The 144,179-nt window shown below is 38.0% G+C and overlaps 1 protein-coding gene across 5 annotated transcripts; it reads left to right on the top strand.

The window, feature by feature from the left end:
• The first annotated feature begins 901 nt into the window (after positions 1 to 901).
• On the top strand, positions 902 to 117,104 carry CUL3 (cullin 3). 5 transcript variants are annotated; one of them, XM_033230045.1, is made up of 16 exons: positions 902 to 1,340; positions 29,998 to 30,195; positions 52,440 to 52,553; positions 73,426 to 73,586; positions 74,588 to 74,702; positions 76,654 to 76,882; positions 81,275 to 81,420; positions 82,134 to 82,310; positions 84,436 to 84,606; positions 85,186 to 85,293; positions 87,719 to 87,843; positions 90,391 to 90,487; positions 92,615 to 92,749; positions 107,193 to 107,379; positions 111,552 to 111,697; positions 115,476 to 117,104. In XM_033230045.1, the coding sequence occupies exons 1-16, from the start codon at positions 1,275 to 1,277 to the stop codon at positions 115,605 to 115,607; spliced, it is 2,307 nt and encodes a 768-aa protein (XP_033085936.1). In that variant the 5' UTR covers positions 902 to 1,274; the 3' UTR covers positions 115,608 to 117,104. The 5 variants fall into 5 exon arrangements, with proteins under 5 accessions (XP_033085936.1, XP_033085938.1, XP_033085940.1 ...); XM_033230046.1 differs by lacking the exon at positions 902 to 1,340 and adding an exon at positions 24,875 to 25,471; XM_033230048.1 differs by lacking the exon at positions 902 to 1,340 and adding an exon at positions 31,433 to 31,558 and having other exon boundaries at positions 30,034 to 30,195; positions 115,476 to 115,947.
• Positions 117,105 to 144,179: the final 27,075 nt, after the last annotated feature.

Consider the following 144,179-nt stretch of genomic DNA (forward strand, 5'->3'; position numbering starts at 1 on the left):
AAAGTTAGGTATCTATCATTCCACTTAACATCATTTACCAAATGCTGCATTTCAGTAATGGAGCTGTCAGTTTATTCTGATGGTAATGAAAAACAGGTTTTAACATGGAATAAGCCGTGGGTCCACCAGAAAATAACAGTGAATCCAGAGGTCCTGAGGTTTATGCAGTTTAAGGTAACTCTGTAGATTAAATTTCCACCCTCCAGTCCTGAGAGCTGTGGTGTACACACTCAGTCCGAATACCTTGTTGAGCATACAGGACAGTAATTTCCGACACTGCAGGTAACTCCTGCACAAACTGTTCATTCAAGTTGCTGGCTTCTGCTCAAGTACCCATCCCTAGTCCACATGCCCTAGAAAAACACAGGAACCAGTTCGGGACGTAGTTATCCATCCAGCACCCGTCGCTCCTCCCCAAGACTGTCCTCCTGCCGTCCCAGCTCAGTGGGGCCCAGCCCACTACAATCCAGCTCCCGCTCTCCGAACTTCCCCCGCCCACTCACCCCCCACGTGACCAGGACCCGCCCAACCGCCGCTTCGAGTTCCACCAATCAGCAACCACCGCCGCCCAGAATCCGGGACCTGGCGCTCCTCTTTCAAAAAGGCAGCTTAATCCTCCCGCCCTCAGCCGCGCCCCCTTTCCGCTCCCCGCCCCGCCGGTCCCTCCCACTTCCCTCAATTCCCTGTTCCCCTCCTCCCCTCCGGTGGCGCCCTCCCGCTCCCGGCCTTCGCCCCGCCCCACCAGGGGCAGCGCGCTCGCTCTCTTCTCGCGAGATCTGAGCGTCCCCGCCGCGGCCGCCGGGCTCCCCCTCCCGTCCTCCCACCTCCCTCCCCCGGCATCTCTCACTCTCCGGCTCTCCTCCCTCCCTCCTCCCCCCTCCACCCTCTGGGCCGGATCTCGTCTCGCTCAGGCGGAGGAGGAGAAGGAGGAGGAGGAGGACGACGTTCGGCCTGCGCAGTGAGATGTTTGTCCGTCGCCGCCGCCGCCGCCATCGCGGAGGAGCGCGATAAAGGGAGCAGAGCCGGGCGTGAGGGGGACCCTGCGGAGCCACCGCGCCAGCGCAGCCCCCCAGCCGCGTCGGAGCAGCCGGAGCCCGAGCCGCCGCCGCCGCCCCCGCCGCCGCCGCGGCTGCCCAGGGGCCGGCCAGCTCCCCAGCCCTGCCCGGGGGCCGCGCCTCCCCCAGCGTCGCCCCTCGCCTGCCTGCCCGCCTTAAATGTGACACCGGCGTCGCGGAGCGCGACCTGAAGCCGCCGCCGGGGAGGGGACGAGCACCATGTCGAATCTGAGCAAAGGCACGGGCAGCCGGAAGGACACCAAGATGCGGATCCGGGCCTTTCCGGTGAGTCTCTCCTCAGCGTCCGGGACCCCGGGGCCGGGGGCCGGGCCGAGAGCCGCACGCGAGGCCCGGGCTGAAGTCCCCCAACAGGCCGCAGGCCCGGCCTCCCCTCCCCCACGCTCGCCGGCCGCGGGGCGCGAGCCTTCCCGGCAACCGGGCGGCGCGGGGCCCCGGCGCGGCCGCCCTCCCGGGCCGTTCCCCGCGCCGGGAGTCCGGGCCTGGCGCCGCGCCCCCGTCCGAGAGTTGCTCCTTCAGCCGCTCGACGGGCATCGGCTGCGGCCGGGGCCCCTCGGCCGCCCCACGCCTCCCCACGTTGCCGGGGTTGTAGGCCCAGGCTCCGGAGCTGTTAGTAGCGGCGAAGTCCTCCCTGTGTGGGGCGTGTGTGGAACTTTTCACGTGGGGTTTCGTTACACTTTCAAAAATTACCCAGTCTGGCTTGTAGGGTGATGAAGGGGCTGCCCTCTCACTCTGTCCCCCTCCCCAGGCAGGGCTGTGCCACCAGCCTGCCGCCAAAGCAGTGACAGTGGTTCCACGGAATGCTCAGTGGTCATAAACTAGTAACATTGGGCGTATTTATAGCGTCTTTCATCCTGCAAGCCTCCTAAGCACTTTACAAACTGTTGTGCAGGATCGCCTCGCCGCTCGGAGGAAGGCCGGGTGGGAGGAAGCAACAGAGAGCAAACCGGACAATTGGTTCTCCATTTCTCAGCCTTGGGAGCCCAAAGAATGAGTGGAGTCGCCTTGCAGAGTTGCTTTCTTTCATCACTTTCAGTGACAGCAAACGTGTTCTGCTCAGAAACCTTTTCTTTTTTGGCATTACGTTGAGTCGTACCCTTGTGGTGGTTAGTATATAGGGTATAACTTTGAGTGTCATATCTGGTTCGTCCACTCTATGGCAAGCAATTAAAATGTATTGTTGTTAACAAACTGGACATACTTGCCTATGTCGCTACAATAAAAGGCGTACGTCAAGTCAGACGAACTAGCAATCGGACGGAAGATTTTAAAAAGCAAAATTAGAGAAAGATCTTGGTCTTCCCTTCTTAGATTCATAAATACTTCGTATGATGTGCAGGCGAAAGAGGGAGGTTTGTTGTCACTTTTTAAAGAGTGCTTTTCCTGAAGTGCAGTTGCGTGAGAAAAGACATATTAATATGATTGCCCCAGTTGAGTCAAGTAATTTATTTAGTCTCAGAGAACATGAGGGCCTCTCTGAATTCCTAAAATTTAGAGGGATACAGCTCATGCAGAATTCTGAAATTGCAAGAACGTGAATACTAAAATCAGTGTGCGGAAACCTCTGCTTTGTGTAAATAGGTACGATGTATTTAGGAGAATTAAGGGTTTTGATAATTAAAGATTTTTGAAATGTTTCAAACTTTTTTCTAAGTAAACGTGAGAAATGTTGACAAGTGAGTACTAATGAAGCTTAGTAGTATGTTTTCCCTTATAATTGGGCACAGAGCTGGGTTATGAATTTGTGATTAATATTAATTTTCCTACTAAATTCTGACCACTTTAGAGTTTAGAATTACTTAGAATTTTATGAAGTTCATAGTTTTATACAACAGATTTTCTTTTTCTTTTTTTTTTTTTTGAGACAGTTTCGCTCTTGTTGCCCAGGCTGGAGTGCAATGGCGCGATCTCAGCTCCCGGCAACCTCCGCCTCGTGGATTAAAGCGGTTCTCCTGCCTCAGCCTCCTGAGTAGCTGGGATTACAGGCATGCGCCACCACACCCGGCTAATTTCGTATTTTTAGTAGAGACGAGGTTTCTCCCTGTTGGTCAGGCTGGTCTCGAACTCCTGACCTCAGGTGATCCACCCACCTCGGCCTCCCAAAGTGCTGGGATTACAGGCGTGAGCCACCGCGCCCGGCCTATACGACAGATTTTCTGGGAGTGTTTGCGGCCTTACACTACTCAATTCTTGAAGTCTCAAACGTTCTGAGTAAGATTTTTTACTAAAATGTGGAGGAACTCAAATTTGACATCAACTCACTCAAGTTAGTGGCATTCTCATTGACCATTTGTACGTTCATCTATGTGTAATCAAAGTCTTTGACCACTTCGGGTTTCCCTGCTCTTGCCTGTTTTGCCATCATTTAATTTGTTCAGTAAATATTGAATATTATGTGCCAGGCACTGTTCTGGGGGTCTGTCAGGATAACTAGAAAGACTGAGATCCCTGCCTTCTGGAGCTAATATTGTTGGGGAGAAGAGGTGGGAGAGAATTTCATTATTCCTTTAGCTGACCAGTATAATAACGTTGTGTGATGCGTTACCACATAATACTGGAACTTAATTTTTTTTTTTTTAGCTTCGTTATGATTATGAGCTAATTTGGACCCATTCTGTCTATGACTTTTGCAGGTTTTTCTGAAAACCTTACATGAAGTAAGTGACTAGTTTTGATATTCAGTAGTTAATAACTGCTGATTTCTGAAAGAATTTTTCATTACTGCTTAATAAATATTAATAACATTCATAAGTGGTTCCCATTGAAAAGAACTATTATAGTTTATGACCCTTTGTTACAAATATATATGTATCTTAGTGGTAGGGTATTTCATAGTTTTATCTTGTTAACCGTGTGCTTATGGACCTTCAGAATTCCTGTCTTCCAGATTAGCAGTCTTGTACATAACTACAGATTGCATGAGTTGCTAGTCAAAAGTAGTTAATGCATAGTATGCCATAAGGAAAAAATATGGCTGGGCGCAGTGGCTCACGCCTGTGATCCCAGCACTTTGGGAGGCGGAGGCAGGTGGATCACCTGAGATCAGAAGCTTGAGACCAGCCTGGCTGACATGATGAAATCCCATCTCGACTTAAAATACAAAAAAATTAGTGGGGCGTGGTGGTGGATGCCTAGTAATCCCAGCTACTTGGGAGGCTGAGGCTGGAAAATCGCTTGAACCTGTGAGGCCAAGGTTGCAGTGAGCTGAGATCGCGCCATTGCACTCCAGCCTAGGCAACAAAAGCGAAACTGTCTCAAAAAGAAAAAATTGTTTATGGTTATACATATGTACATCCTTAATTGTTTATGGATCCACATATGTACATATTTTAAAATTACTGTATTTTACATCTGTTGTTTGGATATATAGTTACTATAATTTAAGGGAAACCATAGTTTCACCAAAAGTCTCAAGCACTCGGCTGGAGAAGGTGGTTCACACCTTCACACCTGTAATCCTAGCATTTTGGGAGAGGCAAGCCAGGCGGATCACCTGAGGTTAAGAGTTGGAGACCAGCCTTGCCAACATGCAAACCCCTGTCTCTACTAAAAATACAAAAATTTGCCAGATGTGGTGATAACACACCTATAATTCCAGCTACTCGGGAGGCAAAGGCATGAGAATCATTTGAACCTGGGAGGCAGAGGTTGCAGTGAGCCGAGATCATGCCATTGTATTCCAGCCTGGACAACAGAGTGAGACTCTGTCTCATAAAAAAAAAAGAAAAATTGTGTTTAAGGTGGACAACATGATGTGTTGATATATGTATACATTCTGACATGATTACTACCATCAAGCTAATGCAAAATCACCTTTTTTTTTTTTTTTTTTTTGAGACTCGCTCTGTAGGCCAGGCTGAGGTGCAGTGGCACGATTTCGGCTCACTGCAACCTCTGCCTCCTGGGTTCCAACGATTCTTCTGCCTCAGCCTCCCGAGTAGCTGGGATTACAAGCATGCGCCACCACGCCTGGCTAGTTTTTGTATTTTTAGTAGAGACAGAGTTTCACCATTTTGGTCAGGCTGGTCTTAACTCCTGACCTCCTGATCCGCCCGCCTTGGCTTCTCAGAGTACTGGGATTGCAGGTGTCAGCTACCGCGCCTGGCCAATAGTTCTGTTTTTTTTTTGTCTGTGTGATGAGAACAATTAAGATCTACTTCCTTAGCAAGTTTAAAGTATATAATATAGTAGTATTAACTATTCTTACTGTGCTGCACATTTAATCTCCACGATTTATTCATCTTACAACATGTACCCTTTGATCAAAATCCACCCCCCCATTTCTTTCATTCCCCAGCCTGGGCCACAGAGCAAGACTCTGTTTTAAAAAAAATAAAAATAAAAAGTCTCAAGCACTCTTCTCAGATTGTTTTATGAAATTAACTCGTGGAAAAGTATAGAATTATGTTTTGAGATTGTTTTGTTTTCATTCCCAATAGAGTGGTAATTGAACTTACTGGATATTTTATAGATACTACTCCAGATAAATTTCCATCAATAATAACAGATTCTTTTTAGTGTTTCGAGTGCATTTTTTTTTTTCAGGCTAGAGTGCAGTGGCATGATCTCGGCTCACTGCAGCCTCCACCTCCTGGGTTCAACCGATTCTTGTGTCTCAGCCTCCCGAGTAGCTGGGACTACAGGTTTGCGCCACCACATCTGGCTAATTTTTGTATTTTAAGTAGTGATGAGGTTTCGCCATGTTATGTTGGCCAGGCTGGTCTTTAACTCCTGATCTCAGGTGATCCGCCCACCTCTGTTTCCCAAAGTGCTGGGATTATAGATGTGGGCCACCGCACGCAGCCTTAGTGCATATTTTAAGTATACCTTCATCATTGTCTGTAGAAGTTATAATACACAGTTTAATGCACAATTTGCATTTTTAAGTAGACCTTTTCCTAGAAATTCTTTTTAAGATGGAAGACAATAAGGAAGTTTCTGTTTTTGTAAGCTGTTGACAAAGGAAAAGTTTATTCCAGTTTATGAGCTTTCTTGTACAAAGTATATCATTTCACATCTTTTTCATAATGTTTAAACTTTTATTTGTATGCAAAGGAACAACTAGGACCACAAAACTTTTTAAAGAAAGGAGGCAGTAATTGTGAAACTCCTGGAAATAATGTGGGTCTGAATCAAATAATTCTGCCCCAGGGAGTCTCTTTTTACTTCTGGGCTTTGTTCCACCATGTAGGATTAGTTGCTGTCAGGTAAATCTTTTATTATCTTTATCTTTGAAAAGTGATTTCTTACCATTTTTACTGTATGGGGTTTTGTCCACATGGGTTTGATGAGCTTGATTAGAATTGGAGGGGTTACATTTGAATGAAAATGCTGCCTTCTCCTCTTGTCAAACAGTCATGAAGCCTTTCTTGGCCTAGCCTTCAGAGTTTGGGAAACCTGTTATGAAGATGAGTGTCTCCAGAATGTAATCAGGCTCTTAAGATCTCTACCTTGGGGTCCTGGAAGTAGCTTCAGTTAGTTTATAAAAAGCTTGCTAACTCACCATGAGAAAGAGTGTTATGATGAAATGCCCACTCCCTAATGCTAGATGAACTCCACCTGTGTAGCATGGACAGCAACTGTTTGGAAGTGATTATTGGCTGGAACATACAGAGAGACTCACATTAGTGAAAGAGTTTTATGTTCATTTGTAGTATACTTAACAGAAAAGAGTCTAAGGACAGATGGGTACAGTTAATCTTTTTTTTTTTTTCTTCTTCTTCGAGCTACAGAAATGTTTGCTAGATTTGAGGGAACAGCTTCTATCTTCATAGTAGATTTCTCTTTCTTAGGGAAGGTAGTTGTTGCATAGTACTACCTGGACTGGTACATAGAGGAAAGCTGGATGGTAGTCTTGCAGATCACACAGAGTAGAGAATTCATTATAAATTCGTTTTTCATTTTTCATGTTATGAAACAAGGTAAAACAGATTCATTAAAGTGTTACACTTAAACTGATACTGTGTATAGTTTTGGGACAGCCAGTATTGTCATAGCTGTTAGTACCCCTCTGACTTTAGAAGTTAGAAAAATAAAAACATACAGTTGTTACTAACAAAGTATTTATTTTGCCTTGTCTTTCTAGATAGCAATTCAGAGGAACCTGGAAAATTATTAGTTCCAATATTGAATAAGATACTATTTAATATGAAATATAATGTAAAAATTTGGCTTTTTAAGTAATACATAAATCACAAACTTGATTCAGACAAATTAGAGAATGCTTCATTTGTTTGTACATCATTCATTAAATGAAGTTAAGGAATGAAAGCATTTGTCCAGTTCAGGAAGATTACATGATTAAGGCTAGAAAAAGGGGTATGCCTTTTCGTTATGTTATACATTGGGAGACTTCAGAGGTAATTTTTTGTTATTTTCATTCCAGAGTACATGGATGCTCTTAAGTAGTTTTGTTAGGTTTATATAAAAGTTACTAGACAATTTGTAGTTTTAAATAATGCAACTTTTTAAAAAAGTACTTCTTGTTAGCCCATTGTAAGGTCAACAAAATGTAAAGGTATTACTAGTAAGAACAAATCACTGAGTTAACACATGAATTACAATTAGTTATTAGTCTATCACTGTTTTGTGAAAACTATTCAACCATAGTCTGTTAAAGCAATAAATTTATTTTAGCAACCTTTCTAGTTATAACAATGATGTATATTCCTGGTAGAAAAATTGATAATTACCTAAATGTATAAATAGGGAAATAAAAAAAAAATCACCTGTAATCCTAGCCCTTGGAAACAACATTAACATTTTCATGTGTTTTTGGAATTTTGATTTCATACTCTTGGCTGAACACACAGTAAAATTAAGATAATCATTGTATATGCTGCTGTTAAAAAATTTCTTACTGTAATTTTTGAAAACATAGTTTTTCATGACTGTCATACTTTACTTCAGTTTGCTTAGCTGTTTCCCTGTTGCCAAATATTTTGGTTGATTCCAGGGAGTCCATATTTTTTCTATTAAAGAAGATTGCAACTGTGACTATTTAGACACATAAATATTTGAGCCCATCTCTGATTATGGAATTAGTGAGCTGAACATAACTGAAATATATTACCTAATTGACCTCCATAAAGGTAATAATAATAGCTAACACTTTCTAAATGCTTATCATGTACTCTGCATGTCTAAACTTACTCATTTGAGCAACTCTATAGAATACTACTATTATCTGTTCTACAGATGAGGCTTTGCAAGGCTAACTAATTTGCTTAAGATATTCTTCCAAGTGGCAGAACTAGGATTCTGACCCAAGCAATCTGACTCTGAAGTGAGCACTCTTAAGAATTAATTATATTTCCCAAGGTTGTATCAGTTTAACTTCTGTGTAGCAGTGTCTTACCCAACATAATGTATGTTTAATTTTATAGGTGAAAAAATAGTACTTTAATGCTTTAATTTGCATTTCTTTGACTACTTAGGAGAACAAAACTGTGAATAGTCTAGAGAATTTTCATGTACTTTTGCACTGGAGTATTCAACATATGAATATAGGGTTGTGACTAAAAAGTAAAGAGACTGAAAGCATAGTAGTTAAGAGTGTGGGCTTGAATACCAGCTCCATGTCTTTCTAGCTGCATCACCTTTTTTTTTTGGAGACAGTCTTGCTCTGTCACCCAGGCTGGAGTGCAGTGGCGCAATCTCGGCTCACTTCAACCTCCGCCTCTCAGGTTCACGCCATTCTCCTGCCTCAGCCTCCTGAGTAACTGGGACTGCAGGTATCTGCCACCACGCCCGGCTAATTTTTTGTATTTTTAGTAGAGACAGGGTTTCACCGTGTTAGCCAGGATGGTCTTGATCTCCTGACCTCGTGATCTGTCTGCCTCTGCCTCCCACAGTGCTGGGATTACAGGCGTGAGCCACCGCGCCAGCCTCTAGCTGCATAACCTTTAACAAGTTACTTAACTTCTTGTAGTGTCAGTTTTCCCCTGTGTAAAATGAGACTGCTAATAAGACCCACCTTACAGGTTTGTTGTGTGGTAAATAAAGCTTTAAAATAGAACTTAGCACATAGTTAACTATTGTTATACCAGTATTTAGCTGTGATTAGGCCAGTATTAAAAATTGGATGTTATTTTTGCAAGCAGTTACATTGAATGCCATACACTTATTTGAACGGTCCTGTCATATTATTGTACAACTTCTAGAACTTAAGTTTTGAAAAGCCTGCAGAGCCAGTTTGTGAATCGTGCTAAGAAAGCATTCTCAAAGGACATGGGTTTAGTACCACTGGGACACTTAAAGAATCCTGTTGGCTCTTGAGGGGCGGCTTCAAAAACAGAAGTTCCTATATGATTCACACATAATCCTTGGAATAAGTGTGTAACCTCTCGTAACTTTATTGAAGGAGTAAACACTCATTTGGTTTGCATGTTCTATAATATGTACGTTAAATGTTCATCTAAAAACACATCTAGTTTTTCTTTTTTCCTTCCTTTCCTCCCTTTCTCCTCCTTCTCCTCCCCCTCCCCCGCTTTTTTTCCCCACCCCTGAACTAGGTTGTGGTCCCTGTCCAAATCTTATACTAGACACCCTTTTGTACCCACACAGCATTTAACATAGTATGGGTGGTTAGTGAATGATTGATTAAATGAGAAACTAGTCCTCTAAGCCAAACCATAGTAATTGATAAATTCAGTAAGTCAGTGCAAATGGTGCTCTGAAATGTTTGAAATTTTTTAGCTCTAAGTGAAGTCTTAAGGTGTAGTAGTGTGTCATTAAAGATTTTGTGGCACTTTCTGTATGTAGCAGGATAGTCAGCCTAGTCTCCTGGAAAAAATGAGTTGCAATTGTCAGTGACCCTGAATTGGGAGTCTGAAGGCTTGGTCTGTGGTCCAGTCTTTCTGTTTACTAGCTGTGCTCTACATTTCACTTCCTCCACCATGACTCCCCTTCACATCTCATCCCTTTCTGTCACACTGTTAAATTGTACACTCTGGTCCCCTATTTCTCTTGCAGATTAATTTCCCTGTATCTTCAGCCTATTCCTAAAATTCTCTTGATTTCTTTCCACCTGAAACATGGCTTTGCCCTGAGGATGCAGGTTTATCTTTTTGAATTGAGGCTTTTATTTTTCTTATAGTCCTTGAATCATTGGGCCCAGATGTGGTTTATTGCCATGTTCATCATCTTTTTTGGCTTGAGAATTACTCTGCTGCTCTCTCCCTATGACCATCTGACTTCCTGAACTCATGCTTCCTCAGTCATTGAGGAGTTTAATACCTTCCTCACAGATACTATGTTAATATATTCCTCACAGATATGTCTGGCCTCTATCTTAATTTTGTTCATTGCCTGTGGAAGTCATTTATTTATTCAATTTAAAATACATTTATTGTGTGTTGCTGCTATGGGTCAGGTACTGGATCTACAGTGGCAATCAGACAGGCTTGTATTGCAGGGATCTTCACGCTGTCTTAGAGCTTGTCATCCTACTGCTTTAAAAATCTTCCAACTCCAGTATTGCATTCTATCCTAGCTCTTCTGTTTGTTAGATGTAGGACTTTGAGCAAATCACTTAGTGTCTGTCTGTTTCTCTTTTTTGTAAGAAGGAAAAAATGATGATACCTACCTCATAAAATTGTTTTAAAGATAGAGTTAATACATATAAAGCTCTTTAGAATAGTGTTTGGCACATACTAAGCATTATAAATAAATTCAAGCTGTTATTATTTAATTATTCTATCTTGTTGCTTGGTTCCTTCTCACATTAATGTGCCCTTTGATCTCAGGAAGACCCTTTCATTCTCCCAAGCCATGGTGCTTTCACTTCCACCTATGTTACCAGTTGACCCTTTCTTACTACCTCCCCAAAACAAGGCCAGAAATAGCAGCAGAAAGTATCTTGGATCTTTCCACCTGTTTGCCCCCACTGAACTTATTTTCTAGCTGCTCCTGGAGAAAATTGCAAGATAGTGGTCTCTAATTTAGCTGGACTCTCATTGCCTCTGAGCAGTTTCTTTTGTGTCCCCGGTCAACTTCCTCTCCCCTTTCTTGCCTGAGCTATTCCAAACTTTAATCATTGTCCTTAAGCTCTCTATTGAGAATTCTCTTACTGCTCTTCAAGAAACCTAACTACTACATCACTGTGAAAAGGAATGTAATTAGGTGAAAGTTCAAAGTTCTTTCAGCATTCTTCCCTTTCAATTATGTTATTTAATCTGCATCTTTATTCATTCTCAACTCCTTCCCTCTGGTCTCAGTGAAGGAAGATGTCTTTTCCCTGTCTTCTGCATTATAGTAACTACCTCCTTTCACAGCCAAGATTCTTGAGAGAGGAGTCTGTGTTTCCTTTTTTAGAGCATAATTTTCTTGAGGCCTCAGTCTTTTTTATGACTGATCAGCACGGCAGTATGCACCCAGCATATAGTACACAATGTTGAATAAAGGAACTAGCAGACTCTTTAAGTTTGTTTCCTCCTCGTCAAGATGAGAACTTACAGTGGCCTTTCACAAATTGTGAGGATTAAATGAAATCATATCAGAAAATGCTTTCTAATAGTGATATCACTAAGACATTTAAAAGAATTTCCCAGTGATAAAATCAAAATTTTCAACTGTAATTCTGTTTCGTGTAGGGCAGTTATTTTCAAATGTTTACAGGGAGCCTGGAGGGTGTCTAGGACCCAGGAGGCCTAGGAAGTGTTAAAGAAATCTTCCAAATCTCCCTCTGTGGTCCTTAAGAGCAGCTCCTGTTGTTACCATTTGTATGTGGGATTCTGTAAAATACTTCAATTTAAGAAATTCTGTTAACCATTGCTTTAAAATCACTAGTTATTAATGAATCTTTTTTAAAGAGGAGGAGAATACTATTTGCTCAATTTGATTACGGTTAACAGGAAATTGAGAACTGATCCTATAGTTGCCTTAACTCCTAATCCAAGTCTGTTGCTACTAGACAGTATTGTGTTTTTTTAAAATTTGGTTTTAAAGTTGGAAGTGTAACTAAGCAAAACTTCCTAATTTGACCTCCATTTAGTACTTGTAATCATTGAGAAAGGAATGGACCCAGATTTACTCTTTAAATGAGAAATGTTACTGCTGAGCAGATGAATAAAACGACTTCAAAGGGGAATTTTTACCTACTTTAAGAAAATACAAGATTTCTTAGCAATACTTTTTTTATAAAAGCAAGCCATCACCGCTAAGAGGAGTTCTTTGACATATGTGTTTGTAAGTCATTCTTACCTAGAACAGCTCTTAACTGAGAAACTCTTAGCCTCTTCTGTTTGCCCTGTCCTCTCCAAAGTAATGGTGAAAAATTCCTTTTTCTTTTTCATCTCCAATTCCTTTCCATTTCCACTAGAGGTTGCCTTATAAGATTAGTAACAACTTGTTGGATGTCTGACTTGTGGAAGGCTGTTTTAGATACTTTGAACTAATTATCTGAAATCCCCAAAACAATTTTAAGTATGATGTTGTTACTCTTGTTTTTAAATCTATTTGGGTCTCAGGGAGGACTAGTAAAATATTTATGATATTACATATACAGCTAGAGAAGGGCAGAGTTGGGATTCAAATTCCAGGTATGTCTGACTGAAAAGTTCATGTTGTTTTCATTATACAGAAAATTAATTCTAAGGTTACCTTTTTAATTATTAGCTAGGGGCAGATCTGGGGACCCTGAAGCTTATACAGTGCACTACTCTACAAAAAGAATCTAACTTTAGGTTCCAGGCGTTGGAAGGAGACTTCGTAAGCTTCCTTTGTAAGCTTAAGTAATGGCTTTAAGTAAATGGACCATTTATAAAAGGAAAAACCTTGGAAATGTGCATTGTTCAGTAACATTTGAATATATAACTTGTTTAAGGGGACCGTAGTGTGTATTGACTTGAATAAAGCAGTCAAAAGCATAACCTGTAAGAAAGGCTTCTTATTACTAGTTGACCTATTTATGAGTTAACACTTTGCTACTCTAAATTGTAAGGCTGACTACACACATTAAAAAAAATTGGTTAATAGAAATCTAAGTGTATACTTAGCAAAAAGTGATTCCTTGAAGTTAATAATGTTTAAAATACTTCGATTTTTAATTTTTTGTCTCTAAGAGTATACCAAAGTGATAGATTAAACAGTAAAATGTGTTGGAAATACAAGGATTAAATTCCCTAGTAATAATTTGCTACTTTTGGTGTATGCAAATGAGACATGAAAGCAATATGCTTTTTTGATGAATGCTCTCACTAGCCAAATAATAATTTGCGTGCTCTTATTTATGTTAGTATTTTAATTTTTAAGCACTGAAAGTGACTCCTGTAATCTTTTTGTGGTGCTATAACAAAATCCTGCAGACTGAGTAATTTATAAAGAACAGAAATGTATTTTCTCACACTTGTGGAGGCTGGGAAGTTCAAGGTCAAGGTGCTGCAGGTTCTGCTGTCTCATGAGGGCTGCTGTCTGCTTCCAACGTCTTGATGCAGTTTCCTCTCCGAATCCTTTGGTGGGGAGGAATCCTGTATCTGCACATGGCAGAGGTAGAAAGGCAAAAAAGTAAACTCTGTCAGCCTCTTTTATAAGGCCACCTAATCCCATTCACAAGGGTTCTACCGTTACAAGTTAATCACCTCCTGAAGACCCTACCTTTTTTTTTTTTTTCTGACTCTCACCCAGGCTGAATTGCAGTGGCTTGATCTTGGCTCACTGTAGCCACACCCTCCAGGGCTTAATGGATTCTTTCACCTCAGCCTTCTGGGTAGCTGGGACAACAGGTGCAGGTCAGCAGCTATTTTTTTTCTTTTTCTTTTTGTAGAGACAGGGTTTCACTATGTTGCCCAGGCTAGTCTGGAACTACTGGGCTCAAACAATTCCACGCACTTTGGCTTCCAAAAGTGCTAGGATTACAGGCGTGAGCTATTGCACCTGAATTACCGTACCTTTTAATACTGCTAAATTTTTTTTTTTTTTTTTTTTTTTTTTGTTGAGACGGAGTCTTGCTCTGTCGCCCAGGCTGGAGTGCAGTGGCCGGATCTCAGCTCACTGCAAGCTCCGCCTCCCGGGTTTACGCCATTCTCCTGCCTCAGCCTCCCGAGTAGCTGGGACTACAGGCGCCCGCCACCTCGCCCGGCTAGTTTTTTGTATTTTTAGTAGAGACGGGGTTTCACTGTGTTCGCCAGGATGGTCTCGATCTCCTGACCTCGTGATCCGCCCGTCTCGGCCTCCCAAAGTGCTGGGATTACAGGCTTGAGCCACCGCGCCCGGCCTACTGCTAAATTGACGATTACATTTCAACATGAATTTTGGAGGAGACACAGACATTCAAACCATGGCAGAGACTTTTGAGAGAATCTGTTCTTTCTTGCAGAGATGAGGAACAGAGGTCTAGAGAAAGTGGTTTACCAAGGGATACACTTCTGACTTGAATTTATGGAAGAACCATGACCAGAAGCTTGATTTCTGGTTAAAAGCTCTTTCTCTTTAGCAGACTGAAACAAACATGTAGCCATAGTAACTCAGTGTTAACACTGGCCTATTTAATTATAAAACGGTTTCTCAGTATTAAGCACTCTGATGATTTGAGTTGACATGGTACTCTGGAGGGACACTCAGCTTAGGACCCTTGGACTCCTTCATTGTGCCATGTGATCTTGGATAAGCTCCTTAGCCTCAGTTTCTTCATTGTAAAATGAGGAGGTTTTACCTTGGGGTTACCTTAGGCTCATTCTAGCTCCAAAAATTTCAGTAAAAGACAATTGTGTTTATACATAAATCTAGGCACCAACTACTAGTGTTTTCCTGTGGCCTTTGAAATATTTTGTGTGATGTTGCAAGAATTACCTACCTTTTTATCTTAGATTTTTCTTTAAACTACGAAGGTATATTTCAGTGATGATGGTTCAGTTCCAATGTGAAGCAGTGGGAAAGTTAGCTGTGTTCTTGTGTGCATTTTTTTGGTGAGTTGACAGTTGCGGAAAGTTTTAAACAGACTTATAGCAGATTTTTGTAACAATTTTATGTCATAGATCTTTTGCTGTCATATCTTATTTGATTACAGTTAGAGTCATTCAAAGACGGCAAACTATGGCAGTTCAGTATTTTGTATGTTTTTTTCCTTTCCCTTTGGGTTATGTGTAATTGATTTAGGTACAGTCAATTTGTCATTGTCTTACAGTTTATAGAGTTTTTATACATTATCATAGAAGAACGTGTAAAGAGTAATTTTATATACATGTGACCCATGTATAAATAGTAGTGTTAAATAGTATAAATAGTAGTGTTTTGGATTTCATAGTATATTGGGAAATCCAACAAATTTTATAGTGTTGATTTTAGATATAATCACGCATTTTCTTAATACAGAGGGTCTGTAAGTATGATGTCTGAATTCTAGTTATGATGACTGCTGTGTTTTTTGGATAAAATGTGTTTAAGGGAATCCTGTAACATCTCTTTTTTTATGGGTAAAAATAGCACCAATCGTAGAACAGTGACAAGCTTTTTACCTCAATGAGAGTACTTACATTATTGTATCTTACTTGTTGTGATCATCATCACATTTTGAAATGTTATACATACTTTTTTTTTTCCATATATGCGAAAGTCATTCACAGATATAGTTGAAAGAGTTGTTAGTACTTTTGGCTCAATTGCTCTGTGACTTAAATGCACTTAAACAGGCTAATCTGGAAGCTTGACCTTGTGTCTTTGAAAAAATTGTTTCAAATTTCCCAGATTCTCAAATTGAGTTTTGGATAGCCTACTCATGTTGAGGACTGAAATGCAAATCATAATTGAACCTTCTATTGAGGATTTAACTTTCTCATTATGAATGTTACTGTTCTGTAATTTAATGATATTAGAGCCCAATTGAATTTTGATCAGGTTGTGATTTCATGGAATTGTCCCATGCTGCTGTGCTTTTCTAATTGATAATTTTTTTTTTTTCTTTTTCCTTGACATCAGCTCTTTTTTTGGCAGCACTCCTCCACTCCCATCTCTTCTCCACTGTAACCAGAGAAACCAGTTAACCAAACATCAGTAGTTTTTACATTCAGTTTTAAGTCACTAATCAAGGCTATATGTCTCTTCTGCATGGGCAAGGAAGAAACAAACCAACATATTTATTGAGCAAGTGCTGTGTGCCAGATGCTTTCGCAGACTTTCTTAATTACCCCACAGTTCACCGTCTCACATTTCTCTGGCCAGGAGCAAATGAGGAAAGTGAGCTTTGAAAGGTTAATTTGTTCAAAGTCTGTTTGAATGTGTCCCACTGGTCTGTTTTTCTCAAAGCTTGGATCTTTGGCTGTGTTTTTGATGGTTGATGTTGCTTAAGGAATAACTGATGGATAAATGGTATTATTGCAGATGTCATAAGTAATTGTATACTGGTTGGTCATCAGATAAGACTCCTTATCGTTAACTGCAAATGGACTGTATTCAGATAATATTTTTTGAATATTATCTATACATTGTGCTGTGCATTGTAAGGGATACACTAACATAAAGGAAGAGAGACCTTATCTACTCTGAGGTGCTTATAGTTTGGGAGGGAGCTTCCTTATCTGATTTAAAAAATACTGCCATTCCTCAGATACTTGTACCAAAGCTTTTTTTTTTTTTTTGAGGCTGGAGCTTGAAATTAAGATCAAGTATTTTCGCTTGTTTATTTTTTTTCTAGCTGTGTCATTCTGAGTTGCCTGGAATTTCAAATTCTCACCCTTTCCCCCACCCACCCTGTTCTAAATTTTTTCTTGTAGAAAATTATTCACAGAGGACTAAAGACTTCTTGTCCTTTGTATGTAGTAGATGTTAAGAATTCACTTCTTTTCATTTTAGTTTTAATTTGTCTCATGATGTAGTTTTCTCTCTTAGTAATCACAGAACCTTCAAGATGTGTAAGTATGTAATAGACTGACATGCTTTCAAATTCAGGTATTTCGAAGGTTACAAATCAGAAGTAACGTAAATGAACAGATTTTGCTTTAAGGAAAACAAAGACCGTTGCAGACTTATTTTTGTTATTGATACTTTACTGATGAGGAAATTGTAATCCTGGATTAGAGGGAGGTAAGGAGGCAAAGATCACTTTTAAAAATTAAATTATTGACTTGGTTTTTAAAAGTCTCACTAAACTATATGCATTAAATAATCCTTAATTATATCTTTCCTTTAAAAAAGCTTTTGTTTCTTTTTCTGCTGAATGAATTTACTTTGCTTGCTGATCATTTTGTAACTTGGCCTTCTTGGGGAAGGGTCCTGTATACATCTAATAATTAGATAGCAAATATTATATGTTTGTATATATAGATGATAAATGTGTGTGCAGTTTATTGTTTTGCTGAAGCATAGGTTGCTAGATCCCTTAGTGTATTTGCAGTTATTGCAACTTAATCAGTTTTATCAATGGGATTAAAGCCCTGCTAAAATAATTTAGAATGTTACTTTAAAAGAATGTTACTACTCTTTAAAAAAACACATTAATACATAAAATTAGAGCCTTTAAATTTTGTTGTTCCTGGAATGAAGTATAGCCTAAAGTTTTTATTGTTAACATACTGATGAGGTGAGAGTTGAACATTTAGTCATTTAAAAAACTTTTCAGTAGCAGTTAGTGTTGCTTCTGTGTCAGGGATGGGCAAGTGGAAAGATTAAAGTTCATTAGTAACATCATTATTTTGCCAAGGCTGTTGACGTGTATTTGATGCCAAGACCCCATCATGTGTATGTATTAATCTGCACTTGAAGTCCATTTCATTTGATATGTAGTTTTTGGACTTGTTTGTTTTAGGGAAAGATTGTAGCTTATTGATCCGCTTCTGAAGGGCCTATTTCGTCTGCCATTTTTTTCCCAGTTAATATTTATGAGTAAAATTAATGATTAAGCAGCCTTCTGAGTAAGGCCTTTAGTTAGGTGAATGGGAAAAATCTGAAAATATTGCTTGATGTAAAATTTAAAAGTATGTTACTTGTACACTACTTCTGTTAGAAAAATACTTGATTATTTAAAAATTAGATTAATTGCTGAGGGTAAACACATTCAACCATTTTCCCGTATCATTGTGACTTATAAGTAAAATGTGTTGTCAAAATTACATTGGTATAACATGAGTAAAGTGTATTTATTCAACAGACATTTGTTTACAACCTTCAATGTGGCATTGAAGAAAAATGCATAATCACTTAAGAAGCTCATAGTCCACTGGAAGAAGATGCATAAACAGATAATTAAGCTATATGGGAGTGTAGTGGTGGTTACAAACTGTTACTAGTAGTTACAGACTATCACCACATTCCCATATAAACAAAAATACACTACAGTTTGTTTAGTGTATAGTTAGGTAAATGTAGTTTACACTATAAAATATCATGGAAGATACTGAGAAGAGTTGTTAACTTTGCTTGAGGAGTTCAGCGAAGGATTCCTGGCGGTTATGACACCTGAGCTGTGTTCAGAAGATATGTAAAGAATCAGATAAAGAAAAGGCAAAGCAAAGGAGGACCAAAAGCAGGGGGAAAAAAAAGATATGGGAACTGAAATAAGTGGGGAGGGGCTGTGACAGTGATGGAAATATAGTGAGAAACAGCAAGTTGTGTAAGAATTCCCATTGGTTTAATGTTGTTAGGAAATACATGTCAGACAGGTGTGGAGAAGTGAGCCTAAACTAGATCTATGCCTACTATGCTACAATAGAAGGGTTTTGAATAGGGTCATGGTATGCCTGTGTTTATTTTGATTGTGATTTTGAAGGAGGTAGATTCCATGATGTTGGAGTTCATAGTGTTTGGAAGGCTTTTGCAATGAAGTGTGAAAGTTTCTGGTTGTTTTTTTTTTTTTGAGACAGAGTCTCACTCTGTTGCCCAGGCTAGAGTGCGGTGGTGCGATCTCTGCTCACTGCAAGCTCCATCTCGCCGGTTCACACCATTGTCCTACCTCAGCCTCCCAAGTAGCGAGGACTACAAGGCGCCCATCACCACACCCAGCTAATTTTTTTTTGTATTTTTTAGTGGAGATGGGATTTCACCGTGTTTGCCAGGATGGTCTTGAACTCCTGACCTCATGATCCGCCCACCTCTGCCTCCCAAGGTGCTGGGATTACAGGCGTAAGCTACCGCGCCCGGCCCAGGTGAAAGTTTTAAGACAGTAGTAAAGTTGACCCTTGAAAAACATGGGTTTGAACCGCGCCCGGCCCAGGTAAAAGTTTTAAGACAGTAGTAAAGTTGACCCTTGAAAAACATGGGTTTGAACCTCATGGATTCACTTACTACTGCATGGGTTTTTTCCAATGAATATATTGGAAAACTTTATGGAGATTTGAAAATACAGATGAAATGTGTAGCCTCAAAATAACAACAAAAAACTGTTACGAACGCATACAATGTATGTAGATGCTAGTCTGTGTATCATTTACGACCGTAAAATATACACAAATCTATTACAAAAAGCTAAAATTTATTAAAACTTAGACACACACTTACAGATTGTACGTGGTGCCATTTGCAGTCAAGAGAAATGTAAACAAGTGTAAAGATGCAGTATTAAACTGTAACTGCATAAAATTGACTGTAGTACATATTGTACTGCTGTAATACATTTTGTAGCCACCTCTTACTGCTAACAGGGTAAGCTCAAATGTTGCAAGTATGCACTTAAAATGCCTTGTGGCTAGGTGCAGTGGCTCATACCTGTAATTGGAGCACCTGGGGGGCTGAGGCAGAAGGATTGCTTGAGCCTAGGAGATTGATTGATTGATTGATTGATTGATTGATTTTTGAGACAGAGTCTCGCTCTGTCGCCCAGGCTGGAGTGCAGTGGCGCGATCTCGGCTCACTGCAACCTCCGCCTCCTGTGTTCACGCCATTCTTCTGCCCCTGCCTTCCGAGTAGCCAGGACTGCAGGCGCCCATCCCCACACCTGGCTAATTTTTTTGTTTTTTTTTGTTTTTTTTTTTTTTTTGAGGCGGAGTCTCGCTCTGTCGCCCGGACTGGAGTGCAGTGGCCGGATCTCAGCTCACTGCAAGCTCCGCCTCCCGGGTTTACGCCATTCTCCATTCTCCTGCCTCAGCCTCCCGAGTAGCTGGGACTACAGGCGCCCGCCACCTCGCCCGGCTAGTTTTTGTATTTTTAGTAGAGACGGGGTTTCACTGTGTTAGCCAGGATGGTCTCGATCTCCTGACCTCGTGATCCGCCCGTCTCGGCCTCCCAAAGTGCTGGGATTACAGGCTTGAGCCACCGCGCCCGGCCTAATTTTTTTGTATTTTTAGTAGAGACAGGGTTTCACTGTGTTGGCCAGGATGGTCTCGATCTCCTGACCTTGTGATCCGCCCACCTCGTCCTCCCAAAGTGCTGGGATTACAGGCGTGAGTCACCATGCCCAGCCCAAGCCTAGGAGTTTTAAGACCACCCTGGGCAACGAAGCAAGACCCCCAGCTCTACCAAAAAAATTTAAAAAATTAGCCACGCATGGTGGCACACGGGTAGTCCCAGCTGCTCAGGAGGCTAAGGCGGAAGGATCCCTTGAACCTGGGAGTTTGAGGCTGCAGTGAGCTATGATTGCACTACTGCACTCCAGCCTTGGTGATAAGAGGAAGACCCTGTCTAAAACAGAAAAACATCTTGTGACTAATCATCTTTGTTGAGCAGTTTCTCTTTGTAGTGCAGTAAAAAGTTTTCGTTTGTGGTTTTCACATATTTTTCATTATGTTTAGTGGAATACTGTAAACCTGGAATAACCCGATGGAACCCATTCGATGTGCCCCTATGAACCTGGAAGTGCTCCTACAAAGCAGAGAAAAGTCATGACATTACAAGAAATTGTTGGATTGCTTGATGTGCACTAGATTAAGTTCTGCAGCTGTGGTTACCTGCCATTTCTAGGTAAATGAAGCCAGGACCATTGTTAAAAGGAAGTTTGTGAAGCCATCACTACACCTATGCCAGCTGTTGCAAAAACCTTGTGCTTTTTGCAAAATACTTTTGTTTTTTTTTTTTTTTGAGACAGAGTCTCGCTCTGTTGCCCGGGCTGGGGTACAGTGGCGTGATCTCAGCTCACTGCAAGCTCCGCCTTCCGGATTCACGCCATTCTCCCGCCTCAGTCTCCGGAGTAGCTGGGACTACAGGTGCCCGCCACCATGCCCAGCTAATGTTTTTGTATTTCTAGTAGAGACGGTGTTTCACTGTGTTAGCCAGGATGGTCTCGAGCTCCTGACTTCGTGATCTGCCCGCCTCGGCCTCCCAAAGTGCTGGGATTACAGGCGTGAACCACCGCGCCTGGCCTGCAAAATACTTTTTTATCTCATATTGAATATGCAGCTTGTGTGTGGGTGCAGGATTGCTGTAAGGAAAGTATACCTAGTGATTCTAATATGAATTGAGGAAAATGAAGTCATTACATGACAAAGTCAAAGGAAGGTGAAGGATCTAAAGCTGGAGAATGTAATGCCAGCAAAGGATGGTTTGATAATTTTAGAAAAGTTTGGCTTAAAAAATATCAAGGTAACAGGAGAAGCAGCTTCTGCCGATGAAGAGACAGCAGACAAGTTCCCAGACACCATCAAGAAAATCATTGAAAAGTTATCTGCCCAAACAGGTTTTTGGTGTAGACAAAAGGGCCCTATTCTGGAAAAAAGTGCCACAAAGGACATTGACTAGTAAGGAAGAGAAGCACATACTAGGGTGTACAAGGCAGGAAGGGATAAGCTAACTCTGCTGTTTTGTGCAAGTGCAGCCGGGTTTATGATCAGGGCTGACTTTATCTATAAATCTACTAACCTCTGAGCTGTGAAGAGAAAAGATAAATACTAGCTGCCAGTCTTTTGGTTGTACAAGAAGGCCTGGACTTCTTTTTCTGGATTGGTTCCATCAGTGATTTGTCTCTGACGTCAGGAAGTACCTTGTCAGTAAGGGACTGCCTTTTAAGTATTTTTTCTATTGGACAATGCACCTAGCCACTGAAGGTATTGTATCCTTGACCTTAAATAAAGTGCTTTAAATTCAGCCTGTAGATGGGGAAGGTGGGGGGTTAATATGTACCTTTAAGGCTCATTAAACACAGTAATAGTAACCTATGGAAAAGATTGTCATTGCTATGGAAGAGAACCTCAATAGAGGGAACATGATGAAAGTCTGGAAGGGTTACACTATTGAAGATGCCATCATTGTTAAAAAGCCATGAAAGCCATCTAGCCCGAAATGATAACATTCTTGCTAGAGAAAACTGTGTCCAGATGTTGTACATGACTTCGCAAGATTTATGACAGAGCCAGTCAGAATCCTGAAAGACAGTGTTGCTGTGGTAAAGTGGGGAGTGGAGGGTTTCAGGATATGGATCTTGAAAAAATTCAAGAGCTAATGGACATCACACCAGAAGAATCAACAGAAGATGTCTTGATGGAGATGAGTGCTTCTGAAACAGTGACAGATGATGAGGAAAATGTAGAAGAAGCAGTGCCAAAAACCAAATTGACATTAGAGAATCTGGCAGGAGGTTTCTGATACTCAAGAATGCTTTGACTTTTATGACATGAACCCTTCTGTGATGGTGGGCACTGAAATTTAAAAAGTGGCACAAGGATTGGGACCAGATAGAAACATTTTTAGAGGAATGAAAAAGCAGAAAAGTTAGACAAATTACAATGTATTTTTGTAAAGTTACAGAGCATGGCTGCCTCTCCTGCCTCCTCTTCTACCTCTAACTCCTCTATCTCTTGTGCCTCTGCCACTCTTAAGACAGCAAGACCAACTACTTCTCTTCCTCCTACACCTCAGCTTACTGAATGTGAAGACCAGAAGGATGGGGACCTTTATGGCAATCCATTTCCGCTTATTGAATACCAAGTACATTTTCTTTTTCTTAAAATGTTCTTAATTTTCTTTGTTACAATGTTATTAATATTTTTCTTTATTCTTAGAATACAGTGTGTAATATATGTAACATACAAAACAGGTGTTAATAGACTGTTTATATTATTGGTAAAGCTTTGGGTCGACAGTAGGCTGTTAGTAATTGGGGGACTTAAAAGTTACACACAGTATTTTGACTGCACAGGAGTTCAGTTTTTCCTAACCCCCACATGGTTCAGTGGTCAGGTGTATTCGGGATGAAAAAATGGGAACATATTTGAGAAATATCTTGGGCTTAATGTCAGTAGTACTTGATGATTGAATAAGAAGGAGATGAGAGATAAGAAAAAATATAAGACTTCTGCTTCTAGCTTGTATAATTAGATAGTTTGTATTGCCACAACTGAATTAGAGATTACAGGAAGAAGGTTTGGGCAAGTTTGAATGGTGAGTTCACCAGGGATTTTTGATGTGTTGAGTTTGATCTGTGTCTGGAGCATTTGGTTGGAGATGTGTAGCAGGTGGTTGAAATAAGAGTGTTAGACGTTGGAGGGAAGATCTGGGCAGGCAGTATAGATTTGGGAGTCATTAATGTAAATGCCAGTACAGAAGTCCCCCCCATCCACAGGGAATCTGTTTATTGCAAGATCCCCAGTGGATACCTGAAACCATATAGCCCTGAGCCCTGTATGTACTGTTTTTCCCTATGACATTTTAATTTACAATTTAGAAATAATAAGAGATTAGCAACAACAATAATAAAGTAGAACAATTATAACTATATTGTAAAAAACAACATGAATGCCGTCTCTCAAAATATCTTGTACTGTACTTAACCCTTGTGATGGTATGAGATGATACACTGCCTGTGTGATGAGATGAAGTAAGGTGAATGATTGTGGCCATACTTTTGTAGTTTTGAGTTGCGACAGCAAAACTAGTGCAAATTATTTTTCCTTCTCCACAGTTTCATGGATAGAAGATGTGTTCTTTTCTTTTTTTTTTTTTTTTTTCTCCTGAGACAGAGTCTTGCTCTGTTGCCCAGGCTGGAGTACAGTGCCACAATGTCAGCTCAGTTCAACCTCCACCTCCTGTGTTCAAGTGATTCTTGTGCCCTAGGCTCCCAGGTAGCTGGGATTACAGGTGTGTGCCACCGAACCCATCTGATTTTTGCATTTTTAGTATAGATGGAGTTTCATCGTGTTGGCCAGGCTGGTCTTAAACTTGTGGCCTCAAGTGAACTGTCCGCCTGGGCCTCCCATAGTGCTGGGATTACAGGCGTGAGCCACCATCCTGGCCAGAAGATTTGTTCTTAACATAGATCTTAGCAATCTCAGCTTACCTTTTTTTTTTTCCTTATTAAGTAGAGAACTTCCACCTTTTCATTTAGAGGAAGCACTTTATTGCTTCTCTTTGGCATTTCTGAATTGTCAGCATCCCTCCTCTTGTGGTTTGGGGACAGTATTAAGTAAGATAAACATTGCCTGTACATAAGCATTGTGATTTTGGTCTGATAAACCAGATGGCTGTTAAGTTACCAAGTTTTTAACGGGTGTGTAACATAGTGTAGAAATGCTGGACAAAGATATAATTCAGGATTCACATCCTGAGTGGGATGGCACGAGATTTCATGATACTACATAAAACGGCATGCAATTTAAAGTTTATGAATTGATATTTCTGGAATTTTTCATTTAATATTTTCAGGCAGTGGTTGATTGCAAGTAATTTAAACCAAGGAAGGTGAAACTGTAGATAAGAGGACTATTGTAGTTTATCTTTAAGATATGGACAAACTTGGGAAATCTGATAAAAATTAGGGACCTACTCTCTAGAAAAGTGAACTCACAGTATACTTGGAAAGTTTTGTTTGTTGTTTTAGGAACCTCTGGAATCCCTTGCAGTCAATCTGGAGTCTCTTAAGTTTTAGAACCCTTCATGTACGGCTAATAGATGTAACCATGACAACGAATGAAAATACATAGGGACCCAGTAGAGAGTGAAAAGAGCCAAGGACAGAGTTCTGAGGATGAAAGTGATTTAAATGGCTCTGGAAAAGTAGTATATAAGAGATGTAGGGGAATAATGTTTTCTAAAATAAAGCTACATGATACTGAAGTGCATTTATCATAGTGGTACTTTTAAAGTGCCTTTGTTTTAGTGCATATCTGTATATTTGCTAAGCTTGGAAAAGCTGTATTTCTTTCTGACATTTATTTGATGACTGTTGATGAGAGTTCAAGAGATTCTGTCATTGGGCACTTTCCTTAATTGATGTATGAGGGATTATACTGTGCCCTGGCTGCATTAAATCTACTGACATTCTCATTTAATCTTCATGACAGCCCTTTGAGATACATACTGTTATTGAACCCAGGACTTAATTTTCTCAAGGTCACATGGCTTGTGAGTAACAAAGCTGTGGCACAAACCTAAGCCTGACAGCAAAACCTATGTTCTCTACCAGTATACTGTGTTTACCAAGATAATCAGTGACTCATACTGTGATGTTACTTTACCATATTAGCACAATGAAATGTGACGTTAGTCCACTGATACGGACTAGGTTTGGGGATGTATAAGCTCTAATCCCAGCTCTGTGATTTTAGGTAAGTCATTTAATCTCTCTGGGTCTATTTTCGTTGTTGTCTTTTTTTTTTTTTTTTCTTTCTATTTTTGAGACAAAGCCTTGCTCTGTTGCCCAGGCTAGAGTGGCCTGGCACGATCTCGGCTTACTTCAGCCTCCACCTCCCGGGTCCAACCAATTTTCCTGCCTTAGCTTCCTCTGTAGCTGGGATTACAGGCACGCACCACCACATCCGGCTGTTTGTATTTTTAGTAGGGATAGAATTTCACCATGTTGGCTATGCTGGTATCGAACTCCCAACCTCAAGTAATCTGTCCACCTTGGCCTCCCAAAGTGCTGGGATTACAGGCGGGAGCCACTGTGCCTGGCTCTTCTTCTCATTTGTTAGAAAAATTTTTAACCTTAGCTATCACCAGAAGAACATTTTTTCCTGTAGCCCCATCTCATCTATCAATAAGGCATGAATTAAAAAAAAAAAAAAACTTCATACAACCTTGTGTAGTAAAACAACTCTTGATGTATATACGTGAAAATAGTTATGTTATAATAATGTGAGAGTACTTGTACAATGTTTGAGGCCTCTTGGTTTATAGTTTTAAAACTTCAGCTTCTAGTGGAAAAATTTAGTAATTTACTCTGGGTAGAGACCTTTTCATACTTTTTCTGGCTTTCAGGGGATTTTAGGTTATAGAGCCTGAAAAGATCATTTGATGTTTTACTCAGCTATTAGCAGTGTAGGTATCTTTGAGGCTTATAGTTTACATTAACTTTGCTCTTTTTTGAAATTGTTCTGAGTATTTTGTTTTATCTATTTGTTACTCAATGTCAAGGGGTAGTGTCTTAGTTTGCTTTATTAGAACCTCAGCATATGCAATCAACAAACTAAAACCACATTGCACATATGTAGCTGTGGTATTTGAGGCCATCATTATTACATGGCTTTGAATCTTCTGTTTGTGAATAGCCACATCTGTGCATGTTAATATGGATGACATCCTGTCTGTCAGGATATCTGATTAAAAATAGGTAGCAGTATAGGTGTAGGGGTAAATTCTTTTACAGTCATTTGACATAAGTCTGTGACAGACTTAGGTCTTGCATAGGATTTTGGTAAAAGAAAAGACATTGTTCTGTTAAATTTCCTTCTTAAGCTCTCCAGAAAAGATTAGAATAACGACTCAGTTTGAGTCATTTGCTTAAGGATCCTCTGGATTGAGAGTTGAGCTGGTATTTTACTGCCAGGGTGACTAAAATAACTATTTTGCCTACTCCTTCCTCTTTTCACATTCATACACATTAGACATGACTTGGAGAGTATTCCACTAACTCAGTAATTTTTATCCAGTTCAGATCAGAAGTATGTGTGAAGCTGATCAATGTTGCTTAGGTTGTAAATGGAGAACTTGGAGATTTTATGTGGCATTTACAGAGGGGTCGTTAGTCAGATATTAGCAGAAAATCAGTCACCAAGTATGAACACTTGTTATGTTCCAGATACTGTTTTAGAGGCTGAGGAATTTGGCAGTGAAAAAAAGATCCCTGCCTTCGTGAAGCTGACATCTGGTTGTAGAGAGGGAGACTAGGAAAATAATGAAGAATATGGGTTGGAGTTGGGGATCAGTAGTGAGGTGAGGCTGTTACTGTAAAGAAGGTGGGCATTTAAAACTTCACTGTAAGATGACAGTTGAGTAGAGGTTTGAGTCATGCATGAATCTGAGGGAAGAACATTTCAGACAGAAAGAATAGCAAATATAAAGACACTGAAATGAGCTTGTTTGATGTGTGCCAGGGAGTGCATGGAGCAGAGCGAGCAAAGGGGAAAAATGGATGAAGTTGAGAGATTATCAGATCGAATAAAGCTTATAGAACATTGTAAGGACTTTGACTTTAACTCCAAGGGAAATGAGAAATCATTTGAGGATTTTTTGAGCAAATGAATGACATGATTTGATTTATGCTTATAGAAGGTCACCCTGGTTTGCCTGATGATAGCAGGCCAAGAGTGGAGATGGAGACCAGTTGGAGGTGATGGTGGTTTGACCAGGATAGTAGCAGTGGAAGTGGTGAGAAAGAGTTGAATTCTGGGGATACATTTTGAAGTTAGAGACAACAGAATTTTCTGTTGGATTAGTAGTGGGATCAGAGAGTAGTTGATGATGATCACAAGCTTTTTGGCCGGAGCAGCTGCAAGGATGGAGTAGACGTTTGTTCAGTTGGAAAACACTTCAGGGGAAACCAACTGAGGGAAAAGATTAGGAGTTCTGTTTCAGACTTGGTAAGTTTGAGATGCCTACTAGGCATTCAGATGGAAACGTTGAGTAGGTAGCTGGATATATGACTCTGGCATGTGACAGAGGGGGCTAAACCGAATGTATCAATTTTGAGATTGATTTAAAACCATGAGAATAGATGACATCAACTCCACCTAGAAACTGAGTGTGGCTAAAAAGAAAAAAAAAAAAGAAACTGAGTGTGGCTAGATAAGGAAACGAGAACTTGAGCTTTAGGATTGGAGGTTTAGGTGATAATTAAGAGCCAGTAAAACAGACGAACAAATAGGAGACAGAAATAGAAGAAACACAAGAGATTGTAGTGCTTGGAAGGTAAGTGAGGAATTTGTTTCTTTTTTTCCTTTTTCTTTTTTGATACAGGGTCTTGCTCTGTCATCCAGGCTGGTGTGTAGTGGCGCAATCTCCACTCACTGCAGCCTCAACCTCCCGGGCTCAAGCAATCCTCCTGCCTCAGCCCCACTAAGGAGCTGGCACTACAGGTGCACGCCACCATGCTCGACTAATTTTTGTACTTTTAGTAGAGACGGGGTTTTGCCATATTGCCCAACCTGATCTTGAACCCCTGGTTTCAAGTTCTCCCGCTTCGACTTCCCAAAGTGCTGAGGTTACAGGTGTGAGGCACCTTGCCTTGCCAAATTTGTTTCAAGTATTAGAAGTGATCAGCTCTTTCAAATGCTGCTGGATAGGTCAAGTAAGAGGAGAACTGAGACTTTGACCATTAGATTTTAGCAATATAGAAGTCACTGGTGGCCTTCTCAAGAGCCGTTTCAGTGAAATGGTAGAGATGAAAGCCCTATTGGAGTAGATTCAAGATAAAATGGAAAGATGGAACTTGAAGACAGTGTATGTAGAATCTCCCCTGCTCCTTGCCTGTGGTTTTGCCATAAATGGAAAGAGAGATTAGATGGTGCTGAAGGAATATTTGGGTTTTTGCGGATTTGTTTTTGACATAGGAAACTGACCATTTTTTTATCTTTTTTTTTTTTTTTGAGACGCGATCTTGCTCTGTCACCCAGGCTGGAGTGCAGTGGTGTGATCTTGGATCCCTGCAACCTCTGCCTCCGGGCTCAAGTGATTCTCCTACCTCAGCTTCCTAGGTAGCTAGGACTATAGGCATGCGCCACGATGCTCAGCTAATACTTAAAAATTTTTTTTGTAGAGACAGGGTCTCACTATATTGCCCAGGCTGGTCTTAAACTCCTAAGCTCAAGTGATCCTTCCACCTCAGTCTCCCAGAATACTAGAATTACAGGCATGAGCCAGTCCACGTGGTAAAACTGACAGTTTTCAGTATGAATGGAAATTGTCTACCAGAGGAAAAATTTTGATGGTGCTGAGATGAGTGATTACTAAAGGGAGACCTTTTTAATAGGTGGTTTGGCATAGAACTAGAGATTTACTTGTCAAATTTCATTCTGTGTAATATTGCCTTGGGTTCTTGTTAAAATGTGGAGTCTGTTTCTGTAGGTCTGGAGTAAGGCCTGAAATTCTGCAATTCTTACAAGTTCCTACGTGTTGCTTATGTGTCTGGTCCTTACGCTATACTTCGAGTACAATAACTTGGCACTTTGAGCTCAAGAACCTAGTAGGTTTTATTGGCATAAAATCAGATTGGTTGGTGTGTGAATATGATTGGAATTTGTATAGTGTCTTATCAGGTTTTTACTTTCTCAGTGGAATAGAAAGCAGTCATAATCATAGAGTGAGGATGGAGGATGTGGTATAAAATCATCTAGAAGACTAGAGTCAGTAGACTGACTAGTGGAATTGTGAGGTTGCATGAAGGCTGCACTTATAACGTTAGTGGTTATGAATTTAAACTCACATGGACCAAAAATAAGGGCATATGTTATTCTTCATTTTCTTTCAGCTATACGGATATATGTCAGTAGTATGTGGGCTGTTGGGATTTAACTTGGCAAGTATTTTGGTGGGAGAGAGAGGAGGGATAAGTGACTTACAGGTATATAAATCATTATGATTTTATTTAAAGTGAAGAGTTCTGCTCCAGGTAAGATTGGAGGGAGGTCTTAAAAGATTTGAAATTGCTTCTAACAGATCTAGAAACTATTTTTAAATGTATCCCTTTTTTCCCCCCCGTTAAAACAGGTTGTTAATGTTCTTATGTGTCATACATTTATAATCATATCTATATAATAAAATATTTACTATATATGGACAAATATAGAAAGACTTTCAACCATTGGTTTTTTTTTTTTTTTTTTTTTTTGTCTCTTCTCTCTCTTGGATATTACAGATGACCATGGATGAAAAATATGTAAACAGCATTTGGGACCTTCTGAAAAATGCAATTCAAGAAATCCAGCGTAAGAATAACAGTGGTCTTAGTTTTGAGGAGCTCTATAGAAATGCATATACAATGGTTTTGCATAAACATGGAGAAAAGCTCTACACTGGACTAAGAGAAGTTGTTACCGAACATCTCATAAATAAGGTATCAAACTTTAAAGGATTATTGCTAATACTATATTGAATGTAGAAAATCCTTTATACCATATTGCACTTTGACTGGAAGTATTCTTTTTAAAGGCACCAGAAGCCTATAGAAATTACTAATTCGTGACTATTATAAGCACTCATGAAAAATTTATAAATCAGCTAAATCGAAAATTTTGATAATTGAGAAATGAAGTTTGTGAGCTATAATAAATGCGTTCTATAAATCATAATGAAGCAAACTCAGTAATTCACAAATGTTTAATATGTTAATTACAAGGAATTTTTTTCCTTAAAATGATTTAATCAGCCCATTTTTACTTTCTCGTTTTTCTGTATATTTGGACACAATAAAACTACGTTGTTTAAAAGCATTTCTAAGACAGTTCACTAGCTAAAATTGACTTTATTTTAACTGAGTTCTGTGGTACATGTGAATTTTTTTTAAAAGATAAATTATTGGTGGGCTGTTCACATTATTACAAATGGTTCTCTGATTTCAGAATGATGTATTTTTTTTAGAACAAATGTTTTTATAGAGCGAACTCTTCCATTGCATGTAAAATGTTTTCATTTAGAAAATAACTTCTGTTACAATGCCTTGCTTTAAGATTGTCAAATAAAATGTAAAATTACCACACAGACTGATAAAAACTTCTCATAGTCTTTATGTGGTATTGGGGTATTTATTTTTTTAATTTTATTTTGAAAAAAAGTTTTGTGAATAGCACGATGTGAACTCTTGTGTACCCTTCACCTAGATTCACCAGTTGTTTACATTTTACTACAGTTTTTTTGCCAGTTTTTCTATTGATATGTGTTATGATTACTGTTATCATTATTATTATTGCTGAACCATTAGAGAATAAGTTTTAGATTTCATCTACCCTAAAAGACTTTGCAACATTTCTTTTAAGAATAAGGAAATTATCTTACTTAACCAAAGAACAATGATGAAAATCAGGCAGTTTAACAATATAATACTGTTGCCTAATACATTCCTTATTCAGATTTCACCAATTGTCCTGTATAGCAGTGATTTCCTTTATAGCAATTTGTTTTCTGATCCAGGATCCAGTCCAGGATCTCATGTTCAATTCCTCAGCCTTTCTTTGTCTTTCAGCACATTGACATATTTGAAGAGTATAGGTCAGTTGTTTTGTAGATTATCCCTCAGTTTTTGGTGTGTCTGATTGTTTCCTCATGACTAGTTTCAGGTTATGCATTTTTGGCAGGAATAATACGTAAGTGATGTTGTGTCCTCAGTGCATCACATCAGGAGGCACTTGATGTCAGTTTATCCCATTATTGGTGATGTTAACTTTGATCATTGGTGTCCGCCAGATTTCTCCACTGTGAAGGTACCTTTTTTCCCTTTGTAATTCATAAGTAATCTGTTCAGATATATTTTGACACTGTATGAATATCCTGTTCCCTAGAAACTTTCATGTGATGGTTTTGGCGTCCATTGATGATTCTTGCATGAATCATTATTACTATGGTGGTTCCAAAACAGTAATTTTCTATTTCTACTCTTTCTTCTGTAATTTCTTTCTCTTAAAGGGAATTACATGAGCCATGCAGTTAGTATCTTATGAAGCAAGGTGATTGTTCTTCACACAATCAGCAGTTTTTTATTAAGTGCCTATTAATAAGCACAGCTTTCAGTGATAATATAGTGGATGCAAAGAGATACGATACTGTCCTTTCCTGGGGTTTTTATTGTGATGTGAGAGATGGATGATACACACATTTAGATAACCGTGTGAGGCATTATATAATTAAGTGGCACGTGAGTTGCATAGGCAATAAATGGCTTAAGAATTCAAACAAAGGAGAGGTTGCCCTGGGCTGTAAGATTTTATGGGGAAGGATGAAATTGAGTTGAGCTTTGAAAAATATTTGGGATATACATGAACAGTGTGGTGGAAGGCATTCCAGGATGGCAGATGTTGTGAAATTATATAGAGATGAACTGGTTGGTTAAACTTAGGTGGTAAGTAGAGTTTGACTGAGGCATATAATAATTACGGGGATTAGTAGATTGTAGTGTTACAAAGATGGTTTGGGAACAGATTGTAGAAAAATTTGGGTGCCAGGCTAAAGAATGTGGACTAAACTGTAGACAGTTATTGGAGGTTTTTAAGTGGGTGATAATGTGACAGAATATTTGAAGATGTGATTTTAAGTGGGTGATTATGTGGCAGAATATTATGAGGATGCTTTAAATGTAAAATTGAGAGGAGGTTTATAAAATCAGGAGAAGACCTGGAAAGATTTGGGTAAAGTGATAGGCTAGAAATGAATGGATGATGTCAGAAATTCTAAACTAAGTCTAGACAAAGCTTGCTTACTCGGAGAATTACAGTGCCACCAAGAGAATTATAATGCCACCAGTAGCAAATACTATGAAGCAATAGTGGGAAACTGACTTGAAATGGATAGAGAATATGATAAGTTTTGTTTAGATTACATTGAAAATATATTCTCACTTGGAAGATACCTTATAAATCATTTTGCATGTGAGGCAAATTGAGTGTGAGATCATAGTAAGATGCCCAAGTAGAGATGTCATATGTTTGGAGACACATAGATTTAGAGCTTGGGCAGGAACTCAAAATTAGATGTGGAGATTTGGCATTTGGTAACATATACTGAGGAACAAGTGTTGGAGTTCAGCAAACAAAGAGCCCAGAGCCAAAGGATGAATCTTAGGAGCAAACCATAGTAAGTAGGTGTGGGAAATGGAAAAAAAACAATTTAAGAAATTTGGCATCCAAAGAAGGACAAGTGGAAGAGTTCTGTTTAAAGCTGCTGAAGGAGAGAAGATTGGAACAGCCCAGTTATTGGATATAGAGAGTATGGGATTAAGAACAATGGAAAAGAAGTAAACTTAGAAGAGGGGCATGTTCTCATTTGCCGGAGGTTCTATAGGGAATGATAATGAACACAATTAACTTTTATTTAGCATTTACTGTGTGCTAGGCCCATTTCTAGTGCTTCTACATGTTTTAACTTAGCTAACAGTCACAGCCCAATGTTGCAGATACTACTATTATGTCTGAAAACAAATGAAGAAACTGAGGCATAGATAATTGGTCATTTGTCCAGATCCATGTAACTATTAAGCGACCTAGTGGAACTAAATTCAGGCAATGTGACTTTAGTCTGAGCCCTTGAATTCTCTGTAGATCTGCTCCTAAGGTAGAATGATCAAGTTGGAGTATGCTGAAATTCAGTGAAAGGGGCTTCAAGTTAACTGACTTACTGTCTGTAAAGCTCTAGTCCTTTAAATTCTAGGAATCCTTTAAATTTACTTATATGTACAATAATGGAGTTGGAAATAATATCCCTGAGATTCTTTATTTCTAAAATTACTTTGAATCTAGTAAACCATCCATTTTTTGAAAAGACGAAGAAACTTGGAGTAGCCTTTGTAAGGGATATACTAAGGAATTGACAAGTGAAGAAAAAGATAGCTTAGTAGGAGTTGGCCTGTGTGCACTGTCAGTTTTTTTAAAGCTTGGGCATAGATGCAGACGAAAACATCAGTAGTTGTGTGTTAGGGTTGAGAAGTGGCTCATCCAGAAAGTGAGGAGAAGAGAGAAGGCCAGAGGGTGAGATCAGTGTTAAGGTGACCTAGTTTTGGGCTCAAATATGGTCAGTTGGATGTTGAAGATACGGTCCAGTAGATATTGAAGTTATGTTAGCAGTCACTCCATGAGAACTCTGAGTTTTAGTGTATTTATACGTTGCTTAAAGTGGTCCCATATTTAAGGTTAACTGTTGTCTTCATCATCTTAAGCTACTATAACAAATACCATAAACTGGGTGCCTTAAACCAATATTTCTCACCATTCTGGCAGGTTCTCACTTGCCGAGATTAAGGTGCTTGCAGGTTCATTTTTCTGGTGAGAATCCCCTTCCTGGTCTGTAGACAACCACCTCCTTGCTGTGTCTTCACAGGGCAGGGAGGAGGAGAGGTCATGTCTCTCATGTATCTCATAATGGTACCATCCTCTTAATGAGGGTACCATTCTCAAGATTTAATTGCCTCCAAAAGGCCCCACCACTAAATACTATCACATTTGGGATTAGGGCTTCTTAATATGAATTTGGAGAACACAAATATTCAGTCCATAACAATTATCATTTCAGAACAGAGGCAATTTTTATAATATATTACCCAAAATGTACATTCAAGTTGATTGTACTAAATAAATTTTAAAATATACAGTATATGCTAAATTCTTAAATTTACTTTCCTTATACATAGTCATTAATGATCATTGCCAGCATCTGAAAATGTTCTTTTATTTTTTCTTTTCTTTTATACTCATTTGACTAGTCAGTTTTTGACTAGGAAATGTACCAGTTTCAGCATGTTTGTTCATTGATTATTTAAAGTGAATTAGGTTTTGAAGCCTCTGCTAGTTTCTGTGCTTTTGTTTTCATGTTTACTCCTATTTTATGAGACAGTTTTAATAATCATATAAACGCAGTACTACTGTATTGAATGGGACACTACTGAAAGAGAACTATTAACTGATAGGTAGGACCATATGACATGTTTGTCTCCTAAGGTAGTAAGTCTCAGTTTGTTCTACTAAATGGGACTTAGGGATGTTACTGGTACAGTATGCAAAAGCGTAGTTTGCATGAAAATCAGTATTGCCTATCTCTGCATTGCATGTTTTGACTAGAAGGTGAGATATTGTTTCAGGGTTCTGTGTTAATACCTATCTTTAATCTCACAGAATATATCTTTTTTTGTTGCTCTGAAAGCATTACTGTTTGGTCTGCTCATCAGTTTTTAATTCACAGTGCTTTTGGCAGTTAGCTGAACTGCCTGACAAACCATATATTTATTTATTTTAAAGCAGAGTGCTTTTAGTGCTATGGTGTACGTAGCCAAGACCCATCTTTTCACGTTGAAGAATTCCAAGGAAATACAATTTTTACATGAACTGAGGGCTGGTTTGTTATATAATTTGTTGGTACTTTGATTTCAAGGTGAAGATAGTGAACATAGTCAAACATTTTGGTAAAGTAGCACAACACAAACTCCCAGACAGCAGATGACGGGAGGCTTCAGAGAGTACATCTCTTTGGGATGAAAGTAGCTGATTGTTGGCTTTCAAAATAAGTTCACAAAATTGAAGGAGGCATAGAAAATATATTGTTTTTCTAATGAAAGCACTTCTGGTAGGATATTATTTTTCTTGTCTCTGAAAGAATGTTTCCTTTGAGGAAACTGACATCCAAAGGAATTTAGTTCATTTCTCAAGACCACGAGGCAAAATTTAGGGTGTAATGTGGCCTTTATACCTCACCATAAAAAAAATCTTGATTTAGAAAATGAAAACATTTCAACTTACACAGGAATTTGTTTTTTAACTTTTTTTCTAAAGTAAAAAAGCATAGTAATGGAGGAAAAAAGTTCTGCTTTTCAGATTTAAAGACGTTTAGAATATATATCATTTTGTCAAAGTGTCAAAGGTATCCTGTAAGACTTTTCCTGTCCCAGAATTCAGCATTCAAAACTGTTTGCCAGGCTCTGTGCTAGGTGTGAGGAATATATTGGTAAATAGAACACATCTGGTTCCTGCATTTATGAAACAGTAAACGGGTAAACAAGTACTTAGTTATATAATCAAGAAAACGGGATACAGTGATAGAGGAAAAAATGATAAAGACAACTTCATAGGTTAAGAAAGGGCTGTTTGAGGAAGTGGTAGTGTTTAAGCTGGGATTGCAAGAATGAGAGAGAGCTCACAAGAAAAGTGGGTTGAAGAGTATTTTAGGCAAAGTAAATGGCTATACAATACTTTTTTCTGTAAAGGACCAGATAGTATTTTTGTTTTTCTGAGCCATACATTCATTCTCAGGCACAGCTCCTCAGAGTCTGTTTTTGTAGCACAAAAGCAGCAACAGACCAAATGTAAATGAATGAGCATGGCAGTATTCCAATAAAACTTTAAAAAGGCAGCAGGCTGAGTGCAATGGCTAACACCTATAATCCTAGCACTGTGGAGGCTGAGGTGGGAGGAGCACCTGAGGCCAGCAGTTTTGAGACCAGCTCAAGCAACATAGTGAGACCTTGTCTCTAAAAAAAAAAAAAAAAAAAAAAAAAAAAAATGGCTGGGCGTCGTGGCTCACGCTTGTAATCCCGGCACTTTGGGAGGCTGAAGTGGGCGGATCACGAGGTCAGGAGATCGAGACCATCCTGGCTGACACGGTGAAACCCCATCTCTCCTAAAAATACAAAAAATTAGCCGGACACCTGTAGTCCCAGCTACTCAGGAGGCTGAGGCAGGAGAATGGTGTCAACCCAGGAGGCAGAGCTTGCAGTGAGCCGTGATCGCACAACTGCACTGCAGCCTGGGCGACAGAGCAAGATACTGTGTCAAAAAAATAAAATTAGCCGGCCTTGGTGGCACACACCTTTAGTCACAGTTGCTCGGGAGTTTTGAGGCTACAGTGAGCTGTTACTGAACTACTCTGCACTGCAGCCTGGGCAACAGAGTGAGTTAAAAAAAAAAAAAAAAAAAAAGAGGCCGGGCGCGGTGGCTCAAGCCTGTAATCCCAGCACTTTGGGAGGCCGAGATGGGCGGATCACGAGGTCAGGAGTTTGAGACCATCCTGGCTAACACGGTGAAACCCCGTCTCTACTGAAAAATACAAAAAGCTAGCCGGGCGAGATGGCGGGTGCCTGTAGTCCCAGCTACTCGGGAGGCTGAGGCAGGAGAATGGCGTAAACCCGGGAGGCGGAGCTTGCAGTGAGCTGAGATCCGGCCACTGCACTCCAGCCCGGGCGACAGAGCAAGACTCCGTCTCAAAAAAAAAAAAAAAGAAAAGAAAACGGGAGGCTATTCTTTGCCACTTCCTAAAGTTATTGAATAAAATCCTGTCATAAGTGGGGAGCGAAGAGTTGGTAATGGAGAGGAATGGGACAAGGTGGGATTGCAGAGAGAAGCAGAAGCCAGATCATGCCAGGCCTTGAAGCCATGGCGGAAGGCTTTGCAATTAATTATATGTACATTAGGAAGCCATTTAAGGATTTTAAGCAAGATCAGTAAGTTAGAGGGCTTAAGAGCTGAAATAAGGGGAGTAATCCAGTAATTCAGGTGAATAACAGCGATGATTTACACTAGTGTAGTGACAGTTATGATTGAGAAAATTTTAAAATATAAGATATATTTTGGATATAGAATGAAAGTTACCTGCTGGCAGATTGATTGTAGGGAATAAGAATCAGTGACAAATCTAAGATCAGTTTTAGGTTTTTGGCTCTTGGCTAACTGGCTAGGTGATTTAATTTTCTGATACAGATTTGGGGCAGACAAAGGAGCTCTGTTTTGAACAGGTTAGTTTTAAGATATATAAAATTTGATACGCAAATCAAATTATCTGAGAAGTTTGAACTGAAAATGTGTATTTGGTAATTGTGAACATATAAATGGTACAGGTTAAACATCCCTAATCCAGAAACTCAGAATGCTCCAAAATCCACAACCTTTGGAGCGCCAACATGATGCCACAGTGGAAAATTCCACAGCTTATCTCATGTGACAGAGTCACAGTCAAAGCATAGCCAAAACTTTATTTCACAGACAAAATTACTAAAATATCACAACATTACCCTCAGGCTATGTGTGTAAGGTGTATATGAAACAAATAAATTTCATGTTTACACTTGGATTCCATCCCCAAGATCTCTCATTATGTATATGCAGACACTCAAATCTGAAAACTGAAACACTTCGGGTCCCCATACATTTAGGGTGAGGGGTAACCAACCTGTATTTAAAGCCCTGGAAGTAAATGAAGTCACAGAGACAAGAGAAAAGAGGGCCCAGGATTGCACCCTGATTAATTTAAACACTTAGTGTTCAGATACATTGAGGATTGCAGTGGAGACTGAAAAGTTGCCAATTAGTGGTACTTAAGACTTAGCTCTAACCTTACGTTATAAGATGATAATATTTGACAGGTATTTAGCAGAGTTACAGTTTTTCACAGCCTTTTTGTGTGTGTGTGTGTGTGTGCGCGCGCGCGCACTTATATGTGTATATGTATGTATTTCAGATACTAAAGCACGTTTTTAAATTTAGGAATAGTAATAATTAGTTTTGCTACTTGTGGGCACGTTAAGGGTGGAGCCATCTTCTTTCATTCTCCTTTCATAAGGTTCCTATTTGGGATTCAAACTTGACAGTCTTTAAGCTTGTTGTAGAGTAACAAAGGACTTGCCTTTTCTTCTAACTCCTGTTGAGCACTTTAATAGTAAGAAGTAACCTAAATGCAGTTGCAGTGGGAAAAGCACTAGGTAGAAAATAGAACTGAGCATTGGGACTAATTCTCTCACTAATAATCTTGAACAAATTACTAAACCTTTCTGGAATTTAAAGTATTAATCTATAAAATGAGTTTGGGGTTGGTTTTTTTTAGCCCAAAGAACTTTAAAAATTATGATTTGTGTCTTGATAAGCTTAGGTTATTAAGACTTAGGAAGATAATAGTCTCTAAGGCTGTTTATTCCTGTGCCATGTGTTTGAAATAAAAACATACTCAATTTTTTTTCTTTTCTTTTTTTTCCCCTGAGACAAGGTCTTACTGTCGCCCAGGCTGGAGTGCAGCGGCGCCATCTTGTCTCACTGCAATCAACTGCGTAGGTTCAAACAAATCTTCTGCCTCAGCCTTCCAAGTAACCGGGATTACAGGCGTGTGCCACCATGCTTGGCTAATTTTTGTATTTTTAGTAAATACAGTGTTTTGCCAAGTTGTCCATGCTGGTTTTGAACTCCTAGCATCAGTGATCAACCACCTTGGCCTCACAATGTGTTGGGATTACAGGTGTGAGCCACGGTGTCCAGCTTTTTTGTTGTTGTTTTTGTTTTTTGGAGACAAGGCCTTTGTGTTTCCCAGGCTGGAGTACATTGGCGCAATCTCGGTTCACTACATTCTCTGCCTCCCAGGCTGTAGTGATTCTCTCACCTCAGCCTCCTACGTAGCTGGACTATCGGCGCGTGACACCATGTCTGGCTAAATTTTTTTGTTTTTTTTTTTTAGAAACAGGGTTTCCACCATATTACCCAGGCTGGTCTCGAACTCCTGGGCTCAAGTGATCCATCTACCTCCCAAAGTGTTGGGACTACAGGCATGAGCCATTGTACCTGGCCTCAATTTTTAATTTTCTTGAAGTCAGGGGAGAAACTTTAGTTTTAATATGGGAAGAGCTTTATTATCTCAATTTGTAATGCTCAACAGTTTTCTTAGATTTACCTTATGCTTAATTTCTTCATTTTTAATACTCCATAGTAATAATCAGATAACATGGTAACCTCATAAATGAACCTATAAAAATTATTGAACTTTGAAAGTTGGTTTCTTAGAAAAATAGCTGAACAAAAAAAAGTTAACATTTAAAATTAACTTGTCTTTTTAGTTATTATTGGAAAGAACATTTATTCTAGTGGTTTTCAAAGTTTTTCTATCTGTATATCCTATTCTTCAAATAGTATCTTACTTCCATCGAATGGGAGGAAGCCAGAATAAGAGGAGCTTCATCCTGCTCACTTTTCATTTATTCAGAAAACTGCCTGTTGAGCAAGGCACTGGTGTAAGCATTTGTACTATATCAAGCAAAGATTCCTGCCTTTGTGGAAGTTATGTTTTAGACTTACATACTTGGATCTGTGCCTTGTAGTCTTAATCTGTTCTAAGCACTTCTGTTTTACCGGTAGGGAAATTGCAACCTTAAAGGGGACATAGTTTCAAGTTTTAAGTGACTTTCTTTTTTGAATTTCTTTGTAAACTGCAATGTCTTTTCATAGAACCAATAATACCTCACCATTTGTCTTCTGTATCTAGGGTTTTATTTGCTGAAAATGCTCTCTCTGTGTAAACTACTTTTTCAGTATATTTTTCTCCCTATTTCTAGAGGGGGAAGAAGAACCAGTTTTAAGTTTTATATTTGTAAGTAAGTTATTTATGTGGAAATGAAGTTGGTAACTTTAAGGTAAACTGTGAACTTTTCTGTATGTCAGTTTCTTAAACAGACTTACTTTTATAATAAAGCTTTTGGAGTGCTTTTCCCTTTCTAGGCAAATATTAATTTAATGGAAAACATTAAAATTAATGTTTTTAATGGCATTTACATACAATATGTAATGACTGCAGTGAGTTAAGGATATTGATAGAAACACTTGGGAATAAAATTTTCCTTAGCAAAGAGAGATTGCTTTCAGAGACCCACAGAGATTGAGTTTCTCCTGTGTTTCAGCTACCCAAAAATAAATAAGACATGATTCTTGCCAGCAAGAATCCCATAATTTTAGTGAGGTAATCAGATTGGCGGGGGGGGGGTATTTTGCCTGAGGAATTCAGGGCAAGGTAGAAAGAGGTGGTCACTTTCGATTATACTTAAAGCATTACTCAAGATTCATCATGTGAACAAAGCCAAAATATTATCCCAGTCGATAACAAGGAGAGAAAGTTGAATGAGAAAAATGGCAGGTAGGTATGAGCATAGTGAGATAGATCGGTGTAGATGGAAGGTGAACATGCTGTTCTTAGTAAAGATGAACAAAAGCATCTTTGAATGTTTTTGTAGGAAATGAGGATAGTAAAGTGGATTGGTCTAGATTTGGAAAACCATTGTAGGGGATTTGAGTTTTATTCTGTTGGTGCTGGGAGCCATTGCTTTATAATCCTTAGAAAGGCTGACTGCAGTGGAGAAGATGTAGTCAGGTATTTAGGATGAGTGCCATTTTCAGTGCCTTGTTGCTGCTTGCTCATCTTTAGTTCTCATGCTGTCTTGTCTTGATGTTTAACTTAAAAGTTGTTGGAAGGTACTCAACCCATTATGTTCTTTTGGGATGGTGGTGACAGGAGTGAGAAGAGACTGTGAACCAGGTATAAAAACTGTTAATGGATATGATACGGGGATAGTGACCTAAATATAAATAGTGTAATCCCAGAAGAGACAGAGACTGTTGGGGATAGCATATGGAAAAGGGGTTATTAGAGAGTCAGAAAAACAGCAACCGTGGGATATGAAGGACTCTGGAAATTGAATGGCTTCTACTTTGAAAGGGATGGAAGAGAAATGATGTTGGGGGAGAGTAAGGCTTAAAAGTGTTGTTTTGACAAGTTTGTCCATGTTAAGTATCAGCTATTCTGCTTAAGTTGTTAGGTAGACTGTAAGTACTTTGAGGGCAAGTACCCCCCCCATCCTGTTTCTGTTGTATTTTTTAGTGATATTCTTCTACTGTTACTAAGTAAGTGAATAGATGAACTAGGACCTGTTCATTTATCTTTGTGTCTCCTGCTCTTTGCGTGTGGTTGGCACTCAGTTGTCTGTTGAAATGAATCTTTGAGAATACTACCAGCAGTCAAAATGGAAACCACCATGGTTCGTAGCCAAAAATAGCTGAGATCTATTTTTTTCTCTCTCTCTCTCTGTTGGGTAATACCTCTCCCTACTCAAGTTAATTACTAAATCTAACCACCATTTAGAAGCACAGGTGATTATCGGGCTATATGCCTCTGTTTTTTTGAGATTGAAGTCTGTCAGTCGGCTTAGAACCAGATGATGTAATCTTGAGAAACCGTGGTTCTTTTTTCTATCATACTCAAGAGAACAAAAGACTAGTTGCTGTGTTGTCATGCTTTGTGTATGTTTTCCTGATTAATTCTGTCAGTGTGCCTGTTACTAAGTTTAACCATGATACTAATGCTATAATAATTGCTTTTAATGTATATCTTAACCATTGGGAATAGGATACTTCACAAATAATAAGTCATAGTGGTGTTTTTCTGTGGTGTACTGTCATTTTTCTGTCTGCATTCCTTTCCAACCAGTAAGTAAAAAGCTATCATTTTTCATAGTAGTATTTTGTACTGATTGAGAAATCATGATTTTTCTAAGTCATACTATTTTAAGAGCACTTTAAAAGCGTATTTGAACTAAGAATGCCTTTAAAAAAATGTCAAATTTCATGTGATTTTAAAAATAGTATTTGCTTCAACATGTAGCAAATTATCTTTATGTATGAAATTGTGAAAGTTTATTGTCCTAACACCTGTTCTGTGTTCCTTCTTTAAACTTTGTAACTTTTTTGTAGTGCTATTTATTGTATTCTACTTTGTATTGAGGTCATTTGAATGCTAATATTAGGCTCCCCCTTCTCCCCTCTCCCTCAGAGATTGTAAAGTGGCTGAAAGTGTCTTGTATTCCTCATAGTGCCTAGCACCCTGCTTTGCCTGCTGGAAGCAAACATAAATACATGAATTGTCAGTCTGGGGAAATATTTTGTATACTTTTGAATGGGTGGTTGATGTCTGATAATAGGACCTCATTTCTTTAAGAGCTTCATTTTGGACACTTGAAGCAAAGAGTAAGAATGGGGAATATTTCCACTAAGAATGAATTTGATTTTGAAATTGAGAATAGTGTGTTTTTTGTGAAATGCTGTAAGTTACATTACTGTGTATATTAGAAAGTTACTTAATGAAGAATCTTCTGGCAGCAGTGGAGAAAATGTTTTCCCTACAGTGGCTATCTTACTGTTTTTTTTAAGGATACTGGTATGATTTTTCTGATCACTATTGCCATCTTAATTCTTAAAGTTAATTAGAAATAATGAGAATAACAAAGTCTACTGTATGAAAAGGACAGTGAATTTTATGTCATTCAGGAATCTCATCATTAGTTAATTCTTGGAAAGTTTAAAATATCTACAAAACTTTAAATTAATTATCTTGGCCTTAGTAGAAGCTTGTTTGAGATACAGAAACCTTAAGATTGCTTATGTATTCTGAGAGTAACATCTGTTAACCAAATTTATATTAATTGTACAAATAATTGGAGTTTGGCTGCATTAAGAATTCCTCAAAGTACGAGATAAAAGAGTTCCTTCCAGTTATTCAGAAATTTCTGTCCTTTACAGGAAAAGAAAGCAAGCGTCCCTGTTCCTGACCTGCCCCTATTTATTATATATGACCTCTGTAAAAATAGCAAAACATTGCAATGTTTCTTTTTAACCTTTTAGATCAGGAATTCTCAGGGTGAGGGAAAGAGCCATGAAGCTTTTTTTCCAAACAGTTGTGTCAGCTGTCCTCTATACCTTATGACTTGACTCCCATTGTGATTCACTTTCTGTAGTAAGCCACTTTCATTGATAGGTTTGTGTCATATCGCTGTGGTGTGATAAAGTGGAAGAATTTTGAAATCTTCAAGCATTATTTAATGGCATTTCCTTGGGAGAATAAAATTTATATAACTGGCAAAATTTATAAAGTGACAAACCCCCAGACCACATGTGATTAATGCAGGACTGAAAAAAGTATGTTTTAGGTGGAAATTTAAATGCTATTTTTATTTTTTTTAACTTTTTTTATATGTGTAAGAATGTTTTTGTAACATTATTTATAATGGTAAACTAAAAGCAACTTATCCATCGTTAATAAAGTGATTGAAGAAATTATGGCATTAAGTGCTGTTTTTGTAGGTAATAGTAAATGTTGCATGTTTTTATATTGCGCTGTCTTTAACAGATGAAACAGGCAACATGTTTTGGAATTTAGAGCCAGAAAGATAGCAGGCATCCAGTGGCTGTCAATCATCTTAAAATAGAAGTCCTAATTTTAAAAATCATACAAAACTATTATAAATCATATTTAATCAGGGGAATGAAGTCTTTTTGGCACGGGTACTAAGTAAGGCATTTCAGTGGAACATGATGTCATTGATCTAATCAACCATAGTCACATCACAGGTAAAGAGGTGCTACAGACTAGATAGGTTAGGTGACTTGGACAAAGTCCCTAGTTAGTGACTTCCTGGGCAGTTGTCTGCAGAGAGGTTGAGTATCCCTAATCCAAAAATCCAAAATCTGAAACTTTTTTTTGTTTTGTTTTGTTTTTGAGATGGGAGGGTCTCACTCTGTCACCGTAGCTGGAGTGTAGTGGCATGATCTTGGCTCACTGCAGCTTCCACCTCCTGGGCTTAAGTGATCCTCCCACCTCAGCCTGCTGAGTAGCTGGGACTACAGGCACGCACCATCACGCTCAGCTAATTGTTTGTATTTTTGGTGGAGACAAGGTTTCGCCATGTTGTCCAGGCTGGTCTCAAATTCCTGAGCTCAAGTCATCTTCCCACCTCAGCCTCCCAGAGTGCTGGGATTACAGGCATTGAGCCACCACACCTGGCCAAAATCCGAAACTTTTTGAGTGCTGAGATGATGCTTTAAGGAAATGCTCATTGGAGCGTCTCAGATTTTGGATTTTCGGATTAAGGATGCTCACCTGGTAAGTATTATATTCAAAAATCTGAAAAAAACAAAAATCTGAAAAAGTCAAAAATCTGAAACACGAGTGGCCTCCAAGCATTTTGGATAAGTGATACTCAACCTTAGATGATTTTGATTATCTTAGCTTCTGGGTGAATGTTAAAATACTATAGATTTATAGAATGATATACCTTTGAGTTATTGTACTTCTGTGATACTTTTAAATGTCCTGGTATAATTAGGATGTGCTCCACGTTATTATGTCTCATTTTATGTTTTTAATACATGATAAGTATTTTTTCGATGGACAGTAATGCCAAGTATAAATTTCTGTACTTTGGGAATTTGTCTATATTTGGACCTAATGTTGTCCTGAATTTGGAGACTTGTTTACCAAGTAAGTTCTCAATTTTCAATATTCCATATCATCATTGATTATGTGACTCTGTTTCAGTTTCAGTGAACTTTAGAATTAAAGTTCTTAATTTGTTTTAGCTGATGATTTCTTTGTTTTACCTAGACGTTTAATTAGGATTGGCTGGCTGGATTTTGCCCCAGGCATTGAAATTTAGAGTGTGAAAAATTTTAATTAATGATTAAAAACAATTATGTGCGTTGTGGGGTATGGGAGTACTGTGCACATTATGTCCTTTAGCTCTTCAGCTAGCCCAAGAGCTGCTGTATCTTTGCCCAGTATCAGCTTCCTTGTCAGTCCACGGAGATCCTTGAGAATGAAAACTCAAGGGCAAAGTTTGGGAGCCTGTAGCTCCTGGTCATGCCCATGCCTGCTGTTCTCTCCTGTTGTCTTCCTTTCCAACTCCTTTTGTTTCTCTTTATCAGTAATTTGACTGACTTGAGGATGTGTATATTGCAGCTTGGACATTAATTTATCATTAAGCAGGTTTTATTATACAGTTGAAAATAGGCCAGACACGGTGACTCATGCGTATAATCCCAACACTTCGGGAGGCCAACGTGGAAGGATCATTTTGAGGCCGGGACTTCGAGACCAGCTTGAGTAAAACAGACCCCTTACCTACATACACACACGCAAGCACGCACACATGCACGCGCGCGTGCGCCCCAGAAGTGCTGGTGTGTGCTGCTGAAGTCCTAGCTACTTGGGAGGCTGAGGTGGGAGCATAACTTGTGCTCAGGAGCTTGAGGCTGCAGTGAGCTATAATTGTGTCACTGTACTCCAGTCTGGGTGAAAGAGTGACACCCTGTTTCTTAAAAAAAGAAAAAGTTTCCTTTTGACAGTAATTCCACTTTAATCTTTGCTAAGGATTTAATTTTTAAAAATGCAAGAAAAACTATATCCACAGAAACAAAGAATAGGCAAATTTGAATTGTTGCAGAGTGGTTCATAAGGTTGATACACTCAAATTGTTTAACAATTCTTTCATTGTTTGGAATTTAAATTGCTTTTATGAATAAAGCTTGTGGCATCATAGCTTATGTTTATGATAAAATCACAAAACAGGACCCAATTTTCAAATAATATTTCAAATTTTTAAAAATTAGTATATAATAAAATTGGCCTTTATTTTCATATATCTCTGTGAATTTCAGCACACATATAGATTCATGTAACCACTGTCACAGTTGATATAGAACAGTCGATTGACCCCAGTAAACTCCCTGTTACCCTTTATAATTCTCTTAATCCCTAGTTCCTGACAACCACTGATTTGCTGTCTAACACTATAGTTTTTGATTTTTTTTTTTTCAAGAGTGTCATATAATTGGAATTATAGTTTGAAATCTTTTGAGACTGGTTTCTTTCATTCAGCATAATTATTTTGAGATTGATCCAAACTATTGTATCAATAATTTGTTCCCTTTTATGGCTGATATTCTGTTGTATGAATGTACCACAGTTTTGCTTATTCATTTACCTATAAACTTGTTGAAAGACGTTTTGTGATTGCAAGTAGAGCTCGTATGAACATTTGTGTGTGGTTTTTGTGTGAATGTAAGTTTTCATTTCTCTAGTAAATATATAGAAGTAGGGTTGCTGGGTCATGTGATGTTACTTAACTTCCTAAGACCTGCCAACTGTTTTCCGGTAAGGCTGTACCATTTTGTGTATGGTAGTTCTAGTTGTTGCAAATCTTCGTCGGCACTCGATACTGTCAGCATATTTTATTTTAGCCATTCTGATGGGTATGTAGTGGTATCTCATGGTTTTAATTAGCTTTTCCCTAATGACTTCATGTGGTTGAACATCTATTCATGAACAAAATTGCCATCTGTATATCCCCTTTTGTGAAGTGTCTGTTCAAGTCTTTTGCCCTTTTTTAATTTATTTGCTGTCATTGCTAAGTTGTAAGAGTTTTTGGGTTTTTTTTAATGTGTTCTGGATACAAGTCATTTGGTTTTTCTCCTAGTGTTTAGCTTCTCTTTGTTACTGTGTCTGCAGAACAAAAGTTTTTAGTTTCAGTAGAGTCCAGTTTAGCGTTTTTTCTTTTATAAATTATGCTTTTGGTATCATTTGCTTAAAATTATCAGATGACATCATCTTCTTACATTTTATTGTAATACAACCTTTTTCTTTGGACTACTATGGTGCATTGGAAATGATATGCTACAGCTAGGTATTTTCTCCTAAACCAAAAGTTAATGTTAAATGTTAATCAGTGGCATTAAAAACTCAGGACTCTTCTCACTCACAAGTGGGAGTTGAACATTGAGAACACGTGGACACAGAGAGGAAAACAACACACACCAGGACCTGTTGGGGGCTGGGAGGTGAGGGGAGGAAACTTAGAGGATGAGTCAATAGGTGCAGCAAACCACCATGGCACACATAAACCTGTGTAACAAACCTGCACATTCTGCACATGGATCCTGTGTGTGTTTTTTTGTTTGTTTTTTAGAAGAAAAAAGCAGGACTCAGAATTGCGTAAGTGCTATTATTACAACAATATAAAAACATGTTCATGTTGAAGAAGTTCTGCAAAGGGAAGAAACAGAAATGGCTAGTGTGGGAGCCAGTGGTTTCCTAGTCCTGGATGGTGTATCAGAATCACCTGGGTAGATACTTTAAAATTAGGGTTGTCTTTTGATCTTGGGTGGCCCCCCAAGTGTTTCTTCTTCTTTCTTCTTTCTTTCTTCCTCCTCCTTCCTCTCCCCCTTTTTTTAAAAATATAAACTTTATAATATATATATAAATATATATAAAAATATAAAGTTTATTTTTATAAAAAATATAAACTTTGGTTTTTAGAGCAATTTTAGATTTACACCAAAATTGAGTGGAGAAACTGGACACAGTGTAATCCCAGCACCTTGGGAGACCAAGGCGGGTGGATCACTTGAAGTCAGGAGTTCAGGACCAGCCTGGCTAACAAGGTGAAACTGTGTCTCTGCTAAAAATACAAAAATTAACCAGGTGTGGTGGCGCATATCTGTAATCCCATCTACTAGTGAGGCTGAGCCAGGAGAATGGCTTGAACCTGGGAAGCAGAGAGTGCAGTGAGCCGAGATTGCGCCACTGGACTCCAGCCTGGGCAACAGAGCGAGACTCCGCCTGGAAAAAAAAAAAAAATGGTGATGGACGGGAGATACTAAGATTTCCCATATACACCCCTACCCCAACATATGCACAGCCTCCCCCCATTGTGCACATCCCACATTTATTACAGTTGATGAACCTACGTTGACAGGTCATCATTCACTCCATAAAGTCCATAGTTTTAGATGAGGGCTGACTTTTGTAATGAACTCAGTCTATGCGATTGGACATACATTCACTAGTATAGTATTATACAGAATAGTTTCACTGCCCTGCGAATCCTGTGCTCTGCCTACTTATATACCTATTTTTTTTTTTGCTGTCTCCTTAGTTTTGCCTTTTCCAGAATGTCATATAGTTGGATTATACAGTATACACCCTTTTCAGGTTAGCTTCCTTAACTTTGTAATAGCATTTAAGTTACCTCTATGTCTCTTCATGGCTTAATAGCTCATTTCTTTTTAGTGCTGAGTAATATTCCATTTTCTAAATACAGTAAAATTTATTAATCCATTCATCTGCAGAGGAACGTCTTGGTTTCTTCCAAGTTTTGGCAATTATGAATAAAGTTGCTTTAAACACTTATGTGTGGGTTTTTGTGTGGACATAAGTTTTCACCTCATTTAAGCAAATACTTAGGAGTGTGATTGCCAGATTATATGATAAGAGGATGTCTAGTTTTGTTAGAAACTGCCAAACTGCCTTCCACAGTGACTGTACCATTTTACATTCCCACTGGCAGTGCATGAGATATTCTGCTGCTGTACGTCCTTGCTAGCATTTGGTGTTGTCAGTGTTTTGGCCATTCTCAAAGGTATGTAATGGTATCAGATTGATGTTTTAATTTGCAGTATCCTAGTGACATACGATCTTCTCAAATGCTTACTTGCCATCTGTATATCTTCTTTGGTTTTAAAAAATGAGTTACTTTCTAAGTTTTAAGAATTCTTTATATATTTTGGATAATAGTTCTTTATTAGATTTGTCTTTTGCAAATACTTTCTCCCAGTCTGTGGCTTGTTTTCTCATTCTCTTCTCTGAAGTCTTACTTATTTTTAGAGATAGGGTCTTGCTGTGTTGCCCAGGCTTGCCTCAAACTCCTGGGATCAAACAATCCTACCCCCTCAGCCTCGTGAGTAACTGAGACCACAGATGCACTACGGCATCATACTTAAATCTGTTTGTAAAAGCTCTTGGGTGACTCTAATTTTCTGACTGATTTGTGATACGCTGTTTTGAGCTTTCTCTTTCTTCCTTTGCAAAGCTAGTGCCAGGCACAGCCATCACTTCTCCATCACTCATACTTCATTTCATCTTTTTTGTCACAGCTGGTCCCATCCTGCTCTCAATTTCTCTAGTGTTGCTACTTGTTCTTCCATGTCTCTCCCTTCAAATTTCAGCTCTTTATCTGTGTGATTTCATTATAGGTTTTCTTTAATTATCTGTTCATACTTTAATCCATAGGCCCTTTTGGTTCTGGTACCACCTGTATAGCAGGGTTCCCTCCCATTTGCCTTGCTGGTGCAGAAAGTAGGTAATTGTGTTAGGCCATGAGATTAACAAGGTTACCCTGGGAGGGGTATTTCCACCATATTTCCCATGCTTGCTTGCTTTTTCAATTTTGTATAAGATGTTAATAATTTGTAAAATAAAGATCTTTTTTTCACTTAATGTGTAGTTTATGTGCCAACTTAACCATCTTTTTAAAAGCTTATTTTAATCTTCATAATCTTCATCTCATTCCTACCATTTTGTTGTGTCTGTTTGAATAAATATCTGTTCACTTTCAACTAATTTTCTACAGAAATGTTAGAGGAAAAATTTTTTGTTCATAGTGTAATCTGAATAAGAAGACCTTGCAGTAGCATATCTAAGGTTCATTTTATTTCTTTTAGTCATGAGTTTGTGTGTGTGTGCGCATAATTGAAAAATAAACATAAAATTAGCTCTTAATTGCAGCTATTTTCTGCTAGTAAAATTCACTGTAATTGGTTGGTCAGGATAATTTTTTGAGGTATGATGCAAATAAGGCAGTTATTTATGACACAGTGTACTAGTAGATCACATTTTATTTTGCTGAAAGGCAGGTATAAATATAAATGACAAATACGTAAATACTTGATATATTTTATCATAAAATGTACAAATCAGTGATTTTAAAGAACATGCCTTATTTTATAACGTTAACTTTTTATTTAATTGGTCAGTTTTTCATTCATTCAACAAATATGCAGGCACATTTATGTGTTCCAAATTCAGGATGATTTTAATGTAGTTAACATTTAACTTAATTTTATAATGTAGCAGTACGTAGAAGTTCATGTAAGTCCTTTAAGAATAATTAATGGACTTGATAATCTGATGTTTCAAATACTTTTTTTTTTGTATGTAGTATAGATTGCTCTTGCATTGTCATGATTTTACTTTAATTGCTACTCTTCAGTAAAGGAATACAAAGCTTGGTGTAAAATTTTGAAAATAAGCACGTTTTCAACTTGCTGGGTTTTTGTGGGGGAGATTTGCATCTGACAAGTGCTAGATTTAATGAGTTGAAACAAGTGATACATTATTCATTTTGTATAAGTATTTCTGTTAACTAACGATATAGTTAAAATTTTCAGAATAATTTCTGGATGATGTAACTTGAAGTCATGGAGCTTAGTCTTGTGAACAAAAGATTAAATATATGATACAATTCTAAATTATGTGGTATAGGCCTAGTGATTTTTATACTGTACATTTAGTAGACTAGATGTATTGTCTCATCATTAAATCTAATAACCTCATTTTCCTCAATATGTAGGAAAAGATTCTGTTTTCTTAGTTTGAACTTATTCTTCCACAGTGTGTTGTGTGTATTTTCTTTGGCACTTTTAGCCACTTGTTCATATTAGATCTGATAACAGAATGGTGTTTTATTTTTGTGTATTTATAATTGTTTCAGAGGTGTCTTTATATCTCAACATACATTAAGTAGTTGATGTTTCTCGGAAAGCACCATAACTTCAGCTTTTTCCTAATCTGAAAAAGTGTAACCACTATTAGAAATTCTCTATGGTAAAGGATATTTGGAGATAAAATAGTTTTGTTTAGGCTAGAGTTATTGAGAGTTTTTTGAGCTGGATTATGGAAGGTTGGTTGGATTTGAATAACTGTAGAAGTTGGCAGTATAGTCCCAAAGTGGTACAGGAACTTAGAGACAAACACACGACGACTTTGTGATAAAACGAGAACCAGGGTCTGGATTCTGTTTCTGAGTGAAATGGTCTTTCTCCTGGGCAGCTAGCATAACAGGAAGGAGTAGTGGTCAATAACATTTTATCAGGATGGTACTAAGCTTGTGGACTGTGGAAAGGAATTCTTGAAGTCTTGAGTAGTCTTTATCAGGGTTGGATTAGAAAGACATTTCAGACTCAAGGGAACTTTATGTGCAAAAGCAGATATCCTGAAAGTGCTTACGTTGGAGGTGAATCATGGCATTGGAGGGCAGGGATATGAAATAAATGGTATTACATATACCAAGCACTATTCTAGGTGTGGGATATACACATGGAAAAGACAAATCCTGCCACCACGGAGACATTTACATTTTAGTGGAAGAAACAATAAACAAATTGTAATATTGTAGGTAATGATGAATACTATGACAGGAAACAAATTGTATAGTGAAGAAGTAGAGCTAGGGGTTCTTTGAAATAATTGGTTGGGAAAGACCTTTCCAGAGACGAAATGTGAGCAAAATAAAGTGAGTGGGACGAGCCATGTGAATTGAGGCAGAAGGAATGGCAGAGCACAGTTGCTGTATTTAGTAAAGAGGCCATTGTAGCTGAAGAGTGCTAAGTAGTTTATTATAGAGTGTTTACTGAGTACTAAGCACTGTTTTAAGTGTATTACTAGTGTTAATTCAATTCTTACAACAATCCTACAAGAAGAATGCTATTTCACATACAAGGAAACAGGCACAGCGATTAATTTATCCCAGGTCACCCAGTTTGTTAGGGAGCTGGGCTTGGAGCCCAGGTAATTGACTCAAAAATCAGTGTTCTTAACCATTATTCAAAGTTGGGGAAGGGAAGGTGTAGTAGGAAATTTAGCAGTAGCATGGAGCCAGTCTTACAGGCCCTTATAACTTACTATAAAAATAGAGGATTTTACTCTGACAATGATGTTAAGTCATTGGAGGGTTGAGAAATACCTAGGAAGTTGATTTGTGTTCTGGAGATCAGAAGAGAAGTCTGTACTATACATACACATTTGATACTCATCTGTGTATATAAGTTATAGCTTAAAATATTTCTACTAGCCTATAACATTTCTTTGATTTAAAATTAAGGATTCCACTTCATTATTTTATTAAACAGATATGTGCATGCCTATATATATGAGTGTGTGGATGTGTGTGTGCAAACTAATGAACTCTTCTGTTACTAGGTGCGAGAAGATGTACTAAATTCATTGAATAACAACTTTCTTCAAACGCTAAATCAAGCTTGGAATGATCATCAGACAGCTATGGTGATGATTAGAGACATACTAATGTACATGGTAAGTAGAGCTTTTTTAATGTTTTCTTCCTTTAAGCAGTTAAGCATTTGAAGGCTGGGCCTGTAATCCCTGTAATCCCAGCACTTTGGGAGGCCAAGGTAGGCAGATCATTTAAGGTCAGGAGATTGAGACCAGCCTGGCCAGCCTGGCAAAACCGTGTCTCTACTAAAAATACAAAAATTAGGTGTGGTGGTGGGCACCTGTAATCCCAGCTACTTGGGAGGCTGAGGCAGGAGAGTCGCTTGAACCAGGGAGGTGGAGGTTGCAGTGAGGTGAGATCGTGCCACTGCACTCCCACCTGGGCAACAGAGGAAAAAAAGGAAATTAAACATTTCAAAACACAATGACTTTCTAACTTATAGTACGTCTCAGTGTGGAAGGTGGTTTTTGTTTTTTAAATAGACAGTGCTTTCTTTGTAAGGGCCAGCCTAAGCCCATGTGAGTAAAAATCTTAATTGTTCATATAGTTAGTGAATGCTTAGAATGTGAAACTGAAAGGGAATGATTTAATTTTTTTCTTAGTATTTAGCACTTGTCAATGAAAAATATGGAAAAAACCGTATTAACATCTCTTCTTAAGAGTTGTTAAATGACAATACGAGAAACAAAAGCTGAATATTATTCTCTTACAAGTTTTTACATCCTTAATTCTTTTTTTTTTTTTTTTTTTTTGAGATAGAGCTCACTCTGTTACCCAGGCCAGAGGTGCAGTGGCGCTGTCTCTGCTCACTGCAAGCTCTGCCTGCCGGGTTCACACCATTCTCCTGCCTCCGTCTCCCGAGTAGCTGGGACTACAGGCACCCACCACCACGCCCAGCTAATTTTTTTTTGTATTTTTTAGTAGAGGACAGGGTTTCACCGTGTTAGCCAGGATGGTCTCGATCTCCTGATCTCGTGATCTCCCCACTTCAGCCTCCCAAAGTGCTGGGATTCAGGTGTGAGCCATCGCACCCAGCCCAAATCCTAAATTCTTACATCTTCAGTGAGAGAGGATATCATAATAATACAAGTATTTTTCCTGATAATCATACTCTCATAGCTGCCATCTATTTCTCTTAATAGTAAATTATTGCAGTGCACTATTGCAGCTAGTCTTGTTTAAGGATATTAGCTTCTCCACATGTATATTCCATTTTTCACCAGCTGTTGCTGTATTTTATTTTTATCAGTCAAGAAAAAAAATCCTGTTCAGCAAGACCACTTGGAAAACACTGACTTTGATCTAAGCTGTTTAATAACTTTCAGAGAGATTAAATTATCAGTTAAAAAAAAATTTGGTATTATAGAATGACTCTAGATTCATTAAGTTTAATTATTGTGTCACTCCAAAATTAGCAAGTAATGACTTGTTTTACTTCAGGGTTTATGTTTGTGTATTGGATATAATTATTTTTTCCCAAGGTTTTGCCTTTTTATATTTTTATTTCTAGTTTTTTTAGTTTTAATGTAGTGATGAGAGCTTGTCCTAGTTTCTTTTACTTGGTAGAATAAAGCAATGTTTGGAAAGAATTTCCAATGAGAACAAACAACTGTAAAGTTTTTTGTTCTGCCCTGTGATTTCAGTCAGGCCTTTTACCCCTGGTTTTGTAAGGGCTTAGTGGCAAAGGGGGTCAGGGAGAGGTCACTTCACTCTTAAGGGATTTGATAAAAGGTATAACAAATTATTTAGCTTTTCTGAGCATCATTTTTCTCATCCGGTTATAAATTAACCTTGTGTTATCATTTTGAAGTTAAATGAGAAGGTATGAGATAACATGTATCATAATATCTGGCATATAAATTTGAAATAAGTTAACTTGTTGCTGTTTTCGAAGTTCTAGATATGGTGAGTCTTTAAATTGCATCCTGACTATCTAACATTAAGATAAAAAACCACTTGTAATCTTACGGTTTATTCTGTTGACAAAATAAGTATTTTAAAATTTTATACACATGCATACTCTGATGTTATTTTTAAAGTCTGTTTTGTTTTAGTCCTCTGCCTCCCTTTTTTTCTTTTTTCTTCTTCCTCTTTTTTTCCTTTTTTTTTTCTTTTTTTTGCAGTGAAATCTCAAATCTTGAATTCTGGGTCTACACATGGTCAAGAAGTTAATTATTTCATGCCTCAGGTTCCTTGTCTATAAAATGAAAATAATATGGGATAGAGTAGCCATGAGGATTAAGCGGAACTATTCATATAAAGCACCTGTAGGGCTTGGCCCATAGTAACATGCTCATTAGAGATTAACTGGTATTATTCCTTCTCCCTTCATCTTTTCATCAAACCCATTTGGTTGTACCACAGTGCTGCATGAACTGAAAATTCATACAGGGTAGATTGATGCCACTGTTTGTCGCATCAAAGACCTATGGTCAACCCTTCACACTGCCCAGCAGTTTCACTCTTTTTCGTTAGTCAGCTTGCTCCAGCAGTTATTTCTCTTCAGACCTCCAGCTCTGCCTTGGGTTCTCTCCCTTGTAGTAAATGATATTGCCTTCTACTTCTCAGAGAAAAGAGCATCAGGTAGGAACTATGCTTATTTTTTGCCACTAAATCTAGAACTTTACTTGTATTTTCTCCCCTTTTATGTTTTTCTTTTTCCCTCTTTTAGTAGAGGGTGGTGTCCTCTTCTGTCAGAGGCCATGTCTCAGCCTGTGCTATGGGTCAGTCCCCTTCTATCTTGTCATGAACCTTAAGTATTTTAGGGTTCTGCCTTTCATATTGGATCTTAACCAACATTAAACATGTTCAAGCCACTCACTCAATCCTCAGAATATAATTCCATTAAATTCTCTGGTGAACCCCTGCGCTGTCTTTCTCATCTGTCATTCATAGCTAAATGTGTCATAAGAAATGTTGACATTTGTCATCTTCCTTTTCTCATCTTTCATACACTTTGAATACATTATAGTTAAGCTTCTACCTCAACTATCATGTTTGGTTTTGCCCTTACTAGTATCACCATGGTATCTGTGCATCTCAGAATACAAAGAGACTGCTAATGCCCGTTCTCCTTGATTTTTTTTTTTTTAAAGCAGCATTTGCCATAGTTGGTCATTCCTTCCTTCTTCTAACATGTTTCCTTGATTTCTGTAACAAAGAACTCTCTTTGTATGCCTCTTACCTGCCTTTTTACTGTTTCTTAGCCTCTCCTCCTCCAACTACTACTAACTGCCCCCACCATCCCCCCTTAAATAGAGGCATTCTTGGGATTTAGTCCTAGATGTTCTTCTCATGGTACGCGCGCTCTTTACCTTCGGGAGCTTCATGTGCTTCTGTGCGGATGATTCCCAAATTATGTTTCTAGCTTCATTTTCTGAGATTCAGATTCATATATTCATTTGTCTAGTTAATGGAGCCTTCATTCTCTGAAGTACTTCAAACTTGGCACATCCAAATGAGCTCATAATCACTATCATTCAGTTGTTCATACTGAAACCTGAGAATTATTCTTTTTTTTATTATTATTTTTTGAGACAGAGTCTTGCTCTTTCGCCCAGGTTGGAGTGCAGTGCCGCTGTCTCGGCTCACTGCAAGCTTTGCCTCCCGGGTTCACGCCATTCTCCTGCCTCAGCCTCCCAAAGTGCTGGGATTACAGGCGTGAGCCACTGCGCCTGGCCATATTCTTGTAAGTTCCGCCTTTCTCCCTACATTATCTGTTGCTAGACTCTGCAGTTTTCTCTTTATTGTCTATTATTCAACATCAAACCACCTTCATTTCTTTCTTGAAATATTCAGTGTTGCTAGTCTTACAGTGTTCACTGGGCTCTTCTCTGTTTTCCATATTGCTCCCAGGATTACTATTTTAAAGCCTAATCTGATCATGTTACTGCCCTGTTGAAATCCTTACCTCTCATCTTGGAATTCTTTTACATGTTTTCTGTCTGGAAATGTTTCTAGAATTTTTTTTTTTTCCTTAATGTCACTTGCTCTACTTACTCTTTATGTCTTACCTTATATTTCTGGTAAGCTTTCCCTGACCCACGTACTCCCCGCTGGCTGCAGTTGCTCTCATTCTACCTAGTACTGTTCCTTTGCAACATTTATCACAGTCATTAACGACCCAACTGTTCAGTGTGTAGTTTGCCCACTAGACTGTATGAGGATGGAAACAATGTTTGTGTCACTATTACGTCTTTAATACCTACCACAGCTCCTTGTACAAACTAGGCACTTACATATGTGTTTAATGAATTGGTGCAGATGTTATATAGTATGTTGTTTTTTTAATAAACTACACTTTTTAAAAATGCTTATTAAAAATAGCTATTTTAGGCCAGGCACAGTGGCTCACACCTGTAATCCCAGCACTTGGGTAGGCCTAGGTGGGTGGGTTACTTGAGGCCAGGAGTTTGAGACCAGCCTGTCCAATGTGGTGAAACCTCGTCTCTACTAAAAACACAAAAAATTTGCCAGGTATGGTGGTGCATGCCTATGATCCCAGCTACTCGGAGGCTGAGGCAGGAGAATCGCTTGAACCTGGGAGGCAGAGGTTGCAAGAAGCCAAGATCATGCCACTGCACTCCAGCCTGGGTGACAGAGTAAGACTCTGTTGCAAAAAAAAAAGGGCTATTTTAGATTCAAAAAGAAAGTATTGATACCTTCATGTTCTACAAGATAAATTTTTAAAATTTTTCATATCCTTCATTTACTTATATTGCCTTTTTATGTTTAGTGTTCTAGGGTTAATTAAAATGTACTTAAAAGTACATTTTTATGTTTTTTTTTTTTTTTTGAGACAGGGTCTTGCTGTGTCACCCAGGCTAGAGTCCAGTGGCACAATCTCAGCTCACTGCAACCTCCGCCTCCTGGGTTGAAGCGATCCTCCTGCCTCAGCCTCCTGAGTAATTGGGACTACAGGTGCGCACCAGCACACCTGGCCAATTTTTGTATTTTGGGTAGAGATGGGGTTTCGCCATATTGGCCAGGCTGGTCTCGAACTCCTGGGCTCAAGTGATCCACCTGCCTTGGCCTCCCAAAGTGTTAGGATTACAGGCATGAGCCACTGTGCCCAACCAAAAGTACATTTTAAAATTAAGGTAAAATTTAATATACGTTAAAATGAATTAAACTGTACAAAATGATTTTTGACAAACATATGCACCTAACCAATACCTCATTTAAGATAAAATATGTTTTTAATTTTTCAAAAATCAAAGTTTTCTGTGAACATCTCCACTTTTTTTTTCTTTTTTTTCTTCGTAAGACTTTACCCTCAACCTAGGCTCTTAGGTCGTATTACCAAGTATGCAGGTTTCTTGTGGTTACTGGCTCTAACTATTGGGATTTTAGATCTTAGGCCCAGAGCAGAAGGAGAGAAGAAACTCTGTTGTCTGCCCACCCACTACCTACTCAGCTAGCTTTTTTTTTTTTTTTTTTTTTTTTTTGAGATGGAGTCTCACTCTGTCACCCAGGCTGCAGTGCAGCAGTGGCACGATGATCTCGGCTCACTACAAGCTCCACCTTCCAGGTTCACGCCATTCTCCTGCCTCAGCCTCCCAAATAGCTGGGACTACAGGCACCCGCCACCACACCTGGCTAATTTTTTGTATTTTTAGTAGAGATGGGGTTTAACCGTGTTAGCTAGGGTGATCTCCGTCTTATGACCTTGTGATCCACCTGCCTCAGCCTTCCAAAGTGCCGGGATTACAGGTGTGAGCCACCGCACCCGGCTTAGCCGACTTTTACTCTAACAAGGAGGTGTCTGTGTCTAAAATGTTATGCATGATACTATGGGACACACTCCCTCTTGAGAATGTAAATAAAGTCACAGGTTACATGGTGGAGATATGCATTGTTCAAAATTTGCCCCACATAACTTTGTTGTTTGGCAGGTTTGGTGTTGCAGAAAGTCAGGTCTACATGTCTCTTGATGGAACATGTGGCCTCTAGTTTCTGCCACTCCACCCCTTCCTAATGTTTGAGACTTGCATTACCTGTTTGGCTCCTGAGTTGTAATCCCTGCTTTACTTATATTTGTTAATTTGATTCATTCTTTTTTTTTTTTTTTTCCTTTTATTTTTGAGACGAAGTCTCGGAGAGCAGTGACTGGATCTCGGCTCACTGCAAGCTCTGCCTCCCAGATTCATGCCATTCTCCTGCCTCAGCCTCCCAAGTAGCTGGGACTACACGTGCCCGCCACCACGCCCAGCTAATTTTTTTTTTTTTTTTGTATTTTTAGTAGAGACGGGGTTTCACTGTGTTAGCCAGGATGGTCTCAATCTCCTGACCTCGTGATCTGCCTGCCTCAGCCTCCCAAAGTGCTGGGATTACAGGCGTGAGCCACCGCGCCCGGCCGATTCATTCTTTTATTAAAGAAGTAACTCCGTGTTTAGCTTATAATATTAAAGAAGTAACTCCGTGTTTAGCTTATAAGATAGTTTGGGACTGGTTAATATGTTTCACGTTCATTTTAATTATTCAAATGATTAATGATTGGGAAAAGATTTGATGTTACAGAAAGTTTGTTATATACATTATGTTACAGCCTGAATTATTGATACAGTCCATAAGTATTTATTAATATTTGGTTCATTTTTCTCTTTCAAGCTATGAAAATGAATATAATATTAAGGGAAAATTATAGATAGTATCCCATAGGCTACTCACGCAATTACAATTAATGTCAAAGGGAACAAAATCATTTTCTCTCTTGATCTTCTGTTAAGAAGGCTAATAGAAGAATTGCTACACAAAACTTTATGGAGAATTTCAAAGGTATTTTTGTGTTTCTTCTTGAATTTGTCTATATTTCCAATCATTTTCACAAACAGCAAAGGTAGAGTAGTATTGCAAATTATTCTGAATGGAGATTAGAGGGAATAAATTCAAAGGAATGGGGAGAGAGTAACCCAAGAAAGGAGGGTCACTGCTTCTTTGAGCTATTTGGAAAGTCTTCAAGGATGGGTAAAGAGATGAAGTGGAGTATAACAATAACTTTATGAAAAGGAGAGAAGCTGAGGAACTCTCTTTTGGTATTCTGGTCTCCTTAGTGAGGTAGAAGGTAGGACCATCAGTTTAGGGTGACAGAAGCATGTGAGTTGTTGAGCCCTTAAGGAGTGTGGTAGGCTGCCCCCCAGCCCCCTAATCCAAAATATGTCCATGACTAATCTTTGAAACCTGGGCATGTTAGCTTTATATGGCAAAAGGAACTTTGCACATGTGATTATGTTACGGATTTTTACATGAGATTATCCCAGGCTGTTCCCCTGGGCCTGATGTAATCATACTGGTTCTTACCAGAGAGATGAAGGAGTCAGTCAGAGAAAAAGGGTGATGTGATTGTGGAAACAGAGACTGGAGTGATGCACATTGAAACTGGAGGAGGGGGCACCAGCCAAAGAAGACAGATGACCACTAGAAAAGCAAGGAAATGGATGCTCTCTGAGAGCCTCCAGAAGGAGCCAGCGCTGCCAACATCTTTGCTTTAGCCCACTGAAACTGATTTCAGTTTTCTAAATTCTAGAATATAAGAGAATAGATAAACCACAAATTCGTGGTAATTTTTACAGCAACAATAAAAAACTAATACAAGGGAAAAAATGGAATGCTCACTGTGCTGTGATCAACTAAGTGTAAATAAATGGATTATCTATAGTTGTGAGGGGCTGATATAGGTGAGTTGGCACAAATTTTGTATAGTGGAGCCAGTTAGAGTTTGTACTTTTTCCAGGGTACTTCGCAGTCTCAGAGAAGAGTGTTCAAATAAGGAAAACTCACTGATAGAATTTTCCCTCTTGGGTGTCGGGGAGAATTCTAAGATAGCGTTTTTGAAATGGTTGCTGTGGGTCCTTGCTGTTAAAGGAAGGACGTGAATCTCGTATGGTCCAGGAAATAGAAGTATTACATATTTGGGATCAGTAGACCTGGAGATCTAGTGAGAATGAGAAGCAGGATCATTCAAGTGTAACAGTAGGAGAGGTGGGAAGAAAAAGATGATCTTCAATGCCAGAGTTATTTGATGTCTTCTAATGATCAAGCCAAAAAAGCTAGAACCTCTAATGAGGTTCAAGGTTTGCTTATGTCAATGTGTGGCTGAAGGGAATCTTGATAAAATGGAAGATTAAAATTTAGGCATCTGTAAGGAGTGTGTCAGATTGCTCATTAGTGCAAATGTTGTAGTTACCAAAGGTAATAGGTGGCAAGGAGCAGAGTTTAGATGAATACTATAAGGTATTTGCTAAAGCTACCATGGAGAATTTGTGTGCCTTTTTGGAGAATTTGTGTGTCTTTTTGGAGGCCAGAAGATAGGATGAGAACATAGAGATGATGTAGTCTGTGGGTCTGTGTTTTCTCCTTAGATTTTGATGATTTTGGCTCTTTAAAAAGTTTGTTCACAGTATTCTAGGTTGCACATTTAGAGAATTTTGAAAATAACTGTATTCTGGAAAAGCACAGATAGACTGATTAAGAATTGTCCTGGCACCTTCTCTGCTTTCAGAATGATGTACTAGAAGAAAACAGGATACAGTGACTTTTGGGCTACACCTTTTCAACATTTTGTCTGACTTGACTTTGCTTTTTTAAGAAAGGTCTTTTTAAGACAGGCTTTCCCCATTTGTGCTCTAATTTTTATAGCTATGACTGACCAGTGTCCAATATCCCGGCATCTTTTTATAGTTATGTCAGAAGCCCAGTACTAGGCCTTATGGCCGGGAAACCAGGGCATCATGAAATACTGTAAAGGTTAATAGTGTGCCTGATAATAAGGGTTTCTTCCTTCCTTAAATTCCTGCTTCTTTTTTATTTTATTTAATTTTTCTTGCTACTTAAAAATGTTATTTAATATTTTTCAGCTCCTATCTGAAACAGCTTAATAGAAAAATAGAACAGTAAACTTTTTTTTTTTTTTTTTTTTGAGACTGAGTCTTGCTCTGTTGCCCAGGCTGTGCCTTGTGAACTGTTTTTCTGAGTGTATGCAGTGATGAATTTAGCAGTCCATGCCATTAAGTTTAGGAAGGCAAGTATTTGGTGTTTATTACTGCTTAACATGAAGTGTAGACCCTGTGGTAAGTAATAGAGCACATTATTTCTTTTCTTTTTTTTAAGATGGAGTCTCCTTCTGTCGCCCAGGCTGGAGTGCAGTGGCGCAATCTCAGCTCACTGCAGCCTCCGCCTCCCTAGTTCAAGCGATTCTCCTGCCTCAGCCTTCCAAATAGCTGGGATTACAGGTACCCACCACCACATCCAGCTAATTTTTTGTATTTTTAGTAGAGACAGGGTTTCACCATGTTGGCCATACTGGTCTCGAACTCTCGACCTCAGGTGATCCACTCGCCTCGGCCTTCCAAAGTGCTGGAATTACAGGTGTGAGCCACAGCACCCAGTCCAGAAATACGTCACATCTTGATAGAGTAAAGGGAATGAACTTTTGTGCGTAAAGTGGACTCTGACAATGTGCATAGGAAGTTTGGAGTAGTGAGAAAAATGTTTAATGTGAATTAAGAAACTAGTTCCTGCTTTGTCATTAATTTGCTTAAGTTATTTACCCTCTCAAGAGTCTTATTTCCTTATCTGTAAAATTATTGGACAAGAAAGAGCTCTGATTCTTATCTTTTGGGAGAATGGTCATATTTCATAAACTGTCTTCTGGAAGAGTCAGGCATATGTGTATTCATATACCACAGAACACGTACTTGTGCAATTTCAAGGGGTTTTTGGGTGCCTGAAAGCCTGTCTAAGGAATCTGTAAGGATATGTTGATTAGATTATTTTAAATGTTAGAGCCCCTTTAGCTCTAAAGTTTTATACCATCTTAAAACTGAAAGTGAACAGCTAGATGTGGTGCCTGAGGAATTACAATAATGAAGGAAGAAAACAGGAGATGTGGGTAGATTAAGTTGATCACAGTTTCTTTAGGAACTCTTCAAGTGGGTTAATGTAAGCCTTCCTTGGCTATAGTCTCCCCAGTACTGCTACTCAAAAGAGCAAATAATACTTTCACCTTTGGTGTGTGCCAGGCACTGTTTAAGCAATTTATGTAGATTGATTTATTTAATCCTAACAATATCGTTTTATCATTATTGTTGTTATTTTTAAGCAGTACTTTGGGAGATCAATAAAACAAAAATACTGTGTTTCTTTGAAAGTAAATGTTATTCCGAATACATAACAAATATCATTTATTACATACCGCTATCACTGTGCCACATGTTTTAAATACTTGACCTTAAAGTTGAATGTTGTCTCTATTTTTGTGAATGAAAAACTGAGGTTAGAAAGATTAAGAACCGAGGTTAGAGAGACTAACCTGTCAGAATCATACATTTACTAAATAACTGGAGTAGAACATTGGGTTTAAGCCTTTTAATTTGCAGTGTTTGATTGTGATTGAAATTTGAATTTAGAATTTGATTCTAAAGCTCATCGTCTTCACTACTGTGCTGTATCACTTGCCTCAGTGCAAAAGAATTACATTAATTGACTGTTTAATAGAGTTTATGATAAACCCAGAGTTTTAAGGTGTATCACTTGTTCCATATATTGAAGCATTTAGTTTGTTTACATTTAAAATAATTATTGATACATTTGGGTTTAAATTTACTGTCCTATGTTTTTCTGTCTCATCTGTTCTTCCTTTTCTCAGCTTTTTTTTTTTTTTTTTGCTTTCTTTAGATTAATGTGTATTTTATTACCCCCACCCCCATTAGCTTATTATTTACATGTTGTTGTTATTTTAGTAGTTTCCTTAGAGATTATATGTATTATATTAGTTTTTTGTTTTGTTTCTTACCACTTTCTGGTAGGGTAAAGGTCTTAGGTCTTAGAACATTTTGACATCTTGGGGTTTTTTCCCCTTTGGTTTTTATACTTTTGATCCTGGGTTGTTTTTGTTTTGTTTTGTGGGAGAAAGGGGCAAGCATGGTATTTTAAAATTTGAATTCCAGTATTGTGTATGAAAAATTGTGGAGGCACTGGGTGATATCTTCCTCCAAAGTAAATTTAATTTTGTTCTGGCAGTCAGGTAAAGCACAGTCAGATCACCATGATCTAGTTGAGGCTAGCTTTTAGGCTTTGTTAGTGTTGGTCTGTTAACAGTTTGCCTTTATTTCCAGGACATACCTATTCACAGAGCATAGTTCCTCTGGGGTCTGAACTGAAAGAAAGCCTGAAGTGTTTGCCAGGTTGCCTTCGGAATTAATGTTCCTAGAATTCTAACAGTTGTCTCTTCAGCACAGGTCTTCAGCCTCCCTTTGATACTTTCTGTTTGGATTCTTGGTGTCATCACTCTTGCTTGGGGTGCTGTATCAGTAAACATCTCAGTGAAAAATTTCTTGCAGAATTGGTGTCTCTTTGTATTTCTCTCCTCTTCAGAACCTTGACTCTCTTAAGTCCTAGCTGCTTGGTAACCAGCCCCACTTTTGTCTTTCTGGTTGGGCTCTTATTTCCAGTCCTCCAAATATAGCAGATGATGGAAAGGAACCAGTGAGGGCTGGTATGAGGCTCCTCTCAGTATGTTTGCCTTTTCTCCGGAATCTTGGCCTTGTAAGTCTAGGTTGCCTTTGTTACTCTTGATGCTTTTAAACACTGGGGATTTTTGGTTTGTTTTTTTAATTGTGGTCAAATACATATAAAATTTACCATCTTACCCTTAAGTGTGCAGTTCAGAGCTGTTAAGTGTATGTTCACATTGTTGTACAGCTATCACCACCATCCTCTCCAGAATTCTTTTCATCTTGCAAAAACTGAAATTCTGTACCCACTAAACAGTAACTTTACATTCCCTCCCAAGCCTCTGCCAGCTACCATTCTACCTTTTCTGTTTATGATTTGATCACTCATTACCTCATGTACGTGGAATCATAAGGTGTTTGTCCCTTTGTGACTGGCATGTTTCTCTTAGCATGTCCTTAAGGTTCATCTGCATTACGGCTTATGTGAGAGTTTACTTTCTTTCTAAGGCTACATAATACTGCATTGTATGTGTAGACCACATTTTGTTTATCTGTTCATCTGTTGATGGACACTTGAGTTGTTTTCATCTTTTGGCTACTGTGAATAATATTGCTATGAACACGGATGTACAAATACCTCTTCAAGACTGTGCTTTCATTTCATTTGGGTGTATACCCAGAAGTGGAATTAGTGGATCCTATGTTAATTGTCTTTTTAATTTTTGAGGAACTAGTATGTTGCTTTCCACAGCAGTTATACCATCTTAGGTTCCCACCAACAGTGCACGAGAGCTCTAATTTCTCCACATCCTTGTCAAAACTTGTTATTTTGTTATTTTGTGTGGTGTGTGTGGGGGGGGGGGGGGAGTTTTTTTTTTTTTTTTTTGATAGTAACTCTTCTAATGGGTATGAGGTAGTAGCTTTTTATTTTCATCCAACTTTTGTAGTTCTTCCTGCCAGGGGAGTTGGTCTTACAAAAGCTTTTCTTTCAGTGCTAAAGGTGGAACAACATTTTGAGGTAGATGTTATTTTACAGATGAGGCAACTGAGACAGATGCTAAGGTCACATCTAGTAAATGGCAGAGACAAGACTGAAACAGAGGCTGTCTGATTCTTGAATCAGTGCTCTGAACCGCTGAATTGTATTGCTTCTCTAATATAGGTCTTCTTTCCTAAAAGATAGTCTTATAAATTCATTGCTGTAAGACCTCAAAGTGTGATTAACTTTTTTTCCTCTGACCTCTAGATTATTAAATTTGAAGTAGAGAACGGTGTTTTTATTTTATGATTTATTGCAGTTTACACAACTTTAGAGAAACGTGGGTTTGATTTGTCTAACACCTTGGTAGACAATTCTTAAATGGAAAGTATTTTTAAATAGAATTTTTTCACAACTATGTTTTTCTTGTTAAAAATTTTCAGACCCCGGAGAAGGATTTTTTTCTTTCTTTCTTTCTTTTTCTTTTTTCTTTTTGAGACGGAATCTCGTGCTGTCACCCAGGCTGAAGTGCAGTGGCATGATCTTGACTCACTGCAAGTTCCGCCTCCTGGGTTCACATCATTCTCCTGCCTCAGCCTCCCAAGTAGCTGGGACTACAGGCTCCCACCACCACACGCAGCTAATTTTTTGTGTGTTTTTCAGTAGAGACAGGGTTTCACTGTGTTAGCCAGGATAGTCTCTATCCTGACCTCATCATCCACCCGCCTCAGCCTCCCAAGAAAGATTTTAAGAAAATTTTACTGTCATGGAAACTCTGAGCTTTTCAGTAGTGGCTAAGTCTTCACCAGGTTTTTTGACACCGTATCATATGCTTCTCTACCAGATTTATTAGTAATATTTTTATATCTAGAAATATTAATCTGTCTGTACAGTTTACTAATTCATAAGTTACTGGTGCTGTTTTAGAAATGTAGTCAGTTACTGGCATCGCAGAAAGTGTTAACACAGTTCTTTAAACTTGGATCTAATTATAGTTAGACTTTTTTTCCCCTACTAGGATTCTGCAGTAGAAACTTTTTGCTACCTTTCTGCTCATTTAAAATTTTTCTATTTCTGTCTTCATTGTATTAAACCTTTTTAAATCTGTATTTTTTTCATTATTTGAAAGTGAACTCTGTTTGAAAATGTTTTATTACTTGTTAATAGAGGATTACCCTAGTGATTGCATTTGGTAAGGCAGGTTCTAACATGTTCTGATAGACTTGCTATAGTTATTTGCCTTTTTTTTTTTTAATTTTAAATATGAGTTTAACTTTTCAGGGTTTATTTCTAGCTTACTAGCAGAATAAGTATTTAATATTTATAAAGATTTTTTTAACCCTGTTTACATTTGTCTTTTCCTGTCCTCTTTCACAGTAGTAGACTAAAACAGTTATGGATGTTCTTAGTATGAGAATAAGAAACTGAAAGAAGACTTGTTTAAGAGTTTGATTAAGCAGCTTGACAGTTAACTTAAAAAAACCACTTTCACAGCAATTCACACATGTTTAACTCTTTTTTCCCCCCCTAAATAAATAGCTACTACTGGCCATATGTGGGACCAGGCAGAGTATAGGTGAATGAGTACTAACAAATAACCATCCTTGGTCTATTAGTAGTAGTTTTAAAAGTACTGAACTACTTTGAGAGGCCGAGGCGGGTGGATCACCTGAGGTCAGGAGTTCGAGACCAGCCTGGCCAACATGGTGAAACCCCGTCTCTACTGAAAATACAAAAATTAGCTGGGCATGGTGGCACATGCCTGTAATCCCAGCTCCTAGCGGGTCTAAGCGGGAGGATCACTTGAACCCGGGAGGCGGAGTTGCAGTGAGCCAAGATCGTGCTACTGCACTCCAGCCTGGGCAACAGAGCGAGACTCTGTCTCAAAAAAAAAAAAAAAGAAAAAAAGAGTACTAAACTACTGGACTTTAAGCAAACATGTTATTAAAAGCTCCCTTAAACTTTGTAATAGAACCAGAGGACTCTTGTATTTATACTAAACTTTCAGAGTTGAATGTGACCTAAAGGTTAGTTTTAGAATTTGCTTCTCAAACACCTGTTTACTCATAGTTACAAACGAAACATTAAGATAGGAATGATAAAATAACAGTTCTTAAGTTGTTTCTTTCCTTGGGTGTACCATTGATTTTGCCCAGAACCCATTTGTCCTAGCTTGCTTTTCTGTAACATAATGACTATGAAAAATATTTACTAAACTTTTTTTGCGGGTAAATTAAGAGTAATAAGAGTTAAATTGTTTTTTGGACTTCATTTTCAAATTTGTTTTTATTTTAACTTTTATTTTGATTTGTTGGTAATGCCATTCCCTGAGTAATGAAGCTATTTAGCGCACTTGAGGAGACACCCATTGCCTTTGTGTAGGTTTAGCTTCGAAAGGAACTGTATTTTTGCATCTTGTGTCTTGACACCTTTGAGCATACTTTTATGTGTTGAATTTGATTTCTTATACATCATTTAACTATTTAGGTATGTTGGTAAGGTGAAGAGGAAAAGGCACATCTTTTCCAAGATGGTGGAAGTAGTAATATCTGTGGTCTTGTAGGGCCAAGTATTTTGTTTGTTGGTGTCCTCGTGTCTTCTGGGCATGCAAAGAGTCCTAGGTCTTGAGTAAGCATTTGCAGGAGTTTTCCATGGAGGTCACCTGGTTGAGCTTTCCTTTTCTTGTGGCTTAGAAAGACTCCATTTCTCTCCACTCCAGCTCCTAGAGACCTGCCTGTCCTAGTTGATGTTTTAAAACAGGTAGTGCTTTTGTATTTTTTATCCAGCCTTTATAGTTCTTGGCAGGGAAGTTGGTCTTAAAAGCTATTTATTTTCAGAACTAGAAGTGGAAATGAGTGGAATAGCATTGTGAGATAGATGTTACAAATGAAGTGCTTATGTTACAAATGAAGTTGGTTTATCAAGCTTACTGTATGGATGAAGTCCGATGCAGAACCAGCTGTGAAAAAGGGGTCATGAGATGTGTCCCCACCATTGGCTCTTGTCTAGCTTGTGAAAGTTTTTGCCCATTGCAGGCCTGCTTGGGCAAGGAATAGCAGCCCTTGAGAGAGAACTGTAAATAGAGGTTTAAAATGTGATTTATCTCTGTGGTGATGAAACTCACATCTCTTTATATAAATATAATGCTTGACTCACATTAGGCTTTCAGACATGTTTTTCAGAACATTTTATATTTAAAATGCCTGTTTTGGCTTTAAAAAGGCAGATAGAAGCAGCCACCAACTTTCTATCTCTGCTAAGCTCTCTTTAGTAGATAAGGGCTAATGTCAAACTCATACTACATTTTGGTCAGAGCCTGGGGTTAAGACACTTTAAAGTCAGTCTTTAATTTTTTTTTTTCTCTTTTGGAATGATTTTTAAAATCTTTTTCATACTTTGAGATTACTAGCTAGAGGTTAACCAGAGCTGGGGCTTTTAAAAAAATCTTAAAAAATAGACACATAAAAATTAAAACCTCACAAGAATTTAAATGATACTAGAATCATATCATGTGCGTATCACAAGTTTACTGTGAATATATGTTTACATTTCTGTTTAACATATGCACACATAAATACTCAAGGGTTACGCATCTGTACCCTTAATTGTACTTGATGGTAATTAATCATATGTGTTAGACATTTAATATAAATGGTTATTTAGTATTACTATTAATAGTTTTATAGAGCCACACTTAAGTTTCTGTGTTTCTTCTCCATTTACTAGCTCTTTGTTATCTATAATGAAATTTTAGGGTTATCAAGTCTTTCTTAATATTATGTGTCATTTAATTATAATCACACACATCTTGACTGTCTCAAGTTGAAAGACAAAGGCTTAGCTCTTATACCACAGTATCCTGTGGCTTTAAATATTGTATGTTCTGCCTGCACCTTCCAGCTTCAGGTTGATTTTATCTCATATCCAAAATACTTGTGACCATAAGTGTTTTCAGATTTCTCATTTTGGGGGGATTTTGGAATATTTGCATATACATAATGAGAGATTGTAGGGATGGAACCCATGTGCTAAACATAAAAATCATTTCTGTTTTATATACACCTTATATACATAGCCCAAAGGTAATTTTATACAATATTGTAAGTAATTTGTACATGAAATAAAGTTTTGGCCGCAACCTGATGCATGAGGTCACTTGTGGAATTTACTTGTGGCATCATGTTGATGCCCAGAGTTTCAGAGTTTGGAGAATTTTAGATTTCAGATTTTTGGATTGGGGTGCACAAAACTGTATGTGTTCTCATCTCATGCCTTGGCTTCCTTTACTGAAGCATCATTTTCCTCTATACACAGCATACCCGAAGAATTCATCAGTTGTGACTGGTGTCTTTCTGCCTTTTTGCCAGAGGGCTTAAGATAGCAGACATAATAGGCCATAAGGTAATAGATTTACCTCCTTTAGTAGTGATACCATCACTGTGCTTAAAGTTGGGACGGGGGAAATCCAAGCCATGGGAGACCGATAACACATAGAAAGGGAAGAAGTAGTGAAGTGTATTTGTATTTGATCCTGCATGATGTATGTTATTTTTTGGTGAGAGGATTAAGCTTCATAGGAAATATATTAATGTTTTAGAGAGTATCTTTACCAGCACTTTGTTTTACTGAGGGCCACAATGAATAAGTGACTTACTTAAGGTCACATAGCCAGTTAACAATAGAGCCAGGAGCATATAAAGAATTCCTAACTTCACATCAAATGTTATTATTATTATTAGAGGTTTTGTATTAAAAAATTTACCGTAACTGTTAGATCACCCTTAGAAAAGTTTGATAATTTCCATACAGTCCAGTAATTCCTCTCTTAGAATCCACCCGAGAAAAATGAAAGCTTATGTCCACAAAAATATTGTATCCAAATGTTTATAGCCACATTATTCATAATAGACAAAAAATGGAAATAACCCAAAATATCCGTCAGCTGATAGATAAGCAAAATGTGGTGTATCCATGCAGTGGAGTGCTGTTTAGCCCTAAAAAGAAGGACATACTGTTATATGTTACAACATTAATAAACCTTACAAACTTTATGCTTAGTGAAGGAAATCAGACACGAAAGATTATATATTACAGGATAATTCAATGAAATGACCAGAAAAGGAAATTTATAGAGACTGAAAGCAGGAGTGAACAAAGGACTTGTCAGAATTGCAGTACTTTCTATTGTAGCTGCAAATACTGATGAAAAAGGTTCTGTTACTACTGTTAGGCTTTTGATTATATACTGTTAGACTTAAGATTATATCAATAATCTTCCATATTCTTCACTTACCAGTTTAACTTTGTGCTTATTGAAGTTGTGTGGTATTTTTCAAACCTGTGTATTTGAATTGTACTTCTTATTATTAATATATAATTTAATATTGTGTAAATTGATAAAATCTTGTGAAAAAAATAAAACTTTTTGTTTGGCAAGCTAGATTGAATGCTTTGTAAAGACTTCATAAAAGCAAATGGCTACATACTGGTTTGAATTAAGTGTAGGTAATTTAAGACATTGGAGTGAAAACAGTAAAAAATCCAGAAGGATTTTACATTGAGATTACTTCATAAATGCCTCTAGTTCATGCTTCACCTTAATGAAACAACTAGGAATGCTATACAATTTATTATGTATGAGTGTTTATAAGTACACTATTTATTTATTTATTCATTTATTTAATTTTATTTTCAAAATGGGGTCTTGCTCTGTCACCCAGGCTGGAGTACAGTGGCACAGTCTCGGCTTACTGCAGCCTCCTCCTACTGTGTTGAACTGATTCTCCTGCCTCAGCCTCCCGAGTAGCGGGGACTACAGGTGCACACCACCATGTCCAGCTTTTAGTATTTTTAGTAGAGACATAGTTTTACCGTATTGGCCAGGCTAGTCTCAAACTCCTAACTTCAAGTAATCCAACTGCTTCAGCCTCCCAAAGTGCTGGGATTACAGGCGTTAGCCACCCCACCTGGCCTGTACGTATACGATCTTGAACTGCAGTCACAGGACTTATTTTCAGAGAAAGTCCTGATGTCTGAATGAACGTTTACATTTTTAAATTAAAATGTTTAAGATGCAAGTGTTTGTATATGTTATAATAGTTTCACTGTTTTTACTGCCTGTCTTGAGCCATTCAGATAGTGGTTTTGATCACATTGGTTAAAAGGTATTCGCCTGTCTCTGGTGCTTTTCTGTACAATATATACTTATATGTAGAACTTAGAAAAATCAAATTTGTAAAATAAGCAATAATAGTGATTATTTTTATAATAAAAGGGATTCTTGTTGCTTTTTGAATTATTTATGCTAGTTTTTATTATGTACATATTCTGTGCTGAGAAGTAAAACACAATTACTATGATAGTAGGGAAAGGTTGGGCCTGGAGGTCATATGAGATGAAAGAGGAGATTTACAGGTGGTGGCTCACACCTGTAATCCCAGCACTGTGGGAGGCCGAGACGGATGGATCACGAGGTCAGGAGATCGAGACCATCCTGGCCAACATGGTGAAACCCCGTCTCTACTAAAAATACAAAAAATTAGCAGGGCATGGTGGCGGGTGCCTGTAATCCCAGCTACTTGGGAGACTGAGGCAGGAGAATCGCTTGAACCTGGGAGGCAGAGATTGCAGTGAGCTGAGAACACACCACTGCACTCCAGCCTGGCAACAGAGTGAGACTCTGTCTCATAAAAAAAAAAATAGAGTGGTAGCCATCAAAAGAAAGGAAGGAGGCTGGGCTCGCTGACTCATGCCTATAATCCCAGCAGTTTGGGAGGCCAAGGTGGGCGGATTACAAGGTCAAGAGATCGAAACCATTCTGGCCAACGTGGTGAAACCCTGTCTCTACTAAACATATGAAAATTAGCTGGGCGTGGTGGCAGGCACCTGTAGTCCTACGTACTCAGGAGGCTCAGGCAGGAGGATCGCTTAAAACAGGAGGGGGAGGTCGCAGTGAGCCAAGGTCGCGCCACTGCACTCCAACCTGGTGGTAGAGCGAGACCCCGTATCCGGAAAAAAAAAAGAGAGGGATGTGGTCAGAGGGAAACTTTGAATTTAAGATCTTGAGGATGGAAGTGTGAAGTCCAAAAACTTCGAAGTCATCAATGAAAATTTTGAACTCATGAAAATTGATGTTAAGATTTGAAAACTGTGAGCTCGTGCTTAGATTATATAGAATGTAGAAATGTGAGCACTAAAGAAGATAATATAAAAAATAGCTTTCCTTGTTGTTAGGTGTATACCATCATACAAGATGAATGAAAGGAGAAGGTTGGAGGAATGATGTCATAGGAAGCAAGGACTGCATGTAGAGAATTTAATTAAAATTGGGGCCGGGCATGGTGGCTCATGCCTGTAATCCCAGCACTTTGGGAGGCCAAGGTGGGCAGATCGCTTGAGGTCAGGACTTTCAAGACCTGCCTGGCCAACTGGGGAAACGCCATCTCCACAAAAAAATAAATTAGCCAGGCATGGTATGCCTGTAATGTCAACTACTCAGAAGGCTGAGGCAGGAGAATTGCTTGAACCCGGGAGGAAGAGGTTGCAGTGAGCCAAGATGGCACCATTGCACTCCAGCCCAGACAGCAGAGTGAATGAGACTCCATCTCAAAGAAAAAAAAGTTGGGAAAGTTGATTAATAATATTCTGGTTACATTGTTAATATCATAGAGCTCTCTTCATGTCCACCTTATCGTTAGCTATAACCTATAGATGCATGTTCAAGAATCTGGTGAAAGTTATGGGCTTTCTTTCCAAAGTACTTAAGCGTGAACAAACATAATAACTTAATAATTTTAGAAGGCTTACAGACCCACCAAAGCTCAGAGATATCCTTATTGAGATGAGAAGGGAATTAAACAGTAGTTTTATTTCAGTGTGTTTTGCTATCAATATGGATTTTCAGGGAATGCACAAGACCAAACTTTTATAACCAACACTTCTGGATTATCTGTGCTCTATAAACTGAGATATCTATAATCATGTTGGTAAGAACTTGAAAGTATAATCTGTTTGAAGTGACAGTAAGTAGAGGTGTTTTAATTATGTAATACTTAATGCTGCTCTATTATATGCATTCGAGCCTTTTAATATTTATCAGTAACAGTCTAAGTTGTATAAATCCGTACTTTATTCAGCTCTCAATTTTACTTCCAAGAGTATGATCTTCAAGTACAGTATTTAAGAGTGAACCATGTTTGAGTATGCTGTGGCTTTGGGGAGAAGGTGTGCTGCCTGTTTACTTTTTTTACTCGCTTTTTTGTTCCTGACTGTGATGCTTGCTTTTTCCCCTTTTTCTTAAGGTAAATGGGCCACCATTTATACATTGTCAGTTGTAAAAACTTAACTTTATGTAACTTGAGAGGTGCTAGAAAGTTCCACATTACTTAAGATCGTTTGAAATGTTTCTCACCTGAAAAATGATTGCTTTTGGAGTTTTATTTCCTTTATTTGTTATTGTAGCACACAATAATTATTATGTTCACAAGAATTGTACTCATATTTATTTGACTTTAACTGTAGGACCGTGTATATGTACAACAAAATAATGTGGAGAATGTCTACAATTTGGGATTAATTATTTTTCGAGATCAAGTTGTACGTTATGGGTGTATTAGGGATCATCTACGGCAAACTCTGTTGGATATGATTGCAAGAGAGCGGAAAGGAGAAGTTGTAGACAGGTAAAATTTCTCTTTACTCTGGTGGTTTTGGTTCTAGTGATTATATTTTGAGAAAGATTCTCTGTCTTAGTTTTATTAAAATAAATAAAAGTTTGAATGTTCAGCACATTGGGAAAATCCTCAGAAACTTTGTATCAGAGTTAACAGTTACCTAGAATTTAATTTGAAAGCACACGTCTTTTATATTTTTAGAAGAGACTATCCTAAACTTTTATTTAATATGCTTTTCAGCTAGTCGTCACTTTTGGCTTTTCATTTATTTTTCATGCCAGCATTTTGTTTCCTTTTTTCTGTATAATAACTTTTATTTTTTTTTCTTGATCTTTTTCTTTAAGGGCTTTTGTCTGTCCATCATTCCTAACATTTTTGAAGAAAACTGTTGAACATAGTCTAAAATGACTAAGAACTGCTGTGCCCCTTTTAAATCAGAGTTCATTCCCCTTCATAACAGTGATTGCAGTGTCATTTTGGTGATGCTGCAGCTAGAGTGGCTTGAAATGCAAGATTTTTTTCTCTCTTTATCTGTTTTCAGAAGAGCTGTTAGATGAAAATGTGTAAAGTTCTTTTTATTTCAGCTTTGGTGCTTGATCAGGATTGTCCAAAATCCATTTAGTGCAAAAAGTTATATTGCCCAGGAGTAGCTATATATTGGACTCATGTCTGGCAGTACAGCTTAATATGCCTGTCTCCCTCCTTCCTTCTGGATAAACAACCTCTCTGTGTTTTCAAATACATAGAAATATTTAGACATTTTAATTTTCTTTAAAAATTTTGTTGTAACAGAGTAAGAACACCTTGAGATAAATAGCCGTGCAGTCAAGATATGCTTTCCAACTTAAAATTAGGCTAAATCCTTTTGTTTTACATGAATGGCCTGTGGGAGATTGGTCACTTCAATAAAAGTTAAATGTCCTGAAGATACTTTTACCTACTACTTTTGTAATTTTTATGTGAATTTTTAATGTAATTTAATTATCAAGTGATACAACTTTTTTCAACAGAGGCGCAATAAGAAATGCTTGCCAGATGTTAATGATTTTAGGTCTCGAAGGAAGATCAGTCTATGAAGAAGATTTTGAGGCTCCTTTTTTGGAAATGTCTGCAGAATTTTTTCAGGTAATCTGTGAAAATGTTAATAATCTTTTAAGATGTTCTTAATGTTATTTAGTTACGAATTTAACTATTTTGACCTTTTTTGACTGAGGCCCATTGAGGGAGGGGAGTATGCAAAAAATGCCCATCAGCACACCTATCTCACATTCTGACCATTCCAGTTAAGCAACTCATCGATAACAAATTGGAGAGCTTGAACTTAACACACATGGTTTTTAAAATTACAGAGATAATCCTTGAACAGTGTGGGGCATAAAGACGCTGACCCCGCTATGTGGTCGAAAGTCCACATAACACTTTTGACTCCCCAAAAACTTAACTAACAGTGTGCTGTTGAATGAAAACCTTACAGATAACATAAACAGTTGATTAGCATATATTTTATATATGTATTGCATATTGGATTCTTACAATAAAGCTAGAGAAAAGGAAGTGTTATTAAGACCATTATACAGAAGATAAACTATAATTTACTGTTCACTAAGTGGAAGTGGATCATCAAGGTCTTCATCCTCTTCTTCACATTGAGTAGGCTGAGGAAGAGTAAGAAGGAGGGCTTGGTCTTGCTGTCTCAGAGGTGGCAGGGGAGGAAGAAAATCCACTTCATGGACCTGTGCAGTTCAAACTTGTGTTGTTCAAGGGTCAACTGTTGTTATAAAACTGTAAACTTAGAAATATCCTTAACATTTTACTATATCTAATATTATGAATTATTTAAGTACCATAAATTCACAGCAGTACATCACCAACAAAGTCTCATCTGCAGGCTTTTAGTCACTTAAATTACTAGTAAAACACACATAAGGATATAAATGATTCTGTAGTACGTATTTGCCTTAAAGGTTGTTGATTAAAAGGTTACAGGCCAGTGAGTACTATCGATAGAAATTTGCAACAGTGGTCCAAACCAACTCAATTGCTAAAAGTAAAGCTAAACTGGTACTAATTTGTAATGAAATGATGATAACAATAATAACTGAGTACCAGTAAGCATAAGATAGTATTTATAAGGTAACTGTAACCAGGCATTTTTCCTGAAAACCATAACTATCTGAGGATAACATAACATAGCATAACATAACATTCCATAACAGTAGGAATTTTGTAGTGTTGCCAAAACAGATGTATTAGTAAGAAGCTGAAGTGTTGGCCGGGCGCGGTGGCTCACGCCTGTAATCCCAACACTTTGGGAGGCCGAGACGGGCAGATCACAATGTCAGGAGATCAAGACCATCCTGGCTAACACGGTGAAACCCCATCTCTACTAAAAATACAAAAATATTAGCCAGGCGTGGTGGCGGGCACCTGTAGTCCCAGCTACTCGGGAGGCTGAGGCCGAAGACTGGCGAGGCGGAGCTTGCAGTGAGCCGAGATCGCGCCACTGCACTCCAGCCTGGGTGACAGAGCAAGACTCTTCCATCTCAAAATAAATAAATAAATAAATAATAAAAAGATTATTAGTTATTTAAAAATTCTTATTCTCAAACGTTAGTGTATATGTTTACTCCTTTGAGACTGGGAGTGGGATGGCAGGAAGACTTTAGTAACCAGCAGTATACCAGCAAAGCGTATAATAAACATGATGAATCTTTCTGGTTATAATTTTGCATTCATACAAATCAAAAAAGAACATCCCACTCTATCTTGGAGTCAGAAGCTTCTATATTTTTGACCCTCACTGGCATATATATTTACTTTTTCGGCTATTTTTTGGAGTACATTGGCACAGCTTGAAAAACATTGTTTACAGGTAATGTTTTTAGTATTATGTAAATACCAAAGGCTTTAAAGGGTATAATTCAGACCATATCAATCTTTGTAATGAGAAATTACACAAAATCCTGTTAGTACTTATTTTACTTAGGCTGATTTATTATAAACACCATAGAAACCCAGCTAAAAGCAAAAACACCTTTTTCTTCTATATTAAAAAAATTACATTTTTAAATTGCAGATGGAAAGCCAGAAATTTTTAGCAGAAAATAGTGCTTCAGTATATATAAAGAAAGTAGAAGCTAGAATTAATGAAGAGATAGAACGAGTGATGCACTGCCTTGACAAATCAACGGAAGAACCAATTGTGAAGGTGGTTGAGAGGGAACTCATTTCCAAGCACATGAAGACTATAGTAGAAATGGAGAATTCTGGGCTAGTACATATGTTGAAAAATGGAAAGACAGAAGGTAAGTGTTACCGATTGAAAAATAATTAAATCCTTATTCTGCCTTATCAATATTTTTAAAACTTTCCTACATTTAAAGCAGGTATCAGTTTTCAAGAAGTTGTGTGTATTTCAAGAAGTTGTGTGCTGTTAACCTGGGTGGGATTTCCAAGCTTGATACTGTCTTACCAATGAAGATCTTAGATATTTCTAATGAATTGAGCATTTCCTGTCCTTAAGTCTCATTTTATGTTTTTCTTAATCCAGAAGATAAAAGGTGTAACAGTATTGGTGAGCCCAATGAGCTCCTCGTTCATTCCTGTACTTGTCATATACCAAAGGATGTGGGCTCTCTTTATTCCTACATACTCTTGGGGTTTTGTGATTCTCTTAAAATCTTAAATTTCCACCTTAGATTTTTGTAGACTTTCCTTTGTGATTTAGTTGTGATAGGGTGCCAAAAATGCAAAAATATTTGTGTCTTCCATATTGATACACTTAGATAAATTAGATTGGTTTGGGGAACACCGAAGTTACAGAATGGAAAAGGAGGAAGGAGGAGTGCATAAAAGTAAAAAACATTATTGAGATAACTAACATTTATTTTTTGTAGCTATTTATCTTTATTTCCCTGGGGTAAAAAAAAAAAAAACTGTGATAAGTATCCTAGTAGAAATTACAAATTAAAAGAACAATAACCATATCCTCTATTCTTAGTTTCTGATGCTTTTAAAACTTTGCCTTTATCACTGATATGGTATTAGAAAATAAAAAAAATGGTCCCTTGTTCTCCTGCTTCGTAGATGAAATCTGAGCAATATTTTATCCACTTCTTTCTAGTAAAAGAAATACGTATTGCCTCTTGGGGTCATGAGCTATGTAGGGAATGAAAAAAAGTTTTTTTAACAGAGAATTATGAAGAGAAGGAGGATACAAGAGAAGGGAAAAAGAAAGCTTGGTGGGAAGTTGAGCCACGTTTATCTCTAGTGGAATCCTTACCTTGTGTTTTAAAATTGTTAAATTTTTGTATATATGATAAATCCCTGAAAAGCTATATGTAATTTAAAAATAAATAAATAAATAAAACTAGAGAGACTTTCTTTTTAAAAGATGATTCTGTTAAACCTTTTTTTGTAAAAGCAAAAAAAAAAAAAAAAAAAAAAAACCAAGTCGTCTAGTATGTTTGCCGTGTTTTCTAAAATTAAGGTCTAAGTCAGGGGTTGGCAAGCCTTTTTTGTTCTTGTTGAATAAAATGGCTTGTGAGCCATGCAGTCATAGTGAGAAAATAGTCATAGACAATAACAAATGAATAAGCCTGTGTTTCTATAAGACTTTATTTATGGGCCCTGAAACTTAACTTTCATATAATTTTTATGTGTCACTAAATAATATCCTTTACAGTTTTTCCTCAGCGATTAAAAATGTGAAAACCATCCTTAGTTCATGAGCTGTATGTACATAAATAGGTGGCAGGCTTATTTGCCCCATGGGTTCTAATTTGATGACCCTTCTCTAAATGGTCTCTGGCAGACTAGGACTTCATGCAAAGCATTTGCCCTGCTTAAACAAAATGAGTATTGATAAATTATGTAATGTACTGTTTAGGTATTGAATGAATGCTTTCTTACCTACCTTAGGGGCATGTAGGGAGGGATGATTAAATGGGCTGGAGATGAGGGGCTGGGAAATGTTTGATGGAGAGGTTGTTGGGCATACCTGAATTACAGCATCTCTGTAACTTGTGTGGAGATATACGTAAAAGGTGTCAGGTATGCCTATCATGGCAGGCAGTTAACGTGAATGAAGGAATATCATAATAGTACTCACCAGGGTTCTCCTTTATTTAGTACCTTAGGTTTCCAACAACACAGTAGCTATCTGTGATTCTAAATTAAATTTTAAAATCCTGTTTTTGTCTGGGCAGTGTGGCAAACGCCTGTAATCTCAGTACTTTTGGGAGGCTGAAGCGAGTGGATCGCTTCAGCTCAGGAGTTCAAATTGGTGGAACCCTGTCTCTATGAAAAATACAAAAATTAGCTGGGCACGATGGCACATGCCTCTATAGTTCCAGCCACTTGGGAGGTTGAGGTGAGAGGATCATTTGAATCTGGCCAGGGAGGTCAAGGCTGCAATGAGCCAAGATCATGCCACTGCACTCCAGCCTGGGTTGCAGAGGGAGATGCTGTCTTAAGAAAAAAAAGGGGAAATGTTGTCTTTAATTTTTCTGAGCTTCCACTAGAAACCTAGTGTGGCAAAAGGTCTTAATTGCAGTAGACCCCGCTCTTGGAAAAAAGTTGCTCTTGTTGAGAATATGTCAGAGGCAACTTCACCATTATGAAGCCAAATTCTCATAAATCAGAAAACGAAAAACAGTTTTCTCACTGTGAATGGAGGATAAATTGGATTGTTATTAGATGCAGATCGCACTATGAAATTAAGTTCAAATGGTATCTTTTTTTTTTTTTTTGAGATGGAGTCTTGCTCTGTCACCCAGGCTGGAGTGCAGTGGCGCGATCTCAGCTCATTGCAAGCTCTGCCTCCCGGGTTCATGCCATTTTCCTGCCTCAGCCTCCCGAGTAGCTGGTACTGCAAGCGCCTGCCACCATGCCCGGCTAATTTTTTGTATTTTTGGTAGAGATGGGGTCTCACCGTGTTAGCCAGGATGCTCTCGATCTCCTGACTTCATGATCCACCCATCTCGGCCTCCCAGAGTGCTGGGATTACAGGCGTGAGCCACTGCGCCCAGCTGGTATCTTAACTATTTTATTAAGTGTATATAGAAATAATGATATTTAATTTTTGAATGCCAGATTATCATTTACTCTTTTACATTCCCTTTACCCTGACATTTAAATACAATGAAATTGTAGTAATTTATGTACAACTAAATACACAACATGTAATATCTAAGCAAAACTTACAACAAAAAAATGAAATAGACAAGTTGCGAACCATTTTGTTAGAGGTATTTGGTGTGCCACGTTTACTGTAGTATGTGTCCATACATTGTTGTTGGATTTGTAATACCTGTTTTAAACATGGGAAACTTGGTTGTAATTTATGCTAAGCATGTGAGAAGCTATAAAATTGCCATGTGTAGGTTACTATGGGCATATATTATTAATGGAAACTAATTTGCTGCTGAAAGTCACTGAAATAAATTTTAGTAAAACTTTGTCAAACTTGCTTTGAAATATTTTAAAAATACATACAACTTTAGTTTAAGCTCTAAACTACTCTTAGAACTGTAGACCAGGTAGGCAAATTAGGGCCTGTCCACCAAATCTGATGCACTACCAGTTTGGTTTAAAAAAAAAAAAAATCGAGTATTTAATTACACATGATAATTTATATAAATTTTCAATACCCATAAAATTTTATTTGAAACATAGTCACACTCATTAATTTATGTATTGTCTGTGGCTACTTTCTTGCTACAGTGTCAGAGTAGTTAAGTCAGAGATCTATGGCTCACATTTAGAAATGTTTATTATCTGATGCTTTACAGAAAAAACATTGGTCAGCCTCTGATCTAGAAACTCTAACTCCATTTAAAAAAGTTATTGATTGTAAAACTTCTAAAATTATCATTGTAAAGTTCTGACACTGTGTTCTCCCAGTAAGTTGTTATTGCAAAGAAACACTAGACATATGGAAAAACTGTATTTTAAAATCTGTATTTTAGTCTTGTGAAAAATGATACTGAAAAATGGATAGGATCCAGAGTTTTCATTCTAAATTTAAAAAGTGTAGTGAGAGATAGACCAAATTTTGAAGTACAGATACTGGCTTAGGATGCCACCTGGGAAACAGCGATTGCTCTGAAGAAAATATTTAAGAAGTGGTGTTTATATTATACATTTCATAAAAACTTTACCTGAGGTGTAATGAAGTAAATCTTAGTATAGTTCATTTGATTTGTTTTCATGATCATCAGTTAAACCTTTGGAAATACCCACAAGACTTAAATTGGTTTTAAAATTTCTTCCTGATTACAGGGACTACCAATTATATCTTAATTAGTGACCCTTTTTGTAGACATTTTGTAGTGTCATTAGGTCTGCATTAGAATTATGTAGGATAAAGTATTTATGAACTCAAAACTGCAGTTGCCATGTTTTTGTGACATTGTTACGGTTTTTGGCATCTCTTCTTCCATGTAAATTTAAATTTGCTTCGACATTTAATTGATACTTTCAAAGCATCTTGTCTAAAAGTTGTGTTTTATAAATTATAATAATAACCATTAACTAGCCTACTTTTTCATGTTTTCATTTTGATACATGTATATTTTTAATAGTTGTGGTCAGCAAATGGGGGTAATGGAGAAATAAGCTTCTCTAAGTATTATAGCATGAACACAGATTCTTGTTTTTTTCTTTAATGTAGCCAATTTGTGTTTTCTGATTTGTAGATCTTGGTTGCATGTACAAGTTATTTAGTCGTGTGCCAAATGGTTTGAAAACAATGTGTGAGTGTATGAGTTCCTATTTGAGGGAGCAAGGTAAAGCTCTTGTTTCTGAAGAAGGAGAAGGAAAGAATCCCGTTGACTATATCCAGGTAAGTAAACCCAGAAGATGCTCTACGTTTATGATAAAGGCATTTTGACAAGTGCTAAAAAGGCCACTTTTACCATGCTGTGTATTGTGTATTTTCAACTTAATTGTCCCAGTAGTAAATTAATAGTTGTAATTATCTTAAGTATTTTAGGATTTTGCAAGGTGCGCATATTTATATCAGGGAGCTAAAATTCAACTGCTACTATTCATTTAACTTCTCTGATGAAGACCTTGTTTAAATAGTCTCAATAGTGAATGTGAGGTTCTTTGGTATGCCTTAGTGTTTCTATACTGTAGTATATTGGAATAAACAACAGTTTATTTTTTGTTTGAAAATGTTTTGTTTTCAGGTAGTACTATGAATAAATTATATGCCATGTTTTTGTGTTTTAATATAATCAGCTTTTTTGGTACATTTTTTAAGCTAATTTTTTCCCTGACCCATTCCGTGAAGACAGGAGAATGAGAAGCAGTGAGGAGGTTCTTTGGTTCGTTTGCATTGTGTTAATACATATATGGAAGTTATAATACTTCTCTCATTGACATTTTTAATAGAGGCTTAGATATAGGCTTAAATAATATCAAAGCTGTAAGTTTAAAAATGAATATACATGTTTATTACCAGCAAAGTTAAGATAAACATATATGGTCATACGTGTATTATTTATGGAAAAATTATTATAATGTGTCCTAAATTTTGTTTTTATTTCTAAGGGCTTATTGGATCTGAAGAGTAGGTTCGATCGCTTCCTTCTGGAATCTTTCAACAATGACCGGCTCTTTAAACAAACTATTGCGGGTGACTTTGAGTATTTTCTCAACCTCAACTCCAGGTCTCCTGAATACCTCTCATTATTTATTGATGATAAGCTGAAAAAGGGAGTCAAAGGGGTAAGTAGTAATGCATTTGAAAATAACATTTAATTTTACTTAAAGATACAAAATTACATGTAAAATTAGGACATTTCACAGATAAAAATTAAGCATGACCCATTGCTGTGCTTAAATGTGTGCCATGGTGTATTAAAAAATAGTTTGAAATACTTGACATGCTCAAAAGTAGTTAGACATTTCACTTAATGTGTAATTGGCTTCAAAAACAAGCAACTGGATGGGCTTGGTGGCTCATGCCTGTAATCCCAGCATTTGGGGAGGCCAAGACAGGAGGATATCTTGAGGCCAGGAGTTTGAAATTAGCCTTGTTAACATAGTGAGACTCCATCTCTACAAAAAAGAAAAAAATTAGTGGCACACAGTGGTATGCACCTGTTGTCTCAGAGGCTGAGGCAGAGGATCACTTGAGCTCAGGAATTGAAGGCTGCAGTGAGGTATGATCGCACTATTGCACTCCACCCTGGGCGACAGAGCAAGACTTTGTCTCAGAAAAACTGAACAGCTGTCCAGGTGTGGTGGCTCATGCCTGTAATCCCAGCACTTTGTGAGGCCAAGGTGAGCAGATCACCTGAGTTTGGGAGTTCGAGACCAGCCTGACCAACTTGGTGAAACCCCGTCTCTACTAAAAATACAAAATTAGCTGGGCGTGGTGTTGGATGCCTGTAATCCCAGGTACTCGGGAGGCTGAGGCAGGAGAATCACTTGAACCCAGGAGGCAGAGGTTGCAGCGAGCCGAGATGGCGCCATTGCACTCCAGCCTGGACAACAATAGTGAAACTCTGTCTCAAAAAAAAAACCTGAACAACTACACAGCTGTAGTTGGTTTTAAACAGTCATTTTTGTGACTGAGAGTTAGGCATGCTGAAGATAAAGAACTAGAAAACTTTCTAGTAGTACAGAGTGTTGTTTGCTCTCATCTGGTTCTGGAGGTTGTATGTCAAACAGTAATTGGATGCCAAGAATGTTAAGGCATAAATAAAGTAGATCTCAGAAAATAGTTAGTGTAGCTTAATTTTGAGACTTTATGATATATGACATCTCTGGAACCTGGGGAGCTCACGACAGCGTGGAAAATCAACTGAAGCATGTTTTGCTCACATCTGAATTGGTCTCTTGACTTCTGAATTGGTCTCATGTTGGAATTTGTGACACCAAAGGGAAAAGCAACATGTTGTCACAGGTTTTACAGGCAGTAGCTGCAGTAAGGAAACAGAATCACTAAGGATGCACAGAATAGAAAAGTCTATTAATTTACTCATTCATTTAGTCTTCCATTTTTCTAAATATATTAATACAACCTGCCACAGAATCCTTTTACCCTTATTTAAAAGTAAGGGCGGCTGGGCGCAGTGACTCACGCTTGTAATCCCAGCACTTTGGGAGGCCGAGGCAGGCAGATCACCTGAGGTTGGGAGTTCGAGACCAGCCCGACCAACATGGAGAAACCCCGTCTCTACTAAAAATACAAAATTAGCTGGGCGTGGTGGTGCTTATCTGTAATCCCAGCTACTCGGGAGGCTGAGGCAGGAGAATAGCTTGAACCCGGGAGGCACAGTTTGCAGTGAGCCAAGATGGTGCCATTGCACTCCAGCCTGGGCAACAGGCATGAAATTCCCATCTCAAAAAAAACCAAAATAGAAATAAAAAATAAAGTAAGGGCAATGGCCTTTTTACTGTTTGGATTATAACAAATTATTGCCTTGTGTTTGCACAATTTAGGCTGTGAGCTTAAATGAAAAATTCCGTCTTTTGGCTGTGTAAGTTTTTGCCTGCATATGCAAAGCCTTCATAAAATGATCTCTGTGACTAAAATTTCATTTCATCTGTTCTCAGTCATCCCTTAACCCAGCGCTATATTACCTTATGCCTCCAATTCAGTGGTAGCCCTCTATGGAAGAGAATTCACTCCAACCCCTCATTCATGATGCACTAAATGAGAATGTAAGAATGATGCTACTATGTGAAGTAGGCGACACTTCGTCAAACCATGTCCCTTTTTCTGATATATGTCAATCAGATACCTGTGTTTTCAAACAATAGTGTTTTTAAGCTGTAAATGAACTGTAGTACTACTTTTGTAGAACTAAAATTGTGTAATTGTTAAATCGTCTTAATTTTGCAGCTAACGGAGCAAGAAGTAGAAACAATATTGGATAAAGCAATGGTCCTTTTTAGGTTTATGCAAGAAAAAGATGTATTTGAACGTTATTATAAACAACACTTGGCAAGGAGACTTCTCACAAATAAAAGTGTTTCTGATGACTCTGAAAAAAACATGATATCTAAGTTAAAGGTAAGGTATGTTTTAGATGGAATAGAATGCACCTAACTGATGTTTATCATGGTTGTGTACTGACAACATGTGACTGGAAATTATTTGGTTGATTATTAAGTGTTTATTTCTAGAAATAAAGGTAGATTGTTTTGGAGAAGAACACAGACTACACTAACATTTGTTCAAGTTCAGGGACATTCATAGTTTGCTAGAATTTCTGTTGATGTGTCAGGATACATTCATGGAGTCCTGGAGGGGAAGATTAGTAAAAGGGAAACAAAGAGGCTTTTGCCATGTAGTTCTTCTTCGCAAAATGTGGTCCATAGAATACTTGCACCTGAATCACCTGAGATGCTAGTTAAAAACAGAGTTCTGGGCCCTACCTTTCAGGGAGTAAATTGGACTCTCTGAAATAATCTGAGAATTTGCGTTTTAAAAACCTGAAGTTTGCTAACCACAGGCATAGAGCAACTACTGGAAAAATTTACAAGAAGATTATCAGGGATAGCAATAACATGAAATAGTTTATTTCTTTCAGTACTTCCTCACAGAAAAATCTACCATTTATTTGTGTAAATTTGTGTTTTTCCTCTACAGACTGAATGTGGATGTCAGTTCACGTCAAAACTGGAAGGAATGTTTAGGGATATGAGCATCTCAAACACAACGATGGATGAATTCAGGCAACATCTACAGGCAACTGGTGTAAGATTCTGCATTAATTTCTACTTAGATATTCATGTAAAGTCTTTTGTAATGGGCATTTTCATCCACTTAGCAGATGACAATTGTTTCTTTAAATGTCATTAGTGACAACACGTGTTTTGTTTGTACTTATTTTCCTTCACGTTACCTCTTTTTCCATGTTCATGTTAAAATTTTTTATTCTTTGAAAATTTAGTTTCTTCTTCCCACTTGAAGGAATACACTGACAATTTAATAAAGAGAATTATTCTGTTGTTAATAAAGATAATACAAATCTATTATACATTGTGGAAAGAGTATTGGGCTTACACAAGTTTACTAAGTTTCAGTATTCTTCTTTTCACTTTACCCCAAGATTGTGTCATCTTGGGATAGTCACCTGACCTTCCTATACCTCACTACTGTCATTCTCCTCTGTCAGTTTAGCTTAAATGGGCCTTATATCCTAAGCGTGTATAGCAGGTGAACTGAGACTATAAAAACAAAGAAATTAATGTATTATAAATGTGTTTGGTATAACTCCCCAAAGGTGGTGAGCTGGAACTTCTGTGGCTTTGGAGTTTGATGGGCGTTTTGTGAGCATTTAATGAAATTCAGAATTTAGTTTCATTTTTTTACTCTGATTTTCAACTTAATCTTAAGGGGGAATATTAACAGTTTTTAAATTTTTTAAATCACCACGTACCACTGTATAGTTAAAATGCGTCACAACCATTTAACAGATTTGTGGGTCTTTACTTTGATATCTGAATATGAGATCATCACTTCTACTGGTTTCATAGTCTCACAAACCAGATATGTGAAAATACTTCATTCTGTAGAATAACCATTTATTTCTGTGAAAACATTCTGACTTTAATGTAAATAGTTGTATGATTTACTTTATAAATATCAGTGTTTACAGTTGAGCTGAGAGGAGGAAAGATGCAAGTCTGTGACAAATTTCAGGTAGACAGGAAATGAGTAGTGCAATTATCGTGGATTTTTTTTAGATTGTTTAGGAATGTATAGTTAAATCTAATATATTGATATATTTTCTTGTATTTTTTGTTTGCTATAGTAAGTTTTTAAATTTTTTTCTTCCACAAATCTTACACATTGAAAACTATAGGGATGATTGGGGTAGATCCCATGCATATTGATATGGGATGAATGGACTGACCACTTTGTTACCCTCCCTTCCCCTAACCAACTTGCAAATGTATAAACAGTTTTCCACTTCCGCCAGTACACCATGTAAGAGTCTCTTCTGTGATCCTGTCTTGTCTGCATCATCTAAGTTTTTTATTTTCAGTTTCCTTAAAATAATAATTTAGTGGATACTTGTGAAGAAATATGAGTGTAGAATGCTTCTTGATATTCATAAACTCTGATTCCTCCCCTTAAAAATTTATATTACCAAATCATTGGGGCAAGATAAAAACGAAATAATGATTTATAACACATTCTGAATATCAATAATAAAGATAATATTTAATCTTTAAGAGTTTTTGTTGTGCTTTGTTGTTTACTTAAAAATTTAATTTGTTTAAAAGAAGAAAATAATTGTTACAGTGATACTAGCTTAGAAGTAGTTATTCATTGTACAGATATTTATAGAGCACCTGCTCTGTAGCACTGGATCTATAGTGTCCTATGCAGAGGTTGTTGGAATGTGAGCTACATGTTAAAACACAAAAGTTTTAGTTACTTTAGTCGAAATAGGTGCTGGAATATTAGAAATACGTGTTAAGATGGCAAAAATATTTTAAAACTGAGATGAAGGATATTATGCTAGAATTTTCTCTAAAATGATATAATTGACCCCCTTGACCTTTTATTTGAAAAGGCCCAAACTTTTCCGTTCTCAGTGATAACAGTAAGACTTGATTCATGTGCCAAAAACTGTCCTTTGGTCAGTGTTTTTAAATTAACATCATAAGCAATAATTATAACTGTTTGCCATAGTAGTTAAAATTCGGGAAACACTGGGTGGGTCTAACATTTAAGAAAATCTGTTTTTTTGCTGGGCGCGATGGCTCATGCCTGTACTCCCAGCACTTTGGGAGGCCGAGGCGGGCAGATCACTTGAGGTCAGGAGTTCGAGACCAGCCTGACCAACATGTAGAAACCCCGTCTCTACTAAAAATACAAAATTAGCCAGGCGTGGTGGGCATGCCTGTAATCCCAGCTACTCAGGAGGCAGGAGAATCGCTTGAACCTGGGAGGCAGAGGTTGTAGTGAGCCGAGGTCGTGCCATTGCACTCTAGCCTGGGCAATGAGCGAGACTCCGTCTCAAAAAAAAATAAAAAATAAAATGGTTTTTTGTTAGATATTAGACATGGAGCTAACTAACTGCTTTGGTAAATCTAACACAATGTCTAAACAGAACAGAAAGCAAATCCTAGTTAATTTTGAGGGGATTATCTCTTTCTGTTTTACATAGGTATCTTTAGGTGGTGTTGATCTTACAGTCCGGGTGCTCACAACAGGATATTGGCCCACTCAGTCAGCCACACCAAAGTGCAACATCCCACCAGCACCAAGACATGCTTTTGAGATATTCAGAAGGTAAATCAAAATCAGACTTTGTATTACTATGTACAAATAAGTGTTCAAAATTAAAATGAATTTGAACATTAATATCTGTAATTGAGGATGAATGTATTCCATTTATTACCTCATGTTCAAAAGGAGCATTTATCCTGGCATGCAGCAATTTCCCCCTCTGTAGGATCTTGATGAATAAAGTAAAGCAGGCATAATTTATCTCTAGAAAGATTGTTTATATGCTGGCATTTGAAATGCCTTTTATTTAGAGCAGTAGTGAAAATGGAAAAAGAGAAAGTAAATGATGATGGAAAACCAGATCCAGAGAATTCCTTGGACTTTCTGAACACTTCAGCCAACTCGCATTGTTGGAAATACGTGGATACCTTATTCCCACTAGTACTCAGGGGCTCTGAGATAGCAGTTTTGATGAGGAAGAGGAGCAAGATGAAAAAAGCAAGAGTGATACGCAAGAAAAAAACAAAAAGATCCAAGCAAATATCTTTTTTGGGCTGCTGAAAATAAATGATTTACCCAGTGTGGAGACTATTTTGTGAAAAGACCACTCGTGTGAACGCTAGGGATGAAGATGAGTATATCACCCCCTTCATCGAGCAGCCTAAGGTGGACACTTAGACGTTGTCTGTGAGCTGATTGCACAAGGGGCAGATGTTTTTGCAGTGACTGTGGATAGCTAGATATTCCTGCAAGGTGCTTATAAGTGGAATAATACCAGAGTGGCTTCTTTATTTCTTCAGCATGGTGTAGATCAGTTATCAGTGACCAAACAAAAGGCCTCCTGACCCCCTTGCATCTTGCTGCTGGGATCAGAGACAACAGAGATACTCTAGAACATCTGCTGGTGAGCTGTTAACCTCGAACCAGATCTGAAAAAACAACTGGGAAGAAACTGCATTTGATATTGTCAGGAGGACAAGTGTCTTGTCATGACCTCTTTGAAATCATGGAAGGCACTGTACAAATTCTTCACCTTAGTCTTAATGATTCTAGCAATTGTCTTAAGTTTCCAAGTACCACTGCCTTCTTTGTGTGGGATGTAAAATATTCCCATAATAAAAGGTTGACATCAAACATCTTACTACAAAAAATTCATTGGTACTCATTAAGATGTTCTTCCAGGTGAATTGCCTGACCTTGATGTCAAAATGTATTTGAAAGTTGTTTGACTATATCTTCATGAATGATTTCTGTGGAGTTTGTGACTTTCATCAGAAATAATTTCGACTTGCCTATACGTAAAAACTTGACGTAGGTTGTACAGAAACTAAAGATATTTTTGGTGCTGATCCAGAAGATAATATATTTTTAAATAGCGCATATTCTGGATCTTTGAGTATTCAGCATATTGACATGTATCTTTGTAAGGCAAGGTAGCTAAGAATTTAACTTAAAAAGCCTCAAACATTCTGGTGCTATCCTAGCTGTCTTCTCTACATTACCATAGCCAGTTGCTTTCATTTTGAACCAGAAGCACTAGCGTATTATTCACTTGTAGCTTCATAAATTAAAAAAATAAAAACTAGATTTGTCTTTTAGAACATAGGCGATTTTCCAGGAGAGCAGCTAGGTGTTTAATCCATGAATCTTGTATACTGTCTCCACCACCACAATTCGCATAATCCTGTGGACAGTCCTGCTTTACCCTGGTCAACTGCATCATCCTTATTGGCATAGTGAATCAGTATAACCCTTTAGACATGCACACAGATACACCCTGTTGCAAGAGTTCATGAAATATCTGCTGTCCAACTAGTTTTACTTGCCTAATCCTACTGGTTTAGGCACTGCTTATAGTCTCTTGAGTTCACAGAAATGTTGGCCCGAAGTCCTCATTTTTTACCAACTGTAGAAGGGCAAAACGACAAAGGAAACGGAATTCTAAGAGTGAAGGGATGATTGTTATACTGGGGCAAGAACCACACAGTGACTCAGGCTTTGAAAAAATACGGTGTGGATAGTGACAAAAAAAATAAATATAAAAATTCAAGAAAAAGTACCAGTTTGAACAACAAAAACAAAGGGAGAGTTTATCGTTTATAATTTTAATATGTAAGAAAAAGTTACGTAAACTTTTCTCAGAGGAATATTTTATAAATGCCCTTTGTTCAGCATTAGTGCATTGAGTATTTTTTGTACTGTAGTATAGGAGTATATTTTGTACTGTCGATGTCTACTACTGGCTTAGGACAAATTGATTATTGGGTTACTGTGGAGAAAGGTGTTCTTAAGAATAGCAGGGGCTGAACAGCAGTAGGTTGGGCCAGAGTGTACCGTAGAAATTATTTAGTGTGCTGTCTTCGTCATTTAATACCTAGCTGAGTTACTTAGGGCTCTCTCAAGGTCTCTCCTGTAGAAAGTTGTACCTGAACTTGATTCCTAAGGTTTCCTTAAACTTTTAAAGTCCATATATATATATATATATATATATATATGCACACACACACACACACACACACACATACATGTTTAAGGGATGTTATCCTGTGGTTTGTAATTTCAAATGTGTAAGTTTGTTTGATTTGCTAAAACCTGGTTTGATTTCTGAAGGTTCTACTTAGCCAAACACAGTGGTCGACAGCTCACACTCCAGCATCATATGGGTTCTGCAGATCTCAATGCCACATTTTATGGACCAGTTAAAAAGGTAAATATTGATAGTTTGAACATATTATGTAACTTAAAGTTAGTCTATTAGAGCTGATTTGTGATTTATGTTGACCTGGGTAAATTATTTCTCCTGTTTCTCTGCCTGTCTCACATGTTAGAAAGGTTAAAAATCCTAGCTTTGATTTATTACTTATGTTCTCTCAGTTGCTAACTGCAACTTTGAAAATATGAAGACTACACCAGTATAGTCTTCCCTAAGGACTAAACATTAGGAAAATTACATATTTTATTTATAAAATTAGGTTTAAGAAAATATTGCATAAAATAGTAAAATGTAAGTTGATTTCAGAACATACAAAGCTGTGAGCCCCTTTTCGAAATTCTGTTACCTATAATCTTTATTTCTAATAAATCAAGATTGGGAAAATTAACATTCGAGGTTTGTTAAATATACAAATGTTATTAAAGTCATTTAAAAAATTAGTATTGGACCAGTGATTTGCCTTCACTTTTAAAAAGCAGTCGCATTTTTATATCTAGATTGAGAGGTTTAGAGTAATAATTTATTTTCATTACTTGATATGAATCAGGATTATTTGCCTTCAAAAAATATTAAGTCTTCTAGAAAAACTGTAGAAATATACCTAAATTGTCATCTAGGCAACAAGTAAGTTTTAGATTTTAATGAGAATTTTACTAGTTTGGTATGATGAATCACTGTTAACATCAGTGTTTAAAGTATTGCTGAAAATGCCTATAAAAATATTCTAATTTTGATATTTAATTGAAATGGGAAATAGCACTTTATAGTTCATTTAGTTAAATAATATTCGACACATATATTTAAGTTTAAGTGGGAAGGACAAGGAGACTAAAGAACTTAGCTTTTAATTACTGCCTGCTTTTGTTTTAAAAGAGAGTGTTTTTTTTTCCTAAATAATCATGTTCTTTTAAAGTTTATTAAGCAGATCAGTAGAGTTTTTAAACATATGCATATGTTAATTATTGAAGAATTAGAAAGTTCCACTTTGTATCCCTTAAATCATAAAGCAGGAATAGGCTTTGAGAATGGCGCTTCCCCCTTGCTCCCCTGGCCCCCATGCTGTGCTATGCTATTTTTTGATCTCTTACTGTGATTAGGTCACACAGAAAGAAACCTAATCCTGTTACTTCTGGTGGTAGTATAACAGTAGTGATGTTTTGTAAGTCCATTATTATTATCATCCCATAGTGTACTGTTAATTTTAGCATTAAATATAGGGAATTGATTAGTTACTTGCTCAGATAACATTAAAATATTCACAGTGGGGGGACAGGAGACAGTCCTAAATACTGTGTGTGTGTGTGTGTGGTGTGGTGTTGTGTGGTGTGGTATGGTGTCTGTGTGTGGGTACACACACACATTTTAAAAAGTAGATTTCCGGGCCGGGCGCGATGGCTCACGCCTGTAATCCCAGCACTTTGGGAGGCCGAGACGGGTGGATCACGAGGTCAGGAGATGGAGACTCTCCTGGCTAACACGCTAACATGGTGAAACCCCATCTCTACTAAAAATACAAAAAATTAGCCGAGCGTGAGAGGCAGGAGAATGGCATGAACCCAGGAGGCGTAGCTTGCAGTGAGCCAAGATCGTGCCACTGCACTCCAGCCTGGGCAACAGAGCAAGACTCTGTCTGAAAAAAAAAAAAAAAGATTTCCTTTGTAGAAATAAGTTACATAGTTTTTGTTGAGGGGGAGGATGGAGATTATGGGACCTGTTTCTGAAACATGCTGTTAAAGTTACCAGGAAATTGGTCAGGTGTGGTGGCTCATGCCTGTAATCCCAGCACTTTGTGAGTCCAAGGCGGGCAAATCACTGGAGCCCATGAGTTTGAGACCAGCATGGGCAGCATGGCAAAACCTGGTCTCTATAGCAAATACAAAAATTAGCTGGGCATGGTAGTGCACACCCATGGTCCTAGTTACTCTGGAGGCTGAGGCAGGAAGATTGCTTGAGCCCAGGAGGTTGAAGCTGCAGTGAACCATGTTTGCGCCATTGAACTGCAGCCTGGATGACAAAGTGAGACCCTGTAACATACATACATACATATGTACACACATAGGTACATAAATGTTACCAGGAAATGATTGTATCTTTGTTTATATTTTTTAAAAAATGAAACAGGAAGATGGATCTGAAGTTGGTGTTGGAGGTGCACAAGTAACTGGCTCTAATACACGGAAGCACATATTGCAAGTTTCCACTTTCCAGATGACCATATTAATGCTCTTTAATAATAGAGAAAAATACACATTTGAGGTATGGATTGTGGTTATATACATTTTAACTGTGTTGTTTCTAACTCACTTGTTACTTGTTTCTTATTTGAGTAACCCTTAGAGAGTCTCTTTAGATACCTTTAGAGAAAACTGTAAAATGGATCATGGAACTGTATGAACATCATACATTTATTGAGTTGTGTTTTATTATTTTTAAATTTATAGAAGTATTTTTATATAAAACATACCTTATATAAGTAGACAATTTGATGAGTTTTAAATGAGTGCACCTGTGTAACTACCATCACAAGACTATTGCCCAAAAATATAGAGCATTACCTCCAGAATTGCTTTGTACACCTTGCCAGTTCATTCCCTCCTACCACCTCGAGCCCCAGACAGCCAGTGACCTGCTTTATATCACTATAAATTAGTTTTGGTTTTTTAAGACTTTGATGTAAATGGAATCATACATGTTGTCTGTATGCTTTAATCCTTTTGTCAGTTCACCTGTTGATGGGCATTTGGGTTGATACTGGATTTAGGCTGTTACAAGTAGAGCTAAGTGTTTAACATTTTAAGAAACTGCCAAACTGTATTCCAATGCAGCTATACCAGTTCTCATATTTGCTAGCAGTGCAAGATGGTCCAGTCACTCCACATCCTCCACAGTCTTTAGATTTTGAGCCACTTTAGTTGGTGTGTAATTGTGTCTCATTTTGGATTTAATTTTCTTTTTTTTTTTTTATGATGTTGAGCATCTTTTATGTGTTAATATGCCACTGATATATCTTGTTTGGTGAAGTGTTTCTTTTTTGGGTTGTTTTCTTACTACATTGTAAAAGTCCTTTATAAATTCTGGATACAAGTCCTTCATCAGATATATGTGCTGTGAGTACTTTTTTCAGTCTGTTGCTTGCCTTTTCATTTTCTTAATAGTGTCTTTTGAAGAGCAGAGTTTTAAAATACTGAAAAAGTCCAGTTCATCACTTTACTTTTTGTAGTTTGTGCTTTAAGTGCTAAGAAATTATTATCTACCCTGAAATTTTAGCAATTTATTTTTATTTTTTCAGTAGTTTATAATTTTAGCTTTTACATTTATGTCTACAATGAATTTTAAGTTAATTTTTTAATATAGTATAAGGTAAGGATTAAGATACTTTTCCCCTCACGCAGTCAGTTGTTGGTTCCAGCATCATTTGTTGAAGGCACTATTTTCTCCCACTGAATTAGCTTGCCGTCATTATTTAACAATCAATTGATCATATATGGGTGGGTCTATTTTTATGCTATCTGATCTGTTTCATTGATTTCTATGTCTGTCTTTATGCCAGTTTTATGCTGTCTTGATAGTGCAGTCATTTTTCTCTTCACACCCATATTGTTTCATTAGAGTAACTAACGTTATAATATGCTTTTTGTTTTTTCTTTTCCTTTTCTCACAATTAAAATATGATTTGATTACATTAAATCCAATTAGTCATTTCCTGTACATTTAAAGGGTGTTTTGGGGTTAAAATGAAGATCATGTGATTAATACTAAGTTTAAATTTAAGGTAATGAATGAACATTTTGAAAGACTCTTAAAATTAATTCCATATTTGTACTTAATTGAAAACTTTTGAAAATTTTCATATACAGGTGAACACAGGAAAAAAAATAGTATGTTTGAAATTAAGAGCAAGAGTAAGTTCTAGGCCTATTTAATATTCACGTCCATACTCCCATTTATGTGTCCCATTTATGTGAGTATGGAAATTAGTGTAATTAACAGAGCAACATTTTTATGTGATATATTTAAAGGGAATGCTTGAAATACAGGTATTTCAGTAGCTCAATTGCTAAATTGAGAGGTTTTTCTCATGTATTTCCATGTGAGTCTTACCTAGGGAATAACTTTGATTTTTTTTTAACTTTTATTTTTATTTTATTATAACCTTGATTTTCAAGCACAAGTTATATTTGATTGAGTCCCAAGAATATTGATTAAGCAAGCATTGAGTACCTTATTCAAACCTAGGCTTTTCAAACAGAGGTGGAATTAAATTATCTCTAACAGCTGTTTTTGTGTAATTTTTTAATCTGCAGCTCTTAATGGATAATATATTTTAAACCAAATTAGCTACTTGGTAAATGCAAGAGTTGGTTTTTAGAGTCCTGGCGTATAAAGAACTGGTAAAAATAGGCCGGGTGCGGTGGCTCATGCCTGTAATCCCAGCACTTTGGGAGGCCGAGGTGGGCGAATCACAAGGTCAGGAGATCGAGACCACGGTGAAACCCCATCTCTATTAAAAATACAAAAAATTAGCCGGGCGTGGTGGTGGGCACCTGTAGTCCCAGCTACTCAGGAGGCTGAGGCAGGAGAATGGCGTGAACCCGGGAGGCGGAGCTTGCAGTGAGTCGAGATTGCATCACTGCAATCCAGCCTGGGCGGCAGAGCAAGACTCTGCCTCAAAAAAAAAAAAAAAAGAACTGGTAAAAATAATGAGATAATCAAAAATACAAATTCATTTTTTAAAGCTGTTGTCGGAATTGTTGGAAATTTTAGTGGTTCAAGCTTTTCCCTTTCCCATCTGACTTGGGATCATTGATGCTAATGAGCAGTTATTAGATGGAAAGTTAAAATTAAGTAGAAAATCTCTCTAAGTTTTCCAACTTTAGCTAAGTCACAAAGCAGAAACGGATTGTCGTGTATATAGAATGCCATGCGTATGGCTCCAAAGCCTTCTGGCTGCTGACACCTCAAATCTGGGGCATTGTGAGAAGGCACAAGAAATGCATCTTTGCTCACATTATGTGTTTCTCTACAGTCCATTGCTTATGTTTTATTAGCCACTTTTTTACAGAAATCACCTCCACAAATTAGTGGAGATAGTTAAAAGTATTTAATTATAGTAATTTAAAGGAAAGTGAACTTTTATTTTTGAATATGCTCTATGAGTTCAGTAAGATGGTGTATTATTTAATGCCACATGACAAATCTCAAAAGTTAGTGATTTAAAACAACCACTAACAATGTGTTATCTCTCATGGTTTCTGTGGGTTAGGGATTCAGAAGATACTCAGTTGGGTAGTTCTGGCTTGGGGTTCATGAGGTTGCATTTAGATGTTGTCTGGGGTTTTGGTCATCTAACGGTTTGACTGGAGCTGGAGAATACACTTCCAAGGTGGTTCGCATGGCTGGCAACTTTGTTCTGGATGTTGTTAAGCGGCCTTAGTTTCTCTCCACACGGGCCTTTTCATGTAGCTCTTTGTCCTCAAATCTTGGTGGCTGGTTTTCCCAAGAGCGAGCAATCCAGAAGACCCAGGCAGAACCTACAGTGCCTTTTTTTATCTTTCCCTGGAAGACATCTAGTGTCACTTCTCATTTTCTTGGTTGCCCAAGTCAGCCCTGATAGAGTGAGAGGACCACACAAGATTAACATATACCAGGATTATTACGTGCTGTCATAGAGTCCAGCTACAACAGGTGGCATTAATTTGTAGTGTCATATTTAATCTGTAGTAGTCAGGCTGCTGCTGAGGTTTTTTCTTTTCATGTTTTTTGAATGGATAAAGGTAAGTTTATTGTGATTTAGAACAGCTAAAAATAGGAAATACATACAGTGGTAGTCTATACCTTGGACTTTAGTAATTAGCAGTGGGTTTTTGAAAGAGGTATGGATAAGAACTATTAATACATATTTTTCCTAATGTTCTTTATTTTTTATTTTATGAGAATGAGTCTGAAATTTAAAAACTATGGACAATAGCACTATTAATGTCAGAATTTAAATAGAAAACTTAACAGTAATATTTGATATTCATCAATAATTTATAGCAATCATTAGTGACATAACTTCACAATATGAAAAGGAAGATGAAAGTACAAGGGAAAGTAGACAACTCTAGAATCATGGAAATCCCTTACAAATTTATTGACTAACCAGACAATTGAAAAGGGGGATATAGAAAATTTGAATAACACAGTTAGCAAGTTAACATTGAAGGCTGTTTAGCGAACTTTGAACTCAGAAAGCAAAATAGACGTACTGCTCACAGGAAATATCTGAGGCTAGCATAACTTTTTTGCTAAAACTGAGCAAGGAAAATACAAAAGAGAAAGCTGAAGGTTGTTCATCATTCTGCCTTGCTCCTTAGATCCTAATATACTGAAAGTATAAATCTCAATATTAGCAAGTCATTTTCAGTAGTGTATTGAAAGAATAATACACTGTGTTCAAAAAGGATTTATCCCTAGAATACAAAGAAGGGTCAGCATAGGAAAACTTTTTGAAAAGATCTTTATTAAGATATTGTAATAATTGTAAAAATAAGCAGTTGCCTAATTGCCAGTCACCATTTTAAGGAGAAAACCATTTGATCTCTACAGATGAACAAAAAGTATTTGATAAAAGTCAGTCCTCATTCCTTATAAAAGTGGGAGACTCATTGCCACCTTAAAATGGAATGCCCTTAATGTCATAAGGTTGTATCTGATGACAAACTTAAGCATTATAATAGTAGGAAAATACTAGACACCTTTCTATTAGACTTAGGAACAAGATGAAGATGCCTATCTTGACTACTACTGTTATACCTTGTTCTGCAGGTCCTAATATACTAAGAAAAAAAAAGGAATGAAATTTATAAGTATCGGGAAGAAATTGAAAAAATTGTCAAAATCTGTAGACAGTATGATTGTCAATTTGGCAATACATGATAATCAGTGAGAAAACATTTCTTTAGAAGAATTTTGTTGGCCGGGCGCGGTGGCTCAAGCCTGTAATCCCAGCACTTTGGGAGGCCGAGACGGGCGGATCACGAGGTCAGGAGATCGAGACCCTCCTGGCTAATACAGTGAAACCCCGTCTCTACTAAAAATACAAAAACTAGCCGGGCGAGGTGGCGGGCGCCTGTAGTCCCAGCTACTCGGGAGGCTGAGGCAGGAGAATGGCGTAAACCCGGGAGGCGGAGCTTGCAGTGAGCTGAGATCCGGCCACTGCACTCCAGCCTGGGCGACAGAGCGAGACTCCGCCTCAAAAAAAAAAAAAAAAAAGAAGAATTTTGTTGGAAAAAATAATGCCCTTTCTGTAAACCAGCATTATTCAGTAAATGACATGAAGAAAAGGATGTTTCATTAAGAATCATAACCTTCCAGGAATCATTTTAACAAGAAATGTGTGGACAGGCCACTTACACCAAGAAGACAGTAAAAGCTAAAGAATATGAAAGGGTAAATGTACCCAAATGGGAGAATTACATGTTATAAGTGTGCTGTTTTTAAAAGTCACCTATAAATTCAAGGAAATCTGAATTGAAATTTCCAAAATATATATTGTTTTAAATAAAACTCGACAAGCTGATTCCATAATTCATCTGGACAAGAAGAAAAGAAATGGGGTCTTGGGTAGGAAAGCTCAGTAAAAGGGGAAGGAATTTGTCCTAATAACAAAGCATACCATATCACATTTCTAAAAATTTTTAATTTTTATGGGTACATAGTACATGTATATATTTAGGGATATGTGAGATATTTTGATACAAGCATATAGTGTGTAATAATCACATCAGGGTAAATGGGGTATCCATCATCTTAGCATTATTTCTTTGTGTTATGAAAATTCCAGTTGTATTCTCTGTTATTCAAAAACATACAAGTTAGCGTTATTTTAAAATCATAGACAGATAGCTCATTTGAACAAGAGAGTCCAGAAGCAAACTGTTATATTTGTAGGTGTCTGAAATGTGATAAATCTCTCTCTCTTTTTTTTTTTTTTAATTGTACTTTAAGTTCTGGGATGCATGTGCAGAACGTGCAGGTTAGTTACATAGGTATACATGTGCCATGGTGCTCTGCTGCACCCATCACCCATCATCTAGGTTTTAAGCCCTGCATGCATTAGGTATTTGTCGTAATGCTATCCCTCCCCTTACCCCTAACCCCTTTCCCCCAAAAGGCCCTGGTGTGTGATGTTCCCCTCCCTGTGTCCATGTGTTCTCATTGGTCAACTCCCACTTATGAGTGAGAACATGCGGTGTTTGGCTTTCTGTTCTCGTGATAATTTGCTGAGAATGATGGTTTCCTGCTTCATCCATGTCCCCGCAAAGGACAGGAACTCATTCTGTGGCTGCATAGTATTCCATGGTGTATATGTACCACATTTTCTTTATCCAGTCTGTCATTGATGGGCATATGGGTTGGTTACAAGTCTTTGCTACTGTAAATTGTGCTACAATAAACATACGTGTGCATGTGTCTTGTAGAATGATTTATAATCCTTTGGGTATATACCCAGAAATGGGATTGCTGGGTCAAATGGTATTTCTGGTTCTAGATCCTTCAGGAATCGCCTTACTGTCTCCCATGATGGTTGAACTAATTTACACTCCCCGCAACAGTGTAAAAGCGTTCCTATTTCTCCACATCCTCTCCAGCATCTATTGTTTCTGACTTTTTAATGATCACCATTCTAACTGGCATGAGATGGTATCTCATTGTGGTTTTGATTTACATTTCTCTAATGACCAGTGATGATGAGCTTTTTTTCATATGTTTGTTAGCCACACAAGTGTCTTCTTTTGAGAAGTGTCTGTTCATATCCTTTGTTCACTTTTTGATGGAGCTCTTTTTTTCTTATTGTAAATTTGTTTTAAGTTCCTTGTAGATTCTGGATATTAGACCTTGTCAGACGGATAGATTACAAAAATTTTCTCCCATTCTTTAGGTTGCTTGTTCACTCTGATGATAGTTTCTTTGCTGTGCGGAAGCTCTTTAGTTTAATTAGATTGCATTTGTCAATTTTGGCTTTTGTTGCAGTTGCTTTTGGTGTTTTAGTCATGAAGTCTTTGCCCCTGCCTATGTCCTGAATGGTATTGCATAGGTTTTCTTCTAGGATTTTTATGGTTTTAGGTCTTACGAGTAGTTTTTTCTATGTGAAGAAAATCAATGATAGCTTGATGGGAATAGCATTGAATCTATAAATTGCTTTGTACACTATGGCCATTTTCATAATATTGATTGTTCCTATCCATGAGCATAGAATGTTTCTCCATTTGTTTGTGTCCTCTCTTATTTCCTTCAGCAGTGGTTTGTAGTTCTCCTTGAAGAGATCCTTCACGTCCCTTGTAAGTTGTATTCCTAGGTATTTTATTCTCTTTGTAGTAATTGTGAATGGGAGTTCACTCATGATTTAGCTGTTTGTCTGTTATTGGTGTATAGGCATTCCTGTGACTTTTGCACATTGATGTTATATCCTGAGACTTTGCTGAAGTTGCTTATCAGCTTAAGGAGTTTTTGGGCTGAGACAGTGGGGTTTTCCAAATACACAATTAAATCTTCTGCAAACAGAGAGAATTTGACTTCCCCTCTTCCTATTTGAATACCCTTTATTTCTTTCTGTTGCCTGATTGCCCTGGCCAGAACTTCCAATCCTATGTTGAATAGCAGTGGTGAGAGAGGGCATCCTTGTCTTGTGCCAGTTTTCAAAGGGAATGCTTCCAGCTTTTGTTCATTCAGTATGATATTGGCTATGGGTTTGTCATGGATAGCTCTTATATTTTGAGATATGTTCCATCAGTACCTAGTTTATTCAATGTTTTTAGCAGCTAGGGATGTTGAATTTTATCAAAGGCCTTTTCTGCATCTCTTGAGATAATCATGTGGTTTTTCTCATTGGTTCTGTTTATGTGATGGATTACGTTTATTGATTTGCATATGTTGAACCAGCGTGGCATCCCAGGGATGAAGCCAACTTGATTATGGTGGATAAACTTTTTGATGTGCTACTGTGTTCGGTTTGCCAGTATTTTATTGAGGATTTTCACATTGATGTTCATCAGGGATATTGGCCTGAAATTTTCTTTTTTTGTTGTGTCTCTGCCACGTTTTGGTATCAGGATGATGCTGGCCTCATAAAATGAGTTAGGATGAAGTCCCTCTTTTTCTATTGTTTGGAACAGTTTGCGAAGGAGTGGTACCAGCTCCTCTTTGTACCTCTGGTAGAATTCGGCTGTGAATCCTTCTGATCCTGGGCTTTTTTGGGTTGGTAGGCTATTACTGCCTCAGTTTCAGAACTTGTTATTGGTCTCTTCAGGGATTCGACTTCTTCCTGGCTTAGTCTTGGGAGAATGTATGTGTCCGTTAATTTATTCATTTTTTCTAGATTGTCTAGTTTATTTGCATAAAAGTGTTTATAGTATTCTCTGATGGTAGTTTGTTTTTCTGTAGGATCAGTGGTGATATCCCCTTTATCATTTTTTATTATGTCTATTTGATTCTTCTGTCTTCTTTATTAGTCTGGCTAGGAGTCTTACCTATTTTGTTAATCTTTGCAAAAAACCAGCACCTGGATTCATTGATTTTTTTTTTTTTGAAGGGTTTTTCTGTGTCTCTTATCTCCTTCAGTTCTGCTCTGATGTTGTTTCTTGTCTGCTGCTAGCTTTTGAATTTATTTGCTCTTTCTTATCTAGTTCTTTTAATTGTGATGTTAGGGTATCGATTTTAGATCTTTCCTGCTTTCTCCTGTGGGCAATTAGTGCTATAAATTTCCCTCACACACTGCTTTAGCCGTGTCCCAGAGATTCTGGAACATTGTGTCTTTGTTCTTATTGGTTTCAAATAACATATTTATTTCTGCCTTCATTGTGTTATTTACCCAGTAGTCATTCAGGAGCAGGTTGTTCAGTTTCCATATAGTTGTGCGGTTTTGAATGAGTTTCTTAATCCTGAGTTCTAATTTGATTCCACTGTGGTCTGAAAGACTGTTATGATTTCCGTTCTTTTGCATTTGCTGAGGAGTGTTTTATTTCCCATTAGGTGGTCAATATTAGAATAAGTGTGATGTGCTCAGAAGAATATATATTCTGTTGACTTGGGGTGGAGAGTTCTATAGATGTCTGTTGGTCCAGAACTGAGTTCAAGTCCCTGAATGTCCTTGTTAGTTTTCTGTCTCATTGATCTGTCTAATATTGACAGTGAGGTATTAAAGTCTGCCCCTATTATTGTGTGGGAGTCTGATTCTCTTTGTAGGTCTCTAAGAACTTGCTTTATGAATGTGGGTGCTCCTATATTGGGTGCATATATATTTAGGGTAGTTAGCTCTTCTTGTTGCATTGATCTCTTTACCATTATGTAATGCCCTTTTTTGTCTTTTTTGATCTTTGTTGGTTTAAAGTCTATTTTATCAGAGACTAGGATTGCAACCCCTGCTTTTTTTTTTTTTTTTTTTTTTTTTGCTATTTGCTTGGTAAATATCCCTCCGTTCCTTTATTTTGAGCCTGTGTGTGTCTTTGCACATGAGAAGGGTCTCCTGAATACAGCACACTGATGGGCCTTGACTCTATCCAGTTTGCCAGTCTGTCTTTTAATTGGAGCATTTAGCCCCTTGACATTTAAGGTTAACATTGTTATGTGTGAATTTGATCCTGTCATTATGATGCTAGCTGGTTATTTTGCCCATTAGTTGTTGAAGTTTCTTCATAGTGTCAATGGTCTTTACATTTTGGTATGATTTTGCAGTGGCTGGTACCAATTTTTCCTTTCCATATTTAGTCCTTCCTTCAGGAGCCCTTGTAAGGCAGGCCTGGTGGTGACAGAATCCCTCAGCATTTGTTTGTCTGTAAAGAATTTTATTTCTCCTTTGCTTATGAAGCTTAGTTTGGCTGAAGGTGATATTCTGGGTTGAACATTCTTGTCTTTAAGATTGTTGAATATTGGCCCCCCACTCTCTTCTGGCTTGTAGGGTTTCTGCAGAGAGACCTGCTGTTAGTCTGATGGGCTTCCCTTTGTGGGTAATGCAACCTTTCTGGCTGCCCTTAACATTTTTTCCTTCATTTCAGCTTTGGTGAATGTGATGATCATGTGTCTTGGGGTTGCTGTTCTGGAGGAATATCTTTGTGGTGTTCTCTGTATTTCATGAATTTGAATGTTGGCCTGTCTTGCTAGGTTGGGGAAGTTCTCCTGGTTAATATCCTGAAGTGTGTTTTCCAACTTGGTTCCATTCTCCCCATCACTTTCAGGTACACCAATCAAACGTAGGCTTGGTCTTTTCACATAGTCCCATATTTCTTGGAGACTTTGTTCCTTTTCATTGTTTTTTCTCTAATCTTAACGCTTTATTTCATTAAGTTTATCTTCAGTCTTTGATACCCTTTCTTCTGCTTGATCGATTCAGCTATTGATACTTGTGTGTGCTTCACAAAGTTCTCGTGCTATGTTTTTCAGCTCCATCAGGTCATTTATGGTCTTCTCTAAACTGGTTATTCTAGTTAGCAGTTCCTGTAACCTTTATTCAGGTTCTTAGCTTCTTTGTGTTGGGTTAGAACATGCTCCTTTAGTTGAGAGGAGTTTATTGTTACCCACCTTCTGAAACCTGTTTCTGTCAATTTGTCAAACTCATTCTCCATCCAGTTTTGTGCCTTTGGAGGAGAAGAGGCATTCTGGTTTTTGGAATTTTCATCTTTTTTGCCCTGGTTTTTCCTCATCTTCGTGGATTTATCTACCTTTGATCTTTGATGCTGATGACCTGTGGATGGGGTTTTTGCGTAGACATTCTTTTTGTTGATGTTGAATGTTACTGCTTTCTGTTTGTTAGTTTTTCTTCTCACAATCAGGCCTCTCTTCTGCAGGTCTGCTGCAGTTTGCTGGAGATCCACTCTGGACCCTGTTTGCCTAGGTATCACCAGTGGAGGCTGCAGAACAGCAAAGATTGCTGCCTGCTCCTTCCTCTGGAAGCTTTGTCCCAGAGGGGCACCTGCCGGATGCCAGTCAGAGGTCTCCTGTGTGAGGTGTCTGTTGACCCCTGCTGGGAGGTGTCTCCTGTCAGGAGGCATGAGGGTCAGGGACCCACTTGAGGAGGCCGTCTGTCCCTTCGCAGAGCTGGAGTGCCGTGCTGTGAGGTCCACTGCTCTCTTCAGAGCCGGCAGGCAGGAATGTTTAATTCTCCTGAAGCTGGGCCCATAGCTGCCCCTTCCCTCAGGTGCTCTGTCCCAGGGGAGATGGGAGTTTTATTTACAAACCCATGACTCAGGTGCTGCCTTTCTTTCCGAGATGCCCTGCCCAGTAAGGAGGAATCTAGAGAGGCAGTTTGGCCACAGCAGCTTTGCCACCTGCCCAGTTTGAACTTCCTGGAGACTTTGTTTACACTGTGAGGGAAAAACCGCTTACTCAAGCCTCAGTAATGGTGGACACCCCTCCCCCCACCACGCTTGAGTGTCCCAGGTCGACTTCAGACTGCTGTGCTGGCAGCGAGAATTTCAACCCAGTGGGTCTTAGCTTGCTTGCTGGACTCTGTCGGGGTGGGACCCTCTGAGTAAGACCACTTGGCTCCCTGGCTTCAGCCCCCTTTCCAGGGGAGTGAATGGTTCTGTCTCGCTGGGGTTCCAGGTGCCACTGGGATATGAAAAAAAAACTCCTACAGCTAACTTGGTATCTGCCCAAACAGCCACCCAGTTTTGTGCTAGAAACCCAGGACCCTGGTGGTGTAGGCACACAAGGGAATCTCCTGGTCTGCAGGTTGCAAAAACTGTGGGCAAAGCATAGTAGCTGGGCTGGATAGCACAGTCCCTCAGGGCTTCCCTTGGCTGGGGGAGGGAATTCCCTGGCCCCTTGTGCTTCTCAGGTGAGGTGATGCCCTGCCCTGCTTCTCCTCACACTCTGTGGGCTGCACCCACTGTCTAACCAGTCCCATTGAGATGAACCAGGTACCTCAGTTGGAAATGCAGAAATCACCCGCCTTTTGCGTTGGTCTCACTGAGAGCTGCAAACCTGAGCTATTAACTATTCGGCCATCTTGCCAGATCTCAAATTTGTCATTTCTAAAAACTGAATTTAATTGTTTTTTTATTTGTGGGAGTGAGAAGATGGTAGTATTAAGACCTCAATTCCATGGATCACATCAAATACAAAATTCCAGATAAGTGTGAAAATCTAAATATAATTGCAAATCTATATAAATAATAAAAGAAAATTTTGAGTATTTTGGTAACCTTAATGTGAGAAATGTCTTTTAAAAATTTATTACAAAAATAACAAAGTAAAAGACTAACAGATGTAACCACATAAGTGATAACATCTATATGATGAGATATATTAAGTTAAAAATAGAGACTAGGAGAAATTATTTATAATGTATAAAAATTGAAAACCATAATCTATAAAAAGCATCAGTTAAATCAGTATGAAGAGAAACAATTGAGTATAAAAACATGCAAGGAATACAGATAGAGAAAGCATAGAAGATTACAGATATCCTGTAAATATAAAAATCTTTTTTCCCATAGTGGTCATGGAGAAGTACAAATTAAAATAATGAGATTTCATTTTTAGCCAAACATGAGCAAAAGAAAATCTGGTATTGAAGAAGGTGTGAGGGAGTGGATATTCATGTACTACTGTTGTGGGAGGTTCAATTGTTAAGCAACTTGAAAGCAGTTCATTAGTATTTATCAAATACCAAAAAAAAAAATTTTGAGACAGGGTCTCATTCTTGCCCACACTGGAGTGTAGTGGTGTTATCATGTCTCACTGCAGCCTCAACCTCCCAGGTTCAAGCCGTCCTCCCACCTTAGCCTCATGAGTAGCTGGGACTACAGGCTAGTTTTTAAATGTTTGGTAGAGAGCAGATCTTGCTGTGTTAACCAGGCTGATTTTGAATTCTTGGGCTCAAGTGATTTTCCCACCTTGGCCTCCCAAAGTGCTGGGATTACAGGCGTGAGCCACCATGCCTGGCACAAATATAAAATATTTATAACTTTGAGGAAGCAAGTACATTTCTAGAAATTTGCTTCTGAAAAACAGGTTTTTGTGCTCAAAGTCGGAAATGCATGTACCAACAGAACATTGGATCCAGTCTCAATCTCCACTTGTGTCATGATAGAACAGTACTGTGAAATTCCTTGTAGCTTTAATCTCTTTTTACAAGCGGAAAAATCTGAAGAAATTAATACAGAAATTCATGTTATGATCTCATTTAACACTAATACTGTTGTATAGGTGAATGTGTTCACGTACATTCATGTATATGCATATACTTGTATTCATGTGTATATATAATGAATAGGAAAAGGCAGAGTGCAGGTAGAATAGTAATAGTAAAGATAGGCATCCTTATCTTGTTCCTAACTCTAAATAGAAAGATGTCTAGTATACTACTGTTACGCTTAACTCTCTCATTATATGTACAACCTTATGACTTTAGGGGCATTTCATTCTAAGGCAGCTAAGAATTCCCCACTATAAGGTTTGAGGACTGACTTTTGTAAAATACTTTTGATGATAGTTACCTCGGGGAATGATCTGTAATTTTAAAATATCACCTAAGGTATTTCTGCTTCATTGAATATGATTAAGCAATAACTAAAATATGTAAATAAATCACTTTTAGCATGTATGTAATAATAAACATCTTCATTCTAATAATAGCACCTGTTTTCTGGGATTAACATTTATAGTATTTGAAATGCCTAAAGTAGGTAGATATAACCAGAGATTGTTTGAAGAAAATGAATATGCAGAATCACTGAAAATCACATTTCTCTGAATCCTTGCTTACCTGACAGTTTTTTAGAAGAACAGAACTGTTGCTCAAAGACTTCTCTAGAGAGAATGACTCTCCAGATCAGTTACTCATATAATCTGAATATCTCCATCTTCATGCCCACTCTTTGTAAGCTGCTTCTGAGAAAGAGACAGCTGTATACAGTTCATCAAAGCAATAAATCCTAGTGTCAAGACTTTTAAAACTCAAAATCACGTATCACTATAGACATGTAGAGACTAAATCATATAACTACAGTTTTCTTGCTGTCCCACTGACATAACAGAATAGTGAATTTAAAATTACACAGCATTCTTTACCGAGCTGCTTTTTCTCTCCTAGTATTACATTTTATTCATACCATAATATGCAGAAAAGATTATCACCTGAACTTCAACACAGATTGCTTGTTGATTTTTATGTTTAACATAATTTCCAGGTTTTTTTTTTTCTTCATTTGGTCATTGAAGCATACATATGGTCAGTTTGGATGGTAAATTTTCGTTGTATGGTAGAAGGCCTGAGCTCAGGCTTATCTTCCTTTGTTCTATGAAAGAAATTACTAAGCAAAAGAGGAGTATGGATAAACTTGAATGAGAGACTATAAAATATTTCTAAAGTTAGCAATTATATGTTGGTTAACACTTTATTTTTACAAAACTAAATGTTAAAGCAGGTTCCTGATAATGTCTGCTGGATAATATTTTTAGATTAACCACTGTATCTCCTGAAACAAAAAAGTTACTTGTCTTTTTCATATTTTATAATTTGAATCACCCTTTCCTCTAGTTTGTTCAAATAAGGAGATTTTAATGATGTGTCATAATACTCAAGATAATTCTTTTTTATGCATTATTTATTTAATGGAATTACCTCTTTTTATCTACTGCTTGGTCAGTTTACTTGCTAATTAACTAACTTTAATCTTTCAAAAAGTCTAATTATGTTAATCTGATGAAATTTCAGGAAATTCAGCAAGAGACAGATATCCCTGAAAGAGAGCTTGTTAGAGCCCTACAGTCCCTCGCCTGTGGTAAACCAACACAGCGGGTTCTAACAAAAGAACCCAAATCAAAGGAAATAGAAAATGGTCATATATTTACAGTTAATGATCAATTCACATCCAAACTACACAGAGTCAAGATTCAAACAGGTATCTGGAATTACATTTTTCCTCTCAAAAAATTATGTATTTTTCTCTTTAGAAAAAAAATCTCATCTGTTGGATTTCTGTCTTCAAAAAATACTTCTTTTCTGGTGCTACATGGTATTTAGGCTTAAGAAAAAAAGCAGCTTTTGGTGATAAGTATTTGTATCAAAATGCATTTGAATCCAAGTACAGTAAGCATTTTAAAAAGTAATTTATGGTATGAACAAAGCACTTCTTTCCATGTTTTTTAACAAATAGAATACAATTTATGAACCTACTAGTACTTAAAATTGTTTTTAACTGGTTAATAGTCAGTGGAAGTCTTTTTAAAGCTGATTTAGAGGTTTTTCAGAATTGGGAGACCAATGTAAAAGTTTGATGTTTGGATGTTGCTATTTATATTTTGATAAATATTTTTTGTTTCAAAATCTTAAAACTCATATCATCTTTAATTTAAAAACAGAAATGATACTCATGTGAATGATTTTTAATAGAGCCATATAAGTTGATAGTGAAAATTCAATTCATTAAGTATTTAACATAATGTAGAATGCTTGTTTTCTGTGTATTTAAAGGGGAAAAAAGGCACTCCACCCTTGCTGATTGATGTTTAAAACTAATTGCTACTTGGCTTAAAAACTAGTATTAGATAGGCTTCCTAGTCCTAATATATTCATTACAGCCAAATATGTGTGCAATAAAACAGTGTCCTAAGATAAATAAGATGATCTTTTAAATGACTGATTTGCTGATATTAAAAAAGTTATTTATATTGTATATTATGATAGTCTTTTTAAAAGTAATGTTAAATATACAATTGATTATCAGATTACATGGATTCTAGCGCTTTATATGCACACTTAAATTTTTTTTTTTTCATTTTGATCTTTTTGTTTTGTATGTATACTTTGTAGAGCAGAGTAGTGTCTCTGGCAGGGTTTTGCCCCCTTTGTCTTGTAGTTGTAAACTATATCATAGTAATCTGCATGAGCCAAGATTGGCCCATGTCTTGACATAAATACATATTAAGAATAAAGCAAACTATACTAGCGAGTGTCATGGAATAAAATTTATTTTTCTTCCAATGCAAGACAGAACTACTTTATACATTTGGGCAGATACCAGTTTTGGATTTTAGGGCTCATTTGCATCCTAGAATTAGAAGAAAATATGTGGGAATATTTATCTGGATTACCTTACCCTCACCCTACTGTACCCTAAATAAGTTAACAGTCTTTGTTATCCCACATTATATCATGCCCAGCAATAATAATATCAGATATTAGTATTATGTTTAAAAAGGTCTTCATAGATTTTTAGAATTTCATGTTAAGTGTGCAACCCTTACGTGTGTTTCTGGAGTACATGTATATAGTGTTTTAGCTATGTTCAAAACATATATGATGAAGAATTTCACTAGAGGAGCTTAAAAGTTCTTTTCAGCAATAAAATTCTACGAAGCAATGTTTTTTTCTTGGGAATGGTTTTTAAATGATTTTGGCTCTTACTCATAGTTTAAGTCAGAATTTTCTCTTTGGTGGTAAACATTGTGACCACATTGGTTTTATTGTCAAAGGCTCACTAACATAAATATTCAAAGACTCAGACCCTACCTATTTATGCTGCTTTTACTGTAGCCAATGATAAAAGTTCATGCAAAGAAGTTAAAGGAATTACCAAAATAACACTGCCTTTGAAAAAAATTAGATTAATTTTAATCTGGGGGGTTTCCAGAGTTGACAGTCTTCACCACCTGCCTTTCTGAAATTCCATCCCCCAGCATGCATATAGGTCATGTATAGGCACATGCACAGCAACCCCTTCTGCTGCACTCAAGGGAGGAGTATTGTGTTAGGCTCCAGAGTGTGTCCCTCCCCTCCCATTTTAAAAAAAACACTCATTTTGAATCACCAGCACAATCTGACATCTATGTTTTTCTGCAGGTATTTAAGAAGATGCTTATTTAGGTGACCAAATCCAGATGAGCCAAAGGGATTGTTTAAACAATTACTTTTTTCCCTGCAGCTTTGTATTTTTTAATTTTCAAATCCACAAAGTGAAAAGCACCATAATGAACATCAGTATGGCTGTGACCTACGTTTACCAGTCATTAGAATTTTGTCTTCCTCCATGCCTTCCTCTGTGTGTATACGAACTCATGTGTGTGTTTGCTACAGCGTTTGAAGTTAATTTACAAATATCTCAACAGTTTCCCCCTAAAAAACTTTAGCACACATCTCCTATGTCATATCCAAGAAAATTAGTTTCATGTCATCTATTTACACCCATATTGCCTCAGTTGTCTCAAAAATTTCTTTTGCATCTCACTTTTTGGATCCATGATTCCCTCAAGATTTCCATATTACATTTAATTTTTATGTCTTTTTAGTTCCATTTAAACCAGTACCTCTTATCTTTTTTTTTTTTTTCATGACATCAACTTCTGAGGAGAAGCATCATAAGCATCATTCTTAGTAGATTATTTTCATCGATTTTTCTTTTTTCTTTTTTTTTTTTTTACTAAAAGATTGATAATCTTACACTGGGGAAATGACACTGAAAGCAGTATTTTTATCCAAAGGATTCTAATTAGAAACAGCTGAATGGATATGCACACCAGAATGATCTTCTAAATTGTACAGTCTGCTGTCTCATGGCTATCTATGCCCATGCCTCAGTCAGCAGGGCCCCATGTGCTGCTTTGCAATTTTACAATTTCTACTTCCAGAAACTTCACATCTGTCTCCTTTTGATGAACAAATAAAACATCAGTTTTCTTTTTCTGCTGTTTCATTTGGAGCAGAGTTGTAGGAGAAGAATAATTCTGTGTTTAATCCCTTAGCAGTTTCTTTGAAGACTGTAGGGAAGAATAGAGTAAGACTTCTAAAGATTGGAATCTGGTATGAATTTGTGATGAGGTTGTGACATAAAAAAGCATAATAAAATATACGGCAAGAAATGGTTAGGTAACAGAACTCTAGGGAGATTTTTGGCAAGGAGATTTTAGGAACCGACATCCTAGTGGTACTTTTAAATTATTTATTTCACTGACTGAATCTTGGCAATACATACTCTTGTCTCCGCATAAAACCTTAGAGATTACAGCTACATTTTGAGTTAGTAAGACAACAGATACTCACCTATCTGAGATACTTTTGGTGAGTTTTTTTTTTTTTTTTTTTTTTTTTTTGAGACGGAGTCTTGCTCTGCCACCCAGGCTGGAGTGCAGTGGCCGGATCTCAGCTCACTGCAAGCTCCGCCTCCCGGGTTTACGCCATTCTCCTGTCTCAGCCTCCGGAGTAGCTGGGACTACAGGCGCCCGCCACCTCGCCCGGCTAGTTTTTTGTATTTTTAGTAGAGACTGGGTTTCACCGTGTTAGCCAGGATGGTCTCGATCTCCTGACCTCGTGATCCGCCCGTCTCGGCCTCCCAAAGTGCTGGGATTACAGGCTTGAGCCACCGCGCCCGGCCACTTTTGGTGAGTTTTAACTTGGAGCCATGGTAATAAAATAGTTGACCTCTGACAGTCATAAGTAATGAAAATTACTTACTGGTGCCGGGCGCGGTGTCTCAAGCCTGTAATCCCAGCACTTTGGGAGGCCGAGACGGGCAGATCACGAGGTCAGGAGATCGAGACCATCCTGGCTAACACGGTGAAACCTCGTCTCTACTAAAAATACAAAAACTAGCCGGGCGAGGTGGCGGGCGCCTGTAGTCCCAGCTACTCGGGAGGCTGAGGCAGGAGAATGGCGTAAATCTGGGAGGTGGAGCTTGCAGTGAGCTGAGATCCGGCCATTGCACTCCAGCCTGGGCAACAGAGCAAGACTCCGCCTCAAAAAAAAAAAAAAAAAGAAATTATTTACTGGTAATTTTACTACTGAATATTTTCAGCTACTATTTTTCTTCCAGATAAGAAATTATATTCTGCATAAAAACAAAATTGACTTTATTATCTCAAAGTTAAATTCCTCATTTTTGAAAAGGATAATTTAGTATTCAAGTAAACATTAAATGAGACACTTTTTGAATGTATACTTGAATTAATAAGTGTGTATATTCAGAGGCTGAAATTGGTTTTTGTCTGTGGATTACATTGACTTATATTAAGCTTGCTTATAAACCAAATTTTAACCAAAAAATTACATTTATGATCCATGTCTTTATTTCTATTTTAGTTGCTGCCAAACAAGGTGAATCAGACCCAGAGAGGAAAGAAACAAGGCAGAAAGTAGACGACGACAGAAAACATGAGATAGAAGCTGCTATAGTGCGGATAATGAAATCTAGAAAGAAGATGCAGCACAATGTTCTAGTAGCAGAGGTGAGGACTCTTCACAACTGGGCTAATATAGAAAAAAGCAACATTATTAACAAAATTATTGTATGCAACTAATTTTAAAAACAATTTTACAATTAAGAAATTCTAGTGATGTAATAACACTTATGAAATGTATGGTACTCACTTGGTAATTAAACATAATGATACATCCAAATATGTGCACACTCCCAGAACTGATGTGTTTATAACAAAAATGATAGTAGACTATTGTCACATGAAGTATTAAGAAAAAATTTTCACTGCTATTTAATACCTTTGTGTAAACAAGTTCCCTTTATTTCTAAAAATTAATAATGGTTACCATTCATTAAATGCTTTCATTTTACAAATTGGGGAACTAAGGAGGGGAAGACCCCTTAAGAGGCCATTAAGGTAGGTGGGAGAGGATTAGGACCTGGGTAAAGTGTTGGTAGAGGGTAGAAAGCTGAATCAAGATAATTGGGAAGTAGAATTGACAGGCTTTACTGATGGATAACGGGAAGCGAGCGGGAGAAGTTGAAGATGCCTTTTAGGTTTCTGGCTTGAATGAGTAGATGGAGATTGGTTTCTTTAACCAAAAAGACAAGGGTGATGTGATGTGCCGCTGTGGTCCAGATGTCACTTAATATTCTTTTGTACAAGTTGACTTTATTGTATATTGGCACATCCAGGGGCAGGTGGAAGACACTAGACACGAGGGCTAGAAGTTGCATTGGGAATTAGCTATATGAGAATGCAGTTAAAACCACAGGTGTGGATTAAATTGCTCAGTGTTGGCATGTAGAGCAAGAAAGAACTATGGGATAGACCCCTCCCTCATCATTTTAGGAACGGTGAGTGTAACAACTAACAAACTCTTTAGAGCACTGGTTTTCACACTGTGGTTCTTGGAGTAGCTACCTCTGCATCACCTGGGAACTCATGAGAAACACAGATTCTTAGATTCCACCAGAGCCTGAGAATTGAATCAGAAACTCTGGGGATAGGGCCCAACAGTCTGGTTTTTTAACACGAAGTGTAGGTGATTCTGATGTTTTTTCAAATTTGAGAACACTGCTTTAGGAGGAAAAGCAACAAAATGTCAGTGCCCTATGACAAGGGAAGAGAATTACAAGGAGTGAGTGGTCAGTAATATCAAAAATTATGGAAAAACCAAGTTGAATAAACACTTTAGCAATTATGTGACAAGTTAACTTTCTCAGACATTTTCATTGGACTCGTGAAAGTGTATATCCAGTGGTAGTGCCTTGAGAGGGAAATGGAGGTGGAAACCACCAAGAGTGGCTTATTCTTTGAAGTATTGACTCAAGGGAAAGGGCGGAGAGAGCAGTATTAGAGGATTCAGTGTAGAGTTGAAGGGTTTGGGCTTTTTCCCCCCACAATGGGAGGATACTGAGCATGTTTATATCCTAAGAATAAGGAAGGGATCCTTAAAAACAAATGGAAAGAAATGAGATGAAGTGATCAATACCACATTCTAGAAAAGGAAACGTGAGGGTTGTATAGGGAGTATGATGATGGTAGTGTACTGACACAGATGTTACTGAACATACCTCTTCCTGAGAACCCAGGGCAGGCTGCAGGGGTATGTGCTAAGCAAGGTTTACTGTAAGTATGGATGAATGTACCTGTGTAGGGTGGGAATTTGAAGAACTTCAAATTGAAATGGCTTATTTTCTCTCTGTAAAACCTGATACGAGCTTGGTGTAGGACTGGGTTTGAGGAGTTTAAGGGGATTGTCAAAAATTTGAAATAATACTTGTCGAAGAATGGTGCTCAGGAACTTGCTGAACTTTTGAATACTGTAAATTTGTGTTATCAGTCTACATCAGAGATTGGCAGATGTTTTTGTAAATGGCCAATTGTAGCATGAAAGCAGGTATAGATAATACATAAATGCATGTGACTCACAGTGGCTCATGCCTGTAATCCCAGCACTTTGGGAGGCCGAGGCAGGCGGATCACCTGAGGTCAGGAGTTCAAGACCAACCTGACCAACATGGCGAAATCCCGTCTCTACTAAAAATACAAAAATCAGCCGGGCATGGTGGTGGGTGCCTGTAATTGCAACTACTCGGGAGACTGAGGTAGGAGAATTGCTTGAACCCGGGAGGCAGAGGTTGCAGTGAGCCGAGATCGTGCCATTGTACTCCAGCCTGGGCGACAGAGTGAGACTCCATCTCAAAAAAAATTAATAAAAATAAATACATATGACTGTGTTTCAGTAAAATTTTACAGAAACAGATAGTGGGGTGTATTTGGCCTGTAACTGCAGTTTACTGATTCCTGGTGTACACAAGTGATGTAACAACTACATCTTTACTCAGCAAAGAGCTCTGTGGTAGGTTGATAATGATACAGTATATGTAGAATATAGGTTTAATCAAATAGTGTTTCTGAGATAGGACCAAAAGAATCAGGAGTAGAAGGTCCTGTTGAGAGTACAGCTGAAGTAATCTTGAATACAGTTTAGGCTCTGTTACAGGGGAGAGAACAAGTCTATAGGAGCTGTTACTAGGCTGGAAGAAAAGAAAGGCAAAGGGTGGGAGGTCTCAGGTGGTGGGTTGAGAGCAAGTTTGTAGATACTGGAGTGGTAATCCTGGAAGGGTGATAAATTGTAGTTGCAGAGTGAAGTGCTGAATTTTCAGATTTCAAAGAATTATCAATCCATTATGGCTTTGGGAAATGAGCTGATCAACAAGAGTAGAAGCAAAGCTGGCTCACGGATGGATTTGAGCAAAGAACATGGACTTTGAAGCCAGAAGGTTTAGATTCATCTCTCCTGGCTCTGTTATTTACTACTTGTTGATGTCAGTTTTCTTCTCTGGCATATTTTCCTCATTTGTAAAATGAGACAACTTCGCAGAGTTAAGAACATTAAATAGGCCGGGCACGGTGGCTCACGCCTGTAATCCCAGCACTTTGGGAGGCCGAGGCAGGCAGATCACGAGGTCAGGAGATCAAGACCATCCTGGCTAACACGGTGAAACCCTGTCTCTACTAAAAATACAAAAAATTAGCCGGGCATGATGGTGGGCGCCTGTAGTCCCAGCTACTTGGGAGGCTGAGGCAGGAGAATGGTGGGAACCCAGGAGGTGGAGCTTTCAGTGAGCGGAGATCATGCCACTGCACCAGCCTGGACGACAGAGCAAGACTCCGTCTCAAAAAACAAACAAACCATAAACTCATACATGCAAAATGACTGATGAATAGTGCATAGACAGACTGTGACTGCTGCTTTAGTTACTGTTTTATTATTACATGTAGCACAGTACTTAGAATCCTGATAGTACTTGGAACAACAGAAGCACTTATGATTGGGCATTATTATTCTAAGGCATTATGTCTGTTAACACATTGAGTGTACACACCAGTGGGCCAAGGTCCCAGAGCTAGTAGTGGTAGAGCTGAGTTTATCCAGGTACTGTGAGTCCAGAGTTTGTGTTCTTAAATACATAGGCTACCCAAGTTCTGTAAGTTTTGAGTGTAACCCAGAAGTCAGTAGATAACAGCATCAAAACAGTTAAACTACATTAGCATAATTCCAACTAATTCATCTATTCAACTGCTGTCCTTAGCATTCACATTCTGATTTGAGGAAGTGTGTTGTCACCATACATTACATTTTCAGACAGAACCTTTTTAAAGTTTCTGTGCTTTTAGCTTTGTTAATCCAGTTAGTAAAGTTCAATCTCTCAGTGTTAAAATGACATATCAGTTCTGTTGAAAGATAGGAATTTGTATGTGTTTATATAAAAATGCTGTCTACTTTCTTTTTTAGGTAACTCAGCAGTTGAAGGCTCGATTCTTACCAAGTCCAGTTGTTATTAAGAAACGTATTGAAGGACTTATTGAGAGAGAATATTTGGCACGAACACCTGAGGATCGCAAAGTATACACATATGTAGCATAAAATGCGTTCAGAAATTTGATTTATTCTTGGACTGTACTCTTCGCATGGACTGGGAAGTTCTTTTAAATCATTAAATATTAAGACGACCATCTCTTCTATTAAATTACAGTACATGTTCTAGACCATTGAGATCAAGCCTTTACTCCCTTTGAGAGTTTTCAACATCAGTTGATTGAGCTTCAGGCTTTACAACGTTTATCCCTGTAGAGATCATCTTTACAGTTCCTCGGGAAAATGTGAATGTGCTGCGTTTTGTTTTCTTTACTGTATGAAAACAGGAAAATAAAACAAAAATTTAGAAAATACAGCTCATTAAAATAAAATTGTTGGATTTCATTTCCCCAGGTCTTCAGTGTTGATGTAAATGTGTTTTTGTAGTGTTGCTTAGCACTTTGCGCATTGTGTAAGTTGGGTAACAAAAATGGCAAAAGAAATGCAGAATTCCCAGTTATCTTGCTCTGAAGACATTTCTTTAGCTAGTCTTACTTAATTTGAAGGTTTGATAAATATACAAAGACCCAAGCATACGATTTGAGCATGCTGTATTCTACCACTTGCACTTACTAATCTTCTAGCCTTATGACCAGGAATCTTTGTTTTGGGCTCAAGTACACATCCTGATTTGGTTTTTCCCTATTGTAATTTGAGATTTCCCAGATTAAGTCTTACAATGATTAGGTTTTGTTCTGAGTTATTTCTAGAGAAAGAAAATATTTTAGTATGTATAAATTGTACAATAATTTTTTTGCTGTTGTACTCACTGCTAATAGTGGATTGTATAGGGTGGTGTTTTTATTTCATTTATTGTAGACAAAAATAAGTGAATTTAGTATACACAGACCCACTAATTCAAGTATGTCAGAGCACAAAGTTGGCAGCTGGTTATATTTAATTCAGCCCCTCTGAAAAGCACATACAGTCTACACTTTGTTTATAAATATCTTAGGTCCTCCCTGCCCCTAAATATATATTTTGGTGAAGCTGTGGTGCACTATTAATTTTCTGTTTCAAAATGCAATCTAAAGATGCAATAAATATGATGACCTTGGTAGTTTTAATGAAATCTTCAATTCTTGCAGCTAACTGTGTTTTGGAAAGTGATTAAGCAATATTTCTCAAACCTGATGATTCTTGGATATTTAACTATTGTCCTCCAAAGAGTCATTGTTTCACGTTTTCAAAGATGTGCTTTGTGCTGAAGATTCTTGTCAGATATCCTGTGCTTCCAGAGTATTTTTATCTTCAATATTATTTAATTTTGTTTCATTTTGTTTTCATAAGACAATGTTTCAGATATGTAATGGGGCAAACCACTATAGATTTTTGTTGGATAGAAAAATGAAATGTTACTAATAAGTTTAAATTGACCCTTCGTTGACTATCAGTACTGTTGATACATTTATTAGAATGTATGTCTCAGAAGATGGTTTCTGTTTAAATTTATGGTCAAGTTAAAACAACTGAATTCTAATACGGATTAAAAACTCCACATAAATATTTTTCCCCATGCGTCTTGGGTTATAATTTTCCTTTTAGACTTGGAAATATGTTTTTATTGCACTTTTGTCTCCATCTGTACTGTAGAATTATAAGCCTTGTGCTCTTTATCTCTACATTTTCCACTTCTACATGATGCAATTAAGATGCCAATGAAAAATATTATGAACATTGTTCTCGGGACACTTTTACCATACTTGAGCAGTACTAAGTCAGGTGTAACATGGAAAGCTAAGAGTTTCACCTTCTGATTTTGACATAATTGAAAATTTTCTATAATGGTAAGGTGTTTATAGGAAAGTAATGGTATTTCAGGTTTGAGAATTTTATTACTGCTTTCATTTCCCAATTAAATGATACTTAACACCTGGGAAAACAGGACAGCTCAGATTGTCGAGTTAGTAAACATGAACGATGAAAAAAACTTCATTTGAAATCTAAGTGAGACATTAAACATTTTAGTGCTAGTTTAAGCCATTAAAAGTTAAGTTTACATCATTGTCTCAAGTGTGGCTGTAAAAATCAGATCTAGAGTTGAGAGACATTCTTGTTCATTTCGGAGCACAGGTTTGATGTTTTTGCTTCTAAATATATTAAAACATTTATGAATTGCAGTTGAGTTGAATGGTTGGAGAATGCTGACGATGTGATGCTACACTGAAAAAATTGGTCACAAAACGTTTATATGTTTGACCTCATAAGTATTATTTTAGGTCATAAAGGTTATAACAAAATACACTTTTAACACTGCTTTCTTTTTAGCAAGAGGTCACAGATGCTATTTTTTTTCTCAGTTTTTAATGCTTTAATTTGAAAGAAAAATGCATCCTAACCATTCTGTCCTGTTGATACGGAGAAATGTTGGTGATTTATTAAAAGAGTTTTGAGGAGGATGGATACATAGTTTTTCAACTGCAAAAATGATGTCATCTCTTCAGTAATTGTTAAAGTGTAATTCTCTGCCTTTCATTATCAAGTCCAGGACAGTGTTTGTTTTGAATCGTTACATTATTTAAAGACTGAAAATTCACTGCAATTAGAGAGCACACAACCTCACAAAAAAGTGGTTGTGATTGCAAGGTTTAAAAGGGAATGGTGGAAGGGATGCATGCCTTTCTAAAGGCTATGTTAAGTCACCTGTGTAGCATTGTAATTATGTACTATCAAACCCCCAAGATGATGATGATACACCTTCTCGGTAAGAATCCTGCTCATAGTGAAGCGCTGTTGATGTTTTGTTCACTGGGTATGTTGGGTAGCAGGAAAGGCTTAGAACTGATTTTAAGATGGCTACGTCTCTGGAAGACTAGTACACTGGCATCATCTTAGGCTTCTAAATAATTAATTCCTCAGTTTGGAAAGCAGTATTAATGTTTACAGTTTAAAATACTCATTTTCAATAAAGGATTTTTATCTTTGTCTACTGTAACAAGACGTGACTTTTATAGCATAATTTTTTATAAAGTATTCTGTATATTGTGTCAATCTCGGAAGGAAAGCTGTTACATATCAATTGTAGGTCATGTATTTTACTATATGTTGCATAGTATTTTGCATTCTATAAATACAAATGTTAAAACATTGCAGGTCAGCAAAATTAGAAGTAATTTCTAGTCCTCAAAGCAGAAATAATTAGAAATGTTAATAACATTTAAGTGCTTGTCATATGCCAGATACTATTCTGAATATTTTATGTATATTCATTTAGTTGTCATATTGGCTTTATGTGAGAGAACCGTCATTATACCAGTGTTGTCCAGCATTGCTAGTAGGAAATGGCAGAGCCACGAGTTGGACCTAGGTTTAATCCTATCCATATTCCATGTTACAAATTGACACGATTTTCCATATTAAAATTTTTTCATTTATTTTGTACCTCATTCTCATGAATAGTAATGTGACAAACTAAAGTTAATACATGAAGCATTGCAATATGGAATTTTGCATAATTTTGTTAGCTTTATGTTATGTGCTGATACCAACTTTTGGTAGGAAGGAAAACGGAAAGCGATGGCTGCCATTCTGGAATGTGTCCATTGAAAAGAAAATAGGCGCTTTATCTCCTGCAATCTTAGAGAAAGTGTTACATACGTAAGTGGGGACCACAGGTAGGTGTGTACCTTAAATTCAGATCTACAGATTTACAAAATGTTTTCCTTTGTGTGCCTTTCCTATGTCAAATTAGCCAGAGGGAAGAGGAGATGTAAGAATGGCAGATAAATTTAACAGGTAATGATACAGAGATTGGCCATTACGCGCTCAGGAGAAAAACAACTAGGATGTCTTGAAACCCGTGCATTTAATTTTAGAAATGGCAAATTTCTAAGTGTGTCATGTAAGTAAGTTGATCCTAAGTTTTAGGGTCTAAGTTGACCTCGAGTGAGCCATGCAAAAATAGCTTTAAAATTATACGTGAGGAGCTCAAAGTACACTTGTGTATTTTTTAGTAACAATGAAATTGTCAAATTTCAAGATTTTAATAACAGGACAGTTCAACTAATAAACTTTATTGCATACAAGATTTATTGCAATGTGGGAAAATTAAAATTCTCAGTCTCAGAATTCTTTCTGCAGTTGTGATTCTTGAATAAATGCCTCAGCACGATGTCTGGTATGTAGTGGGTGTAGGTACTCAGTAAACCTCAGATGAATGTGCTAAATGATCAGTAAGTGTCTTCAAAGAAAATCTTAAGATAATTGAACCTCACAAATTAAAATTTGTACTGCACTATTGGGGCTATGACATAGTGTGATATTTTTATAAATAGAAGTTATTTGATACTTTAGATAAAACGTGGAAAATACAGACCAGCTCTTGGGTGGTTGCAGATTGTGTGTGTGTGTGTGTGTGTGTGTGTGTGTGTACAGCATCCTGCTCTGTCGCCCAGCCTGGAGTACACTGGCATGATCGTGACTCACTACACCCTCAACCTCCTGGTCTCAAGCAGGTCTACCACCCCTAGCCTCTCACGTAGCTGGGAGCACAGGTGCATGCCACCATGAAAGCTTTTTTTTTTTTTTTTTTTTTTTTTTGGGTCTTTTAAGTAGAGACAAGGTCTTGCTGTGTTGCCTAGGCTGCCATCAAACCGCTAGGCTCAAGCAATCCTCCTGCCTCAGCCTGCCAAAGCGCTAGGATAACAGGCATGAGCCACCATGCCCAGCTGGCATATAGTGTTAAATGCTGACTTCTAAGCCCTCTTGCATAGCATCACTGTGATAAGAACTTTACCAGTATTATATCCTTTGGTCCTATGTAGATCCTATGAAAAAACTCAGGCTTAGTGACATAAAAACTTATGAAATCCCACTGATAGTTAATGAGATGCAGGGATTTAGACCCAGTTCTCTTAATTCCAAAACCTGTGCTTTTAAAATCGTGTGTCCCCAATTACTGGCTGTTTTGGCAGACTGCACAGAACCTTGTAAATTGAATTTGAATCTGAAGGTAGATTTTCTTGGCACGTATTTTGGTGAAAGTTTGCATTGTTTTATTAGAAAATGTTTTTGGAGAACTTGATCTTGTAAAACTTGATACATCCTTCACAAGAAAAAATTGGTAATACCAGCTATGCATATTGGTATATGGTATAGTTGAAGTATTTCTAATAAGTTTATACAACTGATGTCAGATATCAATACCTACAGAATTAACGTTTGTATTTTCTATATAATGCTATCTTCTGTATTTAAAAAATAGAATGATTTTTCTAATGGAATGAAATTGTAGACTGAAAGAGACTGAGGAAACTTACCTAAAGTAAGGAAAAGGACAGAATTTGCATTTGTTCCAGTGCAACTCTAGCAATAGGCAACCAATGTGTGTATAACTATAGAATAGACTGTCACAAATCTATTGCAACTTCTACATCTGATGGGGGAGAGGGTGCTGAGGAGGGTACCCCTCAGAGCAAGAAAGTCTGTATACATACTGTGTTCATCGCATTTTAAAGATTCCCCTCTTAAGCTTGCCTACAGACTCTTACGCGATACTCCTAAGAGTCCTTTTTTTTTTTTCCACCAAAATTAGTATTATCCAAGTTTGTAATAAGGCCTCCATATTCTCCAGACTTCCCTTGAGCTAATTAAAAGTTAGTGCAAGCCACCAGGTGTGGTGGCTCACACCTATAATCCCAGCACTTTGGGAGGCCGAGGTGGGCAGATCACTTGAGGTCGGGAGTTTGAGACCAGCCTGACCAACATGGAGAAACTGTCTCTTCTAAAAATACAAAATTAGCCGGGCGTAGTGGCACATGCCTATAATCCCAGCTACTCGGGAGGCTGAGGCAGGAGAATTGCTCAAACCCAGGAGGCAGAGGTTGCGGTGAACCGAGATCGCACCATTGCATTCCAGCCTGGGCAACAAGAGTGAAACTAAAAAAAACGTAAGCCATTTTCAAAGAAATGAAAGTTTGTAATCATTAAGGCTATACAAGAGTGCTGTAGATTTTTTTTTTAAATTCCAAAAGAAGTATGGCAAGTGCTTTGGTGTTTTTCAACCTAGCTGCACACCAGATTTTCCTAGAGAAGCTTTACAAAGAAACAAAAAAGTAATGTCCCTTGTGGAGATTATTATTTAATAAGCCTGAGGTGATTCTTGCAGGCAGCTAACTTTGAGAACCATCGCTTTAGATTGTACATGTTACAATAAAACATAAACTTCCAATTTCACTGGTTAGATGAGAATGTTGATGAGATTTGCAAGTTGTGGGGTTTTCTTTAACATAATTTATCTGCACTTACAATGCCTCATCTGGTTAAGGCAACATGTTGATCAAATGAGGTCTGATTACAAAGTGGACCAGTTAATTTCTGGCTACTCGCGGTCACAGATCATAGTATTAATCACAGCTAACCAACTCTCAGTGGGTCCTAATGGGTAGGGGGAGGAAGAGGGAGAACTGGTAATAGTGTCTTCATAGGCAAAGGGCAACCTGTGATCTTACAATTTTAATTAGGTATTCCCACTGGCAGAAGTCGAATTTAGAAACCAAGTGTTCAAAGCTCAGTGACCTCTATCCCATTTAGATAGCAAAACTGAAAGAGGGATTCTAAGTCTAAGAAAAAAGCAAGTGCCTACTGAACAGATGTGGATTCTTTTTTTTCCCCCATAGCAACCATTGGTTGTGAAGCAATTTGGTGAGATCTGGGTGACAAAAATTGAGATGTTTGTGCCACCAACTTTGTAAGATCACAAACTTAAGTATAAACCGTAACCTTGGCTATTTTTATTGCAACCTAGATGGTGAAGTGTTTCTACTGAGATTTAGTCTTTGATGATCGTCAATGTAATCTGACAGGAGGTGACTCCCTTAAGAACCATGGTACTTCCAACTCCTTAATACTCAAATGTAACTTTTGGGGTGTTTTTTGCTTTTTTTTTTTTTTTTCCCTGAGACAAAGTCTTGCTCTGTTGCCCAGGCTGGACTGCAGTGGCATGATCTTGTCTCACTGTAACCTCTGCTTCCCGGGTTCAAGCAATTCTCCTCCCAAGTAGCTAGGATTACAGGCATGCTGCAGCCACCACACCCAGCTAATTTTTGTATTTTTAGTAGAGACCGGGTTTCACCATATTGGCCAGGCTGGTCTGGAACTCCTGACCTCAGGTGATCCACCCGCCTCGGGTTCCCAGAGTGCTGGGATTACAGATGTGGGCCACCACGCTCAGCCCCAAACAACTTTTGGATTATTTCTCGCTAATGAGCTTTCATAGAATGATCCATATTCTCTTGAGCCACAAATTAAGAAAAATACATATTTGTAAAACTTTTATTTCTTGTAACCAAAATGAGACTCATAAAACTAATTTCATCAAATTGGTACACAGATTAAGGTCTTAAATATGTAAGAAAACCTATGAACTCTTTGGCAAAATCAAACTCCAATTCTCAAGGTTGGTTAAGTAGGAAGGTGCAGGAAAGATGCACCTTCCTTTTGGAGACTCACTAATTATTGCTGTTCTCATGACCCTGGCCACAGTAATTGCTACTTCAGCCTGCATGTGGATACACAGCCTATTAATGTTAACTTCTCCACATAAATTTCCTTTTCCATGGGACTTAACAATACATCCAGTGGCAGTACTGAGTGATGCATGGCTTTGTCACTGCTGTGGGAGACTTTTCCTTCTACCACCTCTCTTAGAAGATTGACGCCTGGCCGGGCGCGGTGGCTCAAGCCTGTAATCCCAGCACTTTGGGAGGCCGAGACGGGCGGATCACGAGGTCAGGAGATCGAGACCATCCTGGCGAACACTGTGAAACCCCGTCTCTACTAAAAATACAAAAACTAGCCGGGCGACGTGGCGGGCGCCTGTAGTCCCAGCTACTCGGGAGGCTGAGGCGGAGAATGGCGTAAACCGGGAGGCGGAGCTTGCAGTGAGCTGAGATCCGGCCACTGCACTCCAGCCTGGGCGACAGAGCGAGACTCCGCCTCAAAAAAAAAAAAAAAAAAAAAAAAAAAGAAGATTGACGCTTAAATTCCCAAAGGAGCAGCTGGTGGCATGCTGTCACTTGTCACTGTAACAGCTCTTAGGAGGGTATCTGTCACTTAGTGAGTTCTCAATAAATGGTAACTTCATTCTGACCCATTAATGACAACAGCATTCATTTATGAGACAATGGGGAGGGTCCCCCTACTTTTGTAGAGCTAATGGTCTTGCATATGAACCCGAGCTGTTCCATTAGCTTGATTACATCATGCTGCAATCAACTGAGCTTATTGTGTAGAAACTTAGATTTATAAACGAAGCCAGATCATAGTATTCTCCCCTCTCTTTTGCTAGTGTAACTTCCTGAAATATACAAATTATCTACTAAAAACTTCCTGTAGTCCTTAAAAATCCCATTTTCCTCATTTTTTGCAATCAATATGGCCTAAAAAGAACTAAAACAGCTGTGAAGTCACTACTGAAATCTTTTTGTGTAAATGTGTTTTGCACTTGTATGCATGTATGCATATGTGTGCACATTAGTGTTCACATTTGTATATGCGTGATGAATGATATTACATCTTTAGACAGCTGAAGGGCAGATTGGTAATTTTTTCTTGTTTTTTAGATTGATAATTTCTGTTATAAAGGACTAGATACAGTTCACCAAATGGCAAAACACATCAGTAATAAAATGAGTCTAAACCCTGATTTTATTTCACTACCTTTTACCTTTGTTAAGAAACAGCGTATTATTAAGTAAAATTCTATATTAGGCAAGAAAAATATATACATGAACAAGGCCATGTAGATGGAACTTTTCAGGAAATGTGTTTACTAAGAAATAAAATGTTTTTAAGTTAATTTCCCATTGCTAAGTGCATCATTATCAGGTGACATGCTGTGAATACCTCCCTTCCTTGGTTAAAAAAAAATACTAGAAATATATAAAATATAGAAAGAAGTCTACATAGATACAAAAATGTTGTTTATCTAACACAGCCAAAGATTTACATGATTTATGCAATGGCTGTGAGTTGCCCCCTTTTCACTGTGCTAGACTCTCAAAGCCTCCTTGCTTCTCTCGTGCTACAGACTGGGAAGCAAAATCACCAACATGGCAAAATGGCTAAGCAGGAGTCAATGAGGATGAAACAGAAGGGAGCAAGGAAGGACTTGGTGTTGTGAGAGTTCATTTCGATGTGGCAAGACAATTTGGGTTTAGATTCTGAAGTGCAGAGAAAATCTAACCTACAGATTAATGATGTGTAACTGTATAATTTAAAATTACTGGCCGGGTGAGGTGGCTCACGACTGTAATCCCTGCACTTTGGGAAGCCGAGGCGGGCAGATCACTTGAGGTCAGAAATTTGAGACCAGCCTGGCCAACACGGTAAAACCCTGTCTGTATTAAAAATTCAAAAAGTAGCCAGATGTGGTGGTACGCACCTGTAATCTCAGCTACTTGGGAGGCTGAGGCAGAAGAATTGCTTAAATCTGGGAGGTGGAGGTTGCAGTGAGCCAAGATCATGCCACTGCACTCCAGCCTGGGCGACCAAGTGAGACTCCAAGTTTGTGGTATTTTTGTTAGAGCAGCCTGAACAGACTAAGACACATTCTCACCATAGAGAAAAGAACTTGGGACTTGACCACAGTCTAATTGGTACAACTGCCAGATGTAGTCTTCTGGTTGCCAGTCCAGGACACTTGACTCCTTAATTGCATTGAATTCATCCACTATGTAGCGTTTTCTTTTGAAAATTCTGATCTACAAATAGTGATGAACATTTGTATTTTTCTTGATTTAATGGAAGTCCAACCATTATAAATCAACTTCTTGTGGTTAGGTATGAGTTGTTTCCTGATGTAGAACCCAAGTGATATGGTTTGTATTTGTGTCCCCACCCACATCTACTGGCAAATTGTGATTGGATCATGGGGGCGGATTCCTCTCTTGCTGTTCTCATGGTAGTGAGTGAGTTCTCATGAGATCTAGTTGTGTAAAAGCGTGGTAGCTATCAATAATCCACAACATGCAAGGCACCCAACCGTCTTAGTCTGTTTTGTGTTACTATAAAATAATACTGACATTGGGTAATTTATAAAGAAAATAGGTTAATTTAGCTCACGGTTCTGCTGGCTGGGAAGTTCAAGATCGGGCAGCTGCCTCTAGTGACTTCTGGTGAGGGCCTCATGCTGAGTAAAAGCATGGCAGAGAAATGGAAGGAGAACCAGGCAAGTGCAAAAAAGGAAAAATATGAGGGGCAACCTTGCTTTATAATAAGACTTTCTCAGGAAATAATCTATTCCCACAAGAACTAATCTATCCCATGAGAATTAACTCAGTCTCAAAAGAAAAACATTAATTCATCTTAATCATGCAATGACTACTTACAGGCACCATTTCCCAACACTGCCACATTAGGGACGAAGCCTCAACATGAGTTTTGGTGGGGACAAACCATATTCAAACCATAGCATTAACCAATCACTTTAGAGAATGTACCATTGAATGAGAGAAGCAAGACAAATAACATGAATTTATAGCAATATGGCAAGTTCAAGCACTAAGGAAAGAGGCAATAAATCCAGAAAGACTTTGTATTGTTCCTTGCTCCTTCAATATTTCATTTTCACATACCTACAATTGGGGAAAATTAAAAAATAAGGAGTGAATAGGAAGATACTGTTTTTTTTTTAAATACTTTGTTTTTAAGAGCAATTTTAGATTTAAAGGAAATTTAGCAGAAAGTACAGAGTTCCCAAGTTCCCATATACCCCTTCTCTCTCCTGCTATGGGTTTTGACTAGTGCATAACATCATGTATCCACCATTACAGTATCATACAGAGTAGTTTTGCTGCACTAAAAATGCCCCGTGCTCATCTTTTCATTCCTTTTCTCCTCCTCTCAAATATCTACTAATTTTTTTTTGTCTCTATAGTTTTGCCTTTTTCAAGACATCATATAGTTGGAATCATACAGCATGTAGCCTTTCAGACTGGCTTTGTTCACTTAGCAATACACATTTAAAGTTCCTCCATGTCTTTTTATGGCTTGATAGCACATTTCTTTTTTATCATGGAATAGTGTTCCATTGTATGGATGTACCATAGTTTCTTTACCCATTCACTTATTAAAAGACATCTTGGTTGCTTCCAGATTCTTTGTAATTATGGATAAATCTGCTATAAATGTCAGTGTGCAGGTTTTGTGTGGGTGTAAGTTTTCAACTCACTTGGGTAAATACCAAGGAGCAGGATTCCTGGATGATAGCATTTATAAGCTATCTTTAGCTTTATAAGGAACTGCCAAACTGTCTTCCAAACTGGCTGTACAATTTTGCATTCCCCATCAGCAATGAATGAGAGTTCTTGTTGCTTCGTATACTTACTGGCATTTGTTATCATCAGTTTTGGGCTTTTATCTGTTATAATAGGTATGTCATGGTATCTCATTGTTATTTTTAATTTTCAGTTCCCTAATGACATATGATGTTGAGCATCTTTTCATATATATATATATATTTTTTTGCCATCAGTAGATCTTCTTGATGAGTTATCTGTTCAGATATTTTACCCACTTTAAAATTGGGTTGTTTTCTTACTGTTGAGTTTTAAGAGTTCTTTGTACATTTTGGATATAAGTCCTTTATCAGATACATGTTTTGCAAATATTTCCTCCCAATTGGTGGCTTGTCTTTCATTCTTTTAACAGTGTATTTTACAGGGAAGTCTGACATTTTAGTAAAGTCCAGCTTTCATTTGTTTCTCATATAGATCACTCTTTTGATGTTGAATCTAAAAACTCATTGTCAAACCCAAGGTCGCATAAATTTTCTTCTAAGTAGTTTTCTGAAAGTTTAAGAGTTTTGCATTTTATGTTAAATATACTGTTGATCCTTGAACAACATGGGTTTGAATTTTGAGGCTCCACTTATACGTAGATTTTTTGTCAACCAAATGTGGATGGAAAATCTAAAATACGATATTTGTGAGATGTGCAACCCATGTGTATGGAGGGGTGACTTTTTGTATACACAGGTCCCACAGGGCCAAAGGCAGATGAGCATGCATGGATTTGGGTATACATGGGGTGGAGGTGGGGAGATCCTGGAACCAATCTCCAGTGTTTACTGAGGGACAATTCTATAATCCATTTGAGTTAATTTTTGTAAAAGGTGCAAGGTCTGTGTCTAGGTTCTTTTTTTTTTTTTTTTTTTTTTTTTGCATGTGGATGTCCAGTACCATTTATTGCAGGAATTCTCTTTTTCCATTGAATTACTCTTGTTCCTTTGTCAAAAATCAGTTGAGTATGTATTTCTGTGTTCTCTATTTTGTTCCATTGATTTATTGGTCAATTTATTGGCCCATACCCTGCTGTCTTAATTATTATAGCTCTATAATAATTATTGAAGTCAGGTAGTGTCAGGCCTCTAACTAGAACGTTTAGTCTTTGATATGGCTCTTATATGTTTCCATGAAATATGACTGTTTAGAAGTTCTTTCTTGAAAAATTTATTTTTTTCTATATAGTAAACACCATTACGTTACATTTTATTACAGTTCCAAATTCTAGGAAATTTTCTTTCTGACCTCATTTACCTGCAGAAGTATTTGACTGGTATCAATCCTTTCTGAATGGGAAAGGATTATTACCTAGTAAGGGAAAAAAGGTAGTCCTCTTTCTGAACTCTGATTGTTTCATAAAATGGATTGTAACCTTGAATGTAGTATGCCTAAGCCGCTGTCACCCCACAATTCTTATTATCAGGCAAATGCGAGCATAATGCAGACTAAGAACATGCCATCTTGATCTATATCCTTCTCCAAGTTCTTCACCCACGTGTCTCACTGATGTGGAAAGAAAATGCTCTCTCACCACTGAAAACTGGAGATGGGTACCATCCCCAGCCCTGGTGCCACAAATGTCAACTGAGATGATACAAATGAGACTGACATATTTGCCATCAGTTATCTTGCAGGGGAAAACTCACTTACCAAGTAATTTCCTCAGGCCAGTGTAAGAAAATAATAACTCCCATGAGCTTCCAAAGCTCAGGGCAGATCACCTCTAAATTATAGGAGATAAAATTGCCCCAACATACTCACTGGCCTAAGGTAAAACCTAAGCTGGGGCCTCCTGCAGTCAGACCACCATGGAGACTGACAGCCCATGTCCCCAACAATATAATACAATTAGGCTCTATGATTGCAGGTGGATGTCCAGTGGGGCCAGCAGCAACCACGCACAGGTCCTGAATAGCGTCAGCCACTGGAAGACAGGATGCCAAACTGAAGAGCTGATAAACGGCCCCAGTAAGACAGAATTAATGCAGAAAGCAAAAGATAATTTAACAATATTTAAATGTATATCTTCAAGGATATTGGAACAATGAATCTTTATGGTCAGGAAAAAGCACCAACCAAAAAATAAATATAAAAAATAAGAAAGACTTCTTAGAAATAAACATAATTATCAAAAAATTCCTTACCACATTAGAAGTGCTGAATAGGATGAACATTCCCAACAATGAAAATATTTTTAAGGGTAAAGAACTCTTTCAGAGTGCAGAGCTAAACAACCAAGAAAGAGAATTTAGAAAATAAAAGAAAAGGTGAGACATAAAGAATAAAGAGGCCCCATATTCATGAAATAGGAGTGTCAGGAAACGAGCAAAGGGATGATAAGCCATAAATAAACACAAAGACAAGCCTGAGCAACATAGGGAGACCTTGTCTCTTTCTAAAAAATTTAAAATTAGTTGGTCATGGTGGCATGCGTCTGTGGTCCCAGCTGCTAGGGAGGTTGAGATGGGAGGATTACTTGAGGCCAGGAATTTGAAGCTGCAGTGAGCCATGATCACACCACTGCACTCACTTGGGTGACCAAGTGAGACCCTGTCTCAAACCAAACAATAAAAACAACAACAACAAACCCTCCAAAACAAACAAAAAGAAAATTTCCTGGCTGAGCACAGTGGTCCACGTCCGTAATCCCAGTGCTTTGGGAGGCCAAGGAGAGAGGATGGCTTGAGTCCAGGAGTTTAAGACCAGCCTGAGCAGAACAGCCAGAACCCATCTCTAAAACAATGAAATAAAAACATTAACCAGGCATAGTGGTGTGCGCCTGTAGTGCTATGTACTGGGAGTCTAAGGTGGGAAGATCATTTGGGTCCAGGAGTTAAAGGCTGCAGTGATCTAAGATCAATGTCACTGCACTCCAATGTGGGTGACAGAGCATGACCCTGTCTAAAAAAAAAAAAAAAAAAAAAAACTCCCAAGTTTAAGAATGGCATGAACTCTAACTCAAAATGCCTCATAAATGTTCAGCATGAATATTTAAAAAGTTGAAACAAATTGAAAAACATACATTTGATTTCTCAGAATAAAATGTGTTTTCACACATTTTAACAAACTAACACACACAATAAACCGTTTGCCTACAAGGGAGAAAGAAGCTGACTGACATCGGAATTCTTGTCTCCAATACCAAATTCCAAATGCAGTGTGGAGCAAAGTTGGCGATTTCTGAGGAAAACACATTTGCTGAGAGTTCTATACAAGACAAACAATGGGGCATCTCTGAGGGCAAAAGAAAGCTGCTTATGAATCAGCCACAAAACTTTCTAAACAGAGTTATTTTGGAATTCTCCAGCCGAAAGTAAATTTGTATCCAAATTCAAATTTGCACAATGGTTAGCCACTGAACATGTAACAATGATGAACAAAAAGACTCACTCTCCGACCTAGACCTACTGTATCAGAAACTTCCATTTAATCTGATTCCCAGGAGAGAAACTCTGCTTAAAGCAATTCTGAATTCCCTTCCAACCGCCATCTGCTGAATGGTAGGACAAATTTTAAATTTTAGTCCAATTTAGTTTTATGCCAATTTAGCTTAAAACAACATTTGATGCACTCTCTAAGCTTAACTTGGTTTATGGGGGCATGACTGTGCAGACTTTGGTTTCGTTGCACCTCCCCTGATCTTTTCTAGCTTGATATCTGGAATATGGGGTGGAGCTGAGAGAATCTTGTGTTGTTTTTGGGTGAAAACAGCCTTCTGATCTTGAGTTGGTCCTTGGGTGTTGATATGGTTTTGCTGTGTCCCCACCCATATGGGGACCCAGTAGGAGATAATTGAATTGGGGGGCAGTTCCCCCATACTGCTCTCACAGTAGTGAATAAGTCTCACGAGATCCGATGGTTTTATCAGGGATTTTGGCTTTCACTGCTTCTTCTCTCTCTTTGACTGCTGCCATCTATGTAAGACATGACTTGCTCTTCCTTGCCTTCTGCCATGATTGTGAGGCCCCTCCCCAGCCATGTGGAACCATGAGTTCATTAAACCTCTTCCTTTTGTAAATTGCCCAGTCTTGGGTATGTCTATCAGCAGCGTGAAAACGAACTAACACAGGTCTGCACTGGCTGGAATCTGCCAAGAGGTGGATGGTCCCATCCAACTCCCAGTATCCACTGCATCTGGCTTCTGGAAGGGGTGAACTCATGGTTTATTCATTCTAGGCTCCAAGAGGTTCACTTGCCCCTCCCTACTGCCTCACAGGCCTGCTCTCAATTTTCAGTGAAGTTGCAGTCCCTCACCTACATCCTCCATCCCCACTTTAGCTCATGTGCCCCCATCACAGATTTTGCCCTACCTGCTGCTTGTTAATTCAGTGTCCCCGTCTCTGAAGATGTGAACAAGGGTGGGGGCCTCACACTTAGGTCCCCACTCCTGGCTGCATAACTACACCGCCTATCTTCTTATGTTTGCTAGGACTTCCCTTGTTTGAACTGAGCCGTCCTGGCCTTCAGGCTCCTTCCACATCCCAGCTGGGAATAGAGGCCTCATAGTCATTTTAACACGGTTTTCCTTACCAAGCCAAGGCTCCAAGAAGAGGACTTTGGGACACCCGTGTGACTTCCTCCCCCTGTGCCTTAGTCTCCTTTTGCATCTTTGTCTTGCCCTTCCAACTACATTCTTAGGACTAGAAGGGACAAATCCCCCATTTACTTCCTCTGTTAATTATCCTCCACCTGTCTGATTGTAGCCTCCTGGTTAAACCCCAGTGACAAACAAGATGATTTTCTATGAACTCTGGGAAAAATTCCACATCTTTCTGATCTACGCCTAGCGTTTGATATACTAAGTGGTAGCAAAGGAGTTTAGGCATTTCTTTGTTCTCTACTGCCTTTCAAGCTTATTCGCCTATTGTCTTACTGCAAAATGCCATTTAAATGTCAGAAACTGAACACTCTTTGTTCATCATTACATTTCTTCTCTATGGAAGAATCTTAATAATTCTCATTTTAAAACATCTCTTGATGGTGAATGAACACCTTAGATTCAAATATGTGACAAATAGAAAAGCATATAAATGTTTTAAAAACATTGTCTGCATTATGCTACTTAAACTATGATTAAGTCTAAATTATTTTCATAGGGGGATTATGAAGTTTTATAGGCTGTAAAAAAGAATTTAAAAAATAAGGGTGGCATAATATAAAAAAGTAAAAGAAAATCGGTAAAATTCTTACAGACCTGCTTTCTCTCAGTGGGCAGTGAAGCAAGGTTAGATACTAATAAATAAAAAGATGACAAAATTATCCCATTTGGAAACTTAAGACTGCTCTTCTAAAACACTCCTATCAGGCTGAGTGTGGTGGCTCATGTCTGTAATCCCAGCACGCTGGGAGGCCAAAGCAAGAGGGTCACTTGAGCCCAGGAACTTGAGGCTGCAGTGAGCTATGATTGCACTACTCCACTCCAGCCTAGGTGACAGAGTGAGAGCCTATCTCTAAAAAATAAAAATAAAAATAAAATAAAATAATAAAACTAAATTAAAATTAAAACACTCCTGTCAGAAAGGAAATAAACATTGAAATTATGATCTCTTTACAACTGAATGACAAGGAGAATATTAGGTGTCAGTAACAACAGAATTTGGTCACAGCCATATACTGAAGAAATTCAGGGTAAAATGTTTTTATTATTATTTTATTATTATTATTATTTTTGAAATGGAGTCTCACCCTGTCACCCAGGGTGGAGTACAATGGTGAGATCTCAGGTCACTGCAACCTCTACCTCCCGAGTTCAAGCGATTCTCCTGCCTCAGCCTCCTGGGTAGCTGGGACTACAGGCGTGTGCCACCACGCCCAGCTAATTTTTGCATTTTTTGTAGAGACGGGGGTTCACTATGTTGGCCAGGTTGCTCTCAAACTCCTGACCTCAGATGATCTGCCCGCCTCAGCCTCCCAAAGTGCTGGTATTGCAGGTATGAGCCACAGTGCCCAGCCAATGCTTTTGTTATTAAATAAGAAAGAGACTAAGCATTCAACTCAAGCATGTAATAAAGCAACCACAAAACAAGGCAGAAGAAAAGAAAATGATACACTAAAATTAAAACTAGAAACAAATGGGTGAGCAAACAAAAACAGAAGTGATGGATAAAACCAAAACTTTTGCCTTAGGTGGGAGTGAGTAGGTCAGTGACAGAAACAAACTGTTTCTCAAGTTCATCTGAAAGTAAATGGAGACTGTTGGTTAAAGAGGTCAGATTGGACACATGCATTTAATCTCTACTCCCTATTGACATTCTACAAAAATGAGAGTAAAGGAGTTTTTAGTTGTTTGTTTGTTTGCTTTTTGCATAATCCTCAAGGACAAAGAAGGCAAGAGAAAGCAGTAAGGAAACTTAGGATCTGCAGAGAAATTCCTAGAAAGCTGACTCATCAATGGGCAGTGGAGAAAATCAAGCAGCAATTGATTGACTCTTACAGAACCTTCCAAACTCTCAGGATTGGACATGTCAAGAAGCCATGAAAGTGGATGAAAAGACCAGAGAGGATTATTTGCTAGTCTGTTTAAGAAGTTAGACCTTCAGTATCTTTTCTAGCTCTCCACAGGGCCTTTAACTGCTCTCTTCCACTTTCAAATTTGGACTGAAGTTGTTGGTTTTCCTGGAGAGAATAAAACGGCAGGCACCAGAACAAGTTGAGGGTGAAGATATCTTTCTGAAAACAGAGAGGTAAATGAAAGTTGATGTATTAAACCTGAGACTTGAAGCCCACTTCCCCAGCAGAGCTCTCAGAATGCTGGCCACCAGGCAGATGAATCCTCTAGGCAGATGGACTGGGTTTCCCCCAACACAAGAGAAACAGAGATGTTTACGTCAGGGGTGCCCTAAAGAAATGGCCCAGCCAGAGCTTTGCAAAGTGAAGGCAATGGTCAACAAACCTCACACTCAGAGCTTCCAATTTGCCTTTTGATGCCTATTCTAACAGCTAACGACAAAGCATGAAATATGAGAGACCAAGACAAGCAGAGAAACTTACTTAGAAGCACGGAAAGACTCTTCAGGGAGAAGGAAAATGCGCAAGGACTACCTTCAGAGGGCTAACAGAAGATATGGTATCAGTGAAGGATACCATCAATGAAGGATACCATCAATGAAGGATGCTCTAAAAATAAAAGATATTTAGAGAGTTAAGAGCTCTTAGAAATTAAAAATATCATCATAGAAATGAAAGACTCAATAGAAGAATTGGGAAATCAAGTTAAGGAAATTTACTGGAGAGCAGGGAGGAAATGCGAGAAAAAAGATTGAGAACCGGCTCAGGATGTTAGATATCTAAATGGAATTCCAGAAAGAGGGAATAGGAAAAAAAAAAAAAAGAGAGAGAGGAAAGGCAAAGAAACAGTTTTGTCTTAGGGTTAAATTAGTTTTTCACATGACATGGGCCTACCAAGTGCTCGAAGTAGACACAATCCAAAGTCTATCATTATGATAAAAAATTTCGTAACACTAGAAACAGAGAAAAGAGCTTACAAATTTTCCGACAGAGAGGGAAAGGTTTCATACAAATATCAAAAGTCAGAATGAATGATATTCTTGACAGTAACATTGGAAGGTAGAACACAATAAAGAAAATAAAGAAGTGCATTTCAAATTTACAGGAGAATGACAGTTTTCCAACAAACATGAAAAAAGCTGCTCGATATCAGTAATAAAAGAGGATAATTAAAACAACAATAACTACATAGAAAAAATAAAAAATATTAATACTGCTCAGTGTTGGCAAAGACACAGGAAAACAGGCACAGTGTTCAGTTGTTTGAAACAACTAAAATATACCAGGGTCCACATTACCTGCAGGAGGTACCAAAGGTCATTCTGGTGTCAAATTGTCTTGTTCTGAGTTCGATACTGGAGTTGAGAGCTAGAAAATCCAGGAGCTATTTCAATTCATTCACGATTAATCAAACAAATCTGATTTATTAATTTAATGCTTATTATGTTCTGGAAGTTACGCATAGGTTTGTAATGATAATTAAGATTCAGTCTCACCCTCAATGAGATCTTGGGATGCCTGCAAGTTTGGGCTTCACTTATGCAATCTGTAAAATGAAGGCATTGGGCTTAGATGACTTAGATGGTTTCTCCAGTGTCTTACAGCCTTACAAGTTATATTTTTCAATTGCTAAAGCATGTTTTGCAAACTCTGACACCAAACTATGTTTTGCATTCCTACAGCATAAATAAAAACCATACTTATAGTAGCCTTACTCTTTGTCCATTGGGCCTTAGGTGGTATGGTGATGTCCAAGTGACTTGTGACCTCTCACTTCTTCCACTTTTTCAGGTAGAAGATCAGCCTTGCTCAGCCTCCTGGATTAGGAGATGTTTTAAGAAAAGGAGAATTTGCATCAAAGTTCTGACATTAATTGAGGAAAAGAGGTAATTCTCCTAAAAATTCCCCTCTTTGTATGATATGTTCTCTTCAAAATAATGATGTGAGTTGGGCGCAGTGCCTCACACCTGTTATCCTGGCACTTTGGAAGGCCAAGGTGGGCAGATCACTTGAGGTCAGGAGTTCGAGACCAGCCTGGCCAGCATGGTGAAACCCTGTCTCTACTGAAAATACAAAAATTAGCTGGATGTGGTGGTGCATGCCTGAGGTTGCAGAGAGCTGAGATGGTGCCACTGCACTCCAGTCTAGGCAACAGAGCGAGAACCTGTCTCAGAAAAAAAAAAGTTATATCCAGTTAAAATCCTAGAATCAGGTCAATGACTGTTTTTGATTATCTATTCTAACTCTAATGGAGACATGCCAAAGAAAGTGAATAATGTAGTAAACTTTAAAAAGTAAGTTCAGGGCCGGGCGCCGTGGCTCACGCCTGTAATCCCAGCACTTTGGGAGGCCGAGGCGGGCAGATCACGTGGTCAGGAGATCGAGACCATCCTGGCTAACACAGTGAAACCCCATCTCTACTAAAAATGCAAAAAATTAGCCGGGCATGGCGGCGGGTGCCTGTAGTCCCAGCTACTTGGGAGGCTGAGGCAGGAGAATGGCGGGAACCCGGGAGGCAGAGCTTGCAGTGAACTGAGATTGTGCCACTGCACTCCAGACTGGGCGACTGAGCAAGACTCTGTCTCAAAAAAAAAAAAAAGTAAGTTCAGACATGTTCCTTATTGGCATATTTTAAAAAGGGATTCTAACATGCAGCCTCAAATATTTCTGAGAATTAAGTAAACATGTTAAATGAAGGGAAAAATCTCTGAGATATTCTCATAAATGACACAACTGTATCATAAATGAAAACCAATTTAAGAGAATTAAAATTGACTTTTAAAATAAACTAAAACTTCAAACATTATGTTAAAAATTTTTTAAAAGGTTGAGACTGAAGATTTTGAAATTAACATGTTCTATTTCACAATTTTACTTATAGAATAATCTCATCATTCATAAATATAGAAACAGGAAAGGGGCTGCTTTATTTGGGGAAAAAATATTTCTCATGGTAGTGTTTCTCAAAGTGTCATTCATGAGCTACTTTTCTCAAAATTATCTGTGATGCTTGCTAAAAACACCCTGATGTCTGGACTTCTTCCCATACCACTGAATCAGAATCTCTGAATGGTGGGCCTGGGAATATTTAAATTTAACAATATCCACAAAGTATTCTATTGCACACTAAAACTTGAAAACACTGCCTTAGACAGCTATTAAAATTTGTATGTAAATGTCATGTGTGGAAAGCGTTTGTACATGTTAGAGTTTGTATGCATATGTGATTTTTTTAAATGGTGGTATATTTGAGTTATTGTCCTACATAATTATTTATTTATTTATTTATTTATTTATGTTTTTTGAGATGGAGACTCTCTCTGTCTCCCAGGCTGGAGTACAGTGGTGTAATCTTGGCTCACTGCAACTTCCACCTTCCGGGTTCAAGTGATTCTCCTGCCTCAGCCTCCTGAGTAGCTGGGACTACAGGTGCGTGCCACCACACCTGGCTAATTTTTGTATTTTTAGTAGAGAGGAGGTTTCACCATGTTGGTCAGGCTGGTCTCCAACTCCTGACCTCAAATGATCTGCCTGCCTTGGCCTCCTAAATTTCTGGGATTACAGGCATGACCCACTGTGCCCCGCCAAGAATTTATGTATTAATATTTTATTTTAAATTTTATAATTGCTCTTAGACAATTATTTCAAGTCATTAAACATATATGCAAATATGTGTATATACATAATGTATATGTATTTGTGTGTATATGTATGTGTATATATATGTACACACACACACACAAACACACAAACATACTCCTGAAGTTTCTTTGCTACCATAAAGTTTTGTCAGAAGCTTGAGTGTCTGTGAGAGGAACCAGATAAGAGAGAACAATGGTGTATCAAGGGAAGAGAGTGTGAAGGAGAGATGAGAACCAAGAAATCCATCTACTATGACTTTGAAAATGGAATTGGAGATCTGCCTGGGGATGCCACACTCCACTTCTTCACATTCATGTGAGACATGGGGAAGGCCAAGGGTTGAGAACAGGATGCCCTTCCCATGAGAAGAGCAGTCTGATTTTCTTGAGTGGCACAGTTAAGACCCAAAACTACGGTGGTTGAAAGAAATGGGCCAGCCACAGTGACTCACATCTGTAATCTCAGCACTTTGGGAGCCCGAGGTGGCCGGGTCATGAGGTCAAGAGATCGAGGCAATCCTGGCCAACATGGTAAAACCCTGTCTCTACTAAAAATACAAAAATTAGCTGGATGTGGTGGTGCGCCTGTAGTCCCAGCTACTCATGAGGCTGAGGCAGGAGAATCGCTTGAACCCCGGAAGCAGAGGTTGCAGTGAGCTGAGATACCGCCACTGCACCCCAGTCTGGCAACAGAGCGAGACTCCGTCAAAAAGAAAAAAAAGAAGGAAGGAAGGAAGGAAGGAAGGAGGGAGGGAGGGAGGGAGGGAGGGAGGGAGGGGAAAGAAAAGAAAGAAAGAAAGAAAAGAAAGAAAGGAGAGAAACAAAGAGAATGAAAGAAAAAGAAAAAGAAAGAGGGAAAGAAAGATAAGAGAGAAAGAAAGAAAGAAAGAAAGAAAGAAAAAGAAAAGAAAGAAGAAAGAGAAAGAAAGAAAGAAAAGAGAAAGAAAGAAAGAAAGAAAGAAAGAAAGAAAGAAAGAGAAGAAAGAAAGAAGAAAGAAAAGGAAGAAAGAAAGAAAGAAAGAAAGAAAGAAAGAAAGAAAGAAAGAAAGAAAGAAAGAGAGAAAGAAAGAAAGAGAAAGAAAGAAAGTTGGATGGGGACTGGCAGGTGGAAAATTTCAGACTTAACATGATAAGTAATAGGAAGCCACTGTAGCTTCCAAGTGAGGTATCTATCAGACAGATCCTGTAAAACAACTAGAAAAGTAAGTTTAAATCGACCAGGGGAAAAAAAGATTAAATGCCTTTTAACAATCACAATTAAAATTAACTAAAATATCCAAAGTAGAAATACAATTTGGATTTTTCCCAACCTCAACAAAATAAAATATTTGATTCTAGAAAACCACTGGTCTTACTACTTTCAGATGATTCATTCTTATTCTAATCATGCTCCCCAGTTAAAAATATAGCATATCAGGATTTGAATCTGATTTTAAGTTCTTAAACTTTAAGTTAACTGTATAAAAGCTAGAGAAAAAATATTTATTTAGTATAACATTTAATGTTTTATAGAAGAAAATTTGCTCTACAAGGTCCCAAATAATATGTACCACAAAAGTTTTTACTTAAAACAGAAAATAATACATGAATTCGCTTGAAGAATAATATTCTCACTCATTGGGTCTTGTCAGCAAATGTCTAATAGTAGTTTATAAAAAAGAGCCCACTATAGCATTGATTAGTTTTTGCTATAGGATTAGAATGGATCATGGAAAGAACATTAGTTATTAATTTACAAACCGAGCTTGGGGTGAGACCTCAGGGCAGGGGCACAGCCTTTCTCTGTGTAACTTAAACAAGGTAGTTAGGGCCAGACTGATTGGTCCAATCAAGCTCTCCAATCAAATTTTCACTATGTGTATGTGTTTTGCCAACATTTTTTTTTTTTTTCACCATTGGTTTTATGTGACTTGGCACATAAACACTTGGTGCCATGTGTATGGTCATATACAGGGCATATTTGTCATTACACTGGCACCATGATCTATGGCCATATGGGGTCACCTGACACATTTATATAACCCGCCTAGCCTCTTACAGCATTTGAATCAGGCTACTGGAATAAGACCTACTTCACCTTCAAAAATTGTCATAAACAGGCACTCACTGAATCCACCAGGGGTCAGCACACCAAGTATTATCACTCCAATATTGACAGGAATTGAGCAAAGGAAAAAAAATGTAGAAAGCTTAGTAAAGTTAAATACCCTTTGAAATGTGCATTTGCCCGTAATTTTTTTTTCCATTCAGGTCAGGCAAGTTGCCATGTTTATGTTTGTTTTCTGTTGCTTCTGTCCTTCCCTCTGAGGACCGGAACTCAGCAGTCATTAACCCTGATTTCATCTGAAGATGACTCCACAGGTTAACCTTTCAACTCATTTCCTTTGCACAAAACCCATGGCAAATACAGATAGCCTATAAAAAAGGAAAAGTGTTATGAGAGGGTCTGGATGAAGAACAAAATAAATTTTTTCATGGACCAGAAATTGATCAGAAATGCAATGCTATACAACAGCCAAAGACACATGAATACCCTCACTAAAATAATTATTGCAGAATATACTTCATTAGGAAGAAAAAAAACTAGAGTAAAAGGTATGGAACGTGGAAGCACAGAAATTGATAAAGTGTAAATGAATGTTTATAAACCATTGACTATAAAAATATTCTCAATTTTTATTTGTTTTGCTCTAAGAAGTACAAAACTAAAACTCTCTAGTTAATAATAAATTGAAGAGGAAATGTGAATGGGAAGTTAACATGTGCTAAGGACTTTTTGCTGTTGTTCAGGACAAAGAAAATAAAATTACTAAACATTTTGTATTATTTAGAAAAATATATGATGAATATGTATGTGAATAAAGGTAAATAGGCAAAAAATGAAAACACTACGAATAACTTCCAAAACAAAAAGGGGTAATATAGCAAACTTCACTAATTCAATAAACTATTTAAAAGATGAAAGAAAAGAAAGACAAATGAAGGTGAACAGAAAATCAAAACTAGGAGGGTAGAAATCATTTTAAATCAATCGATAATGCAAAATTAGAAAATGGAGTAAGCTTGCTATAAAAAAATAAGAGACTGTATGATTAAGTTTTAAAAAACTCTAGGCATAGTATCTTGGTCTGTTCCAGCTGCTGTAACAAAGTACAGTCAACTCGGTATAAACAACAGAAATTTATTTCTGATAGTTCTGGAAGCTGGGAAGTCTGACATCAAGACAACAGCAGACAGGTTTTCTAGTGAACGCTCACTTTATGGTTCATAGATGGAGCCTTCTAGACATGTTCTCACATGGTAGGACAAGGCAGCTCCCTGGAGCCTCTTTTATAAAGACACTAATTTCACTCTCATGACCTAATCACTGACGAAAGAGCCCACCTCCTAACACCATCACATTGGTAATTCAATTTCAATATACAAATTTTGGGGGTATAACATTCAGACCATAGCATACAGAAATATAGAATCCTTTTTTTTTTTTTTTTTTTTTTTTTTTTGAGACAGAGTCTCACTCTGTCACTCAGGCTAGAGTGCAGTGGGAAGATCTCAGCTCACTGCAACTTCCGCCTCTCAGGTTCAAGCAATTCTCCTGCCTCAGCCTCCCGAGTAGCTGGGATTACAGGTGTGCGTCACCACCAGCTAATTTTTGTATTTTTAGTAGACACAGGGTTTTGCCATGTTGGCCAGGCTGATCTCGAACTCCTGACCTTCTGCTCGCCTCGGCCTCCCAAAGTGCTGAGATTACAGGCATGAGCCACCGCACCTGGCCAGCATATAGTATTCTTGTAGAAAATACACACAAAATGAAATCACTGAGATAAATTGAAACTAAAGGGATAGAGAAACTTGTCTCATGCAAACAGTAATAAAATAATAAACCTAAAAAGCTGGAATAGCGATATCTTTTTTAGACAAAATATAATTTATATTATAATATATAAATACATTAAATTTTACATAAAATATTATATAAATAAAAAAGAAAATAACTTAAAAGTAAGAGAAACATATAGTACTCATGAACTTATAGGCACCTGAAAGCTGGACCATACTGATTCTCTGGTCACACTGAAACTAAATAATAAAAAAAGAAGGCTGGGTGCGATGGCTCACACCTGTAATCCCAGCACTTTGGGAGGCCGAGAAGGGCGGATCACCTGAGGTCAGGAGTTCGACACCACCCTGCCCAACATGGCAAAACCCTGTCTCTATTAATAATACAAAAAAAAAAAAATTAGCCAGGCGTGGTGGTGGGTGCCTGTAATCCCAGCTACTTGGGAGGCTGAGGCAGGAGAATTGCTTGAACATGGGAGGTGGATGTTGCGGTGAGCCAAGATTGAGCCACTGCACTCCAGCCTGGGCGACAAGAGTGAAACTCTGTCTCAAAAAAAAAGAAAGAAAGAAAGAAAAAGAAACTAAATAAGAATTTAACAATAAAAAATAGCAAAATGAGTAAATAAAAGTACTAATAAAATAAGTAATATACACGCACATTTGGAAACTCTGAAATGTAATCCTGAATAATTTACGGATTAATTTTAAACAGATAGCACCGTGGAAATGACAGCATGTGTAAGACGAGAATACTATTAAATGTGTTACATACCAACATTTGTGGAATTCAGCAAAAAGTTATTAGAATTTCATTTTGTGGGATTAAATCCCAGTACTTTTGGAGGCCGAGGCAGGAGGATCACTTGAGGTCAAGAGTTTGAAACCAGCCTGGCCAACATGGTGAAACCCTGTCTCTACTAAAAATACAAGAATTAGCCAGGTGTGGTGGCGCGTGCCTATAGTCCCAGTTATTCGGGAGTCTGAGGCAGGAGAATTGTTTGAACCCGGGATGCGGAGGCTGGAGTGAGCTGAGGTGCTTTCACTGCACTCTAGTCTGGGTGACAGAGAGAGATTCCATCTCAAAAAAAATAAATAAATAAAAGGAACAGGAACAGAAAGTAACAAAGTATTAAAAAAAAGGAATGAGAATCAACAAAATCAAAAGCCAGTTTTTTGTCTATAATAAGAAATAAGAAGAGGTTATATCTACTGATTTAGTAAGCGTTTTAAAAACTGCACATGAACATTTAAAACTTACATAAAATATTTACTTTTCTTAAAAAAACATATGAACTACAGAAACTAATCCAAAATGACAAAGAAATTCTGAATAAACCCATAGCCATGACAGAAATTAAAGTAGCCCTCAAAAGGTTCTCCTAGCATTCTCTCTAGCCCATGAAAACAGATTGTGTCTTCTAGACATGTCTAGAATCCAGGCCAAATGATTTTTTACAGGGAAGGTCTTACCAAACTTTCAAGGATCAATTGTCCTATCGTTTTATCTTTTACTTTTTTTTTTTAATTTTTTTTTAGATGGAGTCTTGCTCTGTCACCCAGGCTGAAGTGCAGTGGCGTGATCTTGGCTCACTGCAACCTCCCCCTCCCAGGTTCAAGTGATTCTCCTGCCTCAGCCTCCTGAGTAGCTGGGACTACAGGTGCGTGCCACCACACCTGGCTAATGTTTTGTATTCTTCATAGAGACGAGGTTTCGCTGTGTTAGCCAGGATGGTCTTGATCTCTTGACCTTGTGATCCATCCGCCTTGGCATCCCAAAGTGCTAGGATTACAGACGTGAGCCCCCATGCCTGGTCCGTTTGTCTTATCTTAAACCATTTCAGAGAAAAAAAGAGGGGAAGTTACCCAGCTAATTTTATGAAACTTATATAACCTTGATACTCAGGTAGCACAAGGACAGCAGAAGAAGAGAAAGTCATAGGCAAATGCAAATAGAATTCAGCTTTATCTATATCTAAGAGGCCAAAGTGGAACTTTTAAGGGATATTTTGACCTGGCCTCAGAAGTCACACCCTGATGTCTTCTCTTGGTCCTGCACACTAGCTCTGACTCAGTGCAGCAGTTGCCCACACCAGCATAACTGTGGGGCACATAGAGACTGGCACCCTTTTACAAATTAAAAATCAGGCTGGGCGCAATGGTTCATGCCTGTAATCCTAGCACTTTGGGAGGCTGAGGTGGTGGATCACTTGAGCTCAGGAATTTGAGACCAGCCTGGCCAACATGATGAAACCCTGTCTCGACTAAAAATACAAAAAATAGCTGGGCATGGTAGTATGCACCTGTAATCCCAGCTTCTTGGGAGGCTGAGGCACGAGAATTGCTTGCACCAGTGAGGTGGAGGCTGCAGTGAGTCGAGATCATGCCACTGCACTCCAGCCTGGGTGACAGAGCGAGACTCCATCTCAAAAAAAAAAAACCAAAATCTACATAGGTTATTAACTTCTCTAAGAAGTGCTACTGCAAACTGTTTTATTTTTTAAGTTAAACTTTTTATTTTGTAATAATTATAGATTCATATAAAAACATGGTATGTATATAAACATATATGTATAATAAAGTAAACAATATAAGATATAATCATGGGCTGGGTGCCATGGCTTATTTTTTGTAAATAAAATAAAAATACATTTGAGAGGCTGTAAGTATTTTGTTTTGTTTTATTTATTTTGTAAACAAAATAATTTGAGAGGCTGAGGCAGGAGGATCACCTAAGAACAAGAGTTCAAGAACAGCCTGGACAACATAGCCAGATCCCCATCTCTACAAAGTAAACATAAAATGTTAGCCAGGGACCGGGCGCGATGAGTCAAGCCTGTAATCCCAGCACTTTGGGAGACTGAGGCGGGTGGATCACAAAGTCAGGAGATCGAGACCATCCTGGCTAACACGGTGAAACCCCATCTCTACTAAAAATACAAAAAAAAGAAATTAGCCGGGTGTGGCGGTGGGCGCCTGTAGTCCCAACTACCCCGGAGGCTGAGGCGGGCGAATGGCGTGAACCTGGGAAGCAGAGCTTGCAGTGAGACGAGATCGGGCCACTGCACTCCAGCCTGGACGACAGAGCCAGACTCCGTCTCAAAAAATAAAAGTTAGCTAGGCATGGTGGCATGCACCTGTAGTTCTAGCTACTCAGAAGGCTGAGATGGGAGGATTGCTTGAGTCCAGGAGTTTTAGGCTTCGTTGACATGTGATCGCTCCTCTGCACTCCAGCCTGGGAGACAGAGTGAGATCCTATCTCAAAAATAAATAAATAAATAAATAAATAAGAGATCCTGTTTACCCTTCATCCA

Source organism: Trachypithecus francoisi, unplaced genomic scaffold, assembly GCF_009764315.1.
Source record: "Trachypithecus francoisi isolate TF-2019V2 unplaced genomic scaffold, Tfra_2.0 Lachesis_group13, whole genome shotgun sequence".
Classification (NCBI taxonomy): Eukaryota; Metazoa; Chordata; class Mammalia; order Primates; family Cercopithecidae; genus Trachypithecus; species Trachypithecus francoisi.

What these genes read in the sequence shown, in the direction of transcription:
- CUL3 (XM_033230045.1), top strand. Translation starts at nt 1,275, where the DNA reads ATGTCGAATCTGAGCAAAGGCACGGGCAGCCGGAAGGACACCAAGATG. An exon ending in CCGAACATCTCATAAATAAG is followed by an intron (nt 30,196 to 52,439) that starts GTATCAAACTTT and finishes TTCTGTTACTAG; the next exon opens with GTGCGAGAAGATGTACTAAA. An exon ending in TTTATGGACCAGTTAAAAAG is followed by an intron (nt 90,488 to 92,614) that starts GTAAATATTGAT and finishes AAAATGAAACAG; the next exon opens with GAAGATGGATCTGAAGTTGG.